The 144,179-nt window shown below is 37.1% G+C and overlaps 4 protein-coding genes, 1 non-coding gene and 1 pseudogene across 8 annotated transcripts; 3 read left to right on the top strand and 3 right to left on the bottom strand.

Annotated features, from left to right (window-relative positions):
• Positions 1-30,533: 30,533 nt before the first annotated feature.
• Positions 30,534-31,037, bottom strand: LOC145791423 (pectinesterase inhibitor-like). Its single transcript, XM_082871779.1, has one exon. The coding sequence runs from the start codon at positions 31,035-31,037 to the stop codon at positions 30,534-30,536; it is 504 nt and encodes a 167-aa protein (XP_082727905.1).
• A 23,441-nt stretch (positions 31,038-54,478) lies between these two features.
• LOC114281127 (tubby-like F-box protein 5) lies at positions 54,479-61,208 on the top strand. The gene is given in 5 exon segments (XM_082868929.1): positions 54,479-55,013; positions 55,015-55,050; positions 55,156-55,374; positions 55,543-55,911; positions 60,958-61,208. Coding segments are annotated over 5 exon segments (1,098 nt in total). The 5' UTR covers positions 54,479-54,570; the 3' UTR covers positions 60,989-61,208.
• Positions 61,209-78,960: 17,752 nt separating this feature from the next.
• On the top strand, positions 78,961-106,074 carry LOC114281129 (CBS domain-containing protein CBSX3, mitochondrial). Of its 3 annotated transcripts, none has more exons than XM_082868930.1 (7): positions 78,961-79,086; positions 102,478-102,686; positions 103,130-103,403; positions 103,917-103,998; positions 105,454-105,527; positions 105,647-105,707; positions 105,804-106,074. In XM_082868930.1, coding segments are annotated over exons 2-7 (645 nt in total). In that variant the 5' UTR covers positions 78,961-79,086; positions 102,478-102,684; the 3' UTR covers positions 105,956-106,074. The 3 variants fall into 3 exon arrangements, with proteins under 3 accessions (XP_082725056.1, XP_082725057.1, XP_028079374.2); XM_082868931.1 differs by lacking the exon at positions 78,961-79,086 and adding an exon at positions 81,730-81,765; XM_028223573.2 differs by lacking the exons at positions 78,961-79,086; positions 102,478-102,686 and adding an exon at positions 102,735-102,998.
• Positions 89,722-92,285, top strand: LOC145791422 (uncharacterized). Its single transcript, XM_082871778.1, has 3 exons — positions 89,722-91,011; positions 91,137-91,874; positions 92,277-92,285. The coding sequence occupies exons 1-3, from the start codon at positions 89,827-89,829 to the stop codon at positions 92,283-92,285; spliced, it is 1,932 nt and encodes a 643-aa protein (XP_082727904.1). The 5' UTR covers positions 89,722-89,826.
• LOC114281126 (uncharacterized) lies at positions 106,024-122,613 on the bottom strand (annotated as a pseudogene). The gene is made up of 4 exons (XR_014329542.1): positions 121,784-122,613; positions 119,956-120,436; positions 107,447-108,493; positions 106,024-106,243 (listed from the first exon to the last, which is right to left on the bottom strand). The product of XR_014329542.1 is annotated as an uncharacterized LOC114281126 (transcript).
• A 15,530-nt stretch (positions 122,614-138,143) lies between these two features.
• LOC114281140 (small nucleolar RNA R71) lies at positions 138,144-138,250 on the bottom strand. The gene has a single exon (XR_003635805.2). It is a non-coding gene; the product is annotated as a small nucleolar RNA R71 (small nucleolar RNA).
• Between the last annotated feature and the right edge of the window lie 5,929 nt (positions 138,251-144,179).

Genomic DNA, 144,179 nt, shown 5'->3' with positions numbered 1-144,179 from the left:
ATGGGAGGCCACCAATATCATATGGTCGGCCACTAATGTTGATTGACCCTTTTGAACCCCTCCAAAAAGTGGGCTTTTCTCTCTCCTGGTTCACTTTCTCTAGTTTTTGACCACATGGTTGTGTTGTGCACACATGGTCGGCCACCAATATCACATGGTCGGCCACTAATTCTCATTGACCTTTTTGACCCTTGGCCGGCCGGCCATGGGAGGTAGCCGGCCAGCCACCTGTAGCTTGGATAACTGGCCGGCCATGATCCTCAGGGTTGGTACATTACAAATATGTATTCATTTTCCCCGGATTTGGTATCCGGGAGGGGGTTGCCATTTTGGAGGGAAACTTGGTTGGTTTTCCCTCCATTTTTTCCCCCTTTCCCCCCCCCTTTTTGCCTTTATAACAGCAGCTCCAGCTGCTAGTTTGGAGGTTACAAAATTTGTTTTGAGAGCCTTGCATCAATTCTCCCTCTTTTTCTACTCTAAGCCTCAAAACACCAAGTCCTACCCCCTTTTCTTCATCACCACCTAGCACCACACTACCACTTCCATTCTAGCAGCTTGGAGGTCTTCTCAGAGGCTAGGAGGTAGCTTTTCTTGGACCAAGAGGCAGCAAAGGATTGGTCTTCAAGGGTGAGTTGATTTCTCCCTCTTTCCAACTCATTTTTGCAAGTTTTCTTAGCCCCTTTTGCTTGCTGTTTTGAGCTCCGACCAAAACTAAAAGTGGCATTTTTTTGAGCTCTATTTCATCTTTCATTAAGGGTCTTACCCTGTTTGGGACCCCTATTTTGCACTTGCTTCATTACCCCTTTGTATGCCATAATCTTGCATAGTATTTTTGGCCTATGTGTAATCTGTTTCGGAGCATGATGTAAACTGTAGATAGGCTTATTTTGAGCCCTTCTTTAACATTGAAGAAGGTCTCATCACTGTTTGGGACCTCCATGTGCCACTTGTCATTATCCCCCTCTTTGGTCCCCATTTTTGCATGATTTATTAGCCTATTGAGCTTCTGTTTCTGGACCTTGGTCTGAACTGAAAATGGCCCTATTTTTACCCTCTCTTCATGTTTCATTAAGGGTCTATGGCTGTTTGGGACATCCTTTTTATACTTCATGTTATAGCTCTCTTGGTGCCATTATTTTGCATAGCATTTTGAGCATACTTGTATCTGTTTTTGGGGTTTTTCATAAACTGTAATACATCATATTTTTGGCCCCTATTCAATATTGGAGAAGGCCCCTTCTCTTTTTGGGGCCATAATTTGTGAGTTGCTTCATTACCCCTCTCTTGGCCCCATTTTTGTATGATAATTTAGTCCCACTTATGCTTACTGTTTGGCCATGCTTTGAACTGTAAAAATGCTTATTTTGGGGCTTCCTTGCTTCTGTTTTTTCATTCCATGTACCAATTATGCATGCTTTGTATAGCTGTAAGCCATTTCATGTACCTAGTTTTGCATTTCGGGAGAAATTCCATGCATCGGGTGTCATTTCGCTTTGTTTCGGGGCTGTTTTGCCCCTCATTTTGCTACTGATTTTTGCATGTTTGCATATCATATTCCATGTCTTTGCCATGTCTCATTAGAGTGGCATTTCGGTGCCTGAGGGTCGGTCCTCGGTTTGCGTGCACGTATTTCGAGTTGTCTTGTTTTCATCTGATGGCCTCCTATGTGAGTGTGACTGAGGCTCTCTCATGTTGGTGTAAGCCCATTATTGCATTGCGTATGCCATTTCATCCATAGCATTGTGTATGCTCGGTTGTGTATTACCTCGTGCAGCTTGTATGCCATTCCATAACATTGTGTATGTTAGGATTGTATCTTAGTTGCATTTCATGCATGTCATGCATATTGCATCGTGTTTGGGATAGGAGTTAGCCCAGGCACGGGAAACGAGGTACGTTTCGTACTCCGAGTGACGGAACGTGTCACAATTCCAAGTCACCGACACTCCGGATTATCCATGATGGAGTTAGGTTTTAGTTTTGCTTTCATGTGCATTCATTCTATATTGAGTTGCACAATTCGACCCCTCGGCCATCATGCATCGATATGCGTGATTGGTGGCACGAGGATCGAGGCATGCATATATCTGTGAAAATACATTGCTATGCCCCTTTCCTGCTCTCTGTTACAGCAAATCAAGAATTGGCAACCTTCCGGAGCTTGGCACGCTTTCCAAGAAAAATGGCAAAACAGAGGCTAATCAGGGCATCCCAGTGGATTTCCGCGCAAGGCAGCCCAGACATGCATCATTCATCAGAGTCAAGGCAGTCCCTGGCTTGCATGCCAGTTTATAGCTTTTCTTAGTTAATTTGTAATTTAATTAGGAATTTGTTTATATTCGGACTGTATATATTTGGACTGTACTATTTATTCGGACCCTCTGCGCGAGGGCAATATTGTAATAAGTGTGCGTGAGTGTGATGTATGTCTTCCAACCCCACGTCTTTCTTCCCTTTTATTTACCTGCTTATGATGGTTAGATTAGGGCATATTTCAATTAGCATACGGCATGATAGCATGTTTGCATTCATTCCTCTGTTTTGCATGCACCGGGCTCGGCGCATCATACTAATTGCATTGTATTTTCAATTCCAAATTGAATACATGTTAGCTGTAGCATTTCATATGCCATGTTTAGAATAGCCGAGCCTGCTATAGTTGCATTTTTGCATGTGTTGCATTAGGCATTTCTGTATAATTAGGATCATGCATGGATTTCTAATTAGCTTCTTTTTTGGTTTGGAGTACTCGGTAAGTTTTATGCTTTAGCATCCTTGCATGCGTATGAGTGACTGCCATGAATAGCATGCTTACCATGAGGCTATTTGCTTATGTGATATAACTGCCTGAATGCCTGTGGGTGAAGGTTGGGTTATCTGGACTGGAACAAGTCATTAATTGTGAGTTTTAAGCCCACTAGATAGTGGCAAAACCATCTTTTCTTAAGCCCACCTGAGGGTGGCAAAATCTGCATTTTAAGCCTACTTGCGAGTAGCAAACCATCTTTCAAAAACAAACATGAAATGTTTTGTTCCAATTCAGGCGATCCAGTCTATACTTGTATGCTGTGCGCATCACATAGTAAATCTAGGCTAATAACCGGAATAAGAACACACAATGTTTTCAAAATTTGATATCATGGTTAGTAGAGGCTGATCTTTGATCGGGCGAGCGGGGGTGCTCACGAAGTGACCTTCCCCAATCGTACCCAAGTTCCCGAGCCGAGGCAACTTTGGTGATGACGGACACGTGGCCTTAGGCAAACGAGTCAGGGTTTCCTAAATTTCCCAAAATAAAACATTTAGGTGGTGACTCTGTATCTGGCAAAGCAGTCCATGTTTGGCACTTCTTTCAAAAAATCTGTTTTTCTCAAAATAATTTGCCGGATTTGGACTCTTTGGTTCAGACTTAGAACCGTGACAAATTTGAGAGTCCTGAGCTGTAGTGACCCCAAATGAACGAAACGGGAGCTCCATCCTCCCGGGGCGTTCGGGGACGTCTACAACAGGGCTCATCGGTTCAACTGATCTGACAGTCACCAGTCACATCACTTTTGTTCAAACTCAGCAGACCGTGATGGCACAGAGTCCGGAAGAGGTTGTGGCTATGATAATGGCATTAAACTAAGGAATCTCCATGCAGGGTGAGACCAATGCTGAAATGCAACACCCATCTGACAAAATAGGACAGGGAAACCCTACCCCAACATAGGGGTGTTTTGGCTCTCACTTACTTGTTATGTGCTTTGGGGTGCGTCTCCATACGAATGCATGTATCAGTCTACGAGTTTGGGCATAGGCCTGCGGGCACCAGTTTAGTAATTTGGGCATCGGGCCTGCGGGCATCAGTATTTGGGAATCAGTTTACTTGAGGGTATCAGATTTGAGACTGAATTTTGGGAGGCAGAATTCAGTAGGGGGCACAGTCATCCTGCTACACTCGTATCTGTTTTGGTGAAGTTGAGCTGAGGTGCTGTCTGTTTTCTCTCTTGCTAGGTAGTCCTGGAACTATAGCTTCAGAAGGCTTCGATATCCCCCGGGTACATTGGACTAGTGCTGATAGACTTTGTTAGGTCAGAAATTCAATTCAAGGGCAACCAGTGTTCTTTCGTTGAGGCAAGGCAAAGAAAGGCTAGTCAGGGCTCACTGGTTCATTTGATCCGTCAGTCACCAGTCACATCACCTTTGCTCAGGCTCAGCAGACCGTGATGGCACAAGGTTCGGAAGAATTTGTGGCCGTAATAACAGCGCTAAATCAGGGAACTGCCATGTAGGCTGAGACTAGTATTGAAACGCAGCACCCGTCTGGGGCATCTGCCTCACATCCAGCTTTGGGACCCCAGCCGAACTTTAACCCACTTCCGCCAACTGAAGATTTGCAGGGTCCAGATCCTCGAGAAGGGTTAGCTCTAGTCCGAGTTTTCAAACCCCTGCTGCAGCCTAATGAGAGAACTCAACCCTTTCATGTTGATGAGCTCAATCTGACTGCAGTGAAAATTGCAAACCTTGAGAAGCAATTCAAAGAGGCACAGGGCCTTAACTCCATTCCCGACATTGAAGATGGGCACACCGAGGCTGCCATCCGGCTCCCAAACAGATTCAAAATGCCATATATTGACCGTTTCGACGGGTCTGGAGATCCAATGGTACATATCTGACTTTTCTTAGATGTCCTGAAGCCGATGGGTCTGACTAAGCCACAGAAACTCTCTCTGTATGGAAGAACCCTGTCGGGTGTAGCAGCCACTTGGTATGCCAAATTGGAGGATACAGTGAAGCAAAACTGGGAAGAACTGGCTGAGGCCTTTGTCAATCAGTATTCCTACAATACCCAAGTTGAAATGACCATCCAAGAGCTTGAAGAAACTCGCCAGAACCCAACAGAGCCTTTTGTGGAATTCGTTGCAAGGTGGAGAGCAACAGCAGCACAAATGACAGATCGTCGCCCTTCTGAGAGGGATCAAGTGCAGATGATGGTGCGAAACATCGAGCATGATATGTTGCAAAAGTTGATAGTCGCTCCGCTATTCACTTTCAAAAGTTTGCATGAACTGGGGGTTCAGGTCGAGAATGCGTTCAACAGCGGGATCATTCCCAGAACAAGTGGACTGACAAGGAGGGCGATTGCAGGGAGTACCAATGCCAGAAGTAGCACTATTCCCGAACCCACTGAAATCAATACAGTCGTCATAGCCAACCCTGTTGCCAAACCAAGCCTACGACCAGCCAGCCCAGCCCAAGCTCAGGGCAGAACTTTCACTCCCCTCTATATGAGCCTGACTAGCGCACTAAAACTCCTGATGGAAAAAGGGCATCTCAAACCCCTCGATTCTCAACCTCTTCCCGACCCACTCCTAGCCAGACATAACTCTGCCAAGTACTATATGTACCATCAGCAGCGCGGTCATGGCACCGACCGTTGCTACCACCTTCGTCATGAGATCCAAAATCTCATCGACAATCAGACGATAGCTCCACCTTCAAACCCCAATGACCAAACATCTCCTGCCTACCTCAATCTCATCCACATACTGCCATCCACCTATGACCCTAGCATATATATCACCCCGGCCCATCTACCCAAGCCTGAGGTGTTTATCCCAGAAAGAATGGACTTATGCATGATGGGTACACCTGAACCTCAACCATCTCAAACCCGTGAACCCACTACTTCTGAGTTGATGGGAATGATTAAAGATCTTCAAAGAACCGTGACAGATCTGGCCTCCGGGACATTGGCTCCATCATCGACCACACCACATACCGAGAACTTCATGTCAAAAGGCTCCCCGATGTTGGGACGGGCTGCATTTGAGGAAGGCCAATCCCTCTGCAAAGTGGAGGCGAGTGGAAGAAACAAGATAGGGGCGGACGTGGATCCCAATGAACATCTTCTGTTGGCTGTTGAGGCTTTGAAAGCCGAGGGACTGAACAAAGAGCATGTCCTCGCAGTTGTTGCAAAAGCTGTGGATGACACTTTCGCTACTCAGGTTGGGGGCAGTCCGAATCAAAGGGAACATCGGGAGAAGGGCTGTCATACCAGAGACGATCCTGTTATCTCTAATCCTCCACTCGGAAGAGATCGGCAAACCAGGCCAGCACCTGCCAATCCCTTTGCTGGTGCGCCCAGTAAAAATCCACAAGCCTTAAAGTACCAACCCCGAGGTCGGAGGGTCTTCCATGCCCTCTATATGCCTTTGTCCAAAGCTCTCCAAATCCTTGTTGGACAAGGCCATCTCTAACCCCTTGAGCCTCGGCCTCTCCCAAACCCTCTCCCGGCTACACATAATACTACCTAGTACTGCGCATACCATCAACAAACTGGCCATACTACAGACGACTGCTTCCGTCTTTGCCATGAAGTACAGGATCTATTTGACAATGGGGTCATCCTCCCGCCGAGCTCAGCAAAGTCTATCGGCACTGGATCGGTGAATTTGGGGGGATAATGTTATGTGATCGGGAGATGAACCACCTGCAGGCGGCGCTCGATTGACTCCGGACGTGGGAATGGCGTGCACTGTTCTGAGCAATATGCAAATACCAGTTTTTGTGCTTTTTGACTTGGGTATTGGGTCAGTTTGTTGTTTTGTATATAGTCAGTCTTTTGTACTGAGTCAGTTGGGTCCGTCTTGTTGTATCGAGTCAGTCCTGTTAGAGTCGGGTGATTTCGGGGGTGTTACTTCGGGCATCACTTGCTTGTTTTCTATTTGTCTTTTCGTTTTGTTTTGAGTCTGTTTCTGCCGAGGAGCCAGTTGTGCCAACAGATTTTGAATGAAACAGCAGTAATTTTCACGCTCTCGTATTTGCTTCTGCCTTGTGCCAGTTATGCCGGAAGTTCTGAATGAGATGGCAGTATTTGACTAAGAACTCTGCCTTTTCTGTGCCTTGAAGTCATTGTAATAACCAGAGTTTTTCAAAACTTTTTGAACGTTGCGGTGAAAACGAAGAGGAAGGAGTTCCTCGGGTTTTGCAAAAATTTGATCAATTGAGAGAAAGAGAGGCGTGCTAAGCCCTTAATGAATGAAATCATGCTTGTTAGCGTGAGTACTGAGAAGGACCCTGGCTGGATCCAGACTGGTTTCACACTATCTTCAGCGTGAGCGATTTGTCGCTTTCTTAAAAACTTTCAAAAACAAAATGTTTTGCGCGGTCCTGCGAAGACCTGTGTGGAATCGCTCTTGAGATTGTGCAGCCTAGGATCGCTCTCAGCCTCGAGACTCAACCCCTTTGCTTCCAAACCTTGAACTTGAATTCAGAAGGTTCAACGGTCAACTACGATGTGAGGCCTGTGTGGCCGGATTTAAAGCAGCCCTCGAACAAGAGGCCAGGAAAGTTAGATCAAAAAGATTAGAAGATCAGAAGAAGCTTGCAAAGCTAGAACAGAAGTACCCCTCGAACTAGGGGCAAAGATATTAGACATGCTCGAAGAGCTGAAGATGAGTCCTCGTGCAAATCAACAGCCACTCTCCTGGATACGGATAGCTTTGAAACCCTATAACCATTCGGCATGGACCAAGCTACACTTTTACCCTTGAGAGGCTCGCTGGGCCGAAAACCCGGAAGGGCGACCCATGCAAAAGTTAGAGCAAGAAAAAGAAGAAAAAGAACAAAAAAAAAGAAAATCAAAAGAAATGAAAAGAAAAGAAAAGAACACAAAAATTGAAAAGAAAAGAAAAACAAAGCTCGCAAGGTCGAAAACCCGCAACAGGCGCCTTGGCAAAAGTTAGAGCCTAAAGAGGAGAGGTTAATACCCGAGTGTACCTTAACCCCGAACTACGTGAGGCTTGATTCCCATCTTTGGGATACGTAGGCAACTTCATTCTGAAGTCCAGCCGTAAAACAATCCAAAATCGACTGTGTCCATGCGATGGTTCTGGTCATCTTTGTCTTCTCTGTATCTGAGAGTCTGGTTGTGTTCGTCGCTCTAAGGACTGACTACAACGCTGCGGTGCTATCCAAACAAGGGGCAACTTTCCGTTGCCATTCAAAACGCCGCAGTGTCATTTCAAACAAGGGGCAACTTTTCGTTGCCATGCAATGTCCTTCAGACAAGGGGCAATTTTCCATTGTTATGGATCCGAGGTTGTGCATCTCAAGAGTAGGTTCCGTGCTCGTTGAGCAGTGGTCGTTTGCAAAAATAGTTTTTGAGAATTTTTACTGAGGTTGACTAATCTTCTCGAAAAGTACTCCATTTTTCAAAACTGGACCATTTCTTGGACCCAAAAAAGGAAAACCCTCAGTGCTCATAGCCTAACTTGCATGATTTTAAATCAGAAAATCGAACAAGCGCATTAATCTAACTCTCATGCTGGTCAAAACTGTTTTAGTAGAAAGCAAAAACAAAAAATGGTCAAAATGATGAACTAGGGGCACAGTTGAGTCAGGTGTTCTGTCTTTTCCCCTTTGTCAAAATACTTGCCAGAAAGGGCACTCTACTTGTCAGAAAGGACACCGTATTCGCCAGAAAAGGGCACAACAAAGGGCAGAAAACTCTCACATCCTCCAAGCAACGAGGTATCAAGCAAAGTGCGAAGCAAGAACTAGAATGGGTCAAGATATTCCACTCCATCATCTGGACAAATCTTATCACGTCCAAACTCCCCAGCAAAGCATCATCAACTGATGTTAGCTACAGATTTGCTACACACCCAGTTGTAGCGCAACCTTTCCGTGGGACGAATTCACTAGCTGTGAGCGGAAGCAAGAGAATCTAGCAGAATGCTAGGGGCACGAGCCTACAATTTGTTGTTTATCCATCAACCACTCAGGGGAGGGATGAAAAAAAATGAGAGATTGAAGAATAGAGAGATGTTCGATGAGAGGAAAAATGAGAAGAGGGCATTTTTAGAAAAACAGAGCTTGAGGGCCGAGTGATGTGAGAACCACAAATGAGAAAGGGTGGGAAACATTACCCGGTGAAACAGGCTCCCTGTGCACGTCTGAGTGTCGTGTCTTTTTGTTTTATCTCGATTCTTGTTTTGAGTCGTTTCGAGTGTTACTCGATGTGTCTAGGTTATGTGCCTTTTATTTCCTTGTTGAGTCGTTTTGCTGTGTTCAGTCGTAGGCTCAATACCTGGTCGAAAACTCATCTCTCAATTTCAAAAATAAAATCGTTTTGTGCTTCGAGTGCCGCGCCGTTCTCCACATTTGTGCAAAACAGAATTGGTTCTTTCATAAAGTCGCGGGGTTCAACCTAGGTCACGTGAGAACAGTAAAACCAGGACCTATCTGAAGCTACATGGGTTCCGGACTGCAAAACAAAAGAAAATAGGGAAAATTTTGAGCATCTGAGTGTGTTTCACCTTTAGAAAATTCTGAGATTGCATTCCATATGTACCTCTTCAGGCCTTGTCAGTGCTCTGAAGAATGAGTGTGCCTCTACTCCAAGCTTAAGCATGCTTCAAGTCAGAACGACAATTAAAGCAGCAGCAGCAGATGTTATCTCTCGCCAATATGAACAGGGTGTGCCCTTTTTGAGCTGAGTGTGTTGCAAAGTCCTCTAAGAGGTAAATCAGAGGCACCAGAGTACATATTTGATGCTCCTCTACTACATAGAATATGAACTTTCATATACACTGTTGTTGCATGCGTGCTGCGCATCGTTATGATTCATGCATAGAATATGCTTGCTTTCGATTCCGCATAGAATATGCTTTGATTGTTTCATGCATAGAATATGCTTTCTTTCAATATTGCGTAGAATGTGCTTTCATACTTGCATAGAAAATGCCTGTATCTTTTGCATGGAAAATGCCCCCATACTTGCATAGAAGATGCATTTTATCGCACTGTCTTGTGCATTTCAAATCACTCGCGCTGTTTAGCGTATCGCACTGTCTTGTGCATTTCAAATCACTCGCGCTGTTTAGCGTATCGCACTGTCTTGTGCATTTCAAATCACTCGTGCTGTTTAGCGCATCGCACTGTTTTGTGCAGTTTATCATTCGCGCTATTTTGCGCACCTCAACCGCACTGTTTTGTGCAGTTTATCATTCGCGCTATTTTGCGCACCTCAACCGCACTATTTTGTGCAGTTTATCATTCGCGCTATTTTGCGCACCTCAATTGCACTGTTTTGTGCAGTTTATCATTCGCTCTATTTTGCGTACCTCAATCGCACTGTTTTGTGCAGTTTGTCATTCGCGCTATTTTACGCATCGCACTGTTTTGTGCAGTTTATCATTCGTGTTATTTTGCGCACCTGCATCGCACTGTCTTGTGCATTTCAAATCAATCGCGCTGCTTAGCGTATCGCACTATTTTGTGCATTGTACCATTCGCGCTATCTTGCGCACCTTATCTGTATCGCACTGTTTTGTGCATTCACTCTGCATCGCACTGTCTTGTGCACTCCCTAGTTCAGGAGACCTTAAATCCTCTGGTCTAAGGAGACCTTAAATCCTGCATCATCATTCGCGCTGTTTTTGCGTATCGTACTTGCATTTTACTTGCATTTCTTCGCACTGTCTTGTGCACTCCCTGGTCTAGGAGACCTTAAATCCTCTAAAGGTGCAATTCCTTTGGTGTTTGTCGTGCCCGAACGACTTCCGGTGGTCTGGTATAGCCACCTGCCTGTGTTTGCGGTGAGTTCCTAGAAGACTAACTGAGACGGTGGAAACTAGAGTTCGAATGGCTTATGCCTAGAACGCAAAGGTTCGGGATTTCCGAGACTAAAGTCTGGTTTAAATACCCAGGGGTATATCCTCGGCTTGAAATCTGTATGGCAGCCCCATAGATTGAGACAGCACCTGTATGCACCTCAATTCTGGATACTGATCCAACCTAGTCTGTCACCCTGTTGGAGAATAGGGAAAACTGCAACCATAGTCAGGGAGAAAAGTAGTACCTGTGGTTCAACCAAGAAGAAGCGAGAGATCCCCAGCACCATAAGGCACAATATTGTATGTACGGTTCATTCGGGACTGGTGCGACCAGACGAATCGCGCAGATATCGTATCTTCTCCGTGTCAGACGCAACAAGAATTGAATAATTCTCTGCATTATTAACTACGTGAAATGTAGTTGTTGCTTTGCATTCTGGCTTAAAACTGTTACATCTATTTGCGAATACTTGCTTCATTACAGCTTGCTGCATTTGCATGATCATTGAGTTACCTTCGGCTTCTTTCATTATCAATTGCATTTTGCCCCTGCCTGCAGGCATGCCTGCAGGCACATCTCTATTTATCACGCCTGTTTGTCTAAGTCTTCAGCCTTGTCAAAAATGGGTCGTCTCTGGGCTTTGACATTCACTCCCGTCACTTATGACTTTTGAGTTCTGTCAAAGAGGGGCAACTGTAGACACCCCATTTTTGACCGACCTTAAGACTCAGACATCACCGATTGAGCGCTTGGTGATGTTGCATATTGTGCTCGTTCAGAAGTTTTAGAGTCTCGGCTGCGAGCCTTGCCTCCGGACTTCTAGACTCTTTTGTGCTTTGCCTCGGTTTGCGAACCAGGCTCGGTTTTCTCTGTTTTCTCTTCACAAAGGGAGGGAGAGGTCTCGTAGATCATATCTCTGTGGCCGTAGGCTACGTTTTGTGGTCGTAGGCCATTTTTTCCCATTTGGAGTCCGGTTCCCGGTTTTTCAGAATCGTTGGCCGTGCGCCTCGGTTCGGGACCGCTTAACCATCTCCATTTACTTTGGTTTTTGGCATACTTCTTATTTGCTCCCTTTTGAGGGACACTGTGGCCCGAGAGACCGACTTCATGGTCGAACACCACTCCCGGTGCTTGACAATCAATTTTCGGGGCCCCGGACTGCGCGTTTCGGCCCCCCGAACCTTCATTTTGCATCGGTTTGGGCTCATTTTTGGCAGGGACCTCTGTTTCATTATTAGGAAGGTCGTAGAAGGGTGGCAGGCCATCAATTGTTCTGTCAGCCAACTTTATCCCTTCATCGCCCTCTGTCGCCCGATTTTTCTCACTTGAAAGCCAATGTTGACCACCCTAAGGCCACTTTTTCCAGCTCTAAACCACATGGTTGTGTTGTGCACATGTGGGAGGCCACCAATATCATATGGTCGGCCACTAATGTTGATTGACCCTTTTGAACCCCTCCAAAAAGTGGGCTTTTCTCTCTCCTGGTTCACTTTCTCTAGTTTTTGACCACATGGTTGTGTTGTGCACACATGGTCGGCTACCAATATCACATGGTCGGCCACTAATTCTCATTGATCTTTTTGACCCTTGGCCGGCCGGCCATGGGAGGTAGCCGGCCGGCCACCTGCAGCTTGGATAACTGGCCGGCCATGATCCTCAGGGTTGGTACATTACAAATATGTATTCATTTTCCCCGGATTTGGTATCCGGGAGGGGGTTGCCATTTTGGAGGGAAACTTGGTTGGTTTTCCCTCCATTTTTCCCCCTTTTCCCCCCTTTTTTGCCTTTATAATAGCAGCTCCAGCTGCTGGTTTGGAGGTTACAAAATTTGTTTTGAGAGCCTTGCATCAATTCTCCCTCTCTCTCTACTCTAAGCCTCAAAACACTAAGTCCTACCCCCTTTTCTTCATCACCACCTAGCACCACACTACCACTTCCATTCCAGCAGCTTGGAGGTCTTCTCAGAGGCTAGGAGGCAGCTTTTCTTGGTCCAAGAGGCAGCAAAGGATTGGTCTTCAAGGGTGAGTTGATTTCTCCCTCTTTCTAGCTCATTTTTGCAAGTTTTCTTAGCCCCTTTTTCTTGCTGTTTTGAGCTCCGACCAAAAATGAAAGTGGAATTTTTTTGAGCTCTATTTCATCTTTCATTAAGGGTCTTACCCTGTTTGGGACCCCCATTTTGCACTTGCTTCATTACCCCTTTGTATGCCATAATATTGCATAGTATTTTTGGCCTATGTTTAATCTATTTCGGAGCATGATGTAAACTGTAGATAGGCTTATTTTGAGCCCTTCTTCAACATTGAAGAAGGGCTCATCACTGTTTGGGACCTCCATGTGCCACTTGTCATTATCCCCCTCTTTGGTCCCCATTTTTGCATGATTTATTAGCCTATTGAGCTTCTGTTTCTGGACCTTGGTCCGAACTGAAAATGGCCCTATTTTGACCCTCTATTCATGTTTCATTAAGGGTCTATGGCTGTTTGGGACATCCTTTTTATACTTCATGTTATAGCTCTCTTGGTGCCATTATTTTGCATAGCATTTTGAGCATACTTGTATCTGTTTTTGGGGTTTGTCATAAACTGTAATACATCATATTTTTGGCCCCTCTTCAATATTGTAGAAGGTCCCTTCTCTGTTTGGGGCCAGAATTTGTGAGTTGCTTCATTACCCCTCTCTTGGCCCCATTTTTGTATGATAATTTAGTCTCACTTATGCTTACTGTTTGGCCATGCTTTGAACTGTAAAAATGCTTATTTTGGGGCTGCCTTGCTTCTGTCTTTTCATTCTATGTACCAATTATGCATGCTTTGTATAGCTGTAAGCCATTTAATGTATCTAGTTTTGCATTTCGGGAGAAATTCCATGCATCGGGTGTCATTTCGCTTTGTTTCGGGGCTGTTTTGCCCCTCATTTTGCTACTGATTTTTGCATGTTTGCATATCATATTCCATGTCTTTGCCATGTCTTATTACAGTGGCATTTCGGTGCCTGAGGGTCGGTCCTCGGTTTGCGTGCATGCGTGCACGCATTTCGAGTTGTCTTGTTTTCATCTGATGGCCTCCTATGTGAGTGTGGCTGAGGCTCTCTCATGTTGGTGTAAGCCCATTATTGCATTGCGTATGCCATTTCATCCATAGCATTGTGTATGCTCGGTTGTGTATTACCTCGTGCAGCTTGTATGCCATTCCATAACATTGTGTATGTTAGGATTGTATCTTAGTTGCATTTCATGCATGTCATGCATATTGCATCGTGTTTGGGATAGGAGTTAGCCCGGGCACGGGAAACGAGGTACGTTTCGTACTCCGAGTGATGGAACGTGTCACAATTCCAAGTCACCGACACTCCGGATTATCCATGATGGAGTTAGGTTTTAGTTTTGCTTTCATGTGCATTCATTCTATATTGAGTTGCACAATTCGACCCCTCGGCCATCATGCATCGATATGCGTGATTGGTGGCACGAGGATCGAGGCATGCATATATCTGTGAAAATACATTGCTATGTCCCTTTCCTGCTCTCTGTTACAGCAAATCAAGAATTGGCAACCTTCCGGAGCTTGGCACGCTTTCCAAGAAAAATGGCAAAACAGAGGCTAATCGGGGCATCCCAGTGGATTTCCGCGCAAGGCAGCCCAGACATGCATCATTCATCAGAGTCAAGGCAGTCCCTGGCTTGCATGCCAGTTTATAGCTTTTCTTAGTTAATTTGTAATTTAATTAGGAATTTGTTTATATTCGGACTGTATATATTTGGACTGTACTATTTATTCGGACCCTCTGCGCGAGGGCAATATTGTAATAAGTGTGCGTGAGTGTGATGTATGTCTTCCAACCCCACGTCTTTCTTCCCTTTTATTTACCTGCTTATGATGGTTAGATTAGGGCATATTTCAATTAGCATACGGCATGATAGCATGTTTGCATTCATTCCTCTGTTTTGCATGCACCGGGCTCGGCGCATCATACTAATTGCATTGTATTTTTAATTCCAAATTGAATACATGTTAGCTGTAGCATTTCATATGCCATGTTTAGAATAGCCGAGCCTGCTATAGTTGCATTTTTGCATGTGTTGCATTAGGCATTTCTGTATAATTAGGATCATGCATGGATTTCTAATTAGCTTCTTTTTTGGTTTGGAGTACTCGGTAAGTTTTATGCTTTAGCATCCTTGCATGCGTGTGAGTGACTGCCATGAATAGCATGCTTACCATGAGGCTATTTGCTTATGTGATATAACTGCCTGAATGCCTGTGGGTGAAGGTTGGGTTATCTGGACTGGAACAAGTCATTAATTGTGAGTTTTAAGCCCACTAGATAGTGGCAAAACCATCTTTTCTTAAGCCCACCTGAGGGTGGCAAAATCTGCATTTTAAGCCTACTTGCGAGTAGCAAACCATCTTTCAAAAACAAACATGAAATGTTTTGTTCCAATTCAGGCGATCCAGTCTATACTTGTATGCTGTGCGCATCACATAGTAAATCTAGGCTAATAACCGGAATAAGAACACACAATGTTTTCAAAATTTGATATCATGGTTAGTAGAGGCCGATCTTTGATCGGGCGAGCGGGGGTGCTCACGAAGTGACCTTCCCCAATCGTACCCAAGTTCCCGAGCCGAGGCAACTTTGGTGATGACGGACACGTGGCCTTAGGCAAACGAGTCAGGGTTTCCTAAATTTCCCAAAATAAAACATTTAGGTGGCGACTCTGTATCTGGCAAAGCAGTCCATGTTTGGCACTTCTTTCAAAAAATCTGTTTTTCTCAAAATAATTTGCCGGATTTGGACTCTTTGGTTCAGACTTAGAACCGTGACAAATTTGAGAGTCCTGAGCTGTAGTGACCCCAAATGAACGAAACGGGAGCTCCATCCTCCCGGGGCGTTCGGGGACGTCTACAACAGGGCTCATCGGTTCAACTGATCTGACAGTCACCAGTCACATCACTTTTGTTCAAACTCAGCAGACCGTGATGGCACAGAGTCCAGAAGAGGTTGTGGCTATGATAATGGCATTAAACTAAGGAATCTCCATGCAGGGTGAGACCAATACTGAAATGCAACACCCATCTGGGGCACCTACCACACATCTAGTCTTGGGACCCCAGCCGAACTTTGACCCACTTCCGCCAGCTGAAGATTCACAAGGTCTGGATCCCTAAGAAGGGTTGGCTCAAGCTCAAGTTTTCAGACCCCTAGTGCAGCCTAATGAGAGGCTTTATCCCTATGATATTAAGGAGCTCAACCCGACCTCAGTAAAAATTGCTAACCTTGAAAAGCAATTCAAAAAGGCACAAGGCCTTAACTTCATTCTCGACATTAAGGATAGGTACACCGAGGCTGCCGTACGGCTGCCAGACAGATTCAAAATGCCACGCATTGACCGTTTCGACGAGTCTGGAGATCCTATGGTACATATCCGGCTCTTCTTGGATGTCCTGAAACTGATAGGTCTGACTATGCCGCAAAAACTCTCTCTGTATAGGAGAACCCTATCGGGTGTAGCAGCCACTTGGTATGCCAAATTAGAGGATATAGTGAAGCAAAACTGGAAAGAGTTGGCCGAGGCCTTTGTTGATCAGTACTCTTACAATACCCAAGTTGAAATGACTACCCAAGAGCTTGAAGCAACCCGTCAGAATCCTGAAGAGCCTTTTGTGGAATTTGTTGCCAGGTGGAGAGCAAAGGCAGCACATATGACAGATAGCCCTTCTGAGAGGGATCAAGTGCGGATAGTGGTATAGAACCTCAAGCATGATATGTTGCAAAAGTTAATAGTTGCTCCACTATTCACTTTCAAAAGTTTGCATGAACTGGGGGTTCAGATCGAGAATGCGTTCAACAGTGGGATCATTCCCAGAACAAGTGAACCGATAAGGAGGGTTTTTGCAAGGAGTACCCATGCTGGTAGTAGCACTATTCCCAAACCCACTGAAATCAATACAGTCGCCACAGCTGACCCTTTTGCCAAATCAAGCCTACAAACAGCCAGCCTAACCCAAGCTCAAGGCAGAACTTTCACCCCCTTCTATATGAGCCTAACCAGCACATTAAAAGTCCTGATGGAAAGAGGGTATCTCAAACCCCTTGATCCTCAACCTCTATCTGACCTACTCCCTGCCAGGCATAACCCCACCAAATACTGCGTGTATCATCAACAGTGCGGTCATGGCACCGATCATTGCTACCGCCTTCGTCATGAGGTCCAAAATCTCATCGACAACCAAACGATAGCTCCACCTCAAAACCCCAAGGACCAAGTACCTCATCTACACCTTAATCTAATCCATATACTGCCATCCACCTACAACCCCAGCATATACATCACCTCGGCCCATCTACCCAAGCCTGAGGTGTTTATCCCAAAAAGCATGGACTTATGCATGATGGATACACTTGAACCTCAATCATCTCAAACCCGTGAACCTACTACTTCTGAGCTGATGAAAATGATTGGAGATTTGCAGAGAACAGTGGCAGATCTGGCCTTTGGGATATTGGCTTCGTCATCAACCATATCACATGCCAGAAAAGGCTCTCCAATCTTGGGGCAAGCTGCAATTGAAAATGGCCAACCTAAAACCGTCCCAGGTCTGGGCAATGACATGTCGACAATAATTGGGTTCCACTCTGATATAACGACCCAATCCCTTGGCAAAGTGAAAGCAAGTGGTAAGAACAAGGTAGGGGCAGGCATTGATCCCCATGAACACCTTCTGTGGGCTGTTAAGGGTTTGAAAGCTGGAGGACTGAACAAATAGCAAGTGCTTGCAGTGGTTGCAAAAACTGCGGAGGACACTTTTGCCACTCAAGTTGAGGGCAGTTTGAATCAAGAGGCAAGCTGGGACAAGGGATGTCGTACCAGAAACGCCCCTTTCAGCTTCGATCCTACACTCGGAAGAGATTAGCAGACCCAGTCAGCACCTGCCAATCCTTTCGCCAGTACATCTAACCCAACCACCCCACAACCAGCAAAATATCCGCCCCGGGGTCAGAGGACTTTTACCTCGCTCTATATGTCTCTATCAGCGGCCTGGAAGGTTCTGATAAAAAAGGGGTATCTAAAGCCCCTGAAACCACGCCCACTGCCAAATAACCTCCCTCCTTCACATAACCCGGCCAAGTATTGTGTCTTCCATCAACAAACCGATCACAACACTAACCTTTGTTTTTGTCTTCACCATGAAATACAAGTTTGATTGACAACGGGGTCATCGTCGCACCAGGTCCTACAAAGTCTATTGGCACTAGATCAGTGAACTTGGGGGATAATGTGATGTGATCGGGGGATAAACCACCTGCAGATGACTCTCAGTTTAATCCAGATGTGGTGGATGGCATGCATTGTTTTGAGCAATGTGCAACTGTTGGTTATTTTACTTTCTGACTTGGGTATTGAGTCAGTTCTGTTGTGCTGTATTGAGTCAGTCTTTTTGTGTTGAGTCAGTTGAGTCTGTCTTGTTGTATCGAGTCAATCCAGTTGTGTTGGAGTCGAGTGATTTCAGGGGTGTTACCTCGGACATCACTTGCTTGTTTTGTGTTTGTCTTTTACACTCTTTCTTTTGAGCCTGTTTCTATGCCTTGAAATCATTGCATTGAACTGAGTTTTTCAAAACTTTTCCAACACTATGATGAAAACAAAGAGAAAGGAATCCCTCTGGATTTGTAAAAATTTGATCGATTAAGAGAAAGAGAGGCATGCTAAGCCCTTAATGAATGAGATCATGTTTGCTAATGTGAGTACTGAGAAGGATCCTGGTTTGATCCAAATTGGTTCTATATTGTCTTCGGCGCGAGCGACTAGTCGTTTTCTTAAAAGATTTCAAAAATTTTTTTACGTAGCCCTTCAAAGACCTATGTGGAATCACTCTTGAGATTGTGCAGCATAGGATCGCTCTCAGCCTCAAGACTCAACCTCTTTTGTTTTCAAACCTTGAACTTGGATTCAGAATGTTCAACGGTTAACCACAATGTGAGGCTTGCATGGCCAGATTTGAAGCTGCCCATGAACTAGGGGCAATAAGGTCGTATGACATCAAAGGAGGCCTGCCAGGCCAGATTTGAAGCAGCCCTCGAACTAGGGGCGAGAAGGTCAGATCGAAAAGATCAGCTATGATCAAAAGGAAGCTTGCAAAGCTAGATCAGAAGTAGCCCTTGAACTAGGGGCAAAAATGTCAGATGTGCTCAAAGATTCAAAGGATTGGTCATTCCGCAAACAATGACCGGCAAGAAAGCCAAATTCCAGCAGCTAAAAGAAGAAAATTTATTATTGAAGGACAATCGAGTTCTTATCCACAACACTAGGGGCAATTCAGAACCAGTTGGATGGACTCCTACATCATCAGGGAACAACAACCATTCTCCTGGGTTCAGATGGCTTCGAGATCTCAAAACCAATCAACATGGTCAAGTTAAACACTTTTACCCTTGAGAGGCTTGTTGGGTTGAAAACCCAAAAGGGCGACCCAGGCAAAAGTTAAAGTAAAAAAAAAAGAAAAGAACAAAAATGAAAAAATGAAAAAATGCAAAAGAAAAAGAAAAGAAAAGAAGAGAAGCAAAAAAAAGAAAGAAAAGAAATGAAAAGAAAAGAAAAATATAGCTCGCAAGGTTGAAAACCTGGAAGGGCGGCCTTGGCAAAAGTTAGAGCGTAAAAGGAGAGTGTCAACATCCGAGTGAACCTCAACCCGGAACTACGTCAGGCCTGATTCCCATGTTTGGGATACGTAGGCAACTTCATCCTGAAGTTCGGCCCCAATCATTTTCAGCCTGTTTGGCTCATCCATGTTGATTGGTTTATCCTTATTCAACTCGGCTATCTTGTCCATGTGAAGTGGCTCGTCTTCGTGCTCATCTTCGTTCAAAATCGGATTGTCCTATTCTGTTAGAAAGATTCAGCTGCAAGACGATTCAAAGTTCAGATTTGAAGTCGTGCATCTCGAGAGTAGATTCCATGTTAGTCGAGCAGTGGCCATTTGCAAAAATAGTTTTTGAGAATTTTTAATGAAGTTGACTAATTTTCTAAAAAATTATTCCATTTTTTTTCCAAAACTGGACCATTTCTTGGACCCAAAAAGGGAAAATTTTCAGTGTTCATAGCCTGACTAGCATGATTTTGAATTAGAAAATCAAACAAGTGTGTTAATCTAACTCTCACGTTGACCAAAATTTTTTTAACAGAAAGCCAAAATAAAAATTGGTCAAAATGATGAACTAGGGGCACAGTTGAGTTAGGTTTTCTGTCTTTTCCCCGTTGTCAGCATATTCACCAGAGAAGGCACCATACTTGCCAGAAAGGGGACTATCTTTGCCAGAAAGGGCATAACTAAAGCTAACAACAGAGGGCTGAAAGCTCTCTCATCCTCCAAGCAGCGAGGTATCAAGCCAAGTGCGAAGCACGAAATGGAATGGATCATGGTATTCCACTCCCTCATCTGGACAGGTCTGATCACATCCAAGCTAAGCTAAGGGCATCGTCAATCGATGTCAATTGCAAATCTGCTGCACATCTGGTCGCACCGGAACCCCTCTGTGGGAGAAACTCACAAGTTGTGAGTGAAAATAGAAGAATCTAGTAGAATACTAGGGGCAAGAGCCCACAACTTTCAGCTTATCCATCAACCACCGAGGGGAGGGATAAAAAAATCTGAGAGAATAAAGAATATAGAGATGTGCGCTGAGAGAAAAAGTGAGGAAAGAGCTTTTCAGAGAAAGAGAAATTGAGTGCTAGAGTGACGTGAGAATCACAAATGAGAAAGGGTGGAAAACAATACCCGAAGAAACTAGCTCCTCGTGAACTGAGAGGTCTCTCACCATTGTAATACATCTGAGTGTCGTGTGTGTTGTTTGTCTCGATTCTTATTTCGAGTCGTTTTAAGTGTCAATAGATGTGTTTAGGTTGTTTTACCTTCGTTTTTCCTTTGTTGAGTCATTTTGACTGTGGTGAGTTGTAGGCTTAATACCTGGTTAAGAACTTGTTTCTCAAACTCAATTTCAAAAATAAATTGTTTTGTGCTTAGAGTGCTGTGCCATTCTCCACATTTGTGCAAAACATGATTTGTTCTTTTATAAAACTGCAGGGTTCAACCCAGGTCATATGAGAACAGTAAAACCAGGACCTATCTGAAGCTATATAGGTTTTGGACTGCAAAGCAAAAGAAAAGAGGGAAAATTTGGAGCATCTTAGTGTGTTTCAACTTTGGCAAATTCCAAGACTGCATTCCAGGTGCACCTTCTCAAGCCTCGCCCTTCTCTGGAGTATGAGTGTATCTCGACCCCAAGTTTAAGCCTGCTTCAGGTCAGAATGGTAATTAAAGCAGCATGCAGATGTTATCTCTCGCCAATATGAACAGGGTGTGTCCTTTTTGAGTTGAGCATGATGCAAAGTCCTCCGAGAGGTAAATCGAAGCACCAAAGTACATATTGGATGCCCCTCTAGTGCATAGAATGTGCACTTTCATATACACTTCTATTGCGTGCGTGTCGTGCATCGTTATGATTCTTGCATAGAATATGCTTTCAATGTTGCATAGAATATGCCTGTTTCTTGCATAGATTATGCTTTCAATATTGCATAGAATATGCTTTCAAGTTTGCATAGAATATGCTCTTGTCATCTTGCATCGAATATGCTTTCAATCAACATCTTGCATCTATCGCACAATGATCTTACTCAATGCATCTGTTTCACAATTTCATATCACTTGCACTGTCATGTGCATCGTGCTTTCTTGCGCACCTTTTTCCACTCGCGTGTCGCGCGTTTGGATTGCTTATCGTACTGTTTTGTGCAGTTTACACTCGCACTTTCTTGCGCATCGCATTGTTTTATGCAGTTTACATTCGCGCTTTCTTGCGCATCACACTATTTTGTGCATTGCGCTTTCTTGCGCACCTTTCTCTACTCGCGTGTCTCGCGTTTGGATGCTACTCGCACTGTCTTGTGCATCATGCTTTCTTGCGCACCTTTCTCCACTTGCGTGTCACACATTTGGATGCTTATCGCACTGTTTTGTGCATTGCGCTTTCTTGCGCACCTTTCTCCATTCGCATGTCGCGCATTTGGATGCTTCTCGCATTGTCTTGTGCATCGTGCTTTGTTGCGCATCTTTCTCTACTCGCGTGTCACGCGTTTGGATGCTACTCACACTGTTTGTGCACCTTTAGTTAGCACTATTTTGTGCATTCGCTCTTCTTCGCACTATCTTGTGCACCTTCCTCGCACTGTCTTATGCACTCTCAGGTCTAGGAGACCTTAAATCCTCTGAAGGTGAAATTCCTTTGGTGTTTGTGGTGCCCGAACGACTTCCGGTGGTTTGGTATAGCCACCTGCCTGTATTTGCGGTGAGTTTCTGGGAGATCAACTGAGACGGTGGAAACTAGAGTTCGAATGACCGATGCCTAGAATGCAAAGGTTCGGGATTTTCGAGACAAAAGTCTGGTTTAAATACCCAGGGTTGTATCCTCAGCTTGAAATCTGTATGACAGCCCCATAGGTTGAGGTAGCGGACATGCGCCTCAATTCTGGATACTAAACCAACCTAGTCTGTCACCCTGTTGGAGAATAGGGAAAGTTGCGACTATAGTCAAGGAGAAAAGTGCTACTTGTAGTTTGGAAGTGCAAGATGCAGAAGAGGAAAATCCCCAATAGCATAAGGTGGGCCATCACCAATTGCCCCTGTAAGGTACTTTCGAGGGCATCGCTTCCTAGCTGCATTATCGTATCCATCATAAGTGTTGCATAGCATCTATCGCATGTATCTATTGCATCATCCATTTTATCACCTGCATCCTTTCTATGTTAAGCTTGGTTGGGCATGTGCTCATACCATTTCCTTCGTTGAAGCATGGTTTTGTGTTAATGTGTACGCGCCCATTCCACTAAGAGAATTGTGGTCTGAGGGTGTCGGCACCTTTTCTGTGTTAGACAAGGTCTGTTTTGTGTCCATGTCTTTTCTAGGTAGAAATGTGGTTTGGCAGCGCGCCTTATTCACTACATCCATTGCATTCATTACATTGTACTTTGTTTTGCTGCTTTCAGCATGTAGGATCACGATCTTTCCTTAGCAGATCATTCCTCACTTATATCATGCCACCTAATTACTTGTATTCTTCGTGCGAAACACAAAGTTCTGCATGTGCACACACCTATTCCACTAAGAGAATTGTGGTTTAAGGGTTCCGGCACCTTTTCTATGTTATGCGTAGTTTGATTTTGCATCTCCATCCCTTTATGATATTTGTGTGGTTTTGCACTGTTTGTGGTTTGATTATTTCATTGCATTGTATTTCATTTATATTGTTTTGGTGCATTGTGTATCATTTTGCATTCTGCCCCCTGAACTATGCTGGTTTGATTCCTTGCAATAGGATACGTAGGCAGCCTGCAGGCGCAACCATTTATTTTTGTCTTGTTTGCTTGTCTGAGTCTTTGGTCTTGTCAAAAATGGGTCGTCTCTGGGCTTTGACATTCACGCCCGTCATTTCATGACTTTCGAGTTCTGTTAAAGAGGGGCAACTATAGACACCCCATTTTTGACCGACCTTAAGACTCAGACGTCATCGTTTGTGCGCGCGATGATTGTGCATGTTTGTACCTGTTTTCAGTGCCCGAAGTTCTCGATTGAATGCCTTGTCTTTGAGCCTCTAAACCCTCTGTGTTTTGGCCTTGTTTTTGGGCCAAACCTTGGTGCCTTTTGTCTGGAGGGAGGAGAGGCCTTGGCAGCCACTTTTGGCATTTGCCAGCCATTTTCTCCCCTTGCCAATCATTTCCCAACCACTTTTTCCCCTTGCCAGCCAGTTGAAGTGGCCGGTCAGCCACTTGAAGTAGCTGACCGGCCAGTTAAGTAGCTGACACAGATTTTTTTTGCAGATATTTCTCCTCCAGCTGTCCTCCAAGTGCTCCAACTGTCCTAGCTCAAATATTTCGACCAAATGCTTCATTTTTGCTATATATTGAAGCCATATCTCTCATTTTGGAAGGTGAACAAGTTTGGGAGCCTCTCTTTCTAGAATCCCTCTCTCTCTAGAAGGTTGAGGAGCAAAAATTCTTCCCTCTTTCTCTAGAATTCTCCCTCTCTATATATTTTGTGCTTGAAAGGGCTTGAAAATGGGAATTCTCCACACTCATGCAAAGAGACCCTAGACCAAACATCTCTAACTTGTTACTGAGGTTCTTGGAGGTCCTATTTGAGCTCTCAAAGCTGGTTTAAGCTCAGAATTAGGGTTGTTGTGTGCTTGTGCTTCAAGAGGTATAAGGCTTGTCGCTTAAACTTGTCTTGCATAGTTTAATTGCTATCCTTTTGGACTATTTTGGGGCTAGTTTTCAACTGAAAAAAACTCTGTTTTTAAGCCCTTAAATTGGTGGTTTAAGCCCCTTTTGAGTTTGGGGGTGGTCCTCCCTTTTGCTCCTTGGCTTGTAAAGCCTTTTGAGCTATCTTTCAAACTTTTCAAACAATCTCTTTTTGGCCTTAAAACCACCAAATTCCAAAGGAATTTCAGTGGTAGAAAACTTGTTTTGAGGTCCCAAATAGGAGGGGATAGCCTTCCCTCATTGTCTCTCTATGCCATGGCTTATTAGCACTATAAAGTAGCATCTTTTTGTGGCTTATGTTAGCTCATTTCAAGCATATTTTTGTGACTTTTTGGACCTGTCATAACTCTATTTTTGGCTAGTTTGGTCATCTCTTGCATGCTTCTTGCACTTGTAGTGTAATCCTACTTGTTAGCCTTGCATGACTCATGAGTTAGTCAATTAATCTAGCATGTTTTGGCTCTACTCCAACATGTTTTTGGCATTGTTTTGGCATGCTTTAGGACTATTTTGAGTGGTCTTAGCCTTGTGGGACTTGCTTTGTATAGCTATAGTGTAAATGGCTTCACTAGTCTTGTGTTTTGAGTCCTCTAGCATGCTTTGCTTGGGTTGTTTGCATGATATGGCATCATTTAATATGTGATTTCAGAGCATATATCACTATCATACTCTCACATATATCGCTCTTTCAATGCTTTTTAGAAGTTAAGCCTCATACCTTGTTTGTGAGCCAATACATAAGCATGATTTTCTTGCCTTTTGTACCTAAGTCTTAGCAGGTTTTAGCCACTATTTTGATGTGTTTTAAATCTGTTTCGACCATATGAGGCTTCCCTTGCATGCTTGTAGTGTAAAGGGCCTTGACTAGCTTTGAGTTTTGAGGCCTTTAACATGTTATGTATGTGATGTTTGCATGGTATGGCACCATTTGGAATGTAATTTCAGTGCATATAGTGTAGTCACACTCTCATATACTTCACTTCTTCATAACTTTTGAGGGTTGTGTATTATGCCTTACTTATAGGCCAACATGTGTGCATGTTCTTTTAGCGTTTTGAGCTCTCATTTCAGCATGTTTAGACCATTATTTTGGCATGATTGAGCTCTGTCCAGAGCTGGTTTGGACATTTGTGCTATGTATTGCATGCCTCTTGTGTATTGCTTTTTACTAACTTTGATGTCCGTGGTTCTCAACATGCTATGCTTGCATTGTTTGCATGCTTTAAGGTCTTTAGCATGCCACTTCAGCACTGAATTTCTTTTTCCATTTCATTTAAGGGTTGGTTGGCCTTGAGTTTGTGTTTGAGCTTGGGATTGAGGCTTGCGCTTAAATGGCTTTAACCCTCTTTTGAGGGTTCCTTCTAGTCAAAGGCATGGTCTCTCCTATGCCTTAAACCATTCTTTTGGTTGACCTCCTCTCCTTAGATGACTTGCACATTGGACTTAACCAATTAAAGAATGAATTGGTAATGTGAAATGTGTACACAAGAATTGAATCAACTAAAACATGCCAAGATAACATATGTGTGTTGCATTGCATGTGTTTGGATCGGACGTCAATCCAAACACAAGCAATATGGGACATTTCATATTGGAAGTGATGGAACGTGTCACGTTTCTTCGTGCTAACACCCTTGATCAAGCATGATAGGGTGGAGGCTCTTTGTGTGTTGTTTGTGCATTCATAAACATGGTATAAGCTTGGTTCTTAGCCACCATGCATTGAAAATGCTTGGTTGGTGGCTTGAGAGCTGAGTGCCACGCTCCTTTGAGCTTGAGAGATGATTGGGAGAGTGGCAGTGCCAACATTGTCTTGCAAATACATTACTGTGCCTCTATTGTTCTCTGTTGGAGCAAAACCAGAAGCCTGTAGAAGCAACTAGCCGACCGGCCAGTGGCACTAGCCGACCAGCCAGTTTTAGTGGCTGGCAGTCCACCAGCAGATTCCTGTTTTGAAGTAAAGGTATTCTGGAGATTGGCACAATTTTCAGAGATCAAGGCAAGTGCAAACAGAGGCAATTGACAACATGGTAATGGATTTCCGAGCGAACGCCAACCGAGCATGCATGTCTCCATGTAATTTCTAACTATTTCAATGTGTTATAACCAATTAGCTTAGATTAGCTAGTTGTTCAATTTGTGTTTGTAATAATTAATTAGCTAAGTTAGTTAAGTAGTTGGTTTGTGATAAGTAGCTTAGCTTAGCGTAGCTAATTAGCTTAATTTTTTGGACCCTCCATCGAGAGGGCACGTTGTTGTAATAAGCGAGCGTGCGTGTGTGTGTGCATGTCTTTTAACCTCACGTCTTTCTCCCTTTTACTTAACTGCTTACGATGGTTAGTTTTAGGTCATGTTTCAATTAGCATACCTTATGCTATGCATGTTTGCATCATTCATTTGTATTACATGCACCGGGCTCGGCGCATCATTCAAACTGCATTATATTTCAATACCTATTTGAATACATGTATCAAAGTGGTGCCACTCATATGCCATCTTAGATAGCCTAGCCTACTTAGTTGCATTTTGCATGTGTTGCATCAGACATTTTGTATAGTTAGGAGCATGCATTGTTTTCTAACTAGTTTCCTATTTTGGCTTGGAGTATGCTGTAAGTATTTACGCTTTAGCATCCTTGCATAAGTGTGAGTGTTGCCATGATAGCATGCTTGTCATGAGGCTATTTGCTTAAGTGATTAAACTGCATGAATGCCTGTGAATGGAGGCTTTATTACTTGAATTGGAATAATTCATTGAATGTATGTTTTAAGCCCATTTGAGAGTGGCAAATTCAAACCATTTTTGAAAAACAAACATGAGATGTTTTGTTCCAAATTGAGTGGTTTAGTCTATACATGTGTGTTGTGCGCATCACATAGTAGGATTAGATAAATAAATCGGAATAAGAACACATGTGTTTTCAAAAATAACATATCATGTTTAGTAGAGGCCGATCCTTTGATCGGGCGAGCGGGGGTGCTCATTTCAGGACCTTCTCCTCTCATACCCTAGTTCCCGAGCCGATGCAACTTTGGCGATGACGGACACGTGGCCTTAGGCATGAGTCAGGATTTCCTAAATTTTTCAAAACAAAATATTTAGGTGGTGACTTTGAAATCTAGCAAAGCAATCCATGTTTGGCGCTTTTTAATTAAAATTGATTTTCCAAAACCAATTGCCGGATTTAGACTCTTTGGTGATTTATCAGTTTTACATTGCACTTTGTGAGATTAGATTCAGAATCGTGACAGTAGTCCGAACTGTAGTAGCTAGAACTCAATTCGCGTCCTCTCCGAAAGGGGGGCGCGCGGAGCGAGTTCGGGCGGTCTACAGTGAGTCTAATTAGTGCCTAAAAATACTTAGAGTGTCACGAGGATGCAATTATGCATTTAAAAGAGTTAGTCAAAAACTGTTGAAAATAGGGTCCTTGCTCGAGCGCACCTTTGGTTGGTCGAGCGGTCTGCAAAGCTCTGTAAAAATACTGGTTGGCCTTAAAGTTCGCTCGAGCGGTGACTTCACTGCTCGAGCGGCCATCAAATCTTATGTGCTTTCAAAACCAACAAAATAATTTCTAAACACATTTTCAAAACTCAAACTCTTCCATGAACAAATTTACACATGTAATTTTATTAATAAAGATGAACCCATGGCTAATTTTCTAATTTTTAATACAAAAATCTCTTTGATCATTAAGATTAAAACCAATAATTTCATGAATATAATAATTCCAATATTCTTCTTTCTTTGTTTTATAAAACATAAATTAAAGTTATACAGCCCTTTCAAAAATCTTTACATGTAAGAAAATTAAATCAAAATCAAACTAATTTTTGATTATCAGATATAAATTATAATTTATTTCCAAATTTAGATTTAATTCATTTTCTTTGTATCAAACCCACAAATTTTAAAATATGAATTAAACTTTCCAAATTTTTGAAAATTTCATGATGTATGTAAAAATAGAACCCAATTTCATTATTAATAACAAAAACCAAACTTAACTAATGAATTGCAAAAATCAATTTCTTAGAGTTTCAACTTAACTTAATTTGCAACCAAAATCTTAATTTATGATCATATATATTCCAAAATGTGTCTAAATTGAATAAAAATTTTAAATTAAATTACATGCATGGATTAAAGATCAAAATCAAACAAATTCCTAATTTCAAAGCTTTTCTTTTTTCTCTTCAAAATATGAGATTAAATTAGTCAAAATTCTTCAAAATCCAGGATGCATGTATAATTAGAGTATTAAACTTGTAGAATTTACTCATCATGTAACAATGAGGCTTAATTTCATGCAAGATTGCAACATCAAACCCAAAATAATTAATTTCCATAACCATGAACCTACCTTAATCTCTTCACCTTTGTTTTCTAATTTCTTCCAAGTTACGAAATTGAACCCAAACTCATCTTTAATTCAAGTGTAATACAAGGATTCTATAAAATTTAAACTTAAAATCCTTAACTTTAATCTTCAATTTGGTGTACAATTGATGAATTCTTAAGCTCCTTCTCTTTTCCCTTCAATCCGTGGCTTTCTCTCTCTCAATGGTCTACTTCAATCACCTTCTACAGCACATACTCACTCTCTCTCTCTCTCTCTCTCTCTCTCCTATGTGTTTGAATCTAATTTCCAGCACATGTATTACACACACACTTCTCTTGAGGCATCCACACTGCACACGTGCACAGATCTAAGCTGCCAGTACAACAACAATATGCACATATGTGATTTCTCTACACACCCACACAGGTTTCTCTGCACACCCACACACAATTACAATTCTAGATTCTTCCTTAATTTGATTTGTGATAAAGTTTAGCTTAATTAAATAACATATACCCTTTATAAATCTTAATTAACACATAATTAAATTAATCATAACCAATCACCAATCCCACATAATTTAATTAGTCTAATTGATTTCAATTGAGGCCCAATTAATTATATTTAATTTTTATCATCCTGAATCAGATTTTTAATCAAACTCTCAAAAGGCTCCAAATATTAAATTAAACTTATTGTCATCATCAATTTTGATTTCCCAAACTATTTAGGCCTTCAATTTCTAATCAGACTCAAAATTTCCATCAATAAATTACATATTTAAATTGGACCCCTCATAATTCAATTTAATTCACAATAATCGCAATTCCCAATCTTCATAACTTGATCAACTCCAATTCGGATCCAATTAATAAAATCTCAATTTTACTAAACATAATCGAATATTTAATTAAACTCTCATATAGTCCGATACTCAAAATTAAAATAATTTAAATCGTCAATTTCACATTCTTGAACCACTTAAGCTTTGTTTTTCAACTATAATGTAGTTTGTATTTGGTTGGCCTTTTTGGGCAGCAAACTTGATTATTGATTTGGAGGTCTGTTCAGATAGCAGGACTGTATGTTAAGTTGTACTTTCAGAAAATTCTATTTATTCCTGAAGGCTCATACCCTTTCTTATTTGTGCTTGATGAAAGTGATGAATATTACTTTGGCCAAATGTTTTGTAGAGAATTTTCCTTTGGATTGTGTAATACATACTTAGTGTGCAAAATGTCGAAGAAATGTGCTAATCATACATGTTTAATTGTTACAAAATAAGCAGTTCTCAGCCAGAGACAGGCTACGGCATCTGATGTACCAAAAAACAAATATAGTTACTAAAATGTGGGACTGGACTTGGGGGATGATTGATGGGGCCGAAACAGCTCAACTACCCATCAAACATTTTTTTTCAGTGTAACAAAGTTCACAACATGACCAAAACATCGTTCTTGCTTTTGTCTTCATAGTTGTGCATAAAAATGCTTCTCTTCTCCAACCTCTTCTTAAACCAGCAGAACTGAATTGGAGTATAAAACTATAAAAATTAAAACCAAAACTCCAACTTAACAAGTTCCCATTATTCACATTCACAGGAGCTATGGGAAATCACCAATAAAGCTCCCGATAACTTTGTACAAATGACATTAAAATGTTTAATAACAAATCACTCAACATGGGTATTAATGGTTACTTCATCGAATTTGTTTCATTACATTATTTGGACTTGCAATTCAACTTCTCGAAGATTTGCATACTTTCAAAATACAAAGGCCAAATGAGCATGAAGTGCAACTTTTACTGATCAGAGTATTCTCTACTTACAAAAATAACATCTCAAAATCTCAAATATCTCATTAAGATTTTATTTTCCCTGGAAAAGAAAATGAAAGCAAGATAAACAAAAGAACAAAAAATGGCAATGGAAAAATCCCAAGAGAAGCCTTGGAGAAAGTTTCGACGACTCCACTACCATGCCTTGACTTTCAACTATTATTCTCTGTAACTATAGCTTCGTATATCAGCAGTGCTGTCAATATCTTAATAACCTTTAAAGGACATGATTCCTAAATGCCATGAGCATTTTTGGTGATAAGAGCAAAACAAATGCCAAGATTGAACCAAAAAACAACACTAATCCTTAGCCCTACAAGTATTAAATCGTGAGAAAGTAAGAACGCAGGCGTATGAAGAAAAAAAAAACTAAGAAGTTCATTTATTCATTCCATATTGAAAACAAAGATAGAATCTGGTTTACAAAGATGAAATTTAACCAAGCGAAGCTAAAATATGCTCAGCAATTGCTACTAGGTGTTGCACGGCAATATTGTCAGCCGTGAAAGGTGATTTACGCTTATTAGGTCCATCACTGAATACAAAATCACAAGTGTCAGCATCAGTAATGGCCAAATCTCCTTGATGGATAGCTTCATTGTTATCTGACCCCACATTCTGAATGGCTTTAGGAATTTCTTCGACGATTGATTCATACAAATCAGTGCAAGTGGTGAGATATTCTTTGAGAGCAGGTTCTGTTGTCTTGCTAAGTAATTTTTTCACTTGATTGAAAGTAGTAGAAGCTTTAATAAGTGCAGCTTCAAGCATGATACGAGCAAGCCCTGTGGCATCTGCCTTTGCACTGCGAGGGTCTGACCTTAGAGTCGAATTGCAAAGATCGGGATATTCAGATTTCTTGCAGGTATCAGCTATTAAATCCGCATGAGAATGGTAATTTAGACTAAAGAGGACAAAAAGAAGAACAATTCTTGTCATGGTGAATACTATCTTCACTCCTTTCCAAGAGAGAGTTTTGTAATTTTTATTTTTTACTTTTTGATGGAGAATGAGTGTTTTACATTGGACAAGCTCATAAGTATTTAAGCACTCAATTGTAACAATATATAGTAACAAAGCACAATCACAAATAAATGCATATACATGGTATAATAGTAAAGTTAAATGAAACTTCAATGCAATCAATGGTCAAATAAGGTAAGCACTAATAACACAACGCAGAGCACTCATTCGTCTTGTTGTATTCACCACAAAACAGAAAAGGAAAAATATAATATATTTCTTATATATTATAAACATATGGTAAGCTAATCAACACCGGATAGTCTTCCTAATTTTTATATATGAATATTCATGTGTGTAGTTATGAAATTTCAATGCAGTAAATGGTCAAATAAGCAAAATAACGTAAGACATTCAATCCAATTACAATACCACCATATTTGGCCTAATGATTGTGTAATACCCTTTGGTTATATTTGATTCACAAAACTAATAGTGAAATATTAATAATCCTATTAAATTAGTGTGGTATTCACTATCCAATTGGATTAATATCCATTAGATTAATAATATCACCCCTACCCTATTACTAATAATCCTACAAATTTGTTGGATTAATAATCCTAAACCAAAATGTTAAAACAAACATAGGATAATTAGGCTCACGGATTAATAATCTCAATCCCATGCTCTAATCCACCCAATCAAACATGCCTTTTGTGATATGAAATCTTGGATTCAACTCCTATAAAGAGAAGTTTAATACCCTTCATAGTGGTGTTTATTTCTTCCCCATTATGAAGATTGTTGGGTTTGGGCTTGGACTTGAGCTTAGTGGCTTTTTAGGTATGCTTTGTTGATTTTCTAATTTGGGAGATTCTATTTACACCCAAAACATCACTAAATTACAAATCATAATTTTTCAAAATCTCACCAAAGGCTCTAAAAATCATGTTAATCATATGAAGTCGGTTTTTGTTTATCGTGTCTCTACGGTCTTCAATTTTAGTTCAAAATTTCAATTATAATAGATATTCCTACTTTCAACAGATATTTTTCCAAATTCACATATTTTCGATACGTAAACTTACAAATTCATGTCAAACACATAATGTCATACATAATTAAGCATAGTACGGGTTGAGTTATCACATGTGGGTGTCCCCAAAATTGAGGGTCTCTATCATTGTTTTTGAATGCATCATAAGAAACAATGGGATGCTTGGGATGGGTTAAAATAGCCTAGATTAGAATAATTAATAAAATAAAATAAAATATTTTATTATATTATATTATTTTTTTATTTTTTTACACATCATTTTGTAAAAGGTTTAAAAGTTAACCAAAATAGTATATTCCTCAACGGGGCTAATATAATCATTTATTAATTGATTAATTTTACTTTTATTCTCCAAATTATTATCATTTTTTTCTTCTTCATTGTCAAATTATCAATTTTGTCTATTTTTTTAATTAATAAGAAAATAATTAAAAATATAAAAAAAAAAAATCATAATCAAACAGACCACTAACCCACAGTAGCTAGAAATTTAACGAAGTCTAACAACCAATAAACTAAGGCCAACCACTACAAATTACATAAAATTCCCATAACGAGGAAAAAATAAATAACCCCAAAAAGTATCAAACTATTCTCTATATGAGTTGAACTCGCAACCTCACACTATAAATTCTCTAAATTTTCTAGTTTTTGTAATGTAGTCTAATTATAGAGGCGATTATATAAATTATAATTGTTGAAAACTAATTTCATAGAGAAAATATTGTTTCAGAATTTGAAAATTATGAATTATACAACAAAATACTCACTTTTCTTATTAATTTGAACAAACTATATCTTACAATCAATTTAATGGGTATTTGTTTATATGATTTAAGCTGCAAAAATTATAAAATTATTTTTAAAAATTACACGGGTAATCCTTGCATTTTGTTCATTGTGTCATCTTAGTCTATTGACTTTCAATTGGCTTAATTTTGACCTTGAATTTTGAATTTTGTGTTAAGTTGGTCCAATTAATTATAATTGTTAGTATTTTTTATGGAATGCGCATATGAGTAACATGTGTGATGGTTTTAAATGCAAAATTATGAACTTGTTCAACTCATTGAATTAATTTCAATCAATTCAATGATTATTTTTAATGAAAAATCAACGTTATCAATGGGCTTAAATTGTCACAATCTCAACTAAATAGTCAAAATCGAGCCAATTAAAAATGTATGGCTCAAAAAAAAAAATATTGATATAATTAGCATAGTTATTTCTTTTCCCTTCAAATTAAGATTTAAAGATTATTTATTTGTACAACCCTCTTTAATTAGACCACATGAACAAAAATCAATAATTTTAAGTGCTAAATGGAAAAAATCAATAATTTAGGAACAAAATAAAAAAAAATTAATGATAGTTTGTAAGATAAAATTGAAATTAGGAAAAAATTATTTATAAGTCTTATTTTGAAGACTTGTTTAATGTGAAGTCCTATGAATATTCTTTTAAAGTTCGAAGTCCTATTTAAATAGAAATGTGTTCCTTGAGGTCCTATGAATTGTAAATGAATAATATTAGCATACTATTATACCCCTAATTTGTTTTCCTATTATACATTATTTTTTCATTCATCATATCAAGTTTGAGAAGATTTTTAGGAAAGACAAGTTTACAGACAACGACTGTGCGAGTTTGTTTCACCTTGATTGCGGGATTCCAGTGCATTTTGAAAATGTTGCTTAAATGGATGTGGATATGGTCAATGATATGATGAAATTTGAGTGTCGTATGTTGATTCCTTCGACAGTTTTCGAGTCCAATTGGTTGAGGTGAAGAGGTATTTTTTTTTTTGTGCGTGTGTGGTTGAAATGTGTTACTGTTTGTTGAAGTGTGCATTGTTCATCTTTAATGGGGCATTTTATAACCTATTACACTCATTGATAGGCACACTTTGGTCAATATTCCGATTGAATGTGTGTATTTGACATTGTGATGGTTGATGTGTTTTGATATGTTCGATGTGTGGGGTAGTGTGTATATGTTCAAGGGTCGGGTTGGAGGTATTTGGTTCTGGTTATTAATTGGATGTCGAATGTGAACCACATCGCAGAATGGCAATTATACATTGGGACCTGAATGATCGTGTTACAATGCAAGTTATATTTAGTGTGTAACGTTAATCCACATGCACCATGTAGTAGATGATATTTGTGTATTTGTTCAATTGTATATGTGTTTGGATGTGTATCGTATCTTTGTTATAATCAGTGTTTACATACATGGCATAGTACGTTGCGCAAAATTGTTAGGGATTTGGGTTTATCATTAAATGTGGATTGAATCCCATCACACAATGTTGAAGTTACGCTGGGTTGGGGATGATGGTGGTTCAATGGTGGATGATTGGAAGGCCATGTTGGATTTGGGATGAGAAGCATATGGAAATGTCACAGTGAGTTTGGGATATTACATGTTACATTTACGTTGGGTTTGGGATAAGAAACATATAAGAATGTCACGTTTGGTTTGAAAATGTCATATTAGGTTTGGGATATTATATGTTACATTTAAGTTTTGAATTTCAAATTTTCAACCATATAAATTTGATCACAATCTATGGTAACATTAGATTTCCTATGTATAGTATTGACATTAATCAAGTTATTTTGAATTTCAAAAACATATGAGAATGTCGCGTTGGGTTTGGGAATGTGACATTGGGCTTGAGATGTTACATGTTACATTTACGCTTTGAATGTCAAAGTTTTAACCATATAGATATAGTCACAATTTATGGTAATATTAGATTTCCCTTATATAATATTGTCATTAATTATGTTATTTTGAATTTCAAATTTCTAACCATATAGATATGATCACAATCTATAATAACATTGGCTTTCCCATATATGATATTGCCATTAATTAGGTTATTTTGAATTTCAAATTTCTAACCATATAGATATAATCTTAATCTATGGTAATATTGAAATTTTCATATATGGTATTATCATTAATCAGATTATTAATTAATTAATTAAGATTGAGGGTAGATTTGTCCACAAGAAAACCACAAGACCTATTGAGATATAAGTTTTTTCATAGGAACATATCTTCTATAAGTCTTCCAAATAGGACTTATAAACAATTTACCCTTGAAATTAACCCTTTATTAATAAAAAATTTTCTATGGAGGAAGTAATTTAACATGAGCATATAAGAAACCTTCTTACGTATTAAATTGTGTTGAATTAAACAGTAAAATGAGGTAATTTATTTATTAGTAAATAATGATATCCCTTATCATCAATAATGTAAGACGTCACTGTTACATTACTCACTAGGGCGAATAGGAATGGCAATGGGGGCAATGGAGTGGATATTAATTCCCCATCCCCATTCTCCTATAATAAATTTTCCCCATTCCCCATTCTCCATGGGTACCACCCTCCCCATTTTTTAATGGGTATGGATTTTCCCCAACCCACTTTAATCCCCATTTTTTTTATATTTAATGTTAACAATCACTTTTTTTTTTTTTTTTTTTTTTTTTTTTTTTTTTTTTTTAAGGTTCGCAACAAAAACTAAATATACCTTCAATCTTTTTTCTTTCTTTTTAAATATATTTAATGTTAACAATTTTTTTTTTTTTAAGGTTCACAACAAAAGTTAAATATACCTTCAATCTTTTTTCTTTCTTTTTTAATATATTTAATGTTAACAATTTTTATTTATTTATTTATTTATTTATTTATTATTTATTTATTTATTTTTTTAAGGTTCACAACAAAAGTTAAATATACCTTCAATCTTTTTTTCTTTCTTTTTTAATATATTTAATGTTAACAATTTTTTTATTTTTTATTTAAGGTTCACAACAAAAGTTAAATATACCTTCAATCTTTTTTTCTTTCTTTTTTAATATATTTAATGTTAACAACCTTCTTGTTTTTCTTTTGTCTTTTTTTTATAAAGGTTTTAACTAAATATACCTTCAATCTTTTTTCTTTCTTTTTTAATATATTTAATGTTAACAACTTATTTTTTTATTTTATTTTTTATTTTTTTAAGGTTCACAACAAAAGCTAAATATACATTCAATCTTATTTTATTTTATTTGCTTCAACAACAAAATCAAATACACATTAATTAATTAATTAAAAAGTTTGTTTTATAATAATCAAATATATAATTTTGAGAAAATCAAAAAGTTTGTTTGAAGAAAGTGTTATAAGACTCATATTAAATTGCATCAGGGCATAACCAAGGAATTGTTAGCCACGGACATTTTAGACATTAAACCATCTTTCTCTTAGCAAATTTGAATAATTCATTTTAATTTATCCAAAATCTAATTATACCTTTAACAAATCTGAACCACTCATTTTAAGATATCTATGCATTACCACACCTAATCCATCCTCCATCTTCTTCCTTTAGTCCCCCACGAATTTTGTTGTTTGTTACTTTTAAAAAACAAAAAATATTTTTTCAATTAAATTTTTACTAATTTTACAACACCATCACCACTATTCTCACTTTCACTGTCACACTACCATCACCATAGCCACTACCATCATCACTGCTGCCATCACCCCACCACTATGTAATAATTTCTACTTTCACCTTCGTTCCATCACCACCACCACCAAATATAAAAAAATATATTTTGAATTTTTTTTATAAAAAATATTTTTCATTAAAAAATATTTTCTATCTAAATAAATGAAGCATAACATTGGGAAACAAGCTGATTTCAGTTAAATCTGTTCATAACTAAGAAAAATTCTTTTAATTTAAAAAAAATTATTTAGTATGACTTTGTATCCCCTTTTTGTTTTTCTAGCAAATAAATCTATGTACCCATCATTTCTAACCAATCGCAACTCATGCTTGTTTTGATTCTCTACAATTTCCTTATTTTCAAATACATTCATATATATATATATATATATATGTTGTATAAATTGTGTGATAACATAAAACAAATAGATTCATACTCGTTAATTGAAATTTCAGAACAAGCAAACCATTCTGAAAATTACAATACACAACAAAATAAAATAACATAGAAAAGCAAACCGAAACCTACACTAGACAATGTACTTAATTTTTTTTAAATAAATTTAAAAATTTCTAGATATGCATAAAATTTGACAAGAATAATGTGACAATGTTAATTAATGTGTATTTGATTTTATTGTTGAGCCAAATAAAATAAAATAAGATTGAATGTATAGCTTTGGTTGTGAATCTTAAAAAAAAAAAAAAAAAAATGGTTGTGAACCTTAAAAAAAAATTTAAAAAAAAAGAAAAAAAATTAAATATATATTTAGCTTTGGTTGTGAATCTTAAAAAAAAAAAAAAAGGTTGTGAACCTTAAAAAAAATTAAAAAAAGGAAAAAAATTAAATAAATAAAAAAAAGAAAAAAGATTGAATGTATATTTAGTTTTAGTTGTGAATCTTAAAAAAAAAAAAAAAAAAAAAAAAAAAAAAAAAAAAAAACATATGGGGAAATTAGTGGGTACCCATCCCCAACCCATCCCCTGTGGATATTTAAAGAATATCACCTACCCTACCCAATGGATAAGAAAAAGAGGGAAAAACCCATATATTTGGGTTGGGTCTCCATGGATACCCACAGGGTAGGTTATCCATTGCCATTCCTAAGGGCGAAGGAAAGATTTTAGAAAAAATTGCAAATCAACGAAAAAAAAAAAAAACATTACTACATATCAGTTGAAAGTATGAATAACAATTCAATGTGTTTGGTTTTACTTTTTTTGAATTCAATTTTCTAAAAATTGAATATTTTGTTTTTTTTATTTTTATTTTTTTGTTTATAGTGAATATTTTTAAAATTTTAAGTAATTTTTTATTTTTTTAAATGCATCTTACTTAGATTTATCTAGTAAAATATTTGTGAAAAAGTATTTTAAAAAATTAATAAATATACAAAAATACAAAAAAAAATGTACTACATTTTCTTTCTTTCTTTTTTTGTATTTTTGGTATTTAGTTAATTTTTTTTAAAAAAAATTCACAAATATTATACTTTTGAGTGCATTTATGATACTAAATTTTTTTTAAAAAAATTACTTAAAATATTAAAAAAATTCAGTGAAAATAAAAAAATAAGAAAAACAAAAAAGTAAAATTTTCTAAAAATTAAATTCTAAAAATTGAAATCAAACTGAGTGATTGCAAACCTGTGAAATTTTGTTTATGTACAAAAAATTGAACAAAAATGCCCCCTCCTCTTTCTTGTTTTTTCAGTTACCTGTCATCGCTAGTCAATGTTGTTATACTATCTCCCCTACCATTCCCAAACCCCCTCCCACCCTCCCCTTGCGACAAATTCATAACCAACCACAAGAATTGCCCTCTCCAAGTAGATATTAAATGCAATAATTGCACTAATTAATGAATGAATAAAGCTTTGGACCCCAGTGGGGTACTGGGGGTCACCTCCTATTGGTCAAAAAAAAAATAGTTTTTTTTTTTTTTTTTTTTGAGTTTTCAGCCAACCCCAGGCCGACACGTGGCACTGGGGTCACTGGGGGTATGTAGCATTGCTGTTAATGAATAATTTTAAAGTAAAGCCAAAAATCTCAAAAAATCTACAAAATGTCTTATATGGGTGTAGGTCCCATGTGGATCTTACAACCATGTGAAACATTTGATAAAATATTTGGTAGAATTTTGCGTTTCTAATATTTTTGAAAATTTTAATTAAGTCAGTTAAACAAACAAAAAAAACAAGATTGTTTAGTTTGAGTTTTCTGGATTAAATTTTTTAAAAACTAAGTTTTTTTGTTTTTAGTGAATATTTTTAAAATTTTAAACATTTTTTTTTTTACTTTTTTAGATGCACCTTACTTGGATGTATCTAAAAAGTTAAAAATTTGTGAAAAAATATTTTAAAAAATTAATAAATACATAAAAATATAAAAAAATGTACTGAATTCTTGTATTTTTTTTTTATTTTTGGTATTTAGTGAATTTTAAAAAGATTTTTTTTACAATTTTTTTTACTTTTTAGGTGTATTTATGTTAGGTGTGTCTAAAAAGTAAAAAGATTGCCTAAAATGTTAAAAAAAATTCAGTAAAAACAAAAAAACACGAAAAATAAGAAAATAGAATTTTTTAAAAAATATTGTTGAAAAAATGGAACCAAGCAAAGTGTTAGTACTTGGTAATTGATAAGTGACACCATGCATTTTGCGTGGTGCAAATATTACACTCAATATGCATGAAAAATGTTAGAAATCCTTCTTAAATTACTAATTTTTTTTACAAACTACAGGAGTGTGGTTTTCAAATGAACATTACAATAATCAAAAAGAAGATTTATTAATGAATTTTTTCTTTCTTTCTTTCTTTTTTCCTTTTTAAATGTTCTGTTAGTTCTTGTTGTCTAATTGCATTAGTTCCTCTAAGGACCGACATTTGTTATGGGCCCCGGTCCAACCCAAAGTTGGTGTACTTTCAGGGGCCTGATCCCAAACTTGTAAGATGACGAAGGCTCGCTGTGGATCGCCCTTTTAGCATGGCTATTATTGTTCTATTATTTTTAGACATTTGATATGAGGTAAACAAAAATGATTGATTCTCCTAATTTAATCCCCAATTTCACCTCCAATAATGCGAAATTAGGGGACTAAAAATGGGATAAGCTCCCCTCTACACATCATATATTCATATCTCTCCATACTCTTCTTGTAAATTTCAATCTAGACCCACATCGATGATCTGAACCGTCTATCTCATGGGTCTCATAATAAAAGTCATCCATAAAAAAAATTAATTTCATCAGAAAATTGTAAATATAAAAATAAATCACATTTTGTTTTATAAATTGAATGATTAAATATAATTAAATTTAAACCATCTATTTTATTAAACAAAATGCGATTTGTTTCCATGTTTATAGTTGTCTGATAAAGTTATTATGGGGTCTACAAAATAAATGGTTCAAATCATCAGTGCGAGTCCGAATTGAAACTTACAAGAGTATAGAGAAATGAGTATTAGAGGAGAGCTTATCCCGCTAAAGATGAGAGAGAGAGAGAGAGAGAGAGAGAGAGAGAGAGAGAGAGGGGGCGAGGCGCGGGAGGGGGGGTAGGGGGATTGCTTCACGTAAGTCTTAGCCACATCATTGGGGTCAAATTATGGAGCCTTAATTAGGGGATGTAGCGAGACTAATGGATAAATTTACCATCTAAACTATTATGTAAAAATCAATTAAATTTATTATTTTACTTATATCAATTTTATATTTCAATTATATAATTTTGAATCAATTTCACCATTGTCGTCAACTATCATCTATAATCAGAATCTCAAAAATCAATTAAACCATGAATATATCAACAAAGAGTAGTATTATTTACCCATACATTTTTCCTTAAGACCCCATTGTCTCTTTTACTTGTTTTAATTACAATTTTGTCCAAACATAAAAATCCATTTTTATTCTCATCCCTAACCTTCTAACCCTAATTTTCTAAAAGCTAACCCGAATCCTACTAGCCACCTCCCCCCGTCGACTCTTACCATCGTCCCATCGCATCTTGTCAAGCTTCGAAACCCAAACCCATCATGAACCAGACTTGCCTTTTCCACTATTGTGAGAGAGAGAGAGAGAGAGAGAGGGAAAAAAGACTAAGGACGAACTGGGTCCCTTTGCCGTTGCACAAACCAACCTCCCTTCGCCGTCGTCACCGCCCACATTCTCCATCTTCTTCTCTTGCTTCTTCTACCCTGGATTTGTAACGTCCTGACTTTTATTACTCAAGTTCATTACCAAATCCTTTATAATAATAATACCAATTTAAATTGTTCCATCTATTTGAGAACATAAACAAGGAATAAATAATAACATTCCCTCACAACAATGATGATGATATATAAATAAGACATAGTATGATGCCCTTGGACTTACATTGAATAACAATAAATAGAAACAAAGGGGATTTACCCTTATACGATACATGGCACTCGACTAACAAGCAAAAGGCCCCGTGGCCAACAAATAAAACACTTCAAGTCGTAAACAATCATCTAGCCTTGTACCAGAAAAGTTTGTCAACACGTGGAATGAGCACTAAGCCCAATAGAGATCCTAATGATCCTAACTAATCACAATATATCGATAAAAATGATCATGCATGCACAATGATATACCATATAAGTAGTATGACTGTTAATATCCAAAAATATATTCCCATAATATGTTTTTTTCCCAAAAAACATCCTCTTGACACAACAAAGTGTAAAATCAATCATTCTCATCCAAATTTTCGTTTTACTTCAAAAAACATTCAAAACCCCATTTTGTTGTTTTAATAAACCTTCCAAGTTGACATATATAAAAGAATCTCAGTTAAACATTCGTTCAGAAAACACAACCCCACATGCAAGTCTTAACCCAACCCCACATCTTAATACACTTTATGCATCTACACACCAATACATTTACTATCTTCCCTGGCCATAGGCCTAAGGGCTAAAAGACAACCATGACACAAAAAATCGATAACACATATATCCAAAATTAAATAACCGAGAATCATACATACTACTAATTCCATCTCCACTAGCATACAACATGGATGATAGATTCCACAACATAGATAACAGACAACACTTTACCGACCTTACTCGGAATGGGATGTGTCACGACTTAAACCTGTCCCTATAAGTTTAGCATCGTAACCGGCCAGTAATCCTAAGATTACTGAAGGCCTCTGAAATAGATTAGCAAAATAAGGGGCTAGCAGAAGCAAATATCAAAATATAATTGTCCATAGAGTTGTGCAGACTTATATGAAATAAAAATTTTGAACTTTATATACATATATAATCACATCATTCTTACGTCACCCATAACAGATAAAACAAAAAGGTCATGTTTGATTCACAAAACTAATAGTGAAGTATTAATAATCCTATTAGTGTGGTATTCACTATCCAATTGAATTAATATTCATTGGATTTATAATCCCATCCCTACCTCATTACTAATAATCCTACAAATTTGTTAGATTAATTATCCATTGGATTAATAATCCTAAACCAAAATGTTAAAACAAACATAGGATAATTGGGTCCACGGATTAACAATCCCAATCCCATGCTCTAATCCACCCAATCAAACATGCCCAAAGGGACTTAGCCCTATTACAGATAAACATAAACTTGTCCAAAAGACGTAAGAAAATTTAAAAAAAAATAAAAATAAAGAAAAACTAAAGACTTGTTCACGTGGTTCACAAAAGACCTTCGAGAATCTCCTTGGGAGGCGCACTAGTTGGTTGACACAAATAGATCCAGACTGGAAGTCTCAAGCCTAGTCACCTACATACATAATATAAATAATGAGCTGGAGCCCAGTGAATAACAACAGAGTAAAGGTTTTATGAATGATGTCCATAATAGATTCAAAAATCAGAATTCAGATCAGAAATAAATTCATATACTTATTCAGATTTGCATACAATCATACGTGATACATCCATTAGCGCTAACAGATCAAATTGGTTATAAAGACCTATATACAGAGCATAAGGTCATTAAGACCCATATTCATATCAGACAGATGATTGTGCACAATCGTAACAGATAACCATATAGGTTTCACAGATAGTTCCATGAATGAAACCCACAGAGATCCCTGTTACCAGGTAATAGATAATAGATAACAGATTTACATGATACTAAGGATGCCATGAGACATTTCAGAGATTGGACAATCATTAGCTCTAGTAGTAAAATAGATGAATTAGACAGATCAGACGGATATTGGCGCATGACCTACACAAGTACATGACAGATACACATTAAAACACACGCTCTGTAAACACTTGTCTTATTTCATTTCTTTTTATGTGTGTTTCTAACCCTTATCCCCATTATTATAGCCTAACTCGTGGCGTAAGAATGCCTTAGATGCAATGAGAATGCAAAAATGAACTTTGAAACACTTTGCAAAATTTCAAAAAACAAGGCAATTTGCTCGACCGAACCCCTTGGTCTGCAAAAGTATTGGATGCTCTTATTTTACGCTCGAGCTAGGAGTGAAAGAATAATCATTTAAACGAACCGACCGACCGCACCGAACCGAACCGACCCGCAGGTTTACGACCTATTTATTTTTTGTAATTCAGTCGGTCAGTACGATTTTTTTGAAATTTTGGTTTTCGGTTTGGTTCACGTGAATTTTACACCACACAGAACCGAACCACACCAAATAATACTCCCATCTAAACTATCTATGTGTTTTAATCCTAACCGTCCACTCAATAATAAATATAACATAAGTACAACCCTTTGGCCTTCTAAGTCCCACGGTGAAAAGAAAAAGTTGAAACACTTTTTTGTTCTCTTTCACTGATTCATTCTCTATGTCCCCTTACTCTTTGTCTTCTTCAACTTCAAAGTTCAAACAAATTAGGGCTTTTTTACTAAGGGTGAGAAATCAATCAGGTGGTCCACCACTATCATTCATTACTCAGAATTTTGAAGCAAAGTCTTGGTATTAGGTAAATTTCATCCCTAATTTTTTATTTTGAAAACCCTATTTTTTATTGTTTTACTTTTTGAACAAACCCTATTTTTTTGGGGTTAAAAACAGCCTGTTTATAACACATCCCTAATTTTTTTAACAGTTTTCAAAAGCCCTAGTGTAGACTGACTTTTGTGTATGAAGTAAACCCTATTTTTGACCTTGTTTATATATATATATATATATATATGTATAATATTTATGATGTTTTCAAAAGGGTTTTAAAAACACCCTATTGATGGTGTTTTAGATCCATAAAAAGATTTTTTTTTTTTTTAAATAAAAAACATGGTGTTTGTTAACATGCAAATGAAACACTACTCTTAACAGTTAACACTACTCTTAACATGCAAATGAAAAAAAAAAATTGATGATTTAATTTTTGTTTGTTAAAATATATATATTTTTTCTTTTAGTCAAAACAATAAACGGTTCGGGTCTAAATCAGAATCATTATAGGATCTCTCTCTCTCTCTCTCTCTCTTATACACAACGTTGGATTTGGAGATGAACTAGGTCACGATAATAGGGGTTTGGTGCGATGGTATCAGACTAGTTCCCAACAACACTAGTTGTGGTAGTGGCAAAGGCTGAGAAAGTGCGACAGCGAGTGAGTGCGGAGTATGGTTCGGTCGCGATGGTATAAAGGGTGACAACAACAAATGAATGGAGAGGAGATGAGAGAAGAGAAGGGATGACGAGGGGCGACAGTAGGAGTGGGGCTAGGTGGTGTTGGTGGTGGTGGTGGCAGTTAGGGATGGCGGGGTGATGGAGAGACAGAGGGAAAGTAGGGTTACCGGTAGAGGTGGAGGTTACCGGAATGAAGGTCGTCACGGTAAAGGGCTGTCAGCAGTGGAAGGGGTTGCCAAAAGAAGAATAATTGGGGCTCCAAAGAATAAAGGTATAGTTGGTATTAGGTGGGGGTCCAAAGAGAAGTAAGGCTGCAAACGAGCTGAGCTGGGCCGAGCTCGAGCTCGACTCATTTGCTTGTCGAGTTCGTTTATTGAGCTTGAGCTCGAGCTCGACTTGATAACTAACTAGGCTCGAGCTCGACTCAACTTGACTTGTTAATATTAATGAAACTCGAACTGAACTTGGCTAGGCTCGCCTCGCCTCGATAAGATTTTTTTTTAATATTATTTATATATTATTTAATATGTAAATAATATATTTATTATATAATTTAAATAAAGATAAATGGGTCGAACTTGACAAGCCAAACTTATTCAAGCTTGAGCTCAGTTCATTTACTAAACGAACTGAGATGAGCCCTTAACGAGCCAAGCCAAGTCTATTCATGAACAGTTCAACTCATTTGCAACCCTAAAGAGAAGATGAGAGGGTTTCAATTATGTAAGTGGGGGTTCAAAGTAAATAGGTAGAGGCATTTAGTTGCACTCATTAACAAAATTAAGATTTAATTATTTAATTAATAAATTTTAATTTGAGATGAAAATTTATTAATTAAATATTTAAATTTAATTTTTGCTAATATATTGGGGGTCTAATTGAATTTTGAGGTACGGTTTGAAAGGTAGCTAAGAGCATCAATATTAAACTAGTTAAAATTTTGTTATATTTTAACTTAAAAGTTACTTTTTTCTATTTTGGTTTTTCATCTTTTTAAATATATTCTCCAACAAACTATATATTATTTAAATATTATTTTATTCATTTTAATTTGAAATTATTTTTTATAAACTCAACACGATTAGTTCCAAAACATAAAAAGTAATATTATTTTAATGTTTGGCTATGGTAAACTACTAGTTGCATTTGTTGAGTCAAAACTATCAAAACTAAAATGGTTAACTTGATAACTAATTTGATAGATGCGAAATTTAGTGATGAGTTGTGTTACATCTCCTAATATATCACCCTATTTTGACCTTTAATGAGATGGAAGAGAGAGAGAATAGAAAGAGATAAAGAGAAGAATGATGAGAAATAAGGAGTGAGGTCCATTCCACATCATTAGGGATGGATTAAGAGTGCTAAATTAGAGCTCAGGCATTTTTCTTTAGTAATTTATTCATTATTTTAGCTAAAAAATAAAAATAACTAGTTTAATATTGATACTGTTTATAAATTTCAAAAGACAAATCATATACATAGTGGTGTTTTGAAAAGTTGGTAAAAAATTGACTTTTTGACTTTTTTAGTCTATTTTGTCTTTTAGTGAGTAAAAAATGTGAGAGGTGATGTGATCAAAAATAGGTAAAGCACATCTCATTTTTTACCTCATTTTCTCATTCCTAGATACAAAGTAATGTATTCATAAATATGTATGAGACTCGCTCACTTATAGTTTGGAATGAGAAAATAAGATAAAAATAGATATATGTAAATAGATATAAGGGTGGATTTGTATTACTTGAAAAATAAATAGAAGAGTTGGCTTTTTTATATTAATTTTTTGATTTTTTTTTTTTTTTTTACTAAAATAGCTAATTGTCAAAACAAGTTTGTGTATGAATAAAAAGAACCAGGTAGAAAAGAATTAAATTACATTAAGAGTTTATTTGGAAATTAACTTTTAATAATTTTTTTTAGCTTTTTAATTAAAATATAAGATCAGAAAAATTAAAGTGTTTGGAAATAATTTTAACTTTTAATGAAAAAAATATGCTAAAAATAGAGAGAATGAGAATATATATGAATTTTTTTTCATAACTTTTTTGGCCTCTTCAATAATTTTTTTGACTATTTTAATTACTTGCCACGCGGATCCGAACTTTCCTTTAATTTGGTAGAATACATTAAGCTCTATAAATTTATTATAATTATATTAACTCCTCTTAAAGTTTTAATTTACATAATATTTAATCTTTTTTATTAGTAATTGTCAATTGCATGAATGAAAAAACGATAGAGTAAATTTCACAACTTCTCTTGAGATTTAAAGAAAATACATTGAGTCTCATACATTTCACATAATCACATTAAACTTCTTAATGTTTTAGTTCACATAATGCTCAGATTCTGTTAGCACCATAAATCTGTAATTTTTATTATTATTTATCATTTATATAATTGCAGGACACGTGGCATCCTCTTATTCATTTGGAAGTTAAAAGAAGTTATAGAGATAATGGAGAATATGAAGGACAAAGTGGATGAGTGGAAGGACACATGGCAAGACAAGAATGAAGATGGAAGAAATGGGTAGTTACTAAGTAGTTATTGTTGTATTTTTTCTTCTAGAGCATCTCCAATGCACTAGGCATATCATACTTGTTAGTTAAAATGCCTAGTGTGATTCACTTTTTTCAATTCCAACGCACTAGGCATATGATTAGGCATTTTGGCTCAACTCATATTCACTAGGTACATGTAGCTAGCCTTCAACGCTAGGCAAAATGTATTCAATCATTAGGATCATTTCCCTCCATCTTTGTTGTTGACGTGGCATTCTATAAAATTAATAGTATTTGGATTAATAGCTAAAATAAAGAGCATGGTTGGAGTAAAAACATAAAACAGTTGATAGGCAAAATAAAATATATACTTTATAGTAATATTTAGATAGGTAAAATGCCTACTACCGTTGGAGATGCTCTAAATAGCCATTAATGGCTACATTGTAAAGGATCCAGAACTTAAATCAAAGACAATTGATTTCAATATTTCTTGTCATTTTCCTTATTTTAGGAGTAGTTTAACATAGATTTATATTTCGAAGCATTTTATGCACTTTCTTTTCAAAGCATAGGAGTAGAGGTAAGTATTTATTACTTTGATTGTTCACTCAATCATCTTTCTCCGTCCCTTTTTCTTCTTTTACTTATTCTTTTCGCTACACTTGGCAAATTTGAAGTCCTCTTCGTTGAGGCAAAAGAACCGTCAACACAATCGCTTGATAATTGGCTTGAATTTAATCTGTAAGGATTTTTCAATCCTTGCTGGCACGCTCGCATTTATGATATTTTCCTTCGTAGGAAAAATAAGCCAACAGATTCATTTTCATTAGTAATTCATTATATACATATGTTTGGATATAAAAAAAATAATGTTTTAATTACTGTAACACTATATTTTACTTTATTTATCCTTATATTTGCATACCATTTATATTAATTTCAATCGTTTCAATCTTATTAAAATAAAATTCAATACATTTATGTCAAACTTATGAAAGTTATTGTATTTTTTCTATACCTCAATGAAGGTCAATATAAGCTACCCAAAATGACAGTGCTGGTTGCCTTCTTTCAAGCGGGTCTATAACCAGAATATATTCAAAAGAAAATTTAATTTAATATGATAATTATAATATTTTCAATTTATCGAGTTTATTTCAAAAGAAATAGTTAGTTTATTTTCAAAAACTTACTTCTTATTCATTTTTTCAGAGATAATCGTGATAAAATAAAAAAAAAATTAATTATCAAATCAATCTAATTTTTTCTATAAGTTATATATTTTGTCAGTTCTATAAAATAAATAATTTAAATCATTGGAAAGGGACTCACGATGAGCCTTACGAAACCCTCAATTAAACCCAACCCAAACGATATTAGCATATTTTTACACTAAAATATATAATTTATCTTGTTTGTTTCTTTTGTCTTCTCACCTTCTGCCCCAATTTCAATTGTTTTACCCTCATTGAAAAAGGGATTGATGTAATTATAGTATACTTATGGAGGTTCATTGTATTTATTCTAAAGAAAATGCTAAACACCAACCCTTACGCTGCATTTGGTTGGATGATTTGGTGTGAGAAATGAAAAGAAAAAAAAAGAAATGTAATTCTATTTTTTATTTGCTTATAACAGAAATTATAAGGGAAAAGAAAGTGAGAAAAAAAATACTCAATCTCATTTTTTGTCTTTTGGGTTTATTTATACTCATTTTTTTCATCTCCATTTCCCAATTCAACTAAGCATAGTTTGAAACTTGAATCCTATCAATTATTTCTCATTTTGTTTCTATTTCCCCTTTTTCTCATCAAATTCTTCAACAAAATATAACCTCAGAGTTAAATAATAATAATAACAATAATAATTAGTTTTTTTTACTAATTTAATCAAATGACATTTACACACAAGTCTTAATTTATGAACTTATACTCCATTAAATTCTAACTAAGATTTCTTGGAATTTCAAGTCCCATTAATTTTTTAATAGTCAGAATTGTTATTCAAACAATGATTGTTCATCATTTATGATTATCTATAACATTTATTTTGATTTTCAAAATTTTAAAATATCAACTTTCAAATTAAAAAAACTAAAAGAAGAAAAAATTATGTGCCAAAAAAAAAAAACACTATGTATTTTTTTTTTTTTAAAAAAATTGAATTATTTTTTTGAGCAAAATTGAAAATTTTGTGTTTATAGAGAAACATGATGATGGAATATTGATGTGCAAAATTGGAAAAAAAAAAAACTTTAAAAATGAAAAAACTGGTAATGTTCTCAGTTTTAAAACTAGAAAAAAATTGATAATATTCTCAGTTTTATTAGATAGTTAAATCAAACTAATAAGTAGAAGGGCAAAAACGTTTAATCTCATACTTTGTTTTTTTATCAGTTAATGAAACAATTATTTAGAACATTACTATACAAAATTGATAATATTCTTAATTTTAAAAATTAAAACAATTAATAATATTCTTAATCTTACTAAAAAAAATTTATTAATTAAAATTTTTTTAAATAAAATCTAAACTATCATAATATTTATAAATAAAATTTTTAAGTAATTAACTTTGCAATCCAAACAAAGACTAAACAAACATCTATTTAAAAACTTTTTTTCCTACATCAGCCAAATACAATCAGCTCTGCATTATTACACGTGTCCAAGTACGTCACGCCAAATGTGCGAGTACACAAACAAGGACCTACAGTTATTTTTCATGGACGAAATTAAAATGACAGTTTCAATAGGAGTTTCAAAAGATGGAAAATAGTTTTTCTATTTTCGAATCTGTTGTTGAATACTCTCTTGTGGTCGTGGCCTCGGCGGTGCTACTGGTTCCGGTGCGGCGGCGCTAGTGGCTTCGACGGCGGCATTGAAGCTCACCACCACCACCACTGTTTCGGAATCAACAAAACAGACAATTTTCTAGTTTTTGCCTTTCTCTCTGTAAAATAAATTGATGTATATTATTGATTGAGTGTTGATTACAAGATTGTTGTATTGTTATTTGTATCTGTATATTACAAGTCCTATATATAGAGAGGTTTTGGGAGTAGTAGGTGTAGAGTGGGTGGTGGTAGTAGGTATAGTGGAGGTGGTAGGTGGAGTGGGTGAGGAGTAGTGGAGGTGTGTAGTGGTAGGTTTTAGTGGTGTAGGAGGTGTACATTAACAGCCCCCCTCAAACTCAAGGAGGATAGGAACTAACCAACTTGAGTTTGAAGAGAGTAACCGCCGTCATGGACTCCACACATGCCTTCAACGTATACTGATTGGCCTCCACATCCGACTGCACCGCCATTTTTTGCTCCACAGACCGCATCGGAAAGTTCAGCGGCGCAAACCCAGCAGTGTTTGGTTGAGGTTCACTGGCCACCGCACCAGTTCTCTCTCCTGTAGACTCGTTGAGGTCGGGAAAGAGGGTAAGCAGCCCGCGGGAAGACGAAGCCATTTTTTCTGGGCAACAGAGTGTTATAGAGAGTGTTACAGAGTATCTTCTCAGCAAAACCTTCTCAGCAAAACGAAGAGTTTTTCAGAGGATTTTCGCCAATTGTTTGTCTTCGCCTCTGCCTCAGCTCTGTCTTGGTTAAATAGCCGAGGCAGCCACGCGCATCGCGCGCCTCTTCTCGCCGACAAACAGGCACGCCTTTTGATGCATTCGGGCACGCCTTTTGATGACACGCCTTTTGAGGGTGCGGGCACACCTTTTGAGGGCACGACTTTTGAGGGCTCGATATCTACATCCATGTATATTTTTTGGGCAGCCTATATACACACTCATACAGTGTCTTCTACACCGGTCAGCTTTATCAATCCCTTTGTTTCAACCTCAAATAGGTTTCTATCTTCACACCTATTTGAGTTTGAGGGGGGGTTATACACAGTATCATGTTCAAGTCACCTCATGGCGCACTCCCTAAGTCGCCCCCTTGGTGCACCACCACAATTTTCTACACCGGTCCGACATGACCCCATAAACTGTCTTCTACAACGGTCTGACACGACCACACAGTGTCTGCTACAACGGTCCGACATGACCCCGTAAACTGTCCCGACATTGATTCCGGTCAGCTTCTACAACGGTCCGACATGACCCCGTAAACTGTCCTGCTACATCGGTCCGACATGACCCCGTAAACTGTCTGCTACATCGGTCCGACATGACCCCATAAACTGTCTTCTACACCGGTCCGACATGACCCCGTAAACTGTCCCGACATTGATCCCGGTCAGCTGTCAGCTTTTACAACGGTCCGACATGACCCCGTAAACTGTCTTCTACATCGGTCTGACACGACCACACAGTGTCTGCTACATCAGGTCTGACATGACCCCGTAAACTGTCTTCTACAACGGTCCGACATGACCCCGTAAACTGTCCTGCTACAACGGTCCGACATGACCCCGTAAACTGTCTTCTACATCGGTCTGACACGACCACACAGTGTCTGCTACAACGGTCCGACATGACCCCATAAACTGTCTGCTACATCGGTCTGACACGACCATACCGTGTCTCCTATCCTGTTTTATTTATCAGTTTCTTTTTCTGTTTTGTGACTCTCTCAAAAAAATTTTTTTTTTTTTTTGGAGGTGTAAAATAACTGATGTATTATTATTGATTGTATTGATGTTATACAAGATTGTTGTGTATTGATTTGTATGTTACAAGCTATTATATAGGAGAGGTGTGAGGTAAGTGAGTGGTGGTAGTGGATGGTAGTGGAGGTGGTGGGTGGTAGTGGAGATGGTAAGTGTGTTAGGTTTAGTGGGGTGGATGTAGTGGGTTAGGTTAGTGGGTTAGGCTTAGTCGCCCCCTTGGTGCACTCCCTAAGTCGCCCCCTTGGTGCACCACCACAATTTTCTACACCGGTCCGACATGACCCCATAAACTGTCTTCTACAACGGTCTGACACGACCACACAGTGTCTGCTACAACGGTCCGACATGACCCCATAAACTGTCTGCTACATCGGTCTGACACGACCATACCGTGTCTCCTATCCTGTTTTATTTATCAGTTTATTTTTCTGTTTTGTGACTCTCTCCAAACTCAAGTTGGCTAGTGCCTATCCTCCTTGAGTTTGGAGAGAGTCACAAAACAGAAAAATAAACTGATAAATAAAACAGGATAGGAGACACGGTATGGTCGTGTCAGACCGATGTAGCAGACAGTTTATGGGGTCATGTCGGACCGTTGTAGCAGACACTGTGTGGTCGTGTCAGACCGATGTAGAAGACAGTTTACGGGGTCATGTCGGACCGTTGTAGCAGGACAGTTTACGGGGTCATGTCGGACCGTTGTAGAAGACAGTTTACGGGGTCATGTCGGACCTGATGTAGCAGACACTGTGTGGTCGTGTCAGACCGATGTAGAAGACAGTTTACGGGGTCATGTCGGACCGTTGTAAAAGCTGACAGCTGACCGGGATCAATGTCGGGACAGTTTACGGGGTCATGTCGGACCGGTGTAGAAGACAGTTTATGGGGTCATGTCGGACCGATGTAGCAGACAGTTTACGGGGTCATGTCGGACCGATGTAGCAGGACAGTTTACGGGGTCATGTCGGACCGTTGTAGAAGCTGACCGGAATCAATGTCGGGACAGTTTACGGGGTCATGTCGGACCGTTGTAGCAGACACTGTGTGGTCGTGTCAGACCGTTGTAGAAGACAGTTTATGGGGTCATGTCGGACCGGTGTAGAAAATTGTGGTGGTGCACCAAGGGGGCGACTTAGGGAGTGCGCCATGAGGTGACTTGAACAGTATCATGTTCAAGTCACCTCATGGCGCACTCCCTAAGTCGCCCCCTTGGTGCACCACCACAATTTTCTTTATACACAGTATCATGTTCAAGTCACCTCATGGCGTAGCCGGAACTTGGCCGAGGTCGGCGGCGGTGGCTGCCGCGATGGGCAAGAAGGCCGAGGAGGATTGATAGTTGGAGGAGAGGCTTTGCTGGTAGCCGTAGGAGGATCTGCCTCAGGAGATCGTCATCTCCGATTACCGGCGCGGCGGAGCTGATGGTGACGGTGTGTTTGAGGCGAGGCAGCATGGCGTAGCCAGACTTGTGATTAGTCAATTTGGTCGGGTTGAGTTCTGGTGAGTTGGTCGAGTTGACTCGGTGTTTGAAGAGATTGGAGGAGAGAGAGAGAGAGAGATGTCAGCGGCGGAGATGAAGCTGCAGGTGGTGGTGGAGAAGTGGATGACGGCAGCGAGGTGGTGTTGGTTTTGATGGATGAAAATCCGGCATGCAGAAATAGTTGGAAGATGAGAGGTCCGGCGGGCGGCCAAGGCGAGGCTGCCGCCCGCCGGTGAAGCGAAAATATTAGGTTCTTAACCTAGCTCTGATACCATGTAAAATAAATTGATGTATATTATTGATTGAGTGTTGATTACAAGATTGTTGTATTGTTATTTGTATCTGTATATTACAAGTCCTATATATAGAGAGGTTTTGGGAGTAGTAGGTGTAGAGTGGGTGGTGGTAGTAGGTATAGTGGAGGTGGTAGGTGGAGTGGGTGAGGAGTAGTGGAGGTGTGTAGTGGTAGGTTTTAGTGGTGTAGGAGGTGTACATTAACACTCTCTGATCTAGAAACCCTTTTTGTTTTCTCGGAGACATTGGAAGTGGTTAAAAAAATTAAGAATTGTTTAATTCCGACTCGGATTTCAAATTTTTCGTAGTTTTTTCTTCGGCTATTTCGCCATTCAACAATTGGCGCTTCAATCTTCTCGCATTTTGATCTTTGATTGCTTTGTTTTCTTCTGTTATGTTCTTCGGAGACAGTGGAACGTGCGAGGTTTCGTTTCACTGTTACGCATTGGATCTGAAAATCCTTGAAGATTTCTGGCAAATTTCTTGACATTTTCTTCTGATCTCCGACGAATCGTCTGACCACCGGCATACCAATTTCTCTGTGTTTTTTTAGCATTATTCGTGTTTTTATTTTTTTGAGATATACTCGAAAAATATGTGAACTTTTGTTTTAGATTCAAACATTCTCACTAAAATTCAAAATTTATGATGATTCATTTTCTTGTTTTGAATGATGAAATAGACGAGAAGGCAATCATGAGTTTTATATGGATGTTGATTGTTATTTATTTTTATGCATTTTTATCGCATCCATAATCGATTCAAAGTTAATTTCTATTATAACATCTTCACAAGATGTTCTTCGCATTGTGTGCATTTTGGTAGCATGTTTGTTCTTTTTCCTAAATGATAAATGGTAGTATTAGTCAAAATATTCCGTAATTGATAGAACTGATTTAAATTTTCAGCAATAATTGAGGAAGTCAACATATCGATCGAGCGGTTCTTTCTTTTTTTGTAGACATAAAGCCTTAATCTATAAGGTAAGAGCAGGCAAAGAATTAGCCACTGTTACATTGCGAATTCATTCAATAATTTAAAGGGCAAATTACATATACCTCTCTCGAGATTTGGTTAAATTACAGATACCTTCTTGAAGTTTCAGAACTTACATCCCGCCCCCTGAGGTTTGTATTTTCATAACAATTTATCCCCTGAGGTTTATATTTCATAACAAATTGTCCCATAATTTGTTATGCAAATATAGCATTTAGGGGAAATTTATAATTTCTCAAATCTCAGGGATATTTGTAATTTAGCCAAACCTCAAGAGATATATGTAATTTGCCCTAATTTAAATGTGTGTTCAAATTTCTCTCCAATTAGATCTGTCATATTATGTGTTGATTCAATTCAAATTACGACGTGTTTAGCTGAAATACATTGAGGGGAAAAACAATTTTTCAATGATAATGTCATTTAAACGCATGTTTCGGGAGCTAACGGAGATGCGAGAGGGTTCTAAGAATAAGTTGAGAAGGACATCTGAGAAGAAGTGTTTGCATGGTCATGGAAGATCACATATAGACCCTGAAATTTCATCATCTCCACTTGAATTGGTTGAAAGGAACAGTTGGGAGAATTTTCCTTCTGAGTTGCTCCTTGATATAATTCAGCGGCTAGAAGCTACCCAGACCATGTGGCCCGCTAGGAGAGATGTGGTTGCTTGTGCTTCAGTTTGCAGGTCTTGGAGGGAGACAACAAAAGAGGTTGTAAGAACTCCGGAGCAATGTGGGTTGATTACTTTCCCCATCTCACTGAAACAGGTTGAAAAAAAAAAAAAACTCTCACCCTTCTTTTTCGGTTCTATACAGAGCAGACACGAAGTAGAACCGAAAAAACTCTCACCTCTCTCAATCTAATCATGCATATATTGGGAAATTGAGGTTGCTTCCCAAATCTATTTTTCTGATCTTCGCATCATTTGAATCATTTTTCATTTAATTAATGGGCAAATTCTTTTTTTTTTTTTTATATTTATTTTTTAATAGGTCGAACTTTCTTGGTTCCAAGTTCTCTATTTATGATAGCCAGCGTCCGTGTGACCATGCAATCCGATCCAATGGTCGGTCACATCGAAAATGCAATTACAACGTGGCTACCATATCTTATGAGCTCAATGTTCTTCGAACCAAAGGACCAAGGAGAATGTTGTGCACCATGAACTCAATCCCCACCTCTGCAGTTCAGGGAGGGGGCATTGCCCCAACTGTAGCAACATTTGGGAATTTCCTTACGCTGTGCTTGGTTGAGGGATTTGAGGAGGGATTTGGAAAAGGAAAGAGAAAAATTAGGTGAAATGTAAATAAAATACACCTACATTTCACCTAGTTTCACACACCTTTTCCCTTTCCCTTTCCAAATCCCTCTCCAAATCTCCCGACCAAATACAACATTAATGAGCAATGCTCTCCTTTATCAGTTTCTAAAGGGAAAAACCTTGTTAAATTTGGCTCAAATAGTCTTACCGAGCCACTTGAGCCAGTTCATGACACAAGAGATCCACTGATTTTGAAAAACAAAGCTCCTAGATGGCATGGGCAGTTGCAGTGTTGGTGCCTTAATTTCAAAGGACGTGTCACAGTCGCCTCTGTTAAGAACTTTCAGCTGGTGGCAGCTATTGAGCCATGCCAAAATGTTCCAGCCGCTGAACAAGAGAAAGTAATGCTACAGTTTGGAAAGATAGAAAAAGACATTTTTACCATGGATTATCGTTACCCTTTCTCTGCCTTCCAAGCCTTTGCAATGTAATAACCCAACCCTCGCATGTGTTCCCGATATATTTTCAGTCCCTCATTATGCGTATTTATATGCTTATTATGAAATGTCACGTGGAATTAAGTTTAAGTAAGTGAACCTTATGACTATGAATTCATATCTGTTGAATAAGGAGACACGTGGGTTCGTTTTTGACATTTTTATTGGTATGTTTGGAACCTCATTTTATTTTGGGGTGTTGCTTGAGGTGGTAATATGATGGTAAAGTAAGATTGGACCAAAAACTTTAATTCGAATAATTCGTCTACGATCAGCCGGCACTCTTTTGCCTTTTTCTTTTTCCACACTTTGAATTTGGATGTGAGGTTAGAACCATTGGAAAGCTTATCTCCAGGGCTTCAATTTGACCACAAGAATGACCTAAAACGAAGTCCGGATGAGAGAGTTATACCCGTTTAAAGTTTTCACATCTGTGCTGGAAGCAGGTCCGCACGTGCAGGGATAGCGGCGCACGTGCGGGACTGTGTGGGACAGCAGCTCAAAAACGTGATTTTTGGACCATTTCTTACATTTTCTTTTCCTCTCTTCTTTTCCCCTCCTCCATGTCTGAAACCCTAGCCCCCAAAACCTTGATTTCCTCCACTTTTATCAACAATCCACCATGGTTGTTGCATCAAGGATGGAGAACAAGAGAAGATCAACATTTTTTGCCGATTGGATTTCGAAATTTTGGAGGAATCTCATCAAGCTTGCTTGATTCTTGAGGTATGGAATCTTGGGAGTTAAATTGATGGGTTTAAATGGTGAACTATGAATCCTAGGTGTTTAATCAATGGAAAAATGGGAATAAAAAAGTAATGGGTTAATAAGTTTGAATTTGTCTTGAAATTTCAATATTTTCTTGAAACCCTAGGTTGATTAATGATGATAACCAATGATTTGGCCCAAATTGAAAGTAGAATAATGAAATTGAGATATTGAATTATATATGTACAAGTTTAATTGGAATTTGGAAATGTTTGAAAATTATGTTTAAAATTTGCGAATGAACTTTGTTATGAATATTGTAATTCATGCTTTAATGTAAAGGAAAAATTGGGGAAATAATTTATTAAGAATATGGATGACATGAACTTAGTTGTGGAATGTTGAAATGGGGTTCAAGGATTTAGTTTGAATTATGTTGAATTGCAAATTGATGTGTAATTGGTATATGTAGACACCCCATTTTTGACCGTCCTCAAGACTTGGACGTCACCGTTTGAACACCCGGTGATCATCCATGTTTGTGTTCGTTTGGAGTTCCCGGAGGTCTCGGCTACGCGCCTTGCCTCAGGATCTTCTAACTCGACTGTTTAGTGATTGGTTTTGCACCAAACACTTGTGTTTTGCCTTGGAGGGGCAGGGAATGCCTTGTGAGGCATCCCCACACATCACCGGCCATGGCCAGAGGCCACCGGCTGGTGTTTTGTTGCCATCGGCAATCTCTGTTGCCGGTCGGCACTGTTTGTTGCCGGTCGGCACTCATTTTTGTCAAAATGGCAATTTTGAGCAGCCGACTACTGTTCATCTACTTTATCTAGATATTTTGTGCCAGCTGTGATAGCTGGCACCAACTCTGTTCCCCTCCATACACGTGTATGGAGGGATTTCCCTCTAAGCAAGCTTGTTGTGTAAGCTTTGCAAGAGGGGCTTCTATAAGAGGAGAGCTCTTCTCCTTGTTCTTGGTTAGCAAGTTTGAAGAGAAAACCAGAGCTCATACATATACATACACTCTCTCTCTATATTTCCCCCCCCTCTCCTCCTTTGTGTGTGTTTGGTGGCCTTAAAGTGTATTTCTACCTTAGTTTTGCACTAACACACACACTAACACACCTTGCTTCGACTTTGAGGCACTTTGAAGGTTGTTTGTTGAGGTTTTGGGCTGGTTTTGGTCAATAGAAGGTGGCTGGATCATCTGTTCTTCAAAGGTTCTTCAAGGGTAATCACTTTGCTTTAGATTCCCCAAACTTGCACTAGTTTTTTACCTATCTTGCTTGCTGATTTAGGCTTTGTGCATAACATAAAAAAGGCTTATATTTTCATGCTTAAGAACTTTCATTAAGGTTGTTTTGTGGTTTGAGTTCAAACTCACCCTCTTAGGCCTTATTTGGCCCTTTTGGTGCTTCCTTTGTGAGGCCTTGTTTGCTTGAGTGTTCTAGTCTTCTCACCACTGAAAACCAGTGGATTTTCAGTGGTAAGAAAGGTGGTTTGAAGTCTTGTATAGGGGAGGGACACCCCTCTCCCTTCATTGCCTCATTTCCTTGCCTTTTGACTTAAAAGGGTAACGTACATGCTTGTTTGATTTTGGCCTTTTTCAGAGATTTTTGGGTGTTTTTAGGTCACATGTAACCTCTGTTTTTGGTCGGATTTGTGCCCTTTTGCATGCTTAATATACTTGCTTTACATTCCTCTATTTGGCCTAGAAATGCATCTCATGCTTAGGTCATGATTCTTGCATGTGTTAGCCTAATTTCATGAAGGTATTGGCCTTACTTTACCATGTTTAAGGCCTGTTGACCATCTATTTCAGTCATGCTTGCCTTGTTTGGTGTCATCTCTTTGTGTTTTGGCTTGTAAGCTTTGAGCATATTGACCTCTAGCATGCGTAGCTATGACCATCCTCATGATTTGGCATCATTTAGGATCGTATTTCAGCCCATAAATCATGTTTGTATGTTTGCATATGTGACCTCTTTCATGCTTTGAGGATGTGCCCTTTTATGCCTAAACATGAGTCTTGGTGCATGCATCTCATCGGAGCCACTTAAGCTACCATATTAGTGGGTTTTGGAGTCCATTTTTGCATGCTAAGTTTCTGTTTTTGCTTGTTTAATTCATGCCATGAATGGTCATGTTAGTGGAAGTAAAGTGTTCCCTTTTTGTGCTTTAGCCTTAGGACCATTGGCTTGCATGTTGGCATGAGTGTTTGTCCACCATTTTGGGCACTTTTGGCCACTGTTTTGGGGTGGATTAAGGTCTGCCCCTTTATGGTTTAAGGCCACCCTTGCATGCTTGTCTCATGTTTGTTGCATAATTGCTTCATAGGGTGTTGTAACATGATGATCCTATTGCTTAAACCATCTATGTTTGCATTGCATTTGCATCTTGCATACCTAACATTGCATACTTGCCATGGTAGTTACATAGCATTTGGCATGCCTTGCATCTTAAATCTCATGTTGCATTTTTGAGTCATGTTTGCATAACATGCATTGCATTACTTGGTTTGGGGTGTCAAACCAAGTGTGAGAGTTAAGGAGCATTCATACTATAAGTGATGTAACGCGTATTAACTCTCGGTCACCGGGGCCCTTGACTTAAACATGATGGGGTCTTGGTTCTCATTTGTGTGTTGCATGCATCTTTACATCAAATGGCAAGCTTGATCACTTAGGCTATCATGCACAATTGGTGGCTTGAGAATCGAGGGCCATGCTTTCCTGAGTTCAAAGCATGATGGGAAACATGACCATGCTCACATGTGCCTGAAATCCCATGCCATATACTGTCTGTCCTCTGTTGCTGTCAAAATTGTCTTCTGCAGGAAGTTTCTGCCGACCGGCAGCATCTAATGCCGACCGGCCATTGGTGAATGGCCGTTAACTCCATCAGCTGCCGATGGAAATTACATTTGGCCGGTGGGCATTTCCTCCAGTCGGTGGTATTCTGAAGCATGCAAGGAACCTGTCCCAGGACTTTGGCAATTTTCAGAGAGACAGGGCAGTGCAAACAGAGGCGGTAGTGGTATGGTACGGACTTTCTAGGCGAGCCGGGTTTCGAGCACGCATCATTCGGGCATCCCGATGCGGGGGGGGGGGCTGTGGCCACCTTTCTTTTCGCGTTCATTCTGTTAATTAATTAGAAGTTCTGTAATAATTAATGCGTTTATTATTCGGACTGTAATATTTATTTGGACCCTCCGAGTGAGGGCAATTATGTAATAAGCGTGCGTGAGTGTGTGTATGTCTTCCAACCCCACGTCTTTCTCCCCTTTTATTTACCTGCTTATGATGGTAGACTAGGGCATATTTTAAATCAGCATACCTTATGCTATGCATGCGTGCATTCATGCATTTGCCTTGCATGCACCAGGCTCGGCACATCACTCTAACTGCATTTGTACTTCGATTCCAAATTGAATACGTGATTAGTTGTAGCATTTCACATGTCATTATAGATTAGCCGAGCCTATCTTAATCGCATTCTATATGTGTTGCATTAGCCACTTTAACATAAACTAGGATCACACATGATTACTAACTAGTTTATTGTTTTGGTACGGAGTACGATGTAAGTATTTATGTTTTAGCATCCTCGCATGTGTATGGGTGTTGCCATGATAGTATGATTACCATGTGGCTAGATGCTTATGTGATAAACTGTTTGGATGCCTGTGGGTGAAGGTTGGGTTGCCCGAGTTGGAATAACTCATTGAAATCCATGTTTTTTTTTTAGCCTACTTGCGAGTAGCAAATTCCAAAACGTTTTCCAAAACAAATGGATATGCAATGCTTTTTCCCAAATTAGGCAATCTAGTCTATACTTATTTGCTGCGCGCATAACGTAGTAATTCTAGGCTAATAAATGGAATAAGAACACATAACGTTTTCAAAAATAGATATCACGGTTAGTAGAGGCCAATCTTCGGATCGGGCGAGAGGGGGTGCTCATAGCTGACTTTCCCCAATCGTACCCTAGCTCCCGAGCCGAGGCAACTCTGGTGATGACGGACATGTGGCCTTCGGCACTGAGTCAGGGTTTCCTAAATTCCCCCATAAAAAATATTTAGGTGGCGACTCTGTATCTGGCAAAGCAGTCCATGTTTGGCACTTCTTTTTCTAAAAATCTGTTTTCTCAAAACGATTTGCCAGATTTGGACTCTTTGGTTCAGATTAAGAACCGTGACATCAAATTGAGTCCGAACTGTAGAGAGGCCCCACGCGGGCACGTCTATAGTATAAAGAAAATTAAACAAGTTAAGAACAGAATAATTATATGTGACCCGATTTCTCTGTGTATTATGAATTGTGTAGGGTCAGCTACAGAGGTGGACCAAGCGTCTGAACACTGTGAGTAGTAGTACGGTAGTCGTACATTCAATGATCGTTAATGATTCTTATTGTTAACATTCTATTTCTTGCAAGTATGTTGATTGGAAAATCTAAAGGCATTATTGCGCAATACATTTTATTATTGTTGACAAAGAATACTAACATTATGTGCAAGATATCTATAGTGATTCATGACGAACCAAGGGAATGCATAAGCACTATGGAATCATGGTATTCACGTATCTCTGAAATCATTCAATTTGTAAATGTGCTTATCTCTCATTGGTAATGAACGTCCTGTTAAACTTAAGTTAACTCATGTGAATGATGTAACGGCTACCAGTAGTACTCTGCTAAGTACAAGTCAAATATGGTAACATATATGAACGAGCAAACAAAGGTGTATGCTTCTATATGCTCTTAATAGATCAAGTGAACTACGCTATTTCTTAATGAATAATTAGCTAAGACCACGGATTGTTTTATACGTTAATACCTGCTAAGTATTATGATAAACAACGGATTGACTTACGGATGGCTCAACCCAAAGACAGAATTAAATATCAATGACCTTGTCATGTAACCCACATTATGATGTAACCTGTTCTGTCTTTGTTAAGTGTACTGTAATGACATGATATAACAAGAAATGTTCTATGTTCTAATATGTTACGTGTTGAAGTAATGAACAGTTGGCCATATATGTAAGGTATTCATGACATCCGTAGCACACGACCCTTACCCGGGGGTAATAATACCGTGTTTTCAAGTATGTTACAAGTTCAAGTATGTTTTCAAGTATGTTTTCAAGTATGTTACAAGTTCAAGCATGTTTTCAAGTATGTTACAAGTTCAAGTATGTTACAAGTATACGCATGTTACAAGTTCAAGTATGGTACAAGGTTATATATGTTTTCAAGTATATGCAAGTTTACGTATGTTACAAGTTTACAAGTTTAAGTCTGTTACAAGTTTATGTATGTTATAAGTTTAAGTCTGTTACAAGTTCACGTATGTTATAAGTTCAAGGATATTACAAGTTCTTAGTACCGAGGAACAAGAATGCTTTATATTGACTTGTTAGCACTATTGAAGTGCCAGGTATAATTAAGTTTGAATTCTGATTTTTGTTTATGAGTTAAGCATAATGCATACGTATGAATTTGTTTCCGTTTATGACCTGACATGATATGTATGGTTGGTCTGGAACAAAGTGTTACTTGGAACTAAGTGCTACATTGTAAGCCACCTCTAGAGTCCATGTGAGCCACCTCTTGAGTCCATACATATATGAATGAGGCTTATAGCCAATCTGGGCCTATGGCCATTCTATATGATCTATGAGGCCAGAGGCCATTCTGTACTTTCGGTATGGAACAAAGTGCTGTACGGAACTAAGTGCTGCAATGCAAGTCACCTCTAGAATCCGTACATGAGCCACCTCTTAAGTCCATACATATGTGCAAGTTATGAGGCCTATGGCCATTCCGTATAAGTTATTATAAAATGAAACAAAGTGCTACACGGAACTAAGTGCTACGATGTGAGTCACCTCTAGAGTCCGTGTGAGACACCTCTTGAATTCATACACATATGTTCAAGGGCTTCATGCCATATGTTCAAGGGCTTCATGCCATATGTACAAGGGCTATATGCCAACATGTTTAAAAGTTTAATGCTAAATATGTTCAAGGGCTATCGCCACTTTGTTCAAGGGCTTAAAGCCATTATGTTTCAAGATATTATGTTTCAAGTCAATATGTTTCAAGACTAGGCCTTAGGCCGTTCAAGAATTAATACAGAATCAATTAACTTTTTGCCTCATTATTTATGTATGCATTGATATGTATTATAATTCAAGTTGAGCATTGAATCGTTTATGTACTATTATTCACTGAGCTTCGCTCACTTTATATTATGTCTGTTCTGTAGGTAATCACTTTGGGAGTCCGTCTTAACCCTTCAGTTGTCAACTTCAATATGCCCAGGCTCCCAGACCAAGTCTATGCATTTATGTCAAGTTTTGTTAAGATTTTGGCTTGCACTTTAATTATTTACCTAAGGTTAAAATGTATGTCTATGACCCTTTCTATACCAATGTTTGTTTATGCGGTCATGTATGTGTTTGGGTATGTCTAAAAATAAATGACTCTCACGGATGTGATCCTGGCATGTTAGGTTTAGCTCAATGGATGCTTTTCTGTGTTATTTTATTATATTAAATGCTTCCGTTCAGGCCCCATATGATATGTATATCAGGTTAAGTGTCCGTTTCTGTATGGGTCATGCCCGGACTTTTAGGGGCGAGTTTGGGGTGTGACATGCAATCTGTTTAAGTAGCTTTGACACCAAATCGGTTTGTGAATAGCCTTATTATCAAATTCCGATTGTGTGCCATGCTCATGCTTTACTTTTGTATAAGATGGTTCTATATATTTTCTTCAAAGGAGCTCGTTTTTAGTTTTTATCCTTTTCTATCAGTGCCTTTTAAGTGCAGGCATCAATTTTTGTAATGGCAGTGAGCCATATAATGTATTTTAATTTGCAAATCTGTTTAATTTGCAGAATGACAATTATGCAACATTTCTCTAGAGTTTGTAACTGCAACACTTTTTTCATGTGCAATTTTGAAGGAATTCAGTCTTTTAGTCACAAAGGGATTTTGCGCTAGTATATTTGATATTGACTAAAAGGGAAGTTCTATAGAACAAGTATTAGACTAGCGATGTTGTATGGGTCGGAATGTTGGGAAACTAAGAAACAACATGTAGATAAGATGAGTGTTGCTGAGATGAGGATGCTAAGATAGATGTGTGGCAAGACTACAAAAGATATAATTAAGAATGAGTATATTTGAGAATGGGTAGAAGTAGTACCGATAGAAGATAAGTTGAGAGAGAATTGATTGAGATGGTTTGGTCATATACAACGGAATCCAACAGAGACAGTGGTGAAGAGATGCGATATAGTGACGATAGATGGAAATGTTAGGGGAAGGGGTAGATCTAAATTGATGTGGGTTAGTTTAGTAAATAGAGATATGAGCCTCCTTAATTTGACTTGACTAATGAAATAGCTTTGGATAGAGTCGAGTAGAGAAGAAGGATTCAAGTAGCCAATCCTATTTGATGGGACTTAAGGTTTGGTTTATATTTGATATTGACTGTTGTGGGTGCACTATTCCACATCTCTCTATGAGAGATCATAGCTCCACTACATAAGTGGACTAACACCCTTAGACTAGTATGAGGCTTTTTAAAGCCGTGAGGGGTGAGTTGTTGGTTTTCGCCTAACTCCAAAGAGGACAATATCGTGCTAGTCTGGGAGGGTTAGCCGCTTCATTTGGCGCCGTCTGTGGGAACTCCCTGCTTAGGCAGCTAGTCCACTGGGAAGTTATGGGTGAACTATCCCACATCGCTCTTTGAGAGATCACATCTCTACTACATAAGTGGACTAACGCTCTTAGACTATTATGAGGTCTTTTAAAGCCGTGAGAGGTTAACTGTTTGTTTTCACCTAACTCCAAAGCGGATAATAATATCGTGCTAGTCGGGGAGGGTTGGCCGCTTCAAATGCAAATTGTATTACAGTGTATGTCTTCATTCACAAATGTCAAATGATTTGCAGCAGTAAGATACCGTAAAATCATAATTTTTTGATGACATATATGTAGCATCCGTACTATGAATTAATTGTACAATTGTTCTTGTTATTTACACAAATATTTAATATCTGTTGGCATACTAGTGTCATGTATTACAGTACTCATGTCACTAACTTTACTTTTCTCCTTGCAGACGTAGTGGCAACAATGACATTGAGTCTTTGCAGGGTTATCTGGGCTCGAGTCACATGGTTCCATAAAAGGCCTCTCAAGCATCTTCTTCTGAATGTGGGCTTGTAAGTAAGCTTCTGTGCAGGTGTAACACTGAATTCAGCCTTGTGGGTATTCTTTTAGTTGCCTAGACAGGTTTTGTCAGGTTGCGAGAGAAAACATGATGTACATAAAGATTCCTTTCAGTAATGGTTCTGTTTAACAGAATACAGTTACGGATACCTTGTATATTTCTGTTTGTATTCGCATTTAACCTTCTTCCCATGAAGCTTCCCCATCCATCAGTGCTGACTTCAATGTTCCTGACTGGATTGACCAGGATTCTCTTCGGTAATGGAACTGTGTAACAGGATAGAGTTATTGATACCCTGTACATTTCCATTTATACATGCTTTTTCTGCCCGATCTTCTTCAGTGCTTGAATCTTCTAAACCTTCTTCTCCATCAGAGGTAACTTCAGTGTTCTCATATGGGTTGATCATATATCCTACGTGGATGTGGATTGCCCCTTCTTTTTCTGTGGACTCAGCACCTAGTTGCATGGATGCTCCTCTATTTTCACCAGCTAGGGTTATGACAGTAACTGGTTTCTTTTCCATTGGAAACTTTGGGTGTTGAGTAGCTATCTTATGAACAAACTTTGAAATGTCACCCCTAATCTGTTTGAGCAGGGGGGCTCGTTTTCCATTGGATATGGTGGGCTCATGGCAAGATTCACTAATCTCTTCTGATTTTGCATCTGATTCTTGGAGGGCTTTAGGTTCAGGACTAACAGGAGAAGAATCTGATTTCTGGGTTGGGCCAATTGTCTCCAGAGTTGCTGTAGAAGTTGGTGCAGCTGCTGCTGGAGTGAATGATGCTTCTGAAAACTGTTTTGGCATCTCATTAGGCTGAACGATCATTTGACTTGATGCGTGGTTCTGGGAGTTCAGAACATTCTTAGATGTCCTTTCTTCCTTTGGTTGCGATTCTTGTGACTCCGGTTGATACTTTGTGGGCTTTTTTCTTCTTCTCCATCTCTCAAAGCTGCAGGGACTGATGCTTCTAAAGGCTGTTTTGGCATCCAATTGGGATGAATGGTTGTTGGACCTGGTGCGTGGTTCTGAGAGTTGAAAACATTACCAGATGTCCTTTCTTCCTTTGGATGCAACTCTTGTAACTCTAGTTAAGACTTTGCGGGTTTTTGTTTTTCTTCTGCATCTCTCGCAGCTGTGGGGACTGATGCTCCTGAAGGCTCTTTTGGCATGGGATGAATGGTTGTTTGAACATTATCAGATTTCCTTTCTTCCTTTGGATACAACTCTCGTGACTCTGGCTGAGATTTTGCGGTCTTTTGTTGTTCTTCTCCATCTCTCGCAACTAAGGGAATTGATGCTTCTGAAGGTTGTTTTGGCGTCCCATTAGGTTGAATGGTTGTTTGACTTGGTTCTTGGTTATGTGAGTTTAGAACATTATCAGATGTCCTTTCTTCCTTTGGATGCCACTCTTGTGACTCTGGCTGAGACCTTACTGAATTTTGTTCTTCTTTTCCATCTCTCACAACTGTAGGAGCTGATGCTTCTGAAGTTTGTTTTGGCATCCCATTGGGATCAGTGTTTGTTTGATTTGGTGCGTAGTTTTGGGAGTTGAAAACATTATCAGGTGTCCTTTCTTCATTTGCCTGTGACTCCGGTTCAGACCTTGCTAGATTTTGTTCTTCTTCTCCATCCCTCATAGCTACAAGGGGTGATGCATTTGAAGGCTGTTTTAGCATTTGTGTTTGACCTAGTGTGTGGTTGTGGGAGTTCAGAACATTATCAGATGTCTGTCCTTCCTTTGTATGCAACTCTTGTGACTCTGGCTGAGACCTTGCTGGCTTTTGTTCTTCTTTATCATCTATCACAACTGCAGGGACTGATGCTTCGGGATGAAAGGTTGTTTGATTTGGTGTGTGGTTGTGGGAGATCAGAACATTCTCAGATGTCATTTCTTCCTTTGGATGCAACTCTTGTGACTCTATTTGAGACCTTGCCAGCTTTTGTTCTTTTTCTTGATAGAGAAGCAGCGGAGGCTCAGTGGAACTGGAAGGAGGTTGAGTGTCCTTTTGAATTGTGTGTTGTAATTTTTCTGGTGAAAGTGGTGGTTGTGTCACTGCTCCTTCTATTAATTGTGCTTGAGTGGATGTGAGAGATGGCAAAGAAGGCAGTGAGGATGTCTGAACTGCAAGCTGAGGCAGCAATGTGGGTAGGGATTTAGGCTGTGCTTCTTGTAATGATGGTTGAGTCTCAGAAGCCATATGAGCCAATGATGAGGGCTGAGGGGTAGCCTGTGATGACACTCACACTGTCCCAACCACTCTTGCATGCATTTGTATGATTCTGTCTTGTTAAGCTTGCATTCCAATCTTGCCTTTGTTTTGCTTAAGTGTTACAGCATGCTTTGCATCTTGCTTGGTGTGAGATTAGCCGAAGTCATCCTGAGCCTAGGTCACCTTTGAACCTCTTACATCTTGGAAATTTCTTTGGTTGACCTTCACCTGGCATGTTGACCGAGATGTCACTATCTAGGCCGAGGTGTTCATCACCAAGGCCGAGATATGTATTATCTAGGCCGAGATGCTACCCTTGAACGCAAGTGATCTTGCTCCTGGATTGGTACGATCTAGACCGAGGTATGGCACATCTAGGCCGAGGTGTGGCACAGCTAGGCCAAGTGTTGTCCTTTCTAGCCGAGGTCATTGTCCCTTGCTTGCCGAAGTCTTGTTGTTAGCCGATGTCATTACTTGTCGGAGTACCCTTACCGCCTAGCTTGTTGAACACACTTTGTCATAGTTTTGTCTTTTCACTCAGTCACCTTTTTGAAAAGAGCCAACCAGCCGATGCCGCGTGTCCCAGCTGGGTGTTAAGTCAGCCGGCAGATCTAGAAGTGTATCATTTGTTTATATCTTTGTTCTTGAGGAGGGAGAAGCTCTAGGAGAAGAAGGAAGAGTTTTAGAGAGAGAGAGTAGATTGCAAGCTTGATCTTTAGAGTTTGAACCGTTAGATTTCAGTTTTGAGGTTAGAATCTTAATCTACCCTTGTTATTCTTATTGATCATCTAGCTGCATTGTATGAGTGAATCTGTCCTGCATGCCATGCATTGGTTCAAAGTTTGGGTTTAGAAAGAGAAAGTGTTATACATGTGTTCTTTGATCCGAAAGTTTGCATTGAGAACCATGTTTTTGTGTTCGTTTTTGCAAGATCTTCTAGTATGGGTACCTAGGTCCATGTTTTCGAACTCGTAGCATAAAAATCCCAGACTTTGTGATAACAGGTTGTGATTGAGCATTCATATTTTTCATGTTCTTCATGCTCATGTTCTTCATATTCATCAGCAGAGGGAAACCCAGATTTTCCCAACTTCATTTCCTTGCATGTGGCCCTCGAGAACACACCTCGGCGAGGAGGTGTGGGACCTCGGCCAAGACCTGGTTAGTGCCCAGCATGTTTTCCCGAGATAAGAAACTGTGTTTTGTTTCGATTTGATTTAGTTTTTGAAGAATGCCGAGGTCATTCGCATGCATGCAAGATTTGTTTTGAGAAGTGCATTCAATAGACTTTGCCATGTGTTTGTAGGACTTGGACTTGCCTTGACCCCGACGTTTGAAGAACTATGTGAGTGGTATTTTTAATAAAGTTATGTTATTAAGTTTTGATAAAGTTTTGCCTTGCTTGTTTTGGAAAAGTATTTGTTAAGCATGAATGACTATCCCTATTTTGTGTATCAAGTATTAACTTTGGTTTTGACAATCTTTGGAAGTCCGTACGTGCTAAGGGACTATAAGCATTTGTAGCACAATCTTTGGAAGTCCGTACGTGCTAAGGGACTATAAGCATTTGTAGCACAATCTTTGAAAGTCCGTACGTGCTAAGGGACTATAAGCATTTGTAGCACAATCTTTGGAAGTACGTACGTCCTAAGGGACTATAGGCATTTGTAGCACAATCTTTGGAAGTCCGTACGTGCTAAGGGACTATAAGCATTTGTAGCACAATCTTTGAAAGTCCGTACGTGCTAAGGGACTATAAGCATTTGTAGCACAACCTTGAAAGTCCGTACGTGCTAAGGGACTATAAGCATTATTTATACCATTCACTGAGTATCCAAGCTCACCCTTCTCTCTATATATGTGTAGGTGACGAGCAGGACGGTGGTGACGCCTAGATGTACTTGCCACTTGTTTTGGATTTTGCACTTTTGCAGCATCTTGAAGATTATGCTTCTTAGTTGTATTTCATTGTATTTTGTATTTGATGGCTGAGAAGCCTTTTGGTCAAGATGTATTTTTGTACTTCATTTTGTTGTATTAAAGTTATGTAAAGATGTATGCCATTCCATTTAACGTATGTACTGCTCTTATGGACTACTTAGCTTTGAATCTATTGCTTCCGCATTTGTAAGCCCCATATGTATACTCTGTTGCGTGTGAAACCTTGCAAGTTGGCCTTGGGTAATTGTGAATTACTAGCCATCATGGCACCATTCTACTAGGGGCGGAATGGGGTCGTGACAGATTGGTATCAGAGCACAAGTTTCTTATAGTACGTTATTCATACACTTGAGTCCTAAAGAGCATAGGATTTCCCTTAGAAAAATGTTAGGATCGCATCATATTGCTTGCTATTTGACAAGGTGTGCATCATCTCGGCATGACCATTTGGTATTTGTATACATGATTCGTGGTCCAGTTTGTTTTAAAGTTGCATTTTGCATACTCATAGCATCATGAGGAGAGGTAGACCACTAGTTGGCCGAGATCAATCAGAGGATAGACTAGACAGACTAGAAAGACTGGTTGAAGGTTTAACCCGTGAGTTGAGACAAATGAGGCAACAGAATGCTAGTGCTACATCTACCCAGGCCGAGCAGACGAATGGCCGACATGCAGTTCCGCCTCCACCTCCTCCAGTGCCTCAAGTGCCTCCGCAGCCAACCTTGTATGGGGACGGCATGGTCGCCTTGATTAGGGAGTTCAAGAAGATGAAACCGCCGAGATTCTCAAGGGGTATAGAGCCGATAAAGGCCGAGGCGTGGGTTTTGGAAATGGAGAAGTTGTTCGAGATCTTCCCCAGCACCGACGCTCAGAAGGTGACATTGGCAGCGTACACATTAGACGACGACGCTCGAAGGTGGTGGATGATGATCCGGGAAGCTAATCTTGGTTTAACTTGGGCCAGATTTTTGGAACTGTTTTACAACAAGCATTTTCCACTTAGCGTTCGAGATCGCATGACCACAGAGTTTCAAGCTCTGACGCATGGCAACAGGACAGTGGCAGAATACGACCGTGCTTTCACCGAATTGGCGAGATACGCGCCTCATATGGTCAGTGATGAATATAGGAAAGCCAAGAAGTTTGAAAGTGGACTGCGTGGACCGATACAGGATCGAGTCAACATGCTCAATATGCCGACTTATGCCGAGGTGTTAGACAAGGCCATTTTGGCGGAAGCTAACCTAAACCGATATCAAAATTCAGGAGAGAGTCAGAGGAAGAGACAGAACTATGAAAGTCGTCGGATGTCGTTTAATGCCAAGAAGAAGGCGAACGTGGGCAGCTCCAGCAACTCAAATCGGGATGATAATACTAAGCCGGCGTGTGCAAGTTGTGGGAAGCCGCATCTCGAGGTTTGTCGTTGGGCGACAGGGGCCTGCTTTAAATGTGGCGAGATAGGTCACCGCGTGAAAGACTGTCTGAAGGCAAGGACTGATGATGGTAAGAAAAATGGGAGCACCTCGAGTTCTGCACACGGAAGCAACGTCGGAAGAACACAGATGAGACAGGGCAGAGTTTTTGCTGTAGTGCCAGGAGACACCCAGAATGCTGAAATGGTAGTGTCAGGTACACTCTCAATTTGCTCTCAAGTTGCATACATCTTGATTGATTCGGGCTCTACACATTCATTTGTATCTGTTAAATTTGCCGAGAAGTTGAACAGACCACTAGAGCCCCTTGATTATGTGCTATCTGTATCTACTCCATCTGGGGGAACAAAAATTGTTGCATCCATATATAGGGCGTGTGTTATGGTGATTGAGGGTGTAGAATTATTAGTTGATTTGATGCCATTAAGCATGACTCACTTCGATGTCATATTGGGAATAGATTGGTTAGTAGCGAATCATGCATCCATTAATTGTGTTACTAAGAGCGTCACTTTGAAAACCCCAAACCAAGCCGAGGTCATTTTCTAGGGTAAGGGAGTAGTACCTCCACCTTACGTAATCTCATCCATGAAAGCCTATAAGTTGATCCAAAAAGGGTGTCAGGGTTATTTGTGCAGTATACTAAGTGATTTGAATGGAAGTGTTGAGTTAGCCAACATACCAGTTGTTAAGGGATTCCCCGATGTCTTCCCAAATGAGTTGCCTGGCCACTTAGTCGATAGAGAAATAGAGTTTACTGTGGACATCATGTCGGGAACGCAGCCTATCTCCAAAACACCCTATAGGATGCCCCCAGTTGAACTTAGGGAACTGAAACTGCAATTACAAGAATTGTTGGATAAAGGATTCATTAGGCCGAGCACTTCACCATGGGGAGCACCCGTTCTATTTGTTAAGAAAAAGGATGGCACACTTCGCCTTTACATCGATTACAGAGAACTTAATAAGGTAACCATTAAGAACAAGTACCCATTGCCTAGGATTGATGATTTGCTTGATCAACTACAAAAAGCACGAGTCTTTTCCAAGATTGACCTTAGGTTGGGCTACCATCAGCTGAAAGTTAAAGTCGAGGATATTGAGAAGACTGCTTTTCGGACAAGGTATGGCCACTACGAATTTTTGGTAATGCCTTTCAGAGTGACCAATGCTCCTGCAGCATTCATGGACTTGATGAACAGAGTCTTTAAGCCGTATCTAGATGAGTTCGTAGTTGTTTTTATTGACGACATATTGATCTATTCCAAGAGTACAATTGAGCACGAGAATCATCTGAGACTTGCCCTGCAAATCTTGAGAGACAAGAAGTTGTACGCCAAGTTAAGCAAGTGCGAGTTTTGGCTTTTCAGCATCTCATTTTTAGGGCATGTGATTAATAAAGAGGGTATATCAGTTGATCCCAGTAAGATCGAAGCCATTGTGAATTGGCCGACGCCGACCAACGTGTCCGAGGTTCGTAGTTTTTTGGGCTTGGCAGGTTATTACAGAAAGTTTGTGAAGGACTTCTCAAGGATTGCAGTACCATTAACACAACTAACTAAGAAGGGAACAGCATATGAATGGACCGATGATAGAGAATTAGCCTTCCAAGAGTTGAAGACGAGGTTAGTTACGGCACCAGTTCTTGTACTCCTATCAGGTAATGAGGAATTCCAGATTTTCAGTGATGCTTCACATAAGGATTTGGGTTGTGTATTAATGTAAGGGGGCAAAGTCATAGCATATGCATCTCGTCAGTTGAAACTTCATGAAAAGAACTATCCAACCCATGATCTAGAGCTAGCAGCCGTGGTGTTTGCTTTGAAGATTTGGCGTCATTACTTGTATGGAGCCTCTTGCCAAGTTTTTACAGATCACAAGAGTTTGAAGTACTTGTTCACTCAAAAGGAACTAAATTTGAGGCAGAGAAGATGGCTTGAATTATTGAAGGATTACGACATGCAGATTCAGTATCACCCAGGTAAAGCAAACTCGGTAGCCGACGCATTGAGTAGAAAGTCAGCGGGAAGTTTGGCATGCCTAGCCGTGATTGCAGTGGAGCCGACTACTATTGGGGAAGTAAAGGCAAGGCAAATGGAGGATGAATTCCTAAAGAAGGTAGCCGACGAGATTATCACCAGGCCGAGGTCAGGTTACACCCTTGAGAATGGAGTGCTTAAGTTTGAAAGAAGATTGTGCGTGGTCGACATCCCAGAGTTGAAAGGAAAGATTTTGCAAGACTCTCATGAATCTAGATTTGAAGTTCACCCAGGGAACACCAAGATGTATCAAGACGTAAAACAGACTTTTTCGTGGCCAAATATGAAAAAAGAGATAGCCGAGTTCGTGTCCCAGTGTTTATATTGTCAACAAATGAAGGCAGAACATCAGAGGCCAGCAGGACTTCTCCAACCTTTGCCGATTCCTGAGTGGAAATGGGAATACATCTCCATGGACTTTGTGATTGGTTTGCCGAAGACACAGAAAGGGATGGATTCGATCTGGGTTATAATTGACAAATTAACTAAGTCAGCACATTTCGTGCCTGTTAAGGCTTCGTTTAATGCTGAACGACTTGCTGTGTTGTATATGAATGAGATTGTTAGGCTTCATGGTGTGCCGATGTCCATTGTGTCAGACCGAGATTCAAAGTTTGTTTCTAGATTTTGGCAGAGTTTACAAAGGGCTTTGGGGACCGAATTGAAGTTTAGTACGACTTTTCATCCTTAGATCGATGGTCAAATAGAGAGAACAATCTAGACACTTGAAGATATGCTTAGACTATGTGTATTGGACTTCAAGGGAAGTTGGGAAGTGCATTTGCCATTAGTAGAGTTCGCTTACAACAACAGTTATCAAGCCAGCATTGGCATGGCGCCGTATGAAGCCTTGTATGGAAGAAAGTGCAGATCGCCGATATGTTGGAGCGAGGTAGGAGATACAGCTTTGATCGGCCCCAATCTAGTTCAAAGGACAACCGAGAAGATTAAGCTCATTCGACGAAGGATCAAAACTACTCAGGGTTGGCAAAAGAGTTATGCCGATCAGAGAAGAAGAGAGTTGGAATTTGAAGTTGGGGATCATGTATTCCTGAAGATTTCGCCGATGAAAGGAGTTTCAAGATCTGAGAAGAAGGGTAAATTGGCACCCCGTTACATTGGGCCGTTTGAAATCCTTGAGAAAATTAACCCGGTTGCCTACAGATTTGCTTTGCCGCCGAGGTTAAGTCAAGTCCACAATGTGTTCCATATTTTGATGTTGAGGAAGTATGTTCGGGATCCACTGCACGTGATTGATCATTTTGGGATTGTGGTTGACGAAGACTTAAGCTATGAAGAAAAGCCGATGCATATTATCGATAGACAAGTGAGGCAATTGAGAAACAAGGCAATACCGATGGTGAAAATTGAATGGAAAGAGCATTACGGTAGGGATGCTACATGGGAGATGGAAGAAGAAATGAAAGTCCGATATCCAGAGTTATTCTCGAATCAAGGTAACTCAAGTTTGGGGACCAAACTTCTTGAAGGGGGGTAGGATGTGATGACCCTCACACTGTCCCAACCACTCTTGCATGCATTTGTATGATTCTGTCTTGTTAAGCTTGCATTTCCAATCTTGCCTTTGTTTTGCTTAAGTGTTACAGCATGCTTTGCATCTTGCTTGGTGTGAGATTAGTCAAAGTCATCCTGAGCCTAGGTCACCTTTGAACCTCTTACATCTTGGAAATTTCTTTGGTTGACCTTCACCTGGCATGTTGACCGAGATGTCACTATCTAGGCCGAGGTGTTCATCACCAAGGCCGAGATGTGTATTATCTAGGCCGAGATGCTACCCCTGAACCCAAGTGATCTTGCTCCTAGATTGGTACGATCTAGACCGAGGTATGGCATATCTAGGCTGAGGTGTGGCACAGCTAGGCCAAGTGTTGTCCTCTCTAGCCGAGGTCATTGTCCCTTGCTTGCCGAAGTCTTGTTGTTAGCCGATGTCATTACTTGTCGGAGTACCCTTACTGCCTAACTTGTTGAACACACTTTGTCATAGTCTTGTCTTTTCACTTAGTCACCTTTTTGAAAAGAGCCAACCAGCTAATGCCACGTGTCCCAGCTGGGTGTTAAGTCAGCCGACAGATCTAGAAGTGTATCATTTGTTTTATATCTTTGTTCTTGAGGAGAGAGAAGCTCTAGGAGAAGAAGGAAGAGTTTTAGAGAGAGAGAGTAGATTGCAAGCTTGATCTTTAGAGCTTGAACCGTTGGATTTGAGTTTTGAGGTTAGAATCTTAATCTACCCTTGTTATTCTTATTAATCATCTAGCTGCATTGCACGATTGAATCTTTCCTGCATGCCATGCATTGATTCAAAGTTTGGGTTTAGAAAGAGAAAGTGTTATCCATGTGTTCTTGGAGAAATGTCTTGTTTGATTCGAAAGTTTGCATTGAGAACCATGTTTTTGTGTTTGTTTTCGCAAGATCTTCTAGTATGGGTACCCAGGTCCATGTTTTCGAACTCGTAGCATGAAAATCCCAGACTTTGTGATAACAGGTTGTGATTGAGCATTCATATTTTTCATGTTCTTCATGTTCATCAGCAGAGGGAAACCCAGATTTTCCCAACTTCGTTTCCTTGAATGTGGCCCTCTGGAACACACCTCGGCGAGGAGGTGTGGGACCTCGGCCAAGACCTGGTTAGTGCCCAGCATGTTTTCCCGAGATAAGAAACTGTGTTTTGTTTCGATTTGATTTAGTTTTTGAAGAATGCCGAGGTCATTCGCATGCATGCAAGATTTGTTTTGAGAAGTGCATTCAATAGACTTTGCCATGTGTTTGTAGGACTTGGACTTGCCTTGACCCCGACGTTTGAAGAACTATGTGAGTGGTATTTTTAATAAAGTTATGTTATTAAGTTTTGATAAAGTTTTGCCTTGCTTGTTTTGGAAAAGTATTTGTTAAGCATGAATGACTATCCCTATTTTGTGTATCAAGTATTAACTTTGGTTTTGACAATCTTTGGAAGTCCGTACGTGCTAAGGGACTATAAGCATTTGTAGCACAATCTTTGGAAGTCCGTACGTGCTAAGGGACTATAAGCATTTGTAGCACAATCTTTGAAAGTCCGTACGTGCTAAGGGACTATAAGCATTTGTAGCACAATCTTTGGAAGTACGTACGTCCTAAGGGACTATAGGCATTTGTAGCACAATCTTTGGAAGTCCGTACGTGCTAAGGGACTATAAGCATTTGTAGCACAATCTTTGAAAGTCCGTACGTGCTAAGGGACTATAAGCATTTGTAGCACAACCTTGAAAAGTTCGTACGTGCTAGGGGACTATAAGCATTTGTAGCACAACCTTTGTTAATGTCATCCCTTGGAACTTGAAAGCCTTGAAAGACTTTAATTGTTGAGACTTGAAAGATTTGTTAGATAAACTTGAATTGCCCTTGGATTTTGTACAAGATGTGATGTGCCTTGATTTGATAAAGATTTCGGATATCATTCATGTAAACCCCTTTATTATTTATACCATTCACTGAGTATCCAAGCTCACCCCTCTCTATATATATATGTAGGTGACGAGCAGGACGGTGGTGAAGCCTAGATGTACTTGCCACTTGTTTTGGATTTTGCACTTTTGCAGCATATTGAAGATTATGCTTCTTAGTTGTATTTCATTGTATTTTGTATTTGATAGCTGAGAAGCCTTTTGGTCAAGATGTATTTTTGTACTTCATTTTATTGTATTAAAGTTATGTAAAGATGTATGCCATTCCATTTAACTTATGCACTGCTCTTATGAACTACTTAGCTTTGAATCTATTGCTTCCGCATTTGTAAGCCCCATATGTATACTCTGTTATGTGTGAAACCTTGCAAGTTGGCCTTGGGTAATTGTGAATTACTGGCCATCATGGCACCATTCTACTAGGGACGGAATGGGGTCGTGACATAGCCCATGGTTGAAAGGTTACATGAGATGGTGACAAGGGTTGAGTGGAAGCTTGGAATTCTGTTGCTGCATGTGCTGGTGATGGGGGTTGAGAGGCATGCTCAGATTGTGTTGCTGCATGAGATGGTGATTCTGGTTGAGAAGTGACTTAGGATTGAGTCGTTGCACTTGATGGTAAAGGCGATTGAGACTCAGTTCTTGATGATGCTTGAGCTTGTCTGGCCTATGTTGGGCTTAACCCTGGAACCATAGAAGGTGGACTATGAGTAGGATTTGTGGTAGCAGTCTGGATTTGGATTTCGGTTTTAGCAGTAGGGAGTTGTGGTGGGCGAGGGCCTGGTGTTGCTGGTAGCCAAGGGATCGGAATGCCAAAGATCTTCTTTTTGGCCATAGATAATACAGAAAATGATGACTGGTTGTGCTTTGATAATGATATCCAACATTTGACAAGAAGTGCATATAAATAGGTTTTGTTTGATACCTTGGAATGTTTTCAGGACACTTACATTGTTTGTCTTCTTATATTCACTGGTTGATTCGTTGCCTCCCAGGGACTTCTGCCGGTTTTGAGACGTGGGATTCCATTACTCAAACTTTCCCTCACTGGCAGGTCTAGCATCTTGTTTCAATCCGCTTTGGATTTCTATTTTCTGCTTTTGCATTCCAATTCTTGAACGTTGATGTCTAGTAGTGTATTGAACTTGGTAACAATGAGGAATCTGTATGTACTTTTCCGCTCCAATAGGCATTCCAAGCATATGTTAATGTGAATTTATCTTTGTTTAAGAACAGGTTCCCCTCCCTTTGCCCATTGCTTTCCAAATTATACATGAAACTCTTGAAGCAACTTGTGGGTGATTAAAGCTATTTTACACATCATGTCCACCTAAAGAAGCAACTTACCAGGAATGAAAAGAACACCCTAAAATGCATTTTGACAAGCAAGCAATGGAGGCAAGAATCAAGATATTCTTTTCAGCTGTGTTTGGTTGAGAGATTTAGGGAGTGATTTAGAAAGGGAAAGGGAAAGGGAAAAAGGTGTGTGAAACTTATGTTACCTGGAATGTGGTTCATTCTAATATGAGAAACGGGAACAGGAATATGGTGCGCTATATGCTCTAAAATGTGATACAATAGGAGTAGACTTGTATATATAATATACTTGCGAATTTAAGGTACTTTAGAGTAATTTTCTTTTAATTATTAGGCATCTAATAAAATTTAGTTTCATGTAGCAAAACATTTCTATGAGTATTATGACTCATTTTTTATGTTTTGTCTTGTCAAAACTTAACTTACTTTAGATTTTAATTCATTATATTTGATTTTTTTTCCTCCTAAGGAAACATTTAAGAAAATTTATTGGAAAAACTTTGGGGATCGTTTTAGATCGCTAAATTTACCGTTATGGAACGGAAGTGTACCATATTTTGGATCGTGCGTACCAATATGTAATTTGTTAGGGTATTAGCGTTTTTTGGTAACATAGTGTGAAATTAGGTGAAATGTAAGTATATTTGATTCGCATTTCACTTATCTTTTTCTTTTCTTTTTCCCTTTCTAAATTCCTTACCGAATCTCCCAACCAAACACATCATTAGTCTCCTCTGGATTGCCAACAGTGGAAGCAGGACATATCTTCAGCTTCAAGAGAGCTTCCATTCAGCTCCAAGCTCAACCTCTAATCTAATTACAAGATATGTTTGTTGTAGTACTATTTTTGTTGCTTTATATATATATATATATAATTTTTTCTTTTCTTTTCTTGATTTGCTAACTAGTGTCCTCAAGGCACAAAACATAAAAATAAAAACAGTAAACTTTTTTCACAAATTTATACATTCTTTTTATTGTTTTCAAACTGATTATAATATTTTTCATCTATTCCAATAAACTTTTCACAAATTTCAACACTTTTTCACCCCAATTACCCTTTCATTAACCCTTTTTTTTTTTTTCCCCTTTTAAGTTGTCATTTTTGTTTTTAACTTTACACTCGTATCTTTATACACATATTGCTTTCTTCCAATGGAGTTGGCAGACTCAGAAAATCTGTGCTTTTGTGCACTAGTGTTCTAATATAAAGATTCTGAAGTCATTTTCCAAAAACCAAAACAAGAGATCAATTCATATTCACTGCTTAAATCTAATAGAAAACTCTTATGAATGGTGAGAGTTGTTTATGGCATTCTTTTGTTTCAGTTGACGGGAAAAATGCAAGGATTTGTCCGGGCAGTACGGTCTTGCCAAGAAACACTCAAGATTGCAACTCTACAACATTCACTTGTAAGGGATACAACTGAGATGAAGAAAATATTCTCATGATGTAGGCGTGTCGCCTCCTCTCCTATTATGCATCACAAGGGTTTACAGAACACGACAGTGGCAGATGTGTTGATGACAAAAGAGTATAATTTTGATCAAAATTCATAGGGATTCATTGAACGAATATGTCATACTCCAATACATAAATATCGTTAAAACGTGAATTATATTTCAAATGACCTCAAAATGTATATTACAATTTAACTTCGCATGTTCGCCTTCATTTCATCAATACAGAGAAAACTGAAATAAGTAATGCAAATGTACACTGTGAGGAACCCTCATATACCAGCTCAACTGAAGTGCTTTCATAGTACTCCACTACATATAATAAACCTTGAAGGTCAGCCTTTGATTGTTTGTTTGTCTGTTCTTTTTATTTATTTATTTATTTATTTATTATTATTATTTTGGGACCATATAAAACGAGTATAAATGATTGAGACAAAAAGCTTAGTTTGATTTATAAAACGTGTATTTGATAAGAAATTTGGAATATGCTCATGGACAAAAAAGGAAAATTTTCTGATGCACACTCACAAAAATTTGTAAATTTTGTACGACTTGTATATTATTATGTGAATTTGTAAATTTCGTACACGTTTGATCGTTTATTTTGTGAGTGTGCATCAGAAAATTTTAAGAAATTTGGTGTACGACTTGTATATTATTATGTATTTTATCGTTTATATTATGTATTTTTTGTGGTAATCCTTACATATTTTTTTATGGAATTTTGATAATTTATGGTTGAAAAATAAAATTACGTATTTTTATGATAATGTTATATATTTTTGTGCCAATATTACAAATTTTGTTCTTAGAAAATGTTTGAACAAAAAAATATGTAACATTACCATAAAATGTGTAGCTCAATTCTGAACCATAAATTTTCGTAATTCTACTAAAATAGTGCATAATATACGGTGGCGACTCTAGAAATTTTTATCAGTGGTGTCGATCAAAAACTTAAATGCTATATATCTTACAAAAATTTACATTAATCACATTTGTGTCACCTATTTTCAAATAATCAACAAATTAATTTAATTTCTCAAATTTTAAACAAAAGAAATTTTAATATATATTGATATTATTGTTTAAACAAAAAAGACATACTAATACATAAGTTTTTACAATTGATCACGTCGAGATTTCGTATTTTGAAATCGTTGCATAATAAGCTTATTATCAACCCTATCAAATACATCATTCTCAATATATAAGAGCAAATAATAATTCCACCATTGATCTCCTATTCAGTTACACAATCGATTCTCTATTAATTTCATTGTTGAAAATGCTCTTTCCACCGTTGCAGTTGCAACTGGTAAAATCAACGCCAATTTCACAGGCAAACAGACTAATGGATATACAAAATCCATCTTTGTCTCTACTAACTTTCTACTAAGGTCACCAATTCCTTTGAGCTCAGAAAATTCATTGCTAGAGTGCATGTCAATAATGTAGTTCTGAAAATGATTATTAATTGCCATGAGATCTACCGCAGAAAAATCAGATGGGTAGAACTCAAATACAATAAGAGAACAGAGTAAGAATACAAATAAAAGTTTCCACGTGCATAGCTTAAGCCTACAAAATAACACTTTCACATATAAAAAAATTAAAGAAAAAGTAGACATACTATCGGTTGCAAAAATCCTTTTGTGTACTGTGTGAAACATGTAATGATCATACCAAATATATAATCAAATTATATAAAAGTATAAGTTGAAAACAACATAATTTATTTCGGTAAAAAACAAACCAAAATACTCATAGAGAAGTAGAAAACTTACAAACAAATTGCAAAAATTTAGAGCCAGAAACAATTTGATCGAAACTTATGTTGGACATAATTTTTTTAAGACGAATTTCATCACTCGCTCCGATGCTCACAAGTTTGGATGGGCGTTCATCTTCCAAGATACAACAATTTGAAACTTTGCAGAAGCAAGACTTCAATCTGCAAGTTTGGCGAATATCGTTACGCATGTACTATCTCTATTATACTCGACGTAACGTATAATAATGTATGAACCCTAAAATTCCTATGTTGAATGAATGCTATGAGAATAATATTTATAATAGTATTAGTGATGTTTCGAAAGGTTTGACTTTTCTACGAAGAGTTATACATTTCTATCCGAACGAACACCATGAAGAGTCACACCCTTCCAATTTTAATGGGATTAATTTCCATTCATACTAAAATATCCAACACGGTCTAAAAAGAAAAAGCTAGATAAAGGTCAAATAGTATAAAAAATTTCATTGAGGGGGTTCAGCTGACACCCCTTTGTATGTGCTAGCGCCGCCCCGAATAATATATACTATTAAAATACATAATAAGAGTGTATATGCGAATTACATTGAGGGATGTGTAGGGCATACCCCTAAAAACAATGAGTTCGGATTCTCGGCCGCCCTACCCGGCAGCCCCCAAAACGACGTTGTTTTGGGGGCAAATTTCCAAAAAAAAAAAAAACGCAGAGGAAGAGAGGGAGGAAGGAGAGGAAGAGGGAGGAAGAAGGAGGGAGGAGGAGGAGGGAGGGAAGGGCCGGACTGGAGGGGGCCATAACCAGTGGGGGAGGAGGAGGAGGAGGAGGCAGAGGCGATGGCGGTGCAGCTGTGGCGACGGCGGTGCAGCTGCTGCGACGATCCGGATCGGGCGACGATCGGACGGCTGCGACGGCCGGCGGCGAGGCGACGAGCTGTGATGGCGAGCTCGCAGCCTCCTCCCTCCTCCTTCCTCCCTCTTCTCCCTCTCCCCTCCCCTCTGGTTTCGAAGAGAGAGAAAGCAAGAACGAAGAAGAAGAAAAGAAAACAAAAAACCCCCAAAACGACGTCGTTTTGGGGGGCTGTCGGGTAGGGCTGCCGGGTAGGGCGGCCGAGGATCCAGATTCAAAAACAATAGGCTATACCAAATCATAATAAAAATTTTCAACTTTTTTTTTATAGGTAAAAACTATCACCATCAAAAAAAAAAAAAAAACGAAAATAAAAGTGTGGGATGTTACAGGTATGTCATATATGTGTGTATGCATCAACAAATGATTCTTCCTTTAACCTTTTCCTAGCATTTGAAATTTGAACCCATGTTTCATGCCCATGCAACTTGTGTCCATTTGATATACTAAAACATAAAACCAAATGAAAATTTAGTTACGTAGATAATCCCATCAATTTAAAATATAGGATAAATTACATCGATTATTCTTATATTTTGTTTCTCGTGTCATTGATTCATATAATTTCAATTAATTTGCTCTTAATCTTTAATTTTAAATTTTGTGTCAATTTGGTCTAAATTAATAACATTGATTAAGATTTTTGAAAAAAAAATGATCACTAATAAAAACATAACACACCATTTATGTGTGCATTTTCTATCAAAAAACATTAATAATTGTCATCAATTGGACCAAATTGAAACAATTCATTGTCAGCGTTAAACCAATTAAAATTATAGATATCAAAATGACTCAAGGATCAAAATATAAAGATTACTAGTGTAATTTATCAAAAAATATAATATTCGAACTACAATGGGTAAAAAGGCTTTAAAGGAACTTTCCAACAATATGGAAGGTTTTTAAAACAACCAAAAATAAACCATTTTTATTTTGAAAATTTCCAAAAATATGTGTAACGCTTGTTTGTCAGTACGCATACAATTTGGGTGGGTTCAATCCAAACCCAACTCGATTCTTTTTTAGGGTTCAGGTAAAATATTTTTGGAATTGATGTGTGCTTGAACAAAAATTCAGAAATTCAAATTAAATTTAGACAGGTTTGAGCAAAAATATCAAACAACCCGAAACTCGAGTTATATATAAATATAAAATATATATATATAAATAAATAAAATGCATATAAATTAGAGAAAATTGATAAAAATTCCAATTTAAAGAGGGTTTAAAGTATTCGATCTAAAGTAAAATCTTATTTGGTGATAACGATATGCCGAAAAAGTCACTGGCATAACAGATAGATAGTTTGGTGAATTTCAAAAAATAGAAAATAGGTAGTTTGGAGAAATGTGTGATATTCAATAGATAGAGTATTGAATGAGTGACATGTGTCACATTTCAACAGATAAGTAGTTCGGTGAACTTCAATAGATAGGAAATAGACTTGGTAAATTTCAACAGATAGACAAATTGAGTGATTTTAAGAGATTGACAGATAGATTGATTTCAACAGATAGTTGTCATTTTGAGCAAATTGCTTCCTTTTGGCTCAAAGATATTAGAGCTTGGGCCTAATAACCTAAAAGATTAAGAAATGCACTTATGGCTTGAATGCCTATAAATTAGGGGAACTTACGTATAAATCCTAGTAAGTGAACTTATTGTCAATAGATCCTATGATAATTAATGACATTTTTCATTAAACACTATTAAAAAACATAACTAATTGTTAATTTTCAGTAACAGTTTGAAAATTGTCACAAAAAATGTCACTAAGTATAAATTTTAGTGACAGTTTTAAAAAATCGTTACAAAAAAGGTCACTAATTTACAACTTTCAACTATAGTTTGAAAATTTTGTCACAGAAAAATATCACTAATTGTAAGTTTTGGCGACAGTTTATGAAAACTGTGACAAAAAAGTAGCTAATTGTCAATTTTTAGCTACATATGTAAAGAATCATTACAAAAAAATCATTTTTAGCGACGATTTTACTAGAATTTATTTTCAATAGGAGTTTATGGGAATTAATTCCAAATATTATAACCTATTGGTAGTTTACCCAATTATTAGTTATTGGACGATATTAAAATAATTTAGATAAATCATATTAAATATATTATTTACACAAGTATTGGTTTTTTCAATTCTTATCTCTCATATTATATAAATGATTTATTTTCATATTATTAATGATTTTATATATATATATATATATATAAATAGAGTCTAATTTCAACAAATTAATTAACTTAGTTGCACCAAAAAAATAAAAATAAAATAAAATAACCTCAAATTTATGTTCAATTCAGGTAATTTGGGCCTAACTGGCCAGGTTTGGGTAGACAATCTCGAGTTACAATTCGAATTTGGGTGGGTCTGGACAATTTTCAACATAATTCGGGTTAGAGTTAGACAACCTCCCAACTAGTTTGAACCCCGCCCGAATTCAAATCTATCATTTACCCTAGTTAATGGTTTACACTAAGGAGCATATACAAATAATTTAGCAACACATGGTTTACACATAATACAATTATAAATAAATTGGCAATTTCTGTGAAACCACGAGAAACTAGAAGAGAGGAGGAAACATGTTAAGAAAATGAGATAAATGTATTATTCTCACATGTTTGGGTCATCAGGAAACACAATGGTGAATGCATTCCAAACAATGAAATTCAATGATATAGATAAGGGGGGCTTTTCCCAATATAAGCCATTTTTGTATTGTATTTCCAAAACTAGGCCAACTTCTGACGGATTTCCAAAACTAAGTTAAAGCGCTATTACTATTCGCGCTTTTACTGTTAGGACCGCAAAAGTAGATGAACAGTAAAATCGCTATTACAAATAGCGCTTTTGATTAATAAGTCGCTATTACAAATAGCGCTTCTAGTGTTTGTTTGGGTGCGGATAAAAACGCTTTTCCTAACAGCGCTTTTTTCAAAATTGCCAAAAAACGCTATTCGTAATAGCGATTTTAAGAAAAAATTTTCCCCGCAAAAAACGCTATCTCTAATAGCGATTTCAGTTCAAATTTTGTTCCCAAAAAAACGCTATTTGTTAAATGAAATCGCTTTTTAGATCAGCGTTTTCAAAGTCCTCATATATACGAACAAACCCCCCCCTCATTTGCATACGTTTTGCAGATTTTCAGACTTAGGTTTTTTGGCTCTCTGCTCTCTGCTCTCTCGCTCGGTCTCTGCTCTCGCTCGCTCTCTCTCTCTCTGCTCTCGCTCCTCCATCTCAGCTCGCTCTCGCTCTCTGTCTCTGCTCTCTCTCTCTCTCCGTGGTATGACATTAACCCTAATTTTTATGTATTTAGTTTTTGTGTTTGTAAATGTGTTGTATTTTTTTTGTCAATGTTAGGGTTTTACTTGTGAATTATTAAATGTGTTAGGGTTTTTATCATTGTGGTTATGAAATTAGGGTTTGGAATTTTTTGGCATACGGGTTAGGGTTTTTCTGTCAATGTTAGGGTTTTTAAATGAATTTGAATTTTTTGGAATCATGGTTAGTTTTTGAATTTTTTTGAATTTTTTATTGGTTTATCAAAATAAAGTATTTTTAATTTGAAACATATACTGTCATTATATAATTTTAAATAAAGTATTTTTATTTATTTGGTTTTTTATTTTTTGGAATAAATTGAAATGCTTTATTTTTTTTGTAATATTATAGCATCAATGGATTTTATTTTTTTGGTTCTAATATTATAAAATTAATAGATTAAAATCTAATTGTAAGTGAAATTCAACAATCTATTTCAAAGAATTGTTTCAAGTTAAATGAGCTTCCAAATAAAGAAAGTAATATTATTTATATGATTTATAAATTTATATTTTATTTATAATGAAATATTAATGCTTTTTGTTTTTTTTATTCAAGAGGATACTATCATTTTATTTTGTTATGTTTTTTTTTATAAATTAGTTAATTTCATTATTTCAAATGTGAGAACATTTTTGTCTATGTACAAAAATATCTAAGTTTCATCATATTTATTTCTATTTATGTTTTACATTCTCCTATACAAATGAAGATAGTTAAAATAGAAATCAAAGCATGTAAATGTCATTAATTTGGGAGAAATTGTAGAGGTCAAGACTCGAGACCTGCATTGTGATACCCAAGAGACAAAGGATCCATGTTTCTTTGGGACTATTTAGGGGTTTTCTTTATTGGGTTTTGAATGTGTTAGGATCACATATGGATGACCTACCCCAAAAAACAAATTAAATTAAAATTTTTAAAAAAAAATAGGAAAGTTTTGTCACATATGTATACTCTGATTAATTTAAGACAGAGAGAATTACATGGAGGATCAAAATATTTTACTTAATTATATATCCTCATCTCTTGAAAACGTGATAAGATTCACTAAATGCTAGATTTAATATAATTTGATCATCCCAAAATTTCATGGACCGTTACAACAAAACCAAAATATTAATAGGGCTACCCAAAAATAAAATAAAAAATAAAATGAACATAAACAAATTTCAAGGTTTCAAGTCAAAGAAAGGGCACAACAACTCAATCTGGCTTTGCTCCCGTTTGGGATATTAGTTTGGGCTAAAATAGTCATATAAGATAAAATAAGTTATTTTATTCATATAAGACAAAATGTTACATCTAAATCATAATTATTTTATTTTTTCTCTCATAAAAGTCAAAAAAACCTATCACTAACGACATTTTTTAGCCCCAAATTAAATAGTCAAAAAATCGACTCATATCCAAACAAACCCTTTGGTTACACCAAATTCAGATCTCAATCTTGATTTTTTTGTTGGAATGCAGTAAATGACAACACCCTAAGATTATGTTTCTTTATCTTGACAAAAAGAAAATGAGGTGAATTTATTTATTTCTCTTGGTAAATCCAAGGCTCGGGTACAACATTAAATGACCACATTAACTTAATTCACAAGTCTTTTAATAGGTGTACCAAAAACTTGAAATCAAATCTAACCTTCAGCCGAAAAAAAAGAAAAAAATAGAGTATTTTTTTCTCTTTTTACAATCAATTCTGCAATGATAAATCTAATACAACTTTGATTAAGAAAGTGTCTCATTTGTCAGGTCAATCAATCTCTTAAAACTGAGTTGGAATTAAGAGAAAGAAAAATGTGAGTAAAATAAAATCTAATTTTTTCTTCTATTTTCTTTTCTTTTCTTTTCTTTTCTTTTTTTTTTTCTTATTTTATTTTATTTTTAATCTGTGTTCAAAGTTATGAGTCAAACACAATCATAATCAAGTCAAATGAAGGGAATTCATGAACAAGTGAAAGAGCTACTCATCATTATGCAAAATCATAGACTGGATTTCTATTGGGCAATTAGCTAATTTAGCTGTAATATATATAATTTTAGGATGTATGTAAATAGTGTTATGCCTTCTAAATTTAATTTTTGTCAATCTTAGGTTTCGTTTGGCATGTCATGTTTGGGCTAAAATAGCTATAAAAAGACTCTTGACCAACAAGCTAGTTCTTTGTTTCATACTTTTGCGAAGTGGGTTTATTAGTAGAAAGAAGAATCTCCAATGTCCACCCATTAATTACTATGTATTGCACCACTGGCATTGGACCCAAAAGAAAAATATTTTGAATATTGAATAAATTTGAATATTTTGAATGTTTATATTTTTAAATTTGAAATCAGGAATTAGAATTTTGAAATTATGCTTGTCTATATTTTGAATATTGAATAAACCAACGTACATTTGTTGAATTGGAAATTGTTTTTTTTTGCTTGTGAAGAGGAATTAAAAGGAAATTAGGGTTTTAAAAGTAATTTTTTTTAATTAAGAATTGCGATTAAAAAATCCGAAATTCATATATTTAATTTTGACTATATTTTATTAAAAAGAAATATTTTTATTGGTTTCTCAAAATATTTAATTTTGACTCTATTTTATTAAAAAGAAATATTTTTATTGGTTTATCAAAATATTTAATTTTGACTCTATTTTATTGAAAAGAAATATTTTTATTGGTTTCTGAAAATATTTAAATTTGACTGTATTTGATTTAAAAAAAAAAAAATTGGTTTAATTTCGTTTGGTTTATTTCACTATATTTGGGGTCATATTTGGGGTCAAGCAGCCAAAATATGATTAAAACATTTAATGAGCTGAATTTGTAATACATATAATAGTATTCTAGTACAAATTAAAATTTTATCAGAAAACTGAAGAAATTTTGAGAAAGTTTTTGAAATGGGTATTGAACGAACTGACTTATCGTCTTTTTCACTTTGTGATTGTCCACTACCATTGAAAAGGAAAATCTACTTTGTAATAAATTTAGAGTAGTTACAATATATGCATGAAAAGAGTAATAAATTATTTTAATTAATAGTCCATAGCAATTTCGTACGTAAGAAGGGGAAAAAAAAAAATTGGCACTTTGATGGGTAAGCATGTGTTTTGTAATACCAAATAATTGGTACGGATGGCCCGATAGATTCACATGGATAACTATCCAAAATGTAGTCCATACATTTAACCACCAACTTCAATTTAATTATCTGTAATTTTTTGCCATTATAAATTATTTCTGTAATTATTTTTTTGTTTTTGTATATGTAAGAAAAAGAAGGAGTAAATAAATTTAATTTTTTTCTTACTTTTCAGAACGATCCAAAATGATTCAAAATCAAGTTTTCTTACTTTTCAGAACGATCCAAAATGATCCAACATGGAAACACTTCAAATAATTTTTCAGTTTCTAGTATCCAGGTTTCAACTTTCAGTTGCTCAATAACACCTAGAAAAGTCAGAGGTTTCATCTTGTTAAATTTCTGAGTCAACCCGATAATGTCATTAATTATCAGTTCCACTTGCACTGAAGAAGGCGAAAGAGGTAGTTGTTGTCTCTGTTGTTATCTCATGGACTCGGTTAAAGCTTCTAACATTCTTTCCATTCTGCCATCAAAGGATTCAATCACATCATCACTTCTTGTTCTCTCCATTTGCTATAGGTAAATAGAGCACTAATAAACATAGGCAAATAGCTCGTTTATAGTTTTGACAATGTTCAATTTCATTTCATGTCTAATTGTTTCAGACATGTCGTATAATTTCACATACACTAACACATGCTGATGTAATGCCCCTAATTCTGTCTACGACATCTAGTAGCTTATATAGACTCATGTGTACGGTATAACTCGTGCTCTGATACCACTCTATCACGACCCAAACCCGCTACTATAGGTATGACCGGCCAGTAATCCTAAGATTACCGAAGGCCACTTAAATAGATTTACAAAATTAGGGGTTGGCGGAAGCAAATATCATAATTATTCTGTCCATAGAGGTGTGCAGACATATATGCATGAAAAGAGTAATAAATTATTTTAATTAATAGTCCATAGCAATTTCGTACGTAAGAAGGGAAAAAAAAAATTGGCACGTTGATGGGTAAGCATGTATTTTGTAATACCAAATAATTGGTACGGATGGCCCGATAGATTCACATGGATAACTATCCAAAATGTAGGCCATACATTTAACCACCAACTTCAATTTAATTATCTCTAATTTTTGGCCATTATAAATTATCTCTGTAATAATTTTTTTGTTTTTGTATGTGTAAGAAAAAAAAGGAGTAAATAAATTTAATTTTTTTCTTACTTTTCAGAACAATCCAAAATGATCCAAAATCAGTTTGTTGTTTTAATTTTATAAGAAAGCCTCTATGCCCTCTACAAAATGGACGAGGGTTACTAGTTCACATAGGAAATAACTTTGTCATTAAGGTCCGTAATGGCACAAGTTGGAGCAAATCAAATTAACTTATATTTTCCATAAATCTGAACAATTACATCACCAGGTTAAAAAAATCTCTCTCAATGTTTGCACCCTGTATTTTATATTGTCCAAATCGATCGCGTCACCCTCTACTAAATATCTCTCAACCTATTTTACTTTTCGCCACTAATTCGAAAGAATTAAGACAACAAGTATAATTCTTGTTATGTGTTTTTTAGATGAAGACAATAGAGCAATGACAACAAAGAACATTCATGTTGAAAAGATAAGAGTCTTCACATACGAAGTAAATGAGACACAATATATAACTCCACGTATAGATGAAATCTCAGCTGTTCTGTTATACGAATAAAAATAAGTGAACAAGATTATTGAATAAAAAGTAATAATCAAGTTGAGACACAAATATATAGTTGACAAAATACAAATTGAATTAATGTTTCACCTCTACAGTTCCTTCAACCCTGGAAAATATAAATTTATAAAAAATTAGAGGGTTGCTTTTATTTGTGGCTTCTGCAAATTTTAATGTTTATTTTACAAGTACAATTCGATATATGTATATTGTTGATATTTTAATATTTATTGTTTCATTGAAGCAAGTATATGGCAACTGTTCCAATTATCTTTTACTGGGGGGGAAACATAATTCGGGATCCCGATGAAGGTGTGTCATATGATGCTGAGCCGAAAGGGATATATATGGTGCAACTTGGCACCACACTTGGCAATTTGGAGGAGATGTTTATGTCCAAGGTCGCAAGTTACGGGGAAACAGTCCGATTGATCTTCAAATGTAGATATCCTTATCGCCAGTGGCAAGCAACCAGCAAATACAAAATATTACCGATAAATGACGATGAGGCGTTGAACACCGTTTTAAGTATTGGTGGAACTTTCGAACCACCAAATTGTTTGGAAGTGTACATTCAGAAAGAGGTTGTACAGAATCTTCCGAATGTAACACAGATGGAATCGCATCCGTTCACTACATTGCTGACACATGGGGTTGACACGACAGCATTTCAGTCTCCTATGTATGAATCAAATGAATGTTATGCAGCTGGCTACACACAACAGACATTTCATGGCCATGGTGGAGAATCAAGTTCACATGGTGGATACGAGACTGAATTTCACAATAACACCCAAGATGTGCCCACCTATAGCCATCATACGACTCCAGTTGAAGTTGCTGGTAATATGGCTGAAACGGTTAATTTTGTGCAGTTTGCTGACAGTGACATGTACGGTCCTGATGTCGCCCTAGACAATGATGAGAATGAAATGTGTGATGAAGAAAATTTATTGGGCGGATCAGATGATGATGATGATGAAGAAGATGATGTCGACGCTCCCGTTGATATTCAAAATGCCCCCATTCCACTTAGACCTGAAATCCCTTTCTTTGAAAACATTCACATGGGTGGTGATTTTGACATTAGTAACCGCGATGTCGTTCCCCGTAACCGAATCTGGAATGCTGAAAATCCAGAGTTGGACAAAGGGATGGTTTTCGTTGATAAGAAGCAACTCGTACATGCTGTGAAATTGTACCATGCAACAAATAATCGAGAGTACAAAGTCATAACCTCCAAGCGAGACGTTTGGGTGTGTGCTTGCAAGCACGACTGTAGATGGTGGTTGCGTGCATCTCTTAGTAAGAGACATGGGCTTTTTGAAATAAAGCAGTATAGGGGTCCTCACCATTGTTTATACCCACGAACGAACAGGGACCACACAAATATTAGCTCCAGTTACATTGCTTCTCATCTTTTGGGACAAGTTGCGGTGAGTATACAAAATAAATGTTTACATTTATATACACATTGTTTATTTAAAGTGTTCACACCAAAATTGTGTCTTTAAAGTGTTCACACCAAAATAATCTGACTCATAGGTATTGTTGTATGCAGAACGAACCTGATATGCCCATTAAGAATGTCATCGAAGACATAAAAAAATCCATGAACTATACTATACATTACAAGAAGGCGTGGCATGCAAGGGCAAAGGCAATTCGAATGGTATTCGGAGATTGGGATGAATCATATATGATGTTGCCTAAATTCATGTATGCATTACAAACATCTAATCCTGGTACCATCGTGCAATGGAAGCATAGATATACCAGAAATACAACCATTATGCCCGTCTTCCACTTTGTTTTTTGGTCTTTCAAACCCGTCATCGATGGATTCAGACATTGTAGGCCTGTTATAACCATAGATGGTACATTCTTATATGGGAAATACACTGGTGTGTTGCTTGTAGCAACGATTGTCACCGCCAATGGCAAAGTACTACCGCTTGCATTTGCTGTTGTCGACAAGGAGAGTTTGGAGTCTTGGTCGTTCTTCATTTCAAATATCAAGGAACATATTGTCATGGACCGACAGGGAGTGACTTTGATATCCGATCGAGCTGAGAGTATTTTAGCTGCTGTGAGGCGGCATTGGTTGAATCCCTCGCTCCAATTTGTTGGATATCATCGGCACTGCCTTCGACATGTTTGTAGTACCACCCAGTTACCACCTGCTTTTATGGGGACTACTTCGACCGCGCCCAGGAGTACACATGATGCAGTTCTCACTGACATCTCACACATTGATGATGAGGGCCATATTGAGCCCCCCCCAGAGCGCGAGGGAGAGGTTATGGTCGTGGGGGACGTCGCGGCCGAGGTCGGGGTGCGAGCAGAGGCAGAGGTCATGGTCCACCTGCAGATCGTGATACAGTTGCACCAGACGAGGGAGTGGGAGTTTCGCAGCTCACAGCAGTATATGATCTACAGGCACAGGCAGGATCAGGGGCATCAGATGCAGGAGAGGGGGGGTCACACTCACACTCACAGGCTCCACAGGCAGTCAGTGGAGGGCAGCATGCAGGGGAGAGAGTGCCAGATATTCAGAGAGTCTACCGTAGGAGACCGAGGAGGGAGATCCACGGTCGGGGTTGTGGGACTGGGGGCAGGTTAGGGCATTAGCGGTTGCGATATGGACTATATAGGTTATTTTTTTTCTTTTTTTTTGTTTGTATGTGTCAAACTTGTACAGCTGATGTAAGTGTCATACTTATTTATTCGCAATTATCATTTCACAATTTTTTATTCTTATTTATATTGATGAATCACACAAATCTGTTTCACATCTCTACCCCTCTCTCATTATCCGTAATTTAGGAGAACATAAATTACAAACGCGTTTGGTTTGAACAAAACGTGTAAAGAAGCTATAAAAAATATGTTTGTTCAAAGCTAAAAATAATTGAAATATCTCGCTTTATTGATAAGTCATGGATACGCATTACAAATTGCATGCATTACAGAAATGCCCTGGGCGTTCATCCAAACAATTTCATTCATTATCATCATCATCTGACATCTCAATATCAGATTCATACATAACATCCATGCTCCAGGCGTAGTACTGGTGTGCATCATCCATTAACCCATCTTCGGCACGCTCATTTGCGGTCTTCATTAGTTCGGACCTCTGCAAACGTTGGGTCATGCGATTAACCTCGTCGCGGATACGATGCAATGCCCTTTGCAACAACTGTGGAGTGTCAGTTGGCATACGCATGGCTAACCGGCGAGGAAATTTAAGATTAACTTCACGGCATAGCTCAACGAGAACGTTTGCTCGAGTTTTGCGAAATTCCCACTCAGCTCTCATGGTATTGACGGTGGCACGTGAGTAACGCAAATTTGGATTTAATGGGTATTGAAATTCATCTCCATCTGCAACCCAATAGCAACCCATTGCTGAATATAGATCAACCACCGTATATGTCATGATCATATCGGTAGAAATAGCTGTAAAACTTTTGTTGTGGTATGCTACGATATTTATACCATATACACACATGGTAGCTGTGTGTATGCAATTTCCTGTTCGATCACATGCATCCCACTGACCTTATCCAGTGCATACGGCTGTCAGGACTCGACTTTGTGCAGTCATGAACGAATCAACGGCCTGTAGCATCGGCTATTGTGCCGCAGCTGCAGCGATGCCTGTGACTTTGTGCATAATTGCAATGGGCACAGTGCGTAGGAGGTATGTGACTTTGTGCAGCGATGCAGGGATGCATCTGACTTTGTGCAGTGATACAGTGATGCGTGTGACTTTGTGCATCACTGCATCACTGCATGTGACTTTGTGCAGTGATGCAATGCTGCATGTCACTTTATGCAGTGATGCAGTAATGCATGTGACTTTCTTACTTTGCCATGCTTGTATACGTTGTGACTTTTTTCTTGACATTACGTGATGCATGTGACTTCTGCAGTGCAACTTACATGCTTTGTTTTTTCCGCACATTTCAGAATTCATCTAAGTCACATTATTATGACTGTGAAAAGAAGCAGAAATGCTATTATGTTGGTAAAAAAATATGATGGACGATTGTGTAATGACAATAAAAATCGGATGACTGTGAAGTTCATTAACTGAAAACAAGATAAAATATAGGCACCAACGTTCCAATCGTGTTTACCTAGCAGGTGACCATTTTCTTATGTTGGTGAGAAAAACAATGATAGTTTATGAACAATATTACTTGAATACAAAGAAAATTTCATTTTTCGATTTGATTTATAATTTCTCGAAAACACTTATACGTACTGAAATCGTCAATTCCAAGTGAGTACTTATTGTATTACAAAAGTAAGCATGACAAAATAGTTTCATGTGCCGATGTGACAACTCACTGCATTTTGTTTTATTTGACAATGCACTGCTCGAATATGAAGGGATAGCATTGTGATTCTATGGCCTACAATTATTATTTTATCTTACAACCACGTCCGTGACTACATCACAGGTACACAAAGTCACGGGTAATCAAAATTACATGAAATGAATAACATCAAATAATATCACGTGTATCACTTATTCCATAGTGGCCTAGCACCACTATCATGTCTATAAATACCCCAGTATGATGTTTGTTGAAGGCATAACAATAGTAATAGATATACAATTACTATTATTATTATTATTTTTAATTTTATTAACAATGTCTTCAAGAGGTGCAGGAAGTTCACGCCGGCAAAGAAATCCGAAAGTGTGGCTGCTACCTCCATTTATGTATGACTACAAGAGCGAAAAGTACTCAAGTCCGAAGGATTATTATGCTGGTATCCGAGCAGAATGGGCGTTCAGGGTAACGGAGCAAGAAGGATTGTATAATGATCTACGTAACTTTGGGGCACCGGTACCTCATCGTCGTTCATTGACCATGGCTAGACGAAATGTGAGTGACTATGAAAAAGTAGTTAGCAGAATTAAGAAGGAGAACAACAGGATGTTGATGCGGAGATGTCGACATTTCATGCTTCAGCTAGCCACTGAAATGGCAGAAGCAAGCAACAGAGATTTGACAATGGTTGAGCGAAATAATGTCTTCAACAATGAAAAATATCTCTCTGACTACTACATGTCAGATGACGAATAAGAAATCAAACACCGTTATCTTTCATATGTTCGTTCCTGGAGTGTAAGACAACGTTGTTGTTGGTGTAACGTACGGATGTATTTCAAGTATTTTTCTTATGAACCTGAAGTTTATGAAATACCTACATTTATAAGTACACATTTATGAGTTCATGACTTTCTTTATTGAATTGCAATTTGTTAATGAATGTTCTGGATTAATTAATGGATTAATGTATGTTCAATTATGTGAATACTTAAAACACATAAAATAGATCAGGCAACTTGGAGAAAAGGTTCCCTTAACTGGGGCTGCTGAAATAGGGATGAAATTACAACGAATTTCAATCTCCATCAGGAAAGAAGAAAGAGTCACCTTCCAATTCTTGAAAGTCCAGTAAAAATTATGACTCCGGTAATGAATGAGGGGTTGACAAAAAACTAAACTCGGTGAATCGAACTACCGCCTTCAACAACACATAAAACATAACAGGTAGGTCGGTGAATAGCTTCCCAAATGACAAGAACAATTCAAATAGTCATACTTTTCAATGAAATACAAATAGCGGGTCGTAAGCTTCATAAGCTTCATTTTTTCACACATTGAGTAGTCAAATCGTGGAGAGACTTGTCAGTATATGCAGATAGATTGTGAAGTCATGTGACCTGGTGCACAGTCTTCGGTTTTATTGATTTGTTTATTACAGTCACAACTCATCTCTTATTTACATATGTGGGATTCTCAACTCAGAAAGTCACATGGCAACAGTGAATTCATTGATTTACCTAATTGTCAGCCTGCCTTTATTTTGTCTGTATATGCAGATGGATTGTGAAGTCATGTGACTTGGTGCAGAGTCTTTGGTTTTCTCAATTTTTTGCTCGATTTTTTTTATTACAGTGACAACTCATCTGTTATTGATATATGTGAGATTCTCAACTCAGAAAGTCACATGGCAACAGTGAATTCACTGATTTACCTTAACAACAGCATGCCTTTATTTTGTCCTTATATGCAGATGGATGGTCTTTGTCATGTGAATTGGTGCACAGGCTTTGGTTTCCTCGATTTGTTGCTCGATTTTTTTTATTACAGTGACAACTCATCTGTTATTGATATATGTGGGATTCTCAACTTAGAAAGTCACATGGCAACAGTGAATTCACTGAGTTACCTTACAGTCACCATGCCCTTATTTTGTTCGTATATGCAGATGGATTGTGAAGTGATGTGACTTGGTCCACATGCTTTGGTTTTCTCCATTTTTTGCTCGACTTTTTTGTTACAGTGATAACTCATCTCGCATTGATATATGTGGGATTCTCAATTTAGAAAGTCACATGGCAACAGTGAATCTACTGATTTACCTTACAGTCAGCATGCATATATGTGGGATTCTCATTTATCCGTTCATAATCAACTATATAAACGAGTAAAGGTGAAGACACAACCTTACAACTCATTTCGCCCTACGAAATTATTATTCATTTGTTTTAAAAAATTAGCATGGCTACATGGTTCATAGGAGGGAGTGGGGGTCGCAGAGGTGGTAGGAACTTGCAAAGGGGTGAAAGTTCACGACGAGGAAGGGGAAGGGGAAGTGGCGATGCTGAAGATGAAACACCATTTCCTTTCTTGGATGCCTCTTGTGCTTATCATGATAGGTTTGGGAAGCGACATTTCGTCATGCCCAAGTACTATCGAGATCAATGTGGTTTGGTGGAGGATCCATCAGAAAATCAAACAGGATATGGTTATGCAAAGGCTAGACTTCTTAAGTGGCCCGCACTATTTATAGAGCGAGTGCAAAACGAAAGATTATGTCGGGAAAGAGGACTGAAGGTGCCAAAAGCACATTCTGTTGAGATCCAAAAGGAAGATCCTGATAATGTTGATCGACTATGTCAAACACTAGAACGTGAGATTTCTCAAATGGGTCGTAGATTGGCCCGCGATATGCAGCTACTCATACTTAAGAAGGATGCCCAGAAGAACAAAACAGAACCAAATGTTGCGGCTATCAAGGCTATCATGGAGGATCCTGAACTTGTCTCTGATGCTGAGCTTTCGGATTGTTCAGACTCTGAGCCACCTGCCGATTTAAGCGCGAATTAGGTGTTAATGTCTACACTTCGGCAATATAACAACTTCCATTAATATGTAATGTCTGTGTTAGAGTAAGTATAACTGTTATGTTATGTTATGTTTATGTTTAAGTTTATGTTTATGTATTGTGTCTGTCAAATGTTACGGCTATTAATATGCAATATTAGGTCATGAATTAGGTGTTTCTCTATCTAACTGTTATGTTTATGTATTGTGTGTTCAGTTAAGAGTGTCCAGGATGTATGTAATGTGTGTTCAGTTCATGGTGTCCATAATGTATTTTTGTGGGAGAATTATGTCTGTACTACCTACGTAACTGAAAACTATTACATTTGCAACTTCAGTTATGTTGTTTTCATACCCGTAAGAGTATTTTGTAAAGTACTGACTTCGTATATTATGTATTAAGTATTATTACAAAAATGTCGTCGAGTTGCACAATGTGTGGGTGTGCTTCGAACTGTACAGCATGCATATCACATTCTAACCCATAACAAAATAAATTTAAATGAAAACGGGTACAAAACGGTTTTACTAAACTGGTTTACTAAACTGATTTTCTGAATTACATTCTCACCTTCTAACCCAAAACAAAAGAATAAATATATATTTATGTTTAAATGAAAACGGCTTTCGTAAAGCCAAAATAATTTTCTAAATAACACCTTCCAACCCAAAACAAAGACAAAAGAAAAAAAAAAATTACATGAAAACGACTTTAGTAAAGCGAAAAAAAAAAAATTAATTACACAAAACAATAAGCAAAAAATTTTTTTACATGAAAACAACTTTAGTGAAGACGAAAAAATTTTTTTAATTACATTTTCTAAAACAAAACAAAGACAAAAGAAAAAATGAAAAATGTAACATGACAACGGCTTCAGTAAAGCCAAATAAATGAACATGATTGGCTTAATAATATCTACATGAATATGATTTTGAAATTATATATATGAAAAATAGTATGTAAAATTAATATATGAAAAGAGGTTTATTTTCATATTATGTAAAATTTATGAATTACACATTCTAAACAAAAACAAAAGAAAAAAAAAACATATTTTAACATGCTTTATGTTTTTTTCTTTGGTTTTATCTTGAAAATAGCGTTTTATTCCAACAAAGTTTATGTTAAAAACGGTGGGTGGAAAAAATATTTTTGTTAAAATCGCTATTAGAAATAGCGTTTTTTTTGGAACAAAATTTGAACTTAAATCGCTATTACGAATAGCGTTTTTCCTTCAAATTTTTTTTTTTAAACTCGCTATTATAAATAGCGTTTTTTTGGAAATTTTTTTTTATTAAAATCGCTATTATCAATAGCGTTTTTTGGCAACAAAATTTTGTGTGAAAATTTTGTGTGAAAAGCGCTGTTAAGAACAGCGTTTTTTATTGGGAAAAAGAATAACACTAGAAGCGCTATTTGTAATAGCGACTTATTAATCAAAAGCGCTATTTGTAATAGCGATTTTACTGTTCATCTACTTTTGCGATCCTAACAGTAAAAGCGCGAATAGTAATAGCGCTTTAACTTAGTTTTGGAATTCCGTCAAAAGTTGGCCTAGTTTTGGAAATACAATACAAAAATGGCTTATATTGGGAAAAGCCTCGAAAAGGAAAGCTATTGGCTTGTAATAGTCAATGTTGAAATCATCCAAAAAATTATATTACAAATTTACAATACAAACAAATTGAAAAACAATCAATGAGTTTGCTTCTGAAACTAACCAATTTCAATGTTTTAAAACAGGTAGAATGCAAGTCGTTAGCATATAAATATAATCATTACAATATTTTCAGGTTCTATAAATAAAAATTTAGGTACAAATCACTTTTTATACGTTGAATATTTTTGTTGCTAAAAATGTTATTATTATATTTTTAATGACAAATTTGACATTTAATGATGAATTACTATCATTTTTAGATCAAATTTTGTGTCTCAATAAATAGACCTTGGGATCAAATTATTTTTATCCCATGCATTTATTAGTGACATTTTTAAAATTTTGTCTCTAAAAGTTTTTATTTTATTTTTTAAAACGACTTTTTAGTGACTCCTCGCGATCGTAGGAATTCATCCTTGAATACTTTTTCAACAAAATTTTTATTTTTGAAGATAAAAAAAAATTAATTTCTAAAACTCTTATTTGTTATAATAAATTACCGATATCAACTAATTTACCATTCAAACCAAAACCCAACAAGCATAATCGAAAACATATTCGGCATTTTTTTGTTGGCCACCTATGAAATATGGGAACTTTGATCACCTATGCCATACCAGGATAATTACCTATGCCATACCATTTTTTTTAAGACCACCTATGCCATACCAGGATAATTACCTAGTACTAGTATTTTGTATAGTATTTCTACATACGTATTCAGTACATAACACATGTATCCAAAATTTTCATCTTGATTTTTGTCATACGTTTAAGGTACCTATAGCACATACTCAAATCATACCTCAGTCACAATAGTATCTTTTTTATTATTATTTTATAGAGAGATAACCTTAATTTTATTGGACTTTTTTATGCTTCACATTATTTTAAAACTAAGTTTTGAATTGTAAGTTATTTAAATATATTGATATTTTATTGTTGGTGTATACCCTATTTTTAGCATTAAATTTAAATTGTAGGTTGGATATTAACTAAGACCTCATTTGGAAACATGTTTTTTTAGTAATTTTTTGATTTTTTGACTAAAATGTGATATAAAAAAAACTAGTATGTTTGGGATGACTTTTTGATTTTTTACGAAAAAATGTGCAAAAAGTAAAGAGAAAATGGAATCTTTGACTTTTTGGTATGAGTAATTGGCTTTTTTATTTTTTTAGTAATTTTTTGACTTTTTGGCTAAACCAGTCGCTTTCCAAACGAGGCCTAAGTAAACCATTTAACTATTTTTGCATTACTCTAAATTAAAAAAATAAATAAATAAGTATTTTTTTACGAACATTCTTTGCAGTACATGTATCTTTTTTTTTTAAATAAAAAATAAAAAATTTACCATATTAACATACCCATATCGTAGTACCAATACCTATAGCCGTATAGGTGGTTCATAGCTAGCCACGTATCCTGTGATTATGCTATCACTAGAAAGGCTCATCATTCAACAATAAATGTAATGTTTTTTTTTTTTTTTAATTTAAAATAATAATAAATTTACATTTATATTTTATAATCATTAGATATGTGATGGAAACCCTACATTACAAACATGTAATAAAGTAATTTAAATTTTAGGGTAAATTATACTTTGCTCCCTTTATATTCGGCTACTTTCTCACTTTGGCTTTTGAAGTTTATTGTTTCCCACTTTGACCTTTTATATTTTAAGTTTTTCTCAATTTACTCCTAAAGCTTATTTTGTTAAAAACCAGACAGAAAATGACACATTAATGGTCACGTGATATAAAAATATTTTATTATATATAACGCACATCTCTTGCATAAACTTAAATTCTAATATCATAATATATATTTTATATTATGTGACAGTTATTATAGTATTTTCTGTCTAATTTTGAACAGAAGTTAGTTTTAGGAGTAAACTAAGAAAAAGTTGAAACAAAAAGGGCTAAAGTGGGAAAAAATAAACTTTAAGGGCTGAAGTAGAAAAGTAGCCAAATATAAAAGGGGCAAAGTGTAATTTACCCTAAATTTTATTCAAACCAAAGAACAAAGGGGCATACCCGCTAACACCCTCAATACTAAACCAGAAACCTTAAAAAAAGTTCTAAGATGGGGTAACTCCACAATCCATACAACTCTACCAGTTAAGAAAAGTTCTTCTAATATTCTTGAAAGAGCAAATTCTAGCTCTGATCTCAAATGGAAGTAGCAAGGGTGACCTCTGGATGATTAGCTGCTTGCCTAAAAATTCTGTTATTTCTTTCAATCCAAATGTGTTAAACTACACAAGCCAAAGACATATTATGAGCCATAATTAAAAAGATTTGCCTGGACATTACACCATTAAATTTCCTCACTCCAATTCAAAACACCTCTGTTAGTTCGATTATTCTTTAACATATTATCCCATATATACTGGCTAAAAATACATTCAAGAAAAAGATGCGTATGGCTTTCTTGAACTGCAATGCATAGCAGACAGAGGGGTTCAACCTGCATTCTCCATTCCAACATAAATTTCTATCCCTAGTAGTTAGCCTCTGCTAACAAAGCAACCATAGAATAAAGGACCATTTAGGAACCAGTCCTCTAAACCAAACAACATCATGCCAGACAACTTCAGATCTCCTTGGTCTAATGGCCTCCTAGGATGACTTAATAGTACAGGAACCATTAGGAGTAGGAACACAAATAACTGCATCTTCCTTAGTAATTTCAGGCACTAAAGATGCAGAGGTAAGAGCTATAACCTGCTGAACAGTCCTATTCCTTTGTTTATTTATGCCAATGCCATCCATGCTCTGTCACAAGGGGTGTCAATTATCGAACCACAGAGAAGTGTTCAATCCATTGCTAATTTGATATTGAATTAAAGGCTGCCCCATCTGTGTTAGCTTAAATATCTTCTTCACAGACCAAGAAGAATCTTTGGGAAGCTTCGTAGCCCCAAAACACTGGTCCCTTATTATATAAAAATGAATCTATCTTACCCGTAAAAAATCAGCTTTTTTTACTACGAGACCACAAAAGTCTTAAAATGCTTGCTTTATTCCAATTGTTCACATCTCTAATACCCAAGCCCCCATCTTCCTTAAGAACACACACATCAGCCCATTTGACCTTAGCCCGTCCTTTTCACAGTCCCTGTCCAAACGAAGGATCGTAACATACTTTCAATTAGTGGTGATCACGGATCAGGTTGGGTCAGGTGGCATCCCATCCACCATTCATCCAAGGGGTGATCATGGATTTGCACAACCCACCTCACCCGCCCAACCGGACCCAATCAGACTAATTTTTGGCATACACCGATGAAATATTTCAAAATCAGTGGATATAGTTTAAATTGCAAATCAACTATCCCACACCCACATGAACCTGATCTACCTGTAGATGAAGTTAAAAATAAAAATAAAAAGAACTGCTAACAAATAACAATATAGAGTAGGAATAATAAAATATATCTTTTTGTGAAAATAGAAAACAATACCTTAAAAATATGCATACGTGGTGCCATGGTCTATTATAGACAAATAATACATATTTTTTTAGATTTCTAGTTATTGGAGATTGTAAAAGTAATGAATTGTAATTCGAAAAAATGTCCAAAATTTATAAAGTCTCCAAATAGCCAAACCGATTGCATTCATCCCCCAACTTGCACAGTCCGCTCAATTCGCATATGCCAAATGGGTGGATAGATGTGAATTGATTTTTTCCAATCATGACCAATTGTGATATTAGTTATAATTTGATTATAATTTATTGTGACGTTAGTTATTCATTGCAATGTTGGTTATGACATTATTTTGATTATGATTCAAAATATCAATGGTTATACCTTATGTGGTATTTGATTATGATTCAATTTTTTTATTTTATTTTAATTATGGCTGAAAATGATCTAATATGTTTATCGGTATCCGCAGATTTTTTTTTTTAAAGAAGTTATTCATAACCATACATACAATAAATATAGTAAATGATTAAACATGAAACTCCTCTGCCCATTGCTTTCCAAATTATACATGAAACTCCTGATACAACTTTTGGGTGAATATAGCTACTCTACACATCATGTCCACCTACAGAAGAACCTTACATAGAAAGAAAAGAACACCACAAAACACATTTTGACAAGGAAGCAATGGAGGCAAGAATCAAGATATTCTTATAGTGTCCTTTGGATTGCCAACAATGGAAGCAGGACATATCTTCAGTTTCAGGAGAACTCCATTCAGCTGCAAGCTCAACCTCTAATCTAATTACAATGTATGTGTGTTGTAATACAATTTTTGTCACTTTTTTATATATTTTTTTTGGGTTTTGCTAACTAATGCCTCTAAGGCGCAAAAAAAGAATAAAAATAATAGACATGTTTCACAAATTTAGACACACTTTTTAATGATTTCAAACTGATTATAACATTTTCCACTTATTCCAATACACGTTTTACAAATTCCAATACATTTTTTTATAACCTTTAAAATTTTTTGTCTTTAACTTTATCCTCTCATCTTTATGCCAATATTGCTTTCTTCCTATGGAGTTGGCAGTCTAAAAATCTGTGCTTTTTGTACACAAGTAGTGTTCTAATATAAACATTCTGAACTAATTAAAACAAGGGATCAATTCATTTTCATTGCTTAAATCTGATAGAAATCTTGTATGAATGTTGAGAGCTGTTTATAGCATTCTTTTGTTTCAATTAACAGGGTAAAAATGCAAGGTTTTATCCGAGCAGTACGGTCTTGCCATGAAACACTTAAGCTTGCAATTCTACAGCATTCACTTGTGAGGGATACAACTGAGATGAACAAAATATTCTCGCGATGTGGGTGTGTCACCTCCTCTCCTCCTGCTGCTATGCATCAGAAGGGTTTAGAGAACACCACAGTGGCAGATGTGTTGATGACAAAGGGAGGCGAAAAAGTTGAGTCTTGGCTATGGTGCAGCACTGATGACACTGTCCATGGTGCAGTGAAGCAAGTACGTTTTTTTACAACACTTGAAAATAAATTAATAAATTTTCTTGTTGATCTCAATTTAATGAGTTTAGATTTGCTAAAGTTAAAAGATCTCAACTTCACCATGAAGTTGATCCATTATCTAACTACTTTGAACTCAACCTAACTCATTCATCTTACACAACTAATTGAGAAAATTATTCATGCTAAAAATCAAGTTAATCCGATATCGATTGTCATATTATTAAACAATTTTTATCTATATAACCTACATGTTTTTAAGAGTAGAACCATTCATGTATTATTATATATATATGCGTGTGCGCGCGCGCGCGCGCGTGATTGATGATGTGATTATTTATGTTTGATCAACCCAATCTTTTGCTTGCATGTTCTTCTCATATTGTCATATGAGATGAACAATTAGTCCCATAATGCACAAACTTCACCCATGAAATTAAAATATTCAATTTTAGCAAATTTGAACTCCAATTTAATCATGTTTATCTTTTATTACAATGGTGCAAAATTGTAGATGGCACAAAATAATGTTGGATCTTTAGTGGTTCTAAAACCAGGAGAACAACAAATGATTGCAGGAATCATCACAGAAAGAGGTAGTTTCATCAGCTAAACTAAAGTAAAATTGATGGAGTATGTTTGGTAATGTTTGTGTTTATATTTCTTTTGTTTATATTTTAAAAAAAAAAATTGCAAATAAAAATTCGTTTAATATTTATTTTTATTTGGACAAATTATACCGGTAATTCTTATATTTTTTGCATTTGTGTCCTTTAAGTCCCTATCATTTCAATTGATTCCATTTTGATCTTAAACTTATACTTTTGCCTTTATTTGGTTACATTGATTACAATTATTAATATTTTTTTTTATGAAAAATATGTATATGAATGACATGTGTCATACTTTTATAAGCAAAATTATAAACGTATTCAACTTAATAAGTTAATTTCAATCAATTTAGTGACAATTTTTATGCAAAATCCTTAATCAGTAATATCAATTGGACCAAATTATCACAATTTAAAATTAAGAGTTAATTACACTTTTCATCATTATAGTTTGACCCAAATTTCACTATAGTCCTTATAATTTCATTTTATACAATTTGATCCCTACACTTTAAGTCTAATTTCAATTTGTTTATTTTGTATAACTTGAAGTTAAAATTAACAATTTTTGAACACTGGTCAATCTTTTAAGGTTACAATTTGGACCTTTCAGCTAAATTGAAGGTTAAAATTAATAATTTTAAGATGCTTGTCCATTTTCTAAAGATAAAACATGTAGACAAAATTAGCAACAATTTAGACGGAATGACCAAATTGAAATTGGACTTAAAGTTTAGGGACCAAATTGTTCAAATTGAAATTATAGAGACTAAAGTGAAATTTGAGTCAAACTATAAAGGTGACAAGTGCAATTAATCCTAAAATTAATGATCAAAATCGGACTAATTGAAATGATAGAAACCAAAATGACACAGAGACAATGCATGGACTCAATATAATTTGCTTTTTTTCAAAAACTTGTAAACAGTTTACAAAATTTATTAAATTTTTGTAATCACAAAAAAATTGATTTCACTTGTGGCCACCACCTACCACCGCTCATCACAACCATCGGCCATCATCGCCTGTGACCTCCACCAACCACCTTTAGCCACCAACTCTTACCGGAAACCAACTTTGTTTGTCACCTCACTACCTCCGGTGGCTAACCACCACCTTCAGTTATTTGTAACCACCTTCAACCATTGCCAACCACCTACCTTAACAACCTCCAACAATCACTTTTGACCACCATCTACAACTATCGACAAACAACCCATTCTGCCTGTTTTGAAAATAAATTTCTGAAATACATGTGTACTAAACCTGTTTTTTTGTTTTTGTTTTTACCAAAAATAAACAATAAATTGCAAGCTTGCCAAATGGACCCTTCGGTGCAAGTTTCTCTTGTCAACAAGACCATTTTCAAACAGTAGTAGAGAATTATAAATGCAGCTAACATGTTAATTGTCGATGGTGGAATCAAATGACAAAACACAGACTATCTGCGGAAGGTAATAGCGAAGGACAGGCCTCCTAAATACACAAAAGTCAGGGAGATCATGACTGATCAGGTTTTCCCAGTTACCGAATACTATCTATTTTCTCAGGAAAAAAAAAATAAAAAATAAAAACTAAAAAAATTACTCTCGTCTTACCCACCTTTTCATTCTTGTATATATTCATCAATCAGCACAAGTTGATAACAGTGACATCCAATACCAACATTCTTCATGCAATGCAGCTCATGACAGGTAACATAAACATCTTGTTGATTTTTGAGTCTGACAATTGACATAATTTAAATTTTGGCGCGCAAAATTAATTTTGACATGATTTGATGTTGACAGAGAATCACATTCGGCATGTTCCTGTAATAGATGAAAACATTGTTGGGATGATTTCGGTTGTTGATGTTGTGCGAGCGGTGGTAGAGCAGCAGAGCGGGGAAGTGAAGAGGCTGAATGAGTTCATTAAGGGAGGATATTCTAAAAATCTTTGACAACATTCTGTTTCGACAATCACTTTACGCCATCAGCCTTTCAATTCTAATTTATAGCACAAAACATATGTATTATGCACACGAGATAACATTAATGACAATCAAAGAAAGTTGAAGTACTTATTTGATGTCATGGTGCCTCACTCATGACAGTTCAACGTAACTGTGAAAAATTACAAGCAGGAAACCAAGAATACTATGTTCACGGTGTTCTATCACCTCATATGAAGTAACAACATTTGATGCTTAATTTAACCACCAGGTCCTTGTAGATATGAACAATAGAAACTGCAGAAACAATGCAGAATTAACAAACATGTTTGGATTTCAACAAAACAGAACAAAAGCAAAAAACCAAACACATGGAATCTATTTTCTTAGAAAATCAAACTGCCAGTGAAATATATAGCTCTTGGAATCCCAAATCACGCACTATTGATAATTGTACAGATCAAATCCTGATTTAATTACTCAATTCTTATTAACAACCAGATAAAACGAATAGGACTGTAAAACTAGTTTGAGACTGCAATTTACACAATTACCCCAGCTGAAAGTATAAGATATAATCAAGAGATAAAAAAAATAACCTTCTGCAAACTACGACAAAGCTCTGTTTGAAAGTAGATGACTTTATTAAGCTCTGTTCAGAAGTAGACAACTTTAACAAACTCAGTTCATTTAGGCAACCAATGCATAGTTATTTTCAAAATGGAAGAGATGTATAATAATTTTAGGGGCACAAGAACCCGTGACAACATTCTGTTTCCACAATCTCTTCACCCATCAAGCCTTTCGATTCCAATTTATAGCACAAAACATACGTGATGCACAAAAGAGAAAACATGGATAACAATCAATGAAAGTCAAAAGTACTTATTTATTGTCATGGTGCCTCAGTCTAACACTAGCACATATAAGCAACAATATGGGCTCATGGTGTTCAATCTCCTCACAGGAAGAAACAATGCAAAATTAACAAACATATTTGCACTCATGGACCTCAAACAAAGCAGAACAAAGCAAATCCAAACACACAGGATTTCCCTTTTTCAGAAAATCAAACTGCCAGTTAGCTATAGCTATTGGTATCAGATCTGTAATATGAGAACCCTGGATTTCAACATCCAAGGGCAGTGGTATCTCATATCACTGCACTGGTGATTATGATATCAAAAGCTTGATAAAACTAATTCTTATTGACAAAAAGATCAAACAATTTGGACAGTAATCTCAATTGGAAATTATGACAAAGCTCTGTTCCAAAGTAGACAACTTACTAATCTCAGTTCATACAGGCAACCAATGCATGGTGATTCTCAAAATGGACAAGATGTATAACAATTTTATAAGCACAAGAACTGTGCCAACAGCCACTAAGATAGGTTTGGATAATAATGTTCTGAGGAGCTCAATACTCCCTGTCAGTTGCATCTTGCTACCATGCAGTGTTTTGAAGTGTATTCCTCAATGATTAAAAAGACTACCTACCTCATTGTTGGTCTGTTGTGACGCAAGGCTTGGGATGCCATCAAGGCCACCTTTAGGCTGTTTGAAGTAGAAAAGCCCTGAGCCTCCATCCACCCATGCATCCTTCGAGCATCCTGGACAAACCTTCCGGCTAAAAGCCCATGAATAATCCTCTCATACTCCTCTGGCCCCAACTGATCCTCTTTAGCCTCTACAACCCCTAGGGCTTGAAGAGCCTTTTTCTCTACCCCAGCCTTCGAGTACATTTCACAAAGGCTTATGGTTCTTAAACGGAGGATTCTCACCCTGCTCAGCAATCTTGCCCAACAGTTGCTCAGCTTCATCAAGCAGCTGCAATTTAGCCAACCAATCCACAAGCACACTGTAAGTAGCAACACCCAGTTCAAAACCATCCTTCTCAAGCTCCAATAGAAGATTCAATGCCTTATCCAATAAATTACATTTCTCGTAAGCCGCAATCATACTAGCGGTGCACCTATCATCAGGCCTGTGTCCAAGTTTAATCATGTAGTCGAAATTGTCCCTCGCCTGATCCGGGTCTTGCGCTTGCCCAAATGCCTCGACAAGCAATGTACAAGACTCCAAACTGGGTTGGAACCCAGCAAACTGCATCGTGGTAGCGATTCTTTGAGCTCCACCAACATCGCCACGCTGGGCAAATGAACTGAGCAATGCCATGTAAATCTCTTTCGTGGGTTTCATGTCCCTTGCCTCCATCTCTCTCATCAGTGACTCGCCCAACTTCGGTTGTGCAGCCTTTACATATGCCATGATCATTGAGTTGTAAATCCTCATGCCCGGTTGAAAGCCTTGGCTTCTCAAGCTTTCAAATGCCTCTTTCGCACGGCCAAGATTACCTGCCTTGCTGTACATGTGAACCAATACTGTAAACGTGAGAATGTCGGGCAGGATGCCTTTTTCATTCATGTTCTTAAGAATCCTCTCCGCATCTTCTAAACGGTTCTCTTTAGCATGGGCCTCAATGAGCTTTGAATAGTCACGACTGTTAGTTTGAAATGATTCTTCTCTGAGAACAAGTTCCGCAACCTAGACATAGATCATTTAACAGGAAATTTAAGATCAAAACTCAAAAGCAATAATTACAGGAAATTTTAAAAGAACACAGGTTTACTGTCCATACTATGCCTACATTTGCAAATCTGCAGCATGTAAGCTTATCTAAATATTTATGACAACTTTATGATAAAGCAAAAAATTAACAAAAAGAAAAAGGGAAGCACATGCAAAACAAAAAGTATGCCAAAAAGAGAATCTCTTTAAGTTCAGTCAAAGAATCCCTAGTTAATGGTTTGCACTAAAGCGCAGATACAAATCATAGCAACCCACGGTTTAGACAGAAGACAATTATACAAATAAATTGGCAATTTCTGTGAAACCACAAGAAAACTATAAGAGAGGCGGCACATGTCAAGAAAATGAAATAAATGTATTATTCTCACATGTAGAGGCCAAACTCCATTTCTGGGTCATCAGGAAACATAATAGTGAATGCATTCCGAACAATCAAATTCAATGATATATATAGATAAGAAAAGCAATAGGCTTGTAACAGTATATGTTAAAAACAAGCTTAAAATTATACAAATTTACAATACAAATAAAAAGAAAAACCACCAATGAGTTTGCTTCTGAAACTAACCTACGGAAAAATATTTTAAAATAGGTATAGAATGCATTTTGTTGAGCACCCAACTAAAAGTATGTGAATATAGATACCAATATAGACAGTTTGTTTTAGATAAATTAACCTTCACACCAGAACCAAAAAGCCATAATTGGAAACATATTTATAATTTTTTTGCTGGCCACATATCTTGTGATTATGCCATCTAATTCAAACTTTGACAGAATATTCCAAGATGGCGAAAATTTAAGAAGTCACTCCACCCTCTACTATGTTTTAATCGTTCTAAAAGTGCTGTGGTGGCACTATAATATTATACATGGCAGCAAAATTAAGCAACACAAACTTCTCTTCCTAATCAAGTACGAACCATGTAAGGAACATAATTGGAGTCAATGGACCAAGATTACAATTTTTACTACACAGTAAAATATGGTTGGGACCATGATTGGAAAATAAAATTTTAAAAACAAATGAATGAACACCTAAATTTTATGATCATATATCCATGTTATAGACAACAATTAATGTAAGTTCAAAACCAAATCACAAACGGTTCTTATCATAACTGCATAGTACTATGTGTTTGCTTTTGCAGGAAGGAGGAACCGATGGGGGTTGAAGGAAGGAGAGATGGAGGAACCGATGGTGAAGGCTGGAACCAGTGATCAATAGCAGAAGACAAGGAGCTAAGAGAAGATCAGAGAACCTGGTGACTATCTTCGTGGATAATCTTCCTCAGGAGATGAAGTCTAAAGAACTATTAGATATGTTTACAAGTCTTGGAGTTGTTCATAATGTATTCATTTCATATAAGAGAAGTAAAGCAGGGACAAGATTTGGTTTTGTTAAGTATGATTGCAAGGTTGCGGCAGGAGTCACGATCCAGAAAACGGATTGTATCTGGTGCAATGACAAGGTACTAAAGGTGAAGATCGCTGATTATGACAAAGAAAAAGGAAGGATGAACCATCGACAAGAGAAGATGGTTAACTGGTGGCAAGCCAAGCAGGAGAAAGAGCTTATTATTAAAGCAAATAGGAGCTCAAGGAGGTGGAAAACGGCCAGGTTCCTTAAACAAGTCTTATGCTGAAGTTCTGAAAAGTGATGGATGCAAATAAAATAATGTTTTAACCATTGACGCATCGGATGAAGGGAGTGAATGGCTGCACAGAAGCATTATAGTCCGATTGAAGGACATGAGTTTGCTAAGGGATTTACAGAAGATATTATTACAGGCCAATGTTCAAGGAATACAAGTAAGGATAGGAGGGGGCAATCTAATTGTACTCGCTTTACAATCCATAGAAGGTGTGATTCAGAATTTCAGTAAGATAGCAGTGAAAGTTCAAGAGATGTGTGATGAGATTAGAACTTGGAATGAAGATGTGAAGCTATGTCTTGTCCCTGCTTTACTTCTCTTATATGAAATGAATACATTATGAACAACTCCAAAACTTTACTTCCCTTGAATCAGGGTCAAGTATTGGTCAAATACTTTTGAATGAAGCTCAAGCAACAATTCAGATGGGGAAATTACTAGGGGTGGATTTTGAGGACCAAGAGAATGAGGTTCTTAGCAAGATTATGGAGCTCGAGAACAAAGATATTGAACTGCTTCATCAAAGGAAGCAAGCTGGAGGCAAGTAATCTAGCTCTGGTTATTTACTTATTGAAGGGTTGTGTGGAATTAATTGTTGTTATTATGAAGATAATTTCGTCAAATATTAGAGGGTTGGGGAGAGAAATTAAAAGGAGAAAAATTAAGACAGTGCTAAAAGAGAAAACGGTGGATGTGCTGTTATTGCAAGAAACAAAGAGAGCAATGGTAACAAGGGATTTGGTACAATCTATATGGGTGAGGAATAATTTTGATTATGTAGAAGTTGGAGCTGATGGTAGTGCACAAGGTGTACTATGTGTTTGGAACACTGAAATGTTTAGCTTGGAGGAGTGCTGCTGTGGTAGGAATTTCATTGTCATGATAGGAAAAGTAAACAAGCAGTTTGATTGTGTATTAACAAATGTGTATGCACCAACTGAGGTAGATAGGAGGAATTCATTGTGGGAAAAACTTCTAAGAATTAAAGCATGTTTCAGTAAACCATGGTGCATGGGAGGGGATTTTAATGAAATCTGATATTTAGGGGAAAGAAAGGGATGTTCTAGAAGGGCAGTAGGAACTTGTGACTTCAATAACTTTATTGATCGATTTGAAGGTTCTGAATTACCAATGAAAGGGAGGAGTTCACATAGAGTGATTCAAGAGAGGAGCAAAGATGGAGCAGACTTGATAGGTTCATTCTGGAGGATGAATGGTTGATCAAGTTCAACTTTAAATGTTGGGGCCTGCCTAGTTTAATCTCAGATCATTGTACTATTCTTATGATGGAGGATGATAGAGATTGGGGTCCAAGATCTTTCAGATTTTTTAACTCTTGGACCCTGCACCCAGGTTTCAAATCTTTTGCAGAAAATGTATGGAAAGAGGCACACTTTACTGGAAGGGCTGGGTTCAAACTATTCAGTAGATTGGAGTGTTTGAAAAGGGCCTTGAAAGAATGGAATGTGAGCACATTTGAGAACATTAACGGCCAGCTGACAGTAACAGAGGAAGAGCTGCATGGACTGGACTTGATAGCAGAAAATAGGTCTTTGTTGGGAGAAGAAAGAGATAGGAGAGTCAAGCTTAAAGGTGAGGTCTGCTGAGTGGTTATGGCTCAGAAATCAAGACAGGATTGGATCTTGAGAGGAGATAGAACTACAAAGTTTTTCCATTTGATGGCAAAAAATAGGCAAAATGTGAATCTCATTAACTCAATAACAGTTGATGGGGTGGTGAAGGAGGAACCATCTGAACTAAGAAATGGGGTGTGGTCTCGTTTTAAGAAAGCTTTTTCAGAAACACAGAAGAGGAGGCCAAGATTAGGGGGGGATTTTCTGTTAATTTCTAGTTCACAGTATGAAGCTGAATTGGAGAAGGTATCCACTGAGAAGGGAAATATGGGAAGCATTGAAGAATTGTGAAGGAAATAAGGCACTGGGCCTGATGGTTTTAATATGTTGGGGATAAAAAAGTGCTGGAAATTTATGAAAGAAGATTTTATGGAGTTTTTCACAGAGTTTTATCAACATGGCAGATTGGGAGGGGGTATCAACTCAACCTTGATAGCTCTGATTCCAAAGAATGAGAATCCTACATGTTTAGCAGATTATAGACCAATGGGCCCGTTTGTTCACAGAGGTAGGTTGGGTAGGATTGTTAATAAATGGATTATTAGTGAGGGGACTGTTAGTGAGAGAACTAAGAAAAATTGTATTTGTTTGATAACCAATGAACTAGCAATAGTTCATGTTTGTTTTGAGAGATATGAGTGAGATTAATCATGTAAAATTCCACAAGTACCCTTGTTGCATTACTATCAAATTTGGGCTTGGACCAACTAATAAATGCATTACATATTTTAATATTAAAAAGATATTTTATAAATATTAAAATTATATTTTAATATTAAAAATTATATTTCATAAATACATAATTTTTTTGGGGAAAAATATTATTATAATATTATATTTTTACATTAAAAATTATTTTTATATTAAATTATTTTGATATAGAGAATGGTGGAGTAAAAAATGATGGAATAATTAAAAAAATGATAGAGAAAAGACTGTACTAATCAAGTAGAGTAAATAAATTAGGTAGGATAATAGAGGGCAAAATAGTAAATCTCCCTCTAATTCCAAGGAATTGTTTTTCTAATACCATATCCCATGGAGGACTACTAATCTCATCCATGGAGACCTATCAATCATAGTCCCAAGATATTGTGAATCTCTTTCCCCATTTTGCAAACGAACACAATATTAGTGGACCCCACATCCATTCTAATCCAATCCCATCCCCTATAACCCAAAACAAACCGACCCTATAAGTCTTATTGGTTCTATATACAAGCTTCTAGCTAAGGTACTCTCCTTTAGACTCAAAAAAGTACTTCCTTCAATTATTAGTGAGACACAATCTGTGTTTTTGGGAGGGCGAAACATCATGGACGGCAGTCTAATTGCCAATGAGGTTGTGGGTTGGTGGAAAGCCAAAAACAAAAAAGGTTTTGCAATTAAATTGGATTTTGAAAAAGCATAAGATAGTGTTAATTGGGGTTTTTTGTACAATCTGCTGGAAAGTTTTGGGTTTGGCCAAAGATGGCAAGTGTGGATGAAAGCATGCGTTTCTACTGTTAAAACCTCTGTTTTAGTTAATGGGAGTCCATCTGATCAATTTTAAGCTGAGAGGGGATTAAGACAAGGGGATCCATTATCCCCTTTTTTGTTTAATAAGGTGGTAGAGGGGCTAAACATCCTTATCATGAGAGCTAGAGATATGGGACTGTTAAAAGGAGCTGCGGTAGGCAAAGGAAATGTTTGTGTACCTCATCTACAATTTGCAGATGACATAATACTATTCTGCAAAGCAGATTGGGAAGATGTGTTGTGTTTTAAAAGAATACTTAGGTGCTTTGAAATAGTTTCTGGGATGAAGATAAATTATTTCAAAAGCATGGTGATGGGAGTGGCGGTGGAGGATGATTTGTTATTGAAGACGGCTGATGCACTACATTGTAATAGTCAGAAATTGCCATGCAAGTTTCTTGGGATACCGCTTGGAGCAAGTCCTAGGATGAAGTCTACATGGGAGCCTGTAGTGAAGAAGTTCAAACTGAAGTTAGCTAGTTGGAAAAGGAAATTTTTGTCATTTGGGGGTAGGTTGACCTTCATAAAGTCAGTGCTCTCAAACTTACCTGTGTGCTACTTATCAATATTTAGAATGCCTGAAGGAGTAGCAAAAGGGTTGAATAAGATTCAAGCTTCTTTTTTATGGGGAGGTACGGACTTAAAGAGAAAAGTACACATGGTCAAATAGGAGAAATAACAAGAGTATGGAGTTAGGGGGGCCTTGGTATTAGAAGGTTAAGGGAGGTAAATTTGTGCCTTCTTGCTAAGTGGTGGTGGAGATTCGGGAAAGTGAAAAAGGCTTTATGGAAAGACATCTTGTGCAGCAAATACCAGATTAACAAGAGTCAATGGAGCCCAAGTCTGGATTGCCAAACAAGGAGATAAAGAATTTGGATGGATATTTTAGCAGTGGTTAATGAACAATGCAAGGGTGTTTCATTATATCCAATCCAATATAAGCATAAAGGTAGGCAATGGTAAAAGATGTCTTTTTTTTGGTTTGACAAATGGTATGGGGACTATTGTTTAAAAGACATTTTCCCAAGGCTGTTTCTGCTTTCAGTATCCAAAAAGGCTTTTGTGTTAGATGCTGTGTTACATGGACTCGCCACTTTGGGGCGAAGTACCCGTGTCGACACGACACGACACGGGTGCGGGTGTGGGATCTGTGTCGGATTTGTCTATTCTCTATCGGACGCGGCTCACAGCAACAGAAATGAAAGAGGTGAGAGTAAGAGATAAGAGATAACCTAGTCGAATGATCCAGTCGAAGCTCCATCCGGTCGATCCAGTCGAAGATCGAAACTCCGTCAGTCGATCGAACAGCCGACTACCACAAACAACTTCGAAAAGCCTCTCTCTCTCTCTCGCCTTCTCTCTATCCCTCGCGATCGCGATCGCGATCGTGATCTATGGCTTCCCTTTTCTCTCCCTCTCTCTGTCGTTCCTCTCTTGATTCCTTCGTATCTATCTATACATAATAATAATAATAGTTTATATATAATAATAGTAATAGTAAAGGAACTAAATAATATATAATAATAACTATTATAATAATAACTATTATTATTATATATTATATAATAATTATTATATAACATATAATATATTTATAAGATAATATATACTTATATATATTAATTAAAAAAATAAATATATGTATGTAAAATAAAATAAAAAAATTAATTGGAACATATTATTTAAAAAATATAATAAATAAATAAAATAATTAATATATATTAAAATAAAAATATTTATAAAAAAATTAAAAAATTTGACGTGTCCCCTGTTGTATCAGTATTCCCATTTTTTAGAAATTGTCGTGTCCCGTGTTTGCGTGATAATAAATATATATATTTTTTTAAGAACTATTTAACGTATCCTCGTACCCGTATCCAAATTTGGATACATATCCACGTATCCTTAATTTTTAATTTTAAAGTGTCCGACCCTTAGATACGCACCCGCACCCGACACCCGACACCCGTACCCGCGTCCGTGTAACTTAGGTTAGATGTATGCATCACAGGGGAAAGGTCTAGAGTGTGAAATTTACAGTTTAGAAGAGGTTTGTTCAACTGGGAAGAAGATGATGGATGGAAATGCTTGATAATGCACCACCATTGATCATGGACAATGAAGATAGGTTGGAATGGGAAGCTGACCCTTCAGGTACATTTAATGTGAATTCTGTTTACAAATGAACTGAATCAAATTTACTAAATTTGAGATTGCAAATTTGGTTTGGAAGAACATTGCACCTCTAAAAATCCATTTTTTTGGTTGGCTGGCTTGGAAAGGAAGAATTAAAACAGCAGGGATGCTAAGAAACATGGGGGTGTTGGATGCTAATACCAATGTGTTGTGTGTGTTCTGTAATGAGGCTGAAGAAACAGGGGAGCATATACTTATACATTGTTCTTATGTATGGAAGAAATGGTCTGAATTGATTAATTGGTGGCATGTAAAGTGGGTATCACCAGAATCTATCAATGGACTGTTACAGTGGTGGAGAGGTTCCAGTTTTAGCCTCAGATTCAATAAGTTGGAAAGAAAAATGTGGGAAGTACTTCCTTTTGCTACTATGTGGTCAATTTGGAAAATTAGGAATGATTGCAAGTTCAATGGGGCCCACGTAAAATGGGATTCTATTAATGAGCTAATCAAAGTTAGGGTGGCTTTATGGGTAAAATACAATATGAAGGAAGTGAGTTATTCTGTTCATGAACTGATTTTCAAGCTGGATTCCATTAGAAGTAGAAGTCATCAGTAAGAGATCAGGAGCAGTTTGGCAGCACAGAGCAATGAGCAGTTGAGCATTCTTTAACTGCTGGTTGTAATGTATGCATGGTTCAAATGGGTGACTATTATTAATTAGTCTTTTGTTGTTTTAGTGCTGGTAGATTAGTGGCTTGTGTATGTCATAATGGTTGACTTCTCTTCAACCATGGATTGAGATTGGTGCTGCAAATGATTGTGCAGGTTCTATTGTGCCACCTTAGTTGGGATGATAGGACTATGCTTTGATGCTTATAGCACTATCTTCTTGTTTGGAGAACTATGTTTTATTGATGTAAGGTTATCCTTGATTCTTATCAATAAAGTTTATTTTGCTGATCTAAAAAATAAAAATAGACAACAATACATGTGCATCAGTCAGTTACAGACACTATACGCAGTCGAAAAAGCATGTTCCCTTCAGATAACATGCACCCCAGGCCATCCTTGGCCTTCTTCGTTTTCGATGAAAAACAAATCAAATCTTGATCTCCATAAACATTTTCCCGTGTATTTCAACATAATTACTAACAACCATGTCTTAGTATTAATAGACATATTAGACAAGGTTTCATCCCTATGACGTTGCTCAATGTAACTTTTTTTTTGAGAAACAACAAAATTTTATTAAAACGGAAAAGAGAGAGGACAAGAAGTCCTCTTACAAGGAGAGAAAAAAGAAGAAGAAAAAGCAAAACCAATCACAAAACTCCAAACTCTAAGAATGGCAAACAGCAGCCCAATCCCTATAAATCAAAAACAAAGGGACTCCTTTAAAAGGAGGAGATACAAAAGCCCAAAAAGAAGCCAAATATTCAGCCCTATCCTACAAATCCTCTACACTTGCTACCTTGTCCTAAAAAATTCGAACATTTCTCTCCAACCATATAACCCAAAAAATAGCAAAAACAATGCCTAACCACATTGATTTGGCTTTCTTAGTACTCCCAAACCCGTCAAACCGAATAAGAAGCATATGCATACACTCCCTTGGAGCAACCCACTGCACATCACATAACCTGAAAAGGCGCTGCCATAATGCTGCAGCCACCGGGCAATGAAGAAAAAGATGATCCATTACCTCCAGATTACTCTTGCACATCACACACCATTGGGGGCAAAGAGAGTGATTAGACCTTCTCCTCTGAAGAACATCATTAGTTGTAACACCCTTTTGAGCCAAAGACAACATGAAAAACTTCACTTTATGAGGGACACTCGCTTTCCAAAGTTTCTTATGAAAAGGGAACAAAGGAACCGAGGGATTATCAATAATCTTATCAAAAAAGGATTTGCATGAAAAGACCCCAGAAGAGACAAGGTTCCACACCCTACTACCAGGAGTCGAAGAAAGAGAAACCCCCTCACGCATAACCAACAAAGAAGCCAATTCCCCCGCCTCCTTATCATTCAAGTTTCTAATGAGATCAAAATTCCAGGATATGGGTGCCATAGACGAGCAAGCCACCGACGCTATAGACACATTTGGAGAACGAACCAACCTGTAAAGAAGGGGAAAAGATCTAGCAAACGAAATATCCTCTAACCAAACATCCTCCCAAAACCGAACATTCTCCCTATTCCCCACTTTGAATGAAAAATAATTAGATACAAGAGGATACAAACGAGAAATGGATTTCCACGGAGAACGACAATTGCCTCTATTAACCACGTTAGAATCCCTACCATTGGATTGAATTCCATACTTGCTTTTAATAACTGAACACCATAACGACTCACTTTCAAAAGGAAATCTCCACAACCATTTGCCCAATAAAATAATATTCCTGGCAACAATGTTCCCTATAGCCAAGCCACCTTTTGACAGTCTCCCACCTAACCAAATGAACTCCTTTACCCTCCTCACACCCTTCCCAGGAAAAATCCCTCATCAATTTCTCAATTTTTCTTGCAATGCTAACCAGAACTTTGAAAAGGGACAAGAAATAAATAGGAACCGAGCCTAATACGGATTGTACTAACGTATACCTCCCTCCCTTAGACAACAAAGCTCACTTCCATCCCTCCAATCTTTTTCTAATTTTGACAAGAACAGGTTCCCAAAAAGACACCAATATGTTGCTCAATGTAACTGAACCCAAGTTCAAATGATTTCTGCTCTCAACTTGGGAAAGATAACTTCAAAACCTAACTTTCTGAAACAAGTAAATTGAACTGTGTTGCTGTAGTGGAAGAACGTAGGACTATTCTCACTTCTAGATTTCAAAGGTCTAATCTTAGTAATTTTCTTCGAAATGAATTGATGGATTTGCCATAAGTTAGCAGACATGTATGTATTCTATAGATTTAACTTGCAATCATCATGTATCAGACCCATACGTATACTTCAGAAGTGGATCAACAATGAAAAAGCAAAGCTGAGTTCAAGAAGAATTAAAACTACTTAATAGTACTAAAAAGCAAGTACATAGATATAGACCAAGATCTCAAATTTTGCCTTTAGAAATCAGAGAGTTCATCAAAAAAGCTTTCAGATCTAAGCAGAACCAAGAGCACGGTAGAAGCACTGACATGATTTACAGATTTAGTCCATTTGAGAGTGTCAAGCATAATAAAATTGTAGAATCTCATCAGACCTGGTTATGCTTCTCTCAAACTATGATAAACAAAATAAACAGACACTTCTTTTCCGATAGGTTTTAAGCAGATTTCATAGAAGACCAATGTTAATTGTTAATTGAATCAATTTCCGTAATTATAATTTCAAAGAGTAAATATGTATGGGCAACTATTCCCCAAATGTTATAAAATCTCAATTCAATGAAACTCAATCCCAATCAAACTTTTTATATTCTCAATTGAAATGCATATCACCAGTTTTAGCCATGTTCTACAAACTCACTTCTACTTCCCCCACACAACTCATAAATCATAGCAACACTTTCAAAATCAAAATGCAATTTTCACAAAGCCAAACACATGAGTCCCTTAATCTGGTGAGAACTTCACACCAAATTATATGAATACCAGGCCCATGCTTGAAGGGTTTAATGTCCATTCCACCAAACAGATCCAAAAGTACCATCCAAAAGATTATCCAAGGTACCCACCTCTCCACAATGTTATAAACCAAACTCATGAAGCTCTCGTCTCCTCTGAATTGTAAATTTGGTGTACCCATCTTTTAATTTTCCAAGTATACCCTACAACTACAGATTTGACAGAACTGGCTTCATAAAATCCAGAACAAGAATTGCCTTTGTCTTAATTGACAACAAAATTCATCAATCACTCATATTTAGGATATCCTAGCTTCCATTTTCTGAAAAATTCATAAAGTCATACGATACAGAGATCCTACAGACAGCCAGCCAAACCCAGTAACCCAAAAATCCAATCCAGAAAGAGTGTTGGAATACAAATAGGAAGGCTTATGTACGAGTAAATTAAACAATTAAGAGCGAGATAACATTCCATTGGTGGTTGCATTGCACCTAAAAATAAGAACTGCATATTTCCTTGTCCAGGTATCCAACCATGACATGACATAAGATATTATTACTTACCAGAATGTAGAATAACATACCATAAAGCCATAGAAAGAGGGACACAATTTTCAAAAGCATCCATCCACATAAAATAATCCATTATTTAATAAACATAGATCCTAATCATGAGTACAACCATAATCAACAAGATAATATGCCAATGCCATTGCATGATAGCAGTCAACAAATTGGGGGGGAAATGGGCTAAAAGAGCTGAAGTCGAGTGCATAGTGCATACGAAGAAAATGTCAATGAATAAATCAAAAGCAGATATGCTTAACTACCCGATATCATGCAACTTTACTAATTTACGAACGAAAAAGAATGAGCAGTGTATGTACCTTGAAGTATAAAAGACTATTCCTTTCTTTCAATCTATCAAGCAAAGTAATCCAGTCAATCCTGTTAGGCTGAAGAAGCTCTACCCATTCAGCCAACAATGGAGAAGGGTCCTCCTCCTCTTTCAATGAAAGGATTCTTTCATCAACCAACTTGCATTTCCCAGAAATTGATTTAGGCTCCTGTGGCCAAATTACCTCCCCGGTCTCATGTATTTTATCGGCCACTTCAGCCCACTTGGGATCAGATAAATCAAGACCATAAATCTTGTATCTTATCTTCCCATGTCTCTTTGGAAGAGAAATAACCTTAGCTCTCTCTTCATCCATAGCAAACTCATTCCCAACAACCTCTTCAGCCATGATTTCAAATTTATTATCAACGGTTTTGCCCTCTTTGGCTTCTTCCTTGCGGAGGCTCTCCAAATTGGCATAAAAGTCACTCTCCTCCATTTTCTCACGCGCCCATTTGTGGGCCATTTCCCAAAATAAGCCAAATTTACAATTCAATTCCCAAACTAAGCCTAGTTTTGAAAGAATTCCCAAAATAAGCTAAATCGTGGTTCACAACCACGATTTCAACATATATGCGCCTGTCTTGCGTGAAATCTGGGAAGTCTTAAAAGCGTGGTTACAAAATGCGATTTTGATTAAGAAATGGTGGTTACAAAAGGCACTTTTAATTAAAAAAAATTTCTTCTGAAATCGCTGTTCTGAATCACGCTTTTATTCAAATTTTTTTTTTTTCTGAACTCGCTGTTCTGAACCACGCTTTTTGACCAAAATTTATTTCTGCTCAAATCGTGGTTCCTAACCACGCTTTTTGGCCAAACACATGCACTCACACAAACACTCTCACTCTCTCACACTCAATATATATATATATATGTATATATAAATTATAATTTATAAATATACATTAAATTTATAATTTATAATTTATATTAAATTATATTTAATTATAATTTAATATATATATAAATTTTAATATATATTTATAATTTAATATATATATATATATATATTAAATTATAAATATAAAAATATATTAAATTATAAATATATAATTTATAAATTATAATTTATAAATATATATTAAATTTATAATTTATAATTTATATTAAATTTATAATTTATATATATATATTAAATTAAATTATAAATATATAATTTATAATAATTAAATATATATATTTGTTATTATAAATTATTATATATATTTAATATTGATTTCAATTTTATGAAATAAAATTTATATATATATATTAAATTATATATATATTTATAATTTAAATTATAAATATATAAATTTAATATATATATATATATTAAATTATAAATATATATTAAAATTTATATATATATATACATATATATTGAGTGTGACTGCGTGTGTGAGTGGTTGTTTGTGTTTGTGTCAGAGTCAAAGTGAGAGAGTGAAAGTGTTTGTGTGAATGCATGTGTTTGGCCAAAAAGCGTGGTTAGGAAGCACGAATTCAGCAGAAATAAATTTTGGTCAAAAAGCGTGGTTCATTCAAAAGAAAATTTTTTTTGAATAAAAGCGTGATTCAGAACAGGGATTTCAGAAGAAATTTTTTTTAATTAAAAGCGTCTTTTGTAACCACGATTTCTTAATCAAAATCGCGTTTTGTAACCACGCTTTTAACACTTCCCAGATTTTATGCGAGACAGGCACATATATGTTGAAATCGTGATTGTGAACCACAATTTAACTTATTTTGGGAATTCTTTCAAAACTAGGCTTAATTTGGAAATTGAATTGTAAATTTGACTTATTTTGAGAAATGGCCCCCCATTTGTACCTAAGCTCTCTAAGCATTTCCCACGAATACCCACTTCACCTGCAAATCTACTCATTTCCTTGACTTCCTCAGATTGAAGAAACCCTTTCATTTTCTCCTTCTTCCTAGCCTTGTTCATGTCATCCAATACCTCATTGCTAATCTCCCAAACTGTTTTCCAAAGATCCTCACTGAAATCATCATGTGATGGGGTTGCCACAGCTGATCCAAGCATTTGTTCAAGCAAACCCTTTTCCATGTCTGATACAACCTTCCCAGTCAGTGTCTTCTTGTCACAGTCAGTGTAGACTTCAGAGAGCTTACCACGCATTATCCACACGAATCGGGACAAGAACTCATTCATTGTTCCATCTTCCTCTGATTCTTCTTCTGGGTCACTGATTGGGTGATTAGAATGGGTGTATCTGTTGCAGGACAATTGAATTGGGTTTGGGAAATTAGGGTTTTTGATGAGATTAGAGTCATGATTGGCTGGTGAATGAGTGAAGGAAGAGATTGAGGTGGTAATGGTGGAGATGTTTTTGTAAATATAGGGGTGTGGAGATGAAATTCTTGCATTGAGCCTTGAAATGTTGTTGATTGTCTGTCTTGAAAAGAATTGCTTCAGATTCATGTCTTGGAGAGAACAGAGAAAGTCCACAGAGAAGAGAGGAGTTTCAGAAGAAGAAGTAAAGAGCAGACTAAGAAGGAGAGAGTGCCGACTCACCGGTGGTGGTGGTGGCGACGGCGGCGGCGCAGTGCCGGTGCAAAGTGGGGAGAGAGAGAGAGAGAGAGTAGGAAAAGACACTAGGGCGTAAAAATTCATCGGGGAAGAAGGAAATGGAACTCATCGATGAAAACGACGTCGGCTTGATAAAAATAAGTAGGGTAAATTAGAAACGCACCCCTGAGATTTTGATTAAAATACACATTACTTTATGTTGTTTGAAAAATTACAAGTATTATATTGTTAGAATTTTTTATTTAATACAATTAACTAAAAAAAATAAAATTTATAACTATTTTTTCATACAATAATAAAATTATCTAAATTATTAATTGAAATGAATTTTTAACATTATTAAAAATTATTACTCGACTTGATGATTTATCAATAAAATGTGTTATTTGTTATAAAATTAAAATTTTTAAAAGCGGAATATAATTTTTAAAATTATAAACAACAATTCGTATTTTAAATAAATTTTAAATAATATATTTTTAAAACAACCATAAATGATCATATGGCCAAAACCACTAAAATTGCCAAATTTGGAAAAAGTAATTTTCTTCCTAATTTCGGACATCGTAAACATTATTTTGTAGTTATAATACGGAAGTGGGGATGCTGCTGCGTGAGCTGCACAGTAGTAGCTTTTGTGCGGCGAAATAGGCCCATTTCGGAGTTCATTTCGATAATCCAAACCGTTCATATTTTAAAATATATCAAGTAAAACATGCCTACAAAAAATCAAGTTAATCGAATATCATTTATCTATTCATCCACTGGCATTTGTATTCATTTTAATACTTTAAATTGCAATTATTATTTATTTTTGTAGAAACAAATGTGAGTGGATGAATGGGTAATCGATATCCGATTAATTTGATTTTTTGTAGGCATGTTCTACTTGATATATTCTAAAATGTGAACAGTTCAAATTATCAAAATAAACTTCGAAATGTGCCAATTTCACCGCACTACAATCGTTGATGCGCAGTCCGCACAGCAGCATCTTCACTCTCCATTAGATTATGAGGTAAGGAAACAAAAATGATATTATAATTTTTCACCTATTTTATTTGAACATATTTAATAATTATTAAAAAAAAAGTGTTTAATTTAATATTATCAAAATAATCCTCTATTGATTTGGCACACAAAATAATTTGCTATATATATGACAAGTTAAAATGATTAAAAAATACAAATAAATACAAATACTGAATTATTATTATATTATATAAAAAAAATGTTTTTGATTCATAGAGTCTCAAAATTTTTACTCTATTTTTATAAATTTTTGAATTAAAAAAATTATAAAAATACACATGAGACATTGGTTCTTCTATTTTAATATTTTAATTAAATCCTTTATTAATATAATTTTTTTTAAAATTTATTAATTTATGAACTATTTATGGTATTTATTATCATTACTATCTATATCTATAATTTTAAATTTCAAAATTACTTATATGGAAAGTCAAAAAAATGAATTTTAGCCATATCTTGTATCAAAATCTAAGTCAAATCTAATTTGAAATTAAAAAAATTTAAGATAATATAAGTAAAAACATTGTTGGTTCATTGAGTCTCAAAGTTCTAACTCTATTTTCATAAAATTTTGAACACATTATCATTAGTTCTTCTATTTTAATATTTTAATTAAATCCTTGATTAATATGGAAAATCTTTTAAATTTATTAATTTATAAACTATTATGGTATCTATTATCATTACTATCTATATCTATATTCTATATCTATAATTTTAAATTTCAAAATTACTTATATAGAAACTCAAAAAATGAATTTTAGGCATATTTTTTTTTAATCAAAATTTGAAGTCATATCTAATTTAAAATTAAAAAAATTAAATAATATTTTAAATGTAATTTTATCCTTATAAAATTTGAACATATTTGTATTTTTTTTGAAAAGAAAATATAAATATGGCATGAAATACATGTGGCATAAAACTATGAAAAGTCTAGGGACACATATTTGGGGTCCCTAATTTTGAACCAAAATGAGTTGTGTGGTGGAAATTAAACTTGTATATTATGAGGTCCATAGGTAGAACCCAACATGAATCACATGTTGATGTTTCTGAATAAATTCTGGATATATTATTTTGAATTTTTAGTATTACTGCAAAACTATTGGCCTATTTAATCATATCTAACTTTAAACAAAAATTTAACTGTACTTAACCCTACAACTAATTTAAAATTTAGAAGGAAAAAAATCGAAATGAAATTTTAATAATAATTTATAAAGGATTAAAAAATTCAAGTGTACATGTCCTAACCTATTAAAAAAAAATGAAATTAAAACTTGAAATTTTAAATATAAAACTTAAATTAATAATTAACAATACACTTATCTTAAGCAATTTTTAGGCCAAAAGTGTCACGCCCGAAATAATTAACAATAACCCAAATATTAACAATGTTACAATTAATCAACAATCTCATATCTTCCATTCATTTTATCTTTAATGATTACCAAAAGGTGACTTATACAATATATATTCATAAATTCTAGATTTTGTATCTATAGCATATGACATGCATACAAGAGTATAAAGGAAATTAAAATCAAATAAAGAAAAGCCCTAATAACTTACAACTTTCCAAAATGATACTTGTTATAACAAAATGAGTTTAAACTCAATAAAAGTAAAACCCGAGGCTCAAACAAAATATTTTCATCAAGAAACAAAAAGGGAAGCCTTAAGTTCTGAGTCCTCTCAAGCTATGTACTTGATGGAGATATATCATTAGCACCTGAAAGTTGTTTTCCACATAGGTTAAGCCACAGCCTATCTTAGCAAAATTATAAAGTGTCATTTTCCAAACATTCTTTGTCTTTCCATCTCAAAACAATGCAATGCCAGATTATACATCAATTCATGAAAATAATCCTTTCGTATAGAAAACAGGGTAGTAGATACAACACATTGCGAATCTCTAGGTACGTGTCTACTAGTAGGCTATACAAGCACTACCAAAGCCATTTTACCGGTACTAACCGGTAGGATCGTGTCACAACCCAAACTCGCCCCTAAAAGTTTGGATCATGACCGGCCAGTAACCTCTTGATTACCTATGGCCTCAGACAGATTACATAGAATTTACAATAATGGGGTCTACACGGAAGCAAATAAAATAACAAAACGTCCATTGAGTAGTACTTATATACCAGGATTTTAAACATCATGTTCTATATTGAAAGTTCACATACACAATTCATACATGCAAGTCCAAGTCATGTAAGTATATACAAACAGTTAACAACCCAAAATGTACATATTAACCAAGTGTTCAATAACAGCCACCAAAGACTTAACAAAAATGTAGCATCAAAGGAACTCCTCCGTAAAGACAAAAAGGCTCCAACTTTGGAGGCTTAACAAAACAGGTTTATCAAAAGTTTCCTAAAGCTAACCTAGGGTTGGCCTCCGAGCTAATCACCTATATAAATATACATAAATACAGAGTGAGCAAGGCTCAGTGAGTAATAATAATGTAAGGAGGTTCATAAGGCATATGTTTTGAAGAATAAATATACAACATATACATGTCTTATTCACAATCATATTCTAGAACGGCCTCGGGCCTACATAAGACGGAATGGCCTTGGGCCCAACATAATACAGAATGGCCTTTGGCCCAACGTCATACAAAACAGCCTTAGGCCTAACATAGCACGGAAACGGCCTTAGGCCCAACATATCAACAACTGTTCTGAACATTATAGGGTAGATAGAACATCGGCATGTCTCCATCTCCTTCGGCCTTAGGGTCATTAGTCATAAACAATCCCTATCAGACATAATGGCCTCGGGCCCATCATACATAACAAAAACAGAATGACATCGAATCCATTTCATATGCCATTGCAGTCAAATGCTCCATCATTCTAAAGAAAACACAATTTACATAACGTATGCCATTCACGATCAAAAATACATAAATTATAACATATCGCTATACTACTATTACTCACAGTGATTTGGTCGTGTAATGGTTCCTTCCGGCGAGTGACCTACACATGGCGCACACACACCACTTCATAAGCAATTCATCTTTTCCTAGCTTCTTCTTTTCATTCTTTCGTTTCGTTCAATTTCTATTTATCTTTAAGCATTTCGGAGGGCTTAACCATACACATTAACAGAATCAGAGGGTCGAAAAGATGAACAGAAAGCAACAATTTTCTTCCCTAGTTCCCGCACGTGTGGAAGACCCCCACCGCACATGTGGAAAGGTGCGCCGCACGTGCTTTTATTTCAAATTGTTCGACTTACTTTCCCTGTTATCCGCACGTGCGGTTCTAGGCTCTGTTGTGTAGTCCAAAAATCCAACAATTTCAAGCTTTCCAAAGGCATTTCTAAGGCTCAATTCAAGCACTTTCATTTCAAAAACATGACATATGAACATAGTAAACATGAAACTCAAGTTCAAATAGATCATAACTTGTTTTAATTTGACATATAACTTTCTAACTTCCAAAATTCTTTCATTTTCTTCATCTTTAGATGGTATAAACAACATATACAAACATATATACATACACTAGTTCAAAGCATGCAAAAACTAAAGATAAAAAGGCAATGGCTCACAATCTAACTCAAGACAAACTCAAAATAAAGGAATCAACTCTTAAATCAAACAAATGTAAGGAATCTATGTTAATTTCATGAATTTTTATTTTTTTTTCAAGCAAGATCACCACTCCAAAACCCTAACTTTTGTAAGTATTGAAGCTTCATTTTAAGGCCTGATTCTAACCAATTGAAGAAAGATTTAAGGTATTTGAGTAGATTACCACTTACCTACTTTTTCAATTTCCTCCAATTTTCAAGCTTAGGTTGAAGTTCTTCTTTGCTCCCTCTTTCTTCTCTTCTTTCCTTCTCTATAAGTTCCTCCAGGAGATATTTTTATGTTTTGAGCCTAAGTGTTAACTCTAAGGCTCATGTATATATCTATACTAACCAAGGTCAACTTTATTTGAGCCTAAGGTAGGCTTAATTAAGAATTTAGCCAAATAAATCCATTTAATTCATTACGAATCAAATTTTTATGAAACTTCATATTATGTCCTAAAAATCATGCTAATCATAACTGTAAAGTCGATTTCATTTTATCGCGCCTCTAATGCCTTCAATTTTCAGTCCAGATGTCATAATTTCAATAGATTTTCTTATAACCGACAGATACAAGTTTATAAACATGTAATTCACACATTTAAATATGAAATTTCATATCAAACACATAAGCACACATATAATGAGGGAATTAAAGCATATGAAAGGGTTGGGTTATTACACTCTTCCCCCTTTAAGAAGTTTGGTCCCTCAAACTTGTTTTACCTCAAGTTAAAAATAATTCCAGATACCGCTGTTTTTCTCTTTTCCAAGTGGCTTATTTTCCGTAGTAATCCTACCATTCAAATTTCACCATGGAATTACCTTGTTGCGTAGTTGCTTTACTTGTCACTCCAAAATTTGAATCGGTTTCTCTTCGTAGATCAAGTTGTCATCCAAAGCAATCTTATGGTAGTCTATAATATTGGACGGATCTTGGAGGTAACCCCATAACATTGATACATGAAACACATTATGTATTTGTTCCATACTCGGTGGAAGAGCAACAAGATAAGCCATTGGACCCACTATTTTCCAAAATTTGAAATGGACCTATATATCGTGGTGTTAATTTCCCTTGGGGCAGTTTTCAACCTTTGTTGAATGAGTTTAATTTTCTTTATCGTCAATTGTACAATTTCAGGCACAAATAATGATCTATCGCCAACTTCAGTCCAACACACTGGAGAGCGACATTTCATTCGGTACAAAGCTTCATATGGTGCCATTCTTATGCTTGAGTGGAAATTATTGTTGTATGCAAACTTTGCTAACAATAGATAAGATTCCCAACTCCCCTGGAAGTCCAAGACACACATCTAAAGCATATCCTCCAATGTTTGTATTGTTCTCTCTGATTGGCCATCCGTTTGGGGGTGGAATGCCATACTAAATTTCAAATCTATTCCCATAACATCCTATAAACTCTGTCAAAATCTTGATACGAATTTCAGATCTCTATCGGATACAATTGAAACTAGAACACCATGTAATCGGATAATTTCATTCATATACACAGTAACAAGTTTATCCGCATTATATTGAGTTTTCATAAGCAAGAAATGGGCAGATTTAGTTAGTCTATCAACAATAACCCACATGAAATTCGTACCTCGGGGTGTTTGGGGTAAGCCAACAATAAAATCTATCATTAGATGTTCCCACCTCCACTCCGGGATTGGGAGAAGCTGAAGTAAACCCGTCGATCTTTGGTGTTCTGCTTTCACTTATTGACATTGTAAACATTTTTAAACAAACTCTGCAATTTCCCTGTTCATACTTGGCCACCAAACGTTTTTCTTCAGATCTTGGTACATTTTAGTATTACCGTGGTACAATGCAAATTTAGACGTATGCGCTTCTTCCATAATCCTCCGTTTAATTTCTGGAACATTGGGAACACACAATCTGTCTTTAAATTTCAATACTGAAGTTTCAAAGGTAAACCTAGGCCTAGGCCTTGGCCTTGTTTCCATTTCATCCTAAATTTGCTTTAGGAAGTCATCTTCCATTTGCCTTTGTTTGATTTCTTCAATTATTGCTAGTTGTGCTGACGATGCCGTTAACACTACGCCTTGATCACGTAGTACAATTTCCATATCAATTCTTTCCAATTCAAGTAGCAACTCTTTTCACCCCATGAGCAAACTTGCTAAATTCCTCATACTTTTCCTGCTAAGAGCATCTGCAACGATATTAGCCTTGCTGGGATGGTAATGGATTTGTAGGTCATAATCCTTGATAAGCTCTAACCACCGTCTTTGTCGCATGTTTAACTCCTTTTGGGTGAAGAAGTACTTCAGGCCTTTATGGTCAGTGTAGAACTCACATGTTGTACCATACAAATAATGTTGCCATATCTTCAAAGCAAAGACCACTGCAGCTAGCTCCAAGTGGGATAATTCTTTTTATGAGGCTTGAGTTGGCGAGAAGCATATGCAATGCCCTTTCCATTTGCATAAGTACATAGCCCAATCCTTTGTAAGCGGCATCACTGTAAATCACAAATCCCTCGATACCAGATAGTAGAGCAAGAACTGGTGCTATAGTTAACCTTGTCTTCAACTCCTAAAAGACAGATTCCCTTTGTTCTATCCACTTAAATGGAACACCCTTTTGGGTCAATTAGGTAAGCGACACTACAATTTTAGAAAAATCTTTAACAAATCTCCAGTAGTATTCAGCTAAACCCAAGAAGCTACACACCTCTGTCACATTCATAGGAGTTGGCCAATTCACAATGGCTTCTATCTTGTGTGGGTCAACAGAAACACATTCCTTATTAATTACATGTCCCAAGAACACTACTTCATGTGACCAAAACTCACATTTTTTCAATTTCGCATATAATTTCTTATCTCGAAGTGTTTGAAGAATTAATTGTAAATGGTTCTCATGAACTTCAATACTATTCGAATAAATGAGTATGTCATCAATGAACACAACTACAAATTCATCTAAGTACGGTTTAAAAACATGGTTCATCAAATCCATGAAGGCCGCCAGTGCATTAGTAACTCCAAATGGCTTAACCAAAAATTCATAATGCCTGTATCAAGCTTAAAAAGCTGTCTTCTTAATGTCTTCGGCTTTTACCTTTAATTGATGACACCTGGATCTCAAATCTTTTTTTGAAAAGACTTGTGCACCTTGTAGTTGATCAAATAAATCATCGATTCTAAGCAAGGGATACTTATTTTGTACAGTTACTTTATTGAGCTCTCGATAGTCAACACATAACCGAAGTGTCCCATCTTTCTTCTTTACAAAAAGAACCGGTGCGCCTTAAGAAGAGGTACTTGGGCAAATAAACCCTTTATCAAGCAGGTCTTGCAATTGTACCTTCAATTCTTTCATTTCAGCCAGTGACATTCTATAAGGAGTTTTTGAAATGGGTTGAGTTGCCGACACTGTATCAATTGCAAATTCAATTTCACGGTTCACTAGCTCTCCTGGCAACTCTTCTGCAAAACATCTAGGAATTCACGGACAACTGGAATATTGTCAACACACACATCCGTTGGTTGTCCATTCAAAATACTACACAAATACCCTTGACAACCCTTTTGCAATAACTTACACGCTTTCATAGCTGAGATCAAATAAGGCGAATGGATTACCCCATGTCCCGCAAAAGTAAATTCAAATTGTCCCAGAGGTCGAAAAATAACTTGCTTGGACGTACAATCAATAGTCGCATGGTATTTACTTAGCCAATCCATCCCCAATATTATATCAAAATAATCCATATCAAGAGGCAACAAATTAGCATATAATTGAACATCCCCAATCAAGATCTCACATGCAGGATAAATAGACGTACATAATAAAGAGCCCCCGATAGTGAAGACACACACAACACATAATGATTCCGTACATCTTTTCAAATTACGAGCAAATGTTTTTGACACAAAAGAATGGGTGGAACCCGAGTCAAATAACACATGAGCAGGGTGACCATAAATAGAGAATGTACCTAATACCATGGCCTCAGTATTCTGCACATCACTAGGAATAAGGGCAAACACTTTTCCCTGTCTTACATCATTTCTAGTACCAGTAGATTTAGCAGCAGTCTTTGTAGTTGGAGTTGGAGTTGAGCCGGCTGAACTTGTAGTGGTTTTATTCCCATTTTGTTGGTCTCTCTAAGGACAATCTCTCACTAAGTGACCCATCTTTCCACACTTGAAGCATGCCCCAGTTACCCTAATAACAAGTCTCACAGTGTCTCTTTCCACATTCCGGACAAACTGGTGCCGATTCACGAGTACAGGCAAAAGTACTCGAGGTCCCCAAATTCTGTTTCTCACTCTGTGATGCAACTGGTCCCCTTTGTACTTGCGTATTCTGTCTTTTTCCCTTTCACTCGGAGATTCAATTTTGAGCAACTATATTACCTTCAACCATTATCGCCCTTTCCAACACATCAACATATGTAGGCAATTTTAGCACATTGATCGGATCTAGAATGACGTTCCAGAGTCCTCCTTTAAATTTTCTTGCTTTCTTGTAATTGTAGACACCCCATTTTTGACCGACCTTAAGACTCAGACGTCATCGATTGAGCGCTCGGTGACTGCGCATGTTGTGTTCGTTCTGAGGTTATAGAGTCTCGGCTGAGAGCCTTGCCTCCGGACCTCGGGACTCTTTTGTGCTTTGCCTCGGTTTGCAGACCAGGTCTTGCTTTCTCTTCCCAGAGGGAGGGAGAGGTCTTGTAGACTATCTCTCAGTGGCCATAGGCTACTTTTCGTGGTCGCAAGCCACTATTCCCATTTGGAGACCAGTTTTCGATTTTCAGAGCCGTCGGCCGTGCGCCTCGGTTCGGGACCGCTTAACATTCTCCGTTTGGCATGGTTTTTGGCACACACCTTGTTTCCTCTCTCTAGAGGGACACTATGGCCCGGGAGACCACCTTTGTGGTCGCACACCACTTTCGTTGCTTAACAGCTTGTTTTCAGGGCACCCGGCTGCGCGTTTTGACCCCCGAACCCTCGTTTTGCATCTGTCTTGGTTCATTTTTGGCATGGACCTTGTTTTCATTGTTTGGGAGGTGGTACAAGGGTGGGAGACCACCTTTTCTCCTTGGAGACCACTTTTCTCCCGCCAGCCGGTTTTCTTGTCAAGAAGCTGGTCTCCTTAGTCTTTAAGCCACATTTACTGGTCTCCCACCATACCACTAGCTTGCATTCAATGTGGAGGCCATCAAATGGGGTTTCCGACCACCTTTCATTGGGTTGAACCTTTTGAACTGATCGGCCTACTCCCTCCAGTTTTGTCTCAGTGAGTTGATGCCAACTGTGCCAGCTGGAAGACACAGACTGTGTCTTCCATACACGTATATGGAGGATTTGAACCCTTGTTCTAGCTTCTTGAGAAAACTTAAACCTTTGTTCTAACTTCTTGAGGAAGCTTGAACCTTTGCTCTAGCTTCTTGAGGAAGCTTGAACATTTGCTCCTCTATAAGAGAGGACCTCCCTCTCCTTATACCAGGTTTTAAAAAAAATTTGTTTAAGGCAAAAGATATATCTCTCTCTATATCTCTTCATTTTAGGTTCAAAAGGGTCTTGTTCTTGACCTATTACACCACACCTCATAGCCTAACACCTCCACCATTGTCACTAAGTTCTTGGAGGGTCTTGAGAGGTCTCAAAGGTTATGTTTTTGGTCCAGAAGGTTGCTGGTTTTGCTGAGCTACAAGCGTAACTCCTTTTCCCCCTTTTTAAGCTCTATCTTGATCATTCAATAAGCCATACTTGCATGCATATTTAAGCTTTGTTTTCAACTGAAAAAAGTTTTTTTTAAAGTGCTTGTGATGTTTGTTTAAGACTATTTTGGTGTTGAAGGTCATTTACACTCTTGCATGCTTGTTTTAGCCTTGTTTTGTGCCATGCCATAAAGCCTTCAATCTAGTTCTTACTTGGCCTTTTAACCACTGAAATCTAGTGGATTTTCAGTGGTTGTTATGTGGTTTTGAGGTCCTAAATCAGAGATGGGTGACCCTCTCTCTTGTTGCCTTGTTTACTAGCATTTTTGGCCTATCAAAGGAGCATACATTTGCATGTTTTCAAAGCTTGGTTTAGGCCCTTTTTGGTGACTTTTAGGACCTGCCTAGACTCTTTCTAGGGCTAGTTTGGTCCCCTTTTGTTTTCTTCTTGCATGTGTAGAGCAATCCCTTTTATGGCTTATCAAAGTAGCACATCATTCTTGCATGTGTTGGTCATGTTTCAGTGGGTTTTTGGCCACATTTTGGCATGCCATGATTCTATTTTTGGCTGGTTTAGTGGCCTCTTGAATGCTTCACATGCTTGTAGTGTAAACCATGCTCACTAGCTTACGTTGCATGTTGTTTTGGCCATTGATTCTAGCATATTTTGGCCATACTTCAAACTGATTTTGTTCATATTTGGGCTGCCTTAGCTCTGTTTTGAGGCCTCTTGGTCGAATGATGTTTTCCATGCATACTTGTAGTGTAATATCCTTGCCTAGCCTTGAGTTTTGGAGCCCCTTGCATGCTTAACTTGAGGTGTTTCCATGTCTTGGCATCATTGAGCATGTTATTTCAGAGCCTATACTTGTGCCATGTTCCCATGTTTTCTACTCTTTAAATGCGTTTGAGAGTTGTGCTTATATACCTCATTTATGGGCCATTGCATGAACTTCATTTTTGTGCATTTCAAGCCATCGTCTTAGTCCATTTTGCCACTGTTTTGGGTCTACATAGGGACTGTTTGGGGTTGGTTTGTTCATTTGGGCATCGCTTTGCATACCTCTAATGTAATGCACTTCACTAGTTTCCGTAATTGTGCCATCCAACATGCATCGGGTGAGTTGTTTACATGATTCGGGACCATCTTGTATGTCATTTCAAAGCTGGAACATGTGTCATTGTATGCCATATTTCATCCTTGTCATGCTTTGGTAGAATTGCATTTTGTTCCTTAGGTTTGGTCCCTTGCATTAGTGCATGTTTGCATGTATCTTGTTGCCTCATTTTTATCATATTGGCCACTGATTTGGGTGTGGCCGAGGCCCATCCATCTTGGTTTAAGTCCATCTTACATTGTGTATGCCCTATAGTCCATGTTATTGCATGTTTGATCATTGCATTGCGTATGTTTGTGCATTGTGTATGCATGCCACATGATCCATGTGCAATGAGTATGCCATTGATTAGTTCATAGCATTGTGTATGCCATTTGCATGCTTGAATGTCTTTCCATGCATCTTCACATCACTTAGTTACATAGCATTTAGGTTGCATACTTAAAGTCGCATTGTGCATGCCATCGTTTGTTGCATTGTGTTCGGAATAGGAGTAAGTCCGAATACGGGAAACAAGGGACGTTTCGTACTCAAAGTGATGAAACATGCCTCGATTCTCGGTCGCCGACACTCTTGACTACACATGATGGAGTTTAGGCATTTATGTGTTCATATGTGCATTCATTCTATATTAAGTTGTGCAATTCGATTCCTCGGCCATCATGTATCGAGATGCGTGATTGGTGGCCCGAGGATCGAGACCTACACTCCTTAGAGCTTATGCAATGATAGGGAGAGTGGTCATGTACACATGTGTTGCAAATACCTTGTCGTGCCTCTCTCTTTTCCTTTATTGCAGAAAAACAGAATCCAGGAGCAGAAACTGGTCGGCCGACCAGCTTTTTTGGCAGGCCAACCACCCCTTTTGGTTTTTCTCACATAAACTGGTCGATGGGTGGTCTTCAAGCCCAATAGCTGGTCGGTGGCCCTCCCACAGATTCCCAGGGTGAAGTTTCAGCCCTCTAGAGCTTTGTGCAAATTTCTGAAATCAGTTGCAAACAAAGGCGAGCTAAGACATCGCGATGGATTTCTCGACAAGGCGACTCGAGCATGCATGCATCTTTTATCATTCAAAGTAGAGCTGAGGCAGCCCATTTTACATAATTTGCATGCTAGTTTAGTTAATTTGTTAATTAGCTAGTGTTGTGTAATAATTAGTTAATTCGATTCTGTACTATTTATTCGGACCCTCCGAGAGAGGGCAATGTTGTAATAAGTGTGCGTGTGTGTGATGTATATCTTCCAACCCTACTTCTTTCTCCCTTTTATTTACTAGCTTATGATGGTTAGTTTTAGGGCATGTTTCAATTAGCATCTATATGTTCGTATGTTTGCATTCATTCATCTGTATTGCATGCACTGGGCTCGGCGCATCATGCTAACTGCATCGTATTTCAATTCCAAGTTGAATACATATATCGATTGTTGCATCTCATATGCCATCTTAGAATAGCCGAGCCTATTGTAGTTGCATTTTTGCATGCGTTGCATTAGGCATTATTAGCATAGCTAGGATTCATGCATGATTTCTAATTAGCTTCTTTCTTTGGCTTGGAGCACTCGGTAAGTGTTTATGCTTTAGCATCCTTGTATGTGTGTGAGTGACTGCCATGATAGCATGTTTACCATGAGGCTATGTGCTTATGTGATATAACTGCCTGAATGCCCGTGGGTGAAGGTTGGGTTGCTTGAGTTGGAATAATTCGTCGAAACCAGTGTTCTAGCCTACTTGCGAGTAGCAAACTTCAATCCATTTTCAAAATAAACGGATATGCGATGCTTTGTTCCAACTTAGGCAATCCAGTCTATACTTGTATGTTGTGCGCATCACATAGTAATTCTAGGCTAATAAACCGGAATAAGAGCACATGTGTTCTTAAAAACTCGATATCATGTTTAGTAGTGGCCGATCTTTGATCGGGCGAGTGGGGTTACTCATTGCATGACCTTCCCCAATCGTACCCAAGTTCCCGAGCCGAGGCAACTTTGGTGATGACGGACACGTGGCCTTAAGCACGAGTCAAGGTTTCCTAAATTTCCCAAAATAAAACATTTAGGTGGCGACTCTGTATCTGGCAAAGCAGTCCATGTTTGGCACTTCTTTCTAAAAAATCAGTTTTTCAAAACGATTTTGCCGGATTTGGACTCTTTGGTGATTTATCAGTCTTGCATTGCACTTTGCGAGATCAGATTAAGAACCGTGACATTTGAGTCCGAACTGTAGTGAGCCCAAATGAACAAAATGGGATTGTCCCGGGACATTCGGGCGCGTCTACAGTAATCCATATCCACCATGTGTGGTGCGAAACGGGCTAGTTTTGCGAATTATGCTTCATATTGTACTATTGTCTTGTTTCCTTGCCTCAAAGTCTCAAACTCTGCCACTTTCTTATATCGCATACACTGTGGGAAATACTTGTCATAGACAAGCTCCAAAATTTGGGCCCAATTCAACCCTTGATGTTCATTTCTCGTGAGCATCCACCATCTACATGCTTCATCTTCAAGAGTAAAAGCAACGAGTTATACTTTCTGTGCCTTAGTGCATGGAAAGAGCTCAAACAACTTGATATGGGCCGAAAGGTACCACATTAAGGTTGCTTAAGTTATATTTATAGTCTTTCAATTTTGTTTATTTGGTGGAGATGATGTGTTTTGTGCACTTGTACAGATTTGGCAGGAAATATGCAAATTCAATCAAAAAGGGCGCAGAAGCAGATTATCTGTGTGAGAAGCAAAAAATTTGAGCTAGCCACCTCACCGCATGTGTGGCCAAGCCCCACGGCACGTGCAGCCCATCACCGCTTGAGCGGCCCACCTAGGGTTGTGTGCCTGAAATTTTCAATCTATTTTGCTGGGAATAAAAGGAAGAGAAAGGGGCTGTAAGAGGGTGTTGAAAAATTGAAGGAGAAATAGAAAGCTAGGGTTGGGAAAAAAGTGATTCTCAATCTTCAAAGCAAATTCCCATGGTGGGTTCCATCTCTTTCACCTCTTCCCACTCCTTCATGAGTGGCTAGGCTATTCTTTTATAAGGTTTTGATGAAACCCTAGCTATGTAATTAGGTTTTCTTTATTGGTTTTTGATTATGTAAAGGTTTGACCAATTGTATGGCGTTTTGGAAGTTTCAAATTTATATTTTCCACTATTTTTTTGAGTATTTGGCTTTCTGTGATTGTTGAATGCTTTCCATACAATGGTTTTCTTTTCTTTCATATTCAAGGTATGAGACAAGCCATACTACGAGAGATGAGTCATTTTGCTACCCTAGTTTAGAGCGAACGACTCATACTACTTGAGATGGTTCAAGGCTATACATTGAACGTGATAACTCTCTTGATAAGTGCTTCGAACTTGTAGTTGCGAAGTATTATTTAGTTTGAACCGTAGCATAATTGATTTCAAATTGAAACCTTATTTACGTAACTAGTGGTGAACTCATTGCCCTAGGTCTTTCCCCGAATCAGTAAGTTCATCCTTATTTATAATTGCTAGTTTATTCGTTTTGTCTAATTTAATTATTATTAGGTTATGAACAATCAATCTTTTTATCAAAATTAATTGAGGAATTTAAAAATTAAATTAGTTTGATTTCCCGTTTGTCTCTGTGGATTGATACTTGGACTTGCCATTATTCTAAAAGAATTTGGTATAATTTAGTGTTTACTTTTGGTGTGTGAAACGACTCATCAAATCTTGGTGCCGTTTTTGGAGACTTCTGGCAAAATAGTTAATTTAAAGTTACATTCTTATTTTAATTTTTAGTTTAGGATTTTATGTTTTCGTGTTGCTAAGTGTGCAGAGTTTTTGCAAGTGGAGCTATCATTGGAGTGCAAGCAGAGCGCAACCGAGCTTTAAAAACAAACTGCAGCATTAAAGTGTTAAAAAAAAATAAAAAAAGAAAATACTGGCAAGCAAAACACCAAAGTGCTAAACATAGAGAGCTCAAGTGGAGATTGGAGACAACAGTTTACACGTCAAGCATCCGTAAGACGAGTAAAGCGTTTTCGTTAAATCGTTGTGAGTATTTTCTCCTTTGATATTTTGCTTTCATAACTTAGCGCACAAGAGCAGGAACCGTGTGTGTGTGTGTGTGAGTGGTGTATGCATGGGTGTCGTTCTTGCCTCCTTGCATTGGGTAAATATGTTAGCTTACTTTAAATGGAAAGAATCATAACCTCCATTTGACCTCACTCTTCTCAAAAGAAAAATATTAAATTTTACTCAAGAAGCGGATGAGTTATTTTGTTATTGTTGGGAACGATACAAGAGCTATGTAGATGCTTGTCCACAACATGGCTACAAAATGACTCAACTCATTGCTTTCTTTTATAATAGGTTAAACTCTCAAACAAGTCAATTTGTAGACACAATATGGTCAACTGAAAATTTTGAGATGCTCCCAGCTGAGGTGTGGATTTCTTTTGACCAACTCATTCAAAACTTTCATAAGAGTGGATGCTGTGAGATTTTTGAAAAAGAGTTGCAAATTGAACCTAGTGAAGCCATAACACATCTCTCCAGTGATCCAACAACAGATATGTAGTTAGTATTTTTGCCACTTGAGCCTACCGTTGCACCCATAGATATGACAGAAACTCTACCCATAGTTTTGGCCTCTCATGTAGATGAAATTGATAGGGATTTAACTATAGAAAATTATAGTGATAAAGTAAATCAGCATAGGTGGAATTTTATTTTTGGTTTTGATTTTATTGTCTCCACCCGTGAGATTTCTTTACACACTTTACTTTTTACACACATATTTCTCCACTCCATTAATCATCCTCCAACAAGTCGTTTACAACCTAGTCCCGCACTCTTGAATGGGTTAATTTATTTTCGTTACAGGGACCCATATCTCATAAATTGGAAGAAAAGGCAAAAATAAGTTAGTGTTGATATTTGGCTGAAGACAATATATTTAGCTCTTCTCGGAAGGAAACCTAAGCATTTTAGTTTTAGTTCATTATTTATTATTTTGTATTTTTCAATGTGATATGTCAGGGCCAAATAGAAAAGTACACCTTTGAATGGAACTGTTGAGTACGACTTAACAAATTTGGTTTGAGGTAGATTACTTAAAGGAAGATCAACATGAAGTCTTGAAAAAAAAAATAGTAATAATAATAATAATAATAATAATAATAATAATAATAATAATAATTTGTTGTGTTTATTTTCTAACCCTTTTGTAGGTATAGTTTCCTTTCAGTTGGGAGGGCATCTTTCTCTGCCTTTCAGGAATATACATTTTATTGTGTTTTAATTCCCTTTCTTTTTATTGTTCTTGTCGGTCTTTTTTGGTATATGCCATTGAGGCCATTGTCATTTAAGTTGGGGGGAAATGCTTTTGTTTTTTGTTTAACAAATATTTAGATATATTGCGTGATATTGTTTTTGTCTTAAAAAAAAAGAACAAAAAAAAAAAAAAAAAAAAGAGAGACAAAAATAGTTTTTTGTGTAGTGTGCATGATTACGTTTCGTGTCTAGGAGACTTTAAATCTTCTAGAGGTGTAATTCCTTTGGTGTTAGCCGTGCCCAAACGGCATCTGAGAATTTGGTATAGCCATTTAACTGTGTTTGTAGTGAGTTCCTAGGAGACCAATTAAGACGGTGGAAACTAGAGTTCAAATGGCAATGCCTAGAATGCAAAGGTTTGGAATTTCTGAGACTAAAGTCTGGTTTAAATACCCAGGGGTGCAGAGATTGTTTCAAAATCACCCCGGCTTGAACTCTGTATGGCAGCCCCATAGGTTGAGTTAGCTTTATGCTCTTCGATTCTGGATAGCGAATCAACCTAGTCTATCAGCTTGTTGCAGAATAGGAAAAGCTACAAATATTGTTAGGGAGAAAAGTAGTACCCGTGGTTTTCGCGTGAAGATTATACCTTCATTGAGCATTTAGATGTTTTTGAAGTGCTATTTTTATTTTAGATGTACAATGAAGGTAGAAATGGTTTGATTTTTTTTTGGGTTGTAATTGGGTTTGTAAAAAAAAAAAAAAATAGTGTGTGTGTTTGGTTTGTCCCTGCTTCGCTGGATGTGCGCCTACGCCGTATGGTGAGATCCTCTCTCTCTCATTTTACTTTTTACTTTGTCGTTGCATACATTGAGGACAATATTGTATTCCAGTTGGGGGGTGAGGGTATTTATAAAAACAATTCATATTTGTACTTGCTGCACTTGATTGCACCACTTCACTTGATGTTCACTTTGTGCTAGTATGGTAGTGATATAACCATACGTTAATTGGGGAACATAGTGGACTTATATGAAAAAAGGTTTATTGGGTAAATACTCGCATGTGATGTTTGCACTAGGACAGTAGTTTGTGTTTGTGGTATTGGTACAATTGTTATGAGCATGCCTTGATTTACATAGACACACTTTCATAGCAGTGACCTCTCTATTCTAATCCCTAGTGTACATCATCGATAATTGCTAGTGTTGCAGAAAAGAATAAATGACTAGCCTTAATTCTCAAAATAAAAAAAAAAAACTAAAAAAAAAAAAAAACACTTGACTTGTTTGGGTCCGTAGCCTCTTTAACTCGAGTTAGTAAGCCCGTAGGGGTGTCTCTACACCTAGTGCCCTAAAACCATCTAGTTTGGGAGTCGTTGGCCCAATACTTGCTACATGGGTTAATTAGAAAGCTTGAGGGACTTAGATGCTGTACAGTTAAGGAAAAATAAGAAAAATGACTTGTTCAGATTTTTAGTCTTTTCAGCTCAAGTTATTAAGCCCGTAGGGGTGTCTTCACACCTAGTGCCCTAAAACTGTCTGCTTTGGGAGTCATTGGCCCAATGCTTGTTATATGAGTTGATTAGAAAGCTTAATGGATCAGGACATTGCACAGTCTTTTCAAAAAAATAAAAATAAAAATAAAACATTTTGAGAATCTTGGTTACAAAAGTTTAATCTTGTCTGTATATGTTGGGGGTTATTATGAGTTACATTGGGCTATTATAGTGGACAATTAACTAGTATGGAGATTGCACTTTACACCAAGGGTACTGATGATGTGTCTACTAGCATTCACAAATATAGGGGACTTTACTTTTGTATTAACTGAATTGTGGTTTTGGCTCAATAGATTCCTTCATGCTTGTCTACTGTGCCTTCAATGACTCATCATGTCTTAATATCACACTGTAGTGGCACATAAGTTTATTGTTAGGTGGAATAATGTGTTAATTGTTGTTAAGCAGATATGAATATGTTGATGTTTATGGATATCATTTCTAGAAACCCTTACAAGACTTTACTCTTCCATTTGAGGTAACCTTGTGGTTGAAAGGCTTGTTGCATATGCTAAATGCAACCGTGATTCCTACGAAAATGGCTTAGAGTTATTTTACTTCTCTTATTTCTTTTGTTTTTCTCGAGGACTAGCAAAATGTAAGTTGGGGGATGTGATGTGGGCCGAAAGGTATCACATTGAGATCGCTTAAGTTACATTTATAGTCTTTCAATTTGTTTATTTGGTGGAGATGATGTGTTTTGTGTACTCGTATAGATTTGGCAGGAAATATGCAAATTCAATCAAAAAGAGTACGAAAGCAGATTATCCGTGCGAGAAGTGAAAAATCCGAGCCAGCCAGCTCACCGCACGTGCAGCCAAGTCCAACCGCACGTACAGCCCATCACTGCTCGAGCAGCCAACGTAGGGCTGCGTGTATGAAATTTTCAGTCTATTTTGCTGGGAATAAAAGGAAGAGAAAGGAGATGTAAGAGGGTGTTGAAAAATTGAAGAAGAAAGAGGAGGCTAGGGTTTGAAAATTTGAAAAAGGTGATTCTCAATCTTCAAAGCATATTCCCATGGAGGGTTCCATCTCTTCCACTTCTTTCCACTCCTCCATGAGTGGCTAGGCTCTTATTTTCTAGGGTTTTGATGAAACCCTAGCTATGTAATTAGGTTTTCTTTTTTGGTTTTTGATTGTGTAAAGGTTTGAACAATTGTATAGTGTTTTAGAAGTTTCAAATTTATATTTTCCACTATTTCTTTGATTATTCAGCTTTTCTGTGATTATTGAATGCTTTCCATACAATGGTTTTATTTTCTTTCATATTCAAGGTATGAGACGAGCCATACTATGAGGGACGAGTCGTTTTGCTACCCTAGTTTAAAGCGAATGACTCGTACTACTTGAGATGGTTTGTGCCTATACATTGAATGTGATAACTCTCTTGATAAATGCTTCGAAAATGTAGTTGCGAAGTATTATTTAGTTCGAACCGTAGCATAATTGATTTCAAACTGAAACCTTATTTACATAACTAGTGGTGAACTCATTGCCCTAGGTTTTTGCCCAAATCAATAAATTCATCTTTATTTATAATTGCTAGTTTATTCACTTTGTCTAATTTAATTATTATTTTTATCAAAATTAATTTAGGAATTTAACAATTAAATTAGTTTAATTTTCTATTTGTCCCTGTGGATTGATACCTGGACTTGCCATTATTCTAAAAGAATTTGGTATAGTTTAGTGTTTATTTTTGGTGTGTGAAACGACCTATTACAACTTCTCTATGCCCAGCACCCATGCCTTTGCTTTCAGTCGATCAATTCCCCCCTTAAACAAAGGCGGTTTCATCGTCTTAAACTCTTTTGTAAGTGCAACTGTTTGGTCCTCGGCTTGGTGGTTTTGCACTACTGGTAGTGGTATAGGCACTGGTGGCGGCGCTGGTTGCCGTTGTTGTTGCTGTTGATGTCTTATCGCTTTTCCCATGTCCATTATCATCCATTCCAATCTATCAAGCTGTGTAGAGGTAGGCTCCTCCACTTCCTCTGCTCTCGTCCTTACAATGGTCTATATAACAATGGATTACAATACACATAGAAAAGATACACAAATACACATGTTCATTGCATAACATATACAAATCATTATATCATCTTTCATATTATATGCACATCATAGAGAAACAGCATGCATGCAACCTAAGTCTTTTCTAGACTCCTTAGAGCTCACATGGACCCATGTGTGAGGGAGTAACTTGTGCTCTGATACCAACTCTCACGACCCAAACCTGTCCCTAAAAGTTTGGATCAGGACTGGCCAGTAACCTTTTAATTACCTACAACCTTAGATAGATTACATGGAATTTACAATAATGGGGCCTAAGTGGAAGCAAATAAAATAACCGAACGTCCATTGAGCAGTGCTTATATGCCAGGGTTTTAAACATCATGTCATATATCGAAAGTTCACATATACAATTCATACATGCAAGTCCAAGCCATATAAGTATATACAAAGAGTTAACAACCCAAAATATACATATTTAACCAAATGTTCAGTAATAGCCACCAAAGACTTAACAAAAATGTAGCATCAAAGGAACTCCTCCAAAAAGACAAAAAGGGTCCAACTTTTGAGGCTTAACAAAGCAGGTCCATCAAAAGTTTCCTGAAGCTGACCTAAGGTTGGCCTCTGAGCTGATCACTTACATAAATATACATAAATACGGAGAGAGCAAGGCTCAGTGAGTAATAATAATGTAAGGAGGTTCATAAGGCCTATGTTTTGAAGAATAAATATACAACATATACATGTCTTATCCACAATCATATTCCAGAACAGCCTCGGGTCCACAGAAGATGGAATGGCCTTGTGCCCAACATAATACGGAACGAACTTAGACCCAACGTTATACAGAACGACCTTAGGTCCAACATAACACAGAACGACCTTAGGCCCAACATATCAACAGCTATTTTGAACATTATAGGGTAGATGGAACATCAACATGTCTCTCTCTCCCTTAGCCTTAGGGCCATTAGTCATAAACAATCCATATCAGACATAACAGCCTTAGACCTATCATACATAACATAAATAGAACAACCTCAGGTCCATTTCATATGCCATTGTTATCAAATGCTCCATCATTCTAAGAAAAACACAATTTATATAACGTATGCCATTCACGACCAAAAATACATAAACTGTAACGTATCGTTACACTACTATTACTCACAGTGATTTGGTCGTACAATGGTCCTTTCCGGCGAGTGACCTACATATGGCATACACACACAACTTGATATGCAATTAATCTTTTCTTAGCTTCTTCTCTTTAATCATTCTTCTATTTCGTTCAATTTCTATTTATCTTTAAGCGTTTCGGAAGGCTTAACCATACACATTAACAGATTCAGAGGGTCGAAAAGATAAATAGAAAGCAACAATTTTCATCTCTGTTTCCCGCACGTGCGGAAGACC

Source organism: Camellia sinensis, chromosome 5 (genome assembly GCF_055761805.1).
Source record: "Camellia sinensis isolate YWXY chromosome 5, ASM5576180v1, whole genome shotgun sequence".
NCBI lineage: Eukaryota > Viridiplantae > Streptophyta > Magnoliopsida > Ericales > Theaceae > Camellia > Camellia sinensis.
This window is presented reverse-complemented; position numbering and strand designations above follow the sequence as displayed.

Coding starts and splice junctions, on each gene's coding strand:
- LOC145791422 (XM_082871778.1), top strand. CDS start 89,827: ATGGCAACTGTTCCAATTATCTTTTACTGGGGGGGAAACATAATTCGG. Junction 91,012..91,136: donor ATCTTTTGGGACAAGTTGCG/GTGAGTATACAA, acceptor TGTTGTATGCAG/AACGAACCTGATATGCCCAT.
- LOC114281129 (XM_082868930.1), top strand. Junction 105,528..105,646: donor GGGAGATCATGACTGATCAG/GTTTTCCCAGTT, acceptor TTCATCAATCAG/CACAAGTTGATAACAGTGAC. Junction 105,708..105,803: donor TGCAATGCAGCTCATGACAG/GTAACATAAACA, acceptor TGATGTTGACAG/AGAATCACATTCGGCATGTT.
- LOC145791423 (XM_082871779.1), bottom strand. CDS start 31,037: ATGACAAGAATTGTTCTTCTTTTTGTCCTCTTTAGTCTAAATTACCAT.